The sequence below is a fragment of the Schistocerca gregaria genome, chromosome 5, assembly GCF_023897955.1.
Source record: "Schistocerca gregaria isolate iqSchGreg1 chromosome 5, iqSchGreg1.2, whole genome shotgun sequence".
Lineage (NCBI taxonomy): Eukaryota > Metazoa > Arthropoda > Insecta > Orthoptera > Acrididae > Schistocerca > Schistocerca gregaria.
The window spans coordinates 120312158-120453357 of record NC_064924.1 but is presented as its reverse complement, the minus strand read 5'-3'; the positions used below and the strand labels follow the sequence as shown (position 1 = coordinate 120453357).

The 141200-nt window shown below is 40.7% G+C and overlaps 1 protein-coding gene across 1 annotated transcript; it reads right to left on the bottom strand.

Annotated features, from left to right (window-relative positions):
- Positions 1-34180: 34180 nt before the first annotated feature.
- LOC126272810 (A-kinase anchor protein 14-like) lies at positions 34181-121109 on the bottom strand. Its single transcript, XM_049975997.1, has 4 exons — positions 120730-121109; positions 84275-84382; positions 55986-56028; positions 34181-34437 (listed from the first exon to the last, which is right to left on the bottom strand). The coding sequence occupies exons 1-4, from the start codon at positions 121054-121056 to the stop codon at positions 34430-34432; spliced, it is 486 nt and encodes a 161-aa protein (XP_049831954.1). The 5' UTR covers positions 121057-121109; the 3' UTR covers positions 34181-34429.
- Positions 121110-141200: the final 20091 nt, after the last annotated feature.

The following is a 141200-nucleotide window of genomic DNA, read 5'->3' as shown; positions in this document are numbered from 1 at the left end:
TTATCACAGAAGATTAGATTAAATTGAATACTTGTTTACGAATAACATACAGGGTGTTTCAAAAATGACCGGTATATTTGAAACGGCAATAAGAACTAAACGAGCAGCGATAGAAATACACCGTTTGTTGCAATATGCTTGGGACAACAGTACATTTACAGGCGGACAAACTTTCGAAATTACAGTAGTTACAATTTTCAACAACAGATGGCGCTGCAAGTGATGTGAAAGATATAGAAGACAATGCAGCCTGTGGGTGCGCCATTCTGTACGTCGTCTTTCTGCTGTAAGCATTTGCTGTTTACAACGTGCAAGTGTGCTGTGGACAACATGGTTTATTCCTTAGAACAGAGGATTTTTATGGTGTTGGAATTCCACCACCTAGAACACAGTGTTGTTGCAACAAGACGAAGTTTTCAACAGAGGTTTAATGTAACCAAAGGACCGAAAAGTGATACAATAAAGGATCTGTTTGAAAAATTTCAACGGACTGGGAACGTGATGGATAAACGTGCTGGAAAGGTAGGGCGACCGCATACGGCAACCACAGAGGGCAACACGCAGCTAGTGCAGCAGGTGATCCAACAACGGCCTCAGGTTTCCATTCGCTGTGTTGCAGCTGTAGCCCAAATGACGCCAACGTCCATGTATCGTCTCATGCGCCAGAGTTTACACCTCTATCCATACAAAATCCAAACGTGGCAACCCCTCAACGCCACTACCATTGCTGCACGAGAGACATTCGCTAACTATATAGTGCACAGGATTGATGACGGCGATATGCATGTGGGCAGCATTTGGTTTACTGATGAAGCCTATTTTTACCTGGACGGCTTCGTCAATAAACAGAACTGGCGCATATGGGGAACCGAAAAGCCCCATGTTGCAGTCCCATCATCCCTGCATCCTCAAAAAGTACTGGTCTGGGCCGCCATTTCTTCCAAAGGAATCATTGGCCCATTTTTCAGATCCAAAACGATTACTGCATCACGCTATCTGGACATTCTTCGTGAATTTGTGGCGGTACAAACTGCCTTAGACGACACTGCGAACACCTCGTGGTTTATGCAAGATGGTGCCCGGCCACATCGCACAGCCGACATCTTTAATTTCCTGAATGAATATTTCGATGATCGTGTGATTGTTTTGGGCTATCCGAAACATACAGGAGACGGCGTGGATTGGCCTCCCTATTCGCCAGACATGAACCCCTGTGACTTCTTTCTGTGGGGACAGTTGAGAGACCAGGTGTACCGCCAGAATCCAGAAACAATTGAACAGCCGAAGCAGTACATCTCATCTGCATGTGAAGCCATTCCGCCAGACACGTTGTCAAAGGTTTCGGGTAATTTCATTCAGAGACTACGCCATATTATTGCTACACATGGTGGATATGTGGAAAATATTGTACTATAGAGTTTCCCAGACTGCAGCGCCATCTGTTGTTGACAGTTGTAACTACTGTAATTTCGAAAGTTTGGCTGCCTGAAAATGTACTGTTGTCCCAAGCATATTGCCACAAACGGTGTATTTCTATCGCTGCTCGTTTAGTTTGTATTGCCATTTCAAATATACCGGTCATTTTTGAAACACCCTGTATAACATTTTCAACCTTGGACGGAGGAAGTCATATAATATTTGTACATGGTGATCACTAATTAATGTTACTCACTGCCATAGAAACCTCCAAAAACATATAGCTCACTGATGCCAAAATGAAGCCCCACACAGCCATACATCCACAGTGCACGAGTTTCTTATGCACTTGACAAGGATTAACTTTTGTGTGGTTATTGAAGTTTTTGCATGTTACTGAATATTCTATGAGGTTTTGGGAATGCAGCCAGATCATGATGACTTCTTGCCAAAATATTTTGGCTCACAACCATTCAGCCATCTTCTCAGGTGTCCTTGGTGACCAGTGGCAGACACCTGAAGATGGCTGAATGGTTGCAACCAAAGCATTGTGGCAAAAAGTCAATGTGATCTGGCTCTGGATTACCTTCATTGAATGGTATCTAGCAACCATAATTCTGTTTAGGTACACCATAATCTAGATTAAAATGAGCCTCACCCAACATTAGTGTGTTTTTTCACATGTGTGATAAGTGAAGCAGAAAGTGAAGGCTCATCAGGCAAATTTATTTTGTTTCTTTAGTTTCTGTACAACCCGCAATTTGCTTGAATGAAACCACATGTTATCATGTATTAAGTGAAACAGGGAATGATCTGATGCTGTTAGCAGCACCAAGTAATGTCTTATAGCAGAACAGTGAGGTCTTCAGATGAGTGCTTCATATGCTGCCCCTCCACTTCCTCCGCAATCTGTTGCATCATTTGCTGCCCTGGGATATTCTTTTTTGCATAAGATGCAGTAATCCTGAATTGTTGCACCAACCATACAATCATTTTTTATCATGTCTTTTCAATTTGAAATGGGGATTATAGAGTTGTTGAACAGTGAAGGGAGACTTGTTATTTTTAAATACATCAACGGAAAATGCCTGATGTCCTGAATCCCACAAGCCCATAATCAAAAATGGCCATTATTCCTTACTGTAGCAGATGTATACTAATGCATTCTAGCAGACAAAACAGTAATGACATATTATGTGACTCAAATCTGCTATTCATTCTGTCTCACCATGTACTACTGATGTCCCTTTTTCACCTAGATTCAAATGAACTTGCAAGGTTTTTGTAACTGCTTCAATATTGGAATAATATGTGAAATATTGAAATGAAATTTTAATTCTATTTGATCTAAATCTTTTTGAAATTGCAGCTAATATTAATTTCGTCAGATCCAAAAATGTGGTAGAATTCTTACAGGGGAATGGAAGAGAAAGGGGACAGATGGTAATGCTTCCTGTTGAAAGTAAGATCCAGAATAACAGTTGAATGAAATGAAATTCTGCTTGACATATATTTGGGATTAAGGTAAAGTAAAGCAAAAGTGAAATATGAAAAGGGGTGTAGAAATTAAAAAAAAGTTATTGCATGGTGGCAGAAGAGTTTAATACCTGCATCAAGAGAAAAAGGTTGACATAAAAGGCAGAATAGATGGAAAAAACCTGGTGACTGTTAGTGTGGCACTGAATTTAAAAGCTCATGAAGACAACTCCATTATGACCATGCATGATGAGGGTTAGTAAAAGTCAGAAGATCTCAAAATACAATATGTATGCTGTGAAACAAGATCAATCAGCAAAATTTGAGAGAATAATACGAAATTTGTACAAAAAATTTAACTTTTATTACCAGATGTGATTGGCAGATCAGTAGATCCACGAGTTTCAGAGCGTAGGTCACACTAAAATCCACACCTTCTCTGTCATGAGGTCAATTGACAATACAAGGAGATATTGGGCTGCAAAGTCCCTTATTACTTAATATGGTATTTGATCAAATTACATATTTGAAGCATTTCACTTGTCATGCTGCACAGAGCATATGCAAACGTGATGATGATGATGATGATGTTTGGTTTGTGGGCATTCAACTTTGGCTACCCCATGCCTTTGCAGCATCTTTTCACTTCCATGTTGCAAGTCTATCCTCTTGCTATTCCCTACTCCCTCCCCCCCCCCCCCCCCCCCACTCTCCACCCGACGTACCTTGGGTCTGCATTGTCTGTAGCTGACATAAGAACAGTCCCCCCACTGTTTTTCATTTTCATTCGCTTTTCCTTTCTTCGTTCACCTTCTCCTATCCTTCCTCCACATTGGCGTATGTGGCTCCTCTTTTCCTTCTCCATCCCTGTGCACTCCTGAAATCTGGCCCACGTGTCTGATGCATAACAGGTGATTGGGTAACACTTAATTCCCAGCCCCAGGTCGACAGGCAAGGTTCGCACGTACCCTCTGATACAGACCAGGCCCAGGGAGCTGCTACCTTCCCAAATTGCCAACTGGTCCCTCTGTCAGGTGTTTGGGGGGTATGAACTGAGGTGTGAACTATCACCTAAAGTGGGTGCACCCCCTTGTGAAGGGGGGCCCAATGGGAAGCAGCACACTCTCAGAAGCACTGGCGGATTTTCTTGCAATGAGCCAATCATCTTCACAGTTAACATTTACAAAATGTAAACAGAAAGAGGCTCATAATTCAAAGACCCTGCCAGCTGCATCATGGTTCCTCTTGGTTTCATGTATTGAGAATGGTCAGTCTTTCACAAAAGTAAATCTGTTTATTATTCAAAAGGTGTTGATGCAATTGCCGTCCCTGTGAAATGCTGCTCTGGTTTATAGAATGGCATTTTGCTTTTGGGGACTACTTCTGACTCTCAAGCACAACCACTGCTTGCCACTTTGCTTCTCCACAACTATCCTGTTTGTGCCAAAGCCCATAAAACTCTGAACTCTTCCAATTGTATTATTTACACTAGGCTGCTTGATGGTCTGACTGAGGCCAAAATCCAAACACACCTCTCTGATCAGAGTGTCATTGCCATCCATCTGGTGATGAAAAAGATAAATGCATCCTTAGTGCCCACACGCTCTCTTTTTCTCATCTTTGATAGAGTGGTGCTTCCATCCAAGATCAAAGCAGGCTATGAAGTTATCACAGTCTGACCGTACATTCCGAACCTAATGCACAGCTACCACTGTCATCGTTTCAACCACACTCGAATGTCTTGTCAGCACCTGCCCAAATGTGTAACCTGTGGTAGGAATGCATACAAGAGTGATCGTCTGCCTCCTTCTCCCTGCTGTAGCAACTGCAATGGCTACAATGCCACCACCTCTCGAGATTTACCCATGAATCTCAATGAGGGAGCTCTACAGGAGATCTGGGTAAAGGAAAAAGTTCCTTATTCAGTCACTCGAAAGTTATTCACTAGTCAGAAACCCTGCATTCTACCATCTGGCACTTACAGTACTGTTCTTGTTACATCTCTCTCCATGAAGGACATGGCCATGCAGACATGCAACCTCAAATTCAGCTCTGAGATCGTGAAATCGCGCAGTGTCATGAAAGCATCGCTGTCCCCTCATTCAGCAACAAGACATCAAACCCTGCAGGCCGGAAAGGACAGAAGAAATACTCCTGTAAGGACTTCCTGCATCCCTCCAGCCAGCCAACACCTGAGTCTTCCTCTGCTAACCAGAAAGGCTCAAAGAAGTCCAACAAAGGCAAAAAGTCTTCTCCTTCACTGACTCGAAGATCCTCTTCAATGGTGTCATTATGTGATACCTTTGCCTGGCTGGCCTTCGTGTCACCAGAGCACACCACCAAACATTTTTCTGAATTGGAATCTGCAAGCCAACAGCACAAGAAAGCCAACACTTCTATGGACCTCATGGTGCAGGATTCTCCTTCCCCTGTGCCCTGTAGCAGTGAGTCTTTGCAGACTGGCTCTGCGCAGCCCCCGAGGTGACACTCCTTCATTTTTTCCTCATCATGACTCTCCTCCAATGGAATGTTCATGACCTTTCATCCAATAAAGAGGATTTATGGTTGCTTTTAGAAAGCAGCATCCACTTGTACTCTGCCTTCAGGAAACGGAATTGCATCCTCACAACCACTTTGAGCTTTTGCACTTGTTTCCAGTTCGTTTTGAGCTTCCCCTCAAGGTTGACATTCCATCTCATGGGGGAGTCATGCTGCTCATACAGGATGATGTTCATAGTCAACCCATCTCCTTAACTCCCATCTTCAAGTTGTTGTAGTTTGCCTATTCCTTCTTCACTTGACCTTTTCCCTTTGTACCATTTATAGCCCTCGATCATTTGATGTGACCAGGGCAGACTTTCTCCAATATACTGGGTAGCTACCTCACCCATTTATGCTGCTCGGTGACTTTAAAGTGTACAATCCCCTTTGGAGTTCTCCCAGAACCTGTCAGAGAGGTTCCCTCTTGGCTGACCTTCTTAATCAACTTACCCTCTTCTGCCTTAACACTGGAGCACCCACATTCCTTTCTGACTCCTCCCACATCTATTCCCATTTTGACCTACCTTCTGCACTGTGCCCCAGCTTGCCCATTGTCTCAAGTGGTCCATTCTTTCTGACACCTACTCAAGCAACCATTTCCCTTGTGCTACCCATTTGCTGAATCCTACCACACCAGCATATACACCAAAATGACAGCTCACTAAGGCCGACTGGTGGCTTTGCTCTGCCCTGGTGACCATCAATGAACAGCATCTCCCCAATTGTGATGAAGAGGTAGAAAATCTTACAAATGTTATCCTTAACATCACAGAACACTCCATTCCTTGCAGTTCCTTTCTACCACGCTAGGTCCCAGCCCCTTGGTGGACCAAGGCATGCCACAGTGAAATTTGTGAGTGGAGACACGCTCTCTGCATTCTTAATAGTCATTATACAATGGCAAAGTGCATTCATTATAAACAGATGCATGCAAACTGTCCTCATGTTATTCAGGATAGCAAAAAGCTAGCTGGATTTCATTCACTAGTTCTTTTAACAGTCCCCCCCCCCCCCCCTCCTCTGTTGCCTCCTGGCCAACCTCCAACAGCTCTCTGGGATCAAGATCCAGTCCCCAGTTTCCATCCTGACAGTGGCTGATGATGTCAATATGGAACATATTGCCATCTTCAGCACCTTGGGCCGCCAAATTGCGGAAATTTCAATCTCTTCCCACTGTCACCCTGCCTTCCTCTATCGGAAATGAGTGAAGGAGGCTCAAGCGATACCCTTCTCCTCTCAAAATCGTGATTGCTACAATGCCGCCTTTATTATGGGGGAGCTAGATCATCTTCTCACTTCATCCCAATTCTCTGCTCCAGGGCCAGATGCCGTTCTCATTCAGTGTTGCAGCACCTTTCTCTTGTTGGCAAGCACTTTCTGCTTAATATGTTCAACCACATCTGAGCAGAGGGCACTTTTCCCAAACACTGGCATGAAGCCATTGTCACACCTATACCTAAGCCCGGTAAGGACAAACACTTTGCTTCTAGCTACTGCCCCATCTCTCTCACCAGCTGTGTTTGCAAGGTGATGGCACATATGATTCATGCTGGGCTGGTATGGTGGCTCAAGTCTCGCAATTTACTAACCACTTCACAGTGTGAATTTGAACGCACCATTCTGCAGTTGAGCATCTCATCACTTTGTCCACCCATATCATGAATGATTTTCTGCTGAAATCCCAGATTGTGGTCACGTTTTTCCATTTGGGGAAAGCCTACAACTGCTGTTGGAGGGCTGATATCCTCTGTACTCTCCACACGTGGGCTTCTGTGGCTGCATACCCCATTTCCATGTGGAACTTCTAAGACACTGAGTTTTCAAGGTCCATCTGGGTTCTGCCTACTGTTTGCATGAATTTCTGGTGGGGCAATTGGTTACTCCCACCATCTTTACATACTGGGCCTATTGTTCTTATGTTCATTGAAACTATGAAATTCCTGGGCTCACACTCGATATGAAACTCTCTTGGTCCTCCCACATGTCTTACCTGGCAGCCTACTGTACATGGTTCTTCAATGTCCTATGTGTCCTCAATGGTACTTTCCAGGGTGCAGATTGAACCATTCTCCTCCATTTGTATAGGTCCATTGTCTGTTTGAAACTAGACTATAGGTGCTTTGTTTATGCATATGCACATCTGATCCTCTTACGCTGCCTCAATACTATCCACCATTGTGGCATCTGTTTGGCCACTGGTGCCTTTTACCTAGCCTGGTTGAGGGTCTGTATGCAGAAGCTGCTGAAGTACCACCGTCCTACTGCTGTGACTTTCTTCTCAGCAGGTATGCATCCCATTTGTCTGTCATGCCTGGCCACCCATCCTATGCCTCCTTCTTCAATGACTCTGTCACCAGTAAGGGGCACATCCCTCTTCTCTGTTACCTCCTGGAGTTCGCTTTTGGCTCACGCTCTGGCAGCTTAACATCACACTACCTGCAACTTCCCAGTGGGTGTGAACCCTTCACCACCTTGGTTGTGTGTGGCAGCCCATGTTCATCTTGGTCTTCATTCACTTCCTAAGCACACTACTCCAACCTTGCTCTATTGCCTTTAGGTTTATGACCTTTGCATGGAACTTCATGATAGTACCTTTGTGTACACTGATGGCTGTCGGACTGACCATGGTGTCGGATGTGCCTTCACCACTGCCACTGACATTTTTCAGTATCGACTTCCAACACACTGCTCAATATTTACAGCAGAGCTCTTTGCCCAGTATCAGGCCAAGGAGTACACCTGGCAACACAGGCTTTTCAATTTTGCCTCTGCTCAGACCCTTCAAAGCCTCTGTGTACTGTACACCGCCCATCCCTTAGTGCAATGGGTCCAGGAAAACTGTCACTTGCTCACTCCTGGTTAAGCCACTGTGATGTTTATGTGGGTTCCTGGTCATGTCAGTCTGCCATGAAATGAGACCACTAATGCTGCTGACAAGGCCACAGTTCTCGTACCTCAGCCCACTAGTTCTAAATTCCCTCTGATGATCTCTGTGTTGCCATCTGTCAGGAGTGGTGTCACTTTGGAATCACCACTGATCCCTCTTCATGGGAATAAGCTCCAGGTTATTAAGCCTCTCCCAACCTGCTCTTGGCCCTCCCACCAAGAGGAGGTTATTTTAACTATGTTGCACTGCCTTTTTAGCCATCACCATTTGTTAGGTGGTGCCCACCACCGCATTCTGCCCATTGCACCCAAGTTTTAACTGTCTGTTATTTCCTGATGGAATGCTCATTTTTTAAGCATTTATGTTCCCACTTGGGTTTGCGCTCTGAGTCATCAGCTGTTTTAGCAAATGACACGTGGGCTTTTGATCACTTTTTACTTTTTATCTGTTGTTGCAATCTGGTGAAGGAAATTTAGTTTTTAATTCTGGACCTATGTTTCTCTGTGGTGTATTTATAGACCTTTCTCCACGTTTCTGTTTTTAGCTGTCTTCTCTTACATCGATTGGGATTGACGTGTAGTTGTTTTCTAACTCCTTTCTGTCTTCGTTTTCTATAGTTTGTACATGGGAGCACATGACCTTAGTTATTTTTGCACACTTAAACAAAACAAACAACAATACACTGTGATACACAAATCAAAAGACTACAATCTAAGATGCAGCTGTCAATTTATTGACAGTAACACATACTCTAAACTGCCACCATTCTGCTCCTCAGCAAAATTTCTGAATAAGTAACTTACTTATTCAGAATTCGCAAAATTTGCATCACCTTTTATATGATAGAAGTACACACAAATAAAAGAAATAGCACTGTATATGAAGATTTGTAATAACATTACTCAGCAATATAAGAATTTGAAGAAGAAATTTCTAGAAGTTATATTTTTCTGAATTATTTTCTAGTTTGAGGCAAATATGAACTCTAATTAGTTAATATCACACAGCATAGATTCGAAAAGAAAATGTGGCTCCAGACTGAACTGAAATAACAGTCAAAAACATATATTGAATTAACAGAGCCACTTAACATTTGCTCTTGGAATGTTACAACACACTGCATTCACAGCAAACAGAGTATGTTATTCTGTTTCGAATAGCAGCAATCTGTATACATTATACTGAGGTGACAAAAGTCATTTGATACCTCTCAATATTGTGTTGGACCTCCTTATGCCCAGCAGAGTGCAGCTACTTGACATGGCATGGACCCAACAATTGTTAGAAGTCCTCTACAGAAATACTGAATGATGATGCCACTGTAGCCATCCATAATTGTGCAGATGTTGCAAGTGCATGAGTTTGTGCATAAACTGACCTCTTGATTATGTCCTGTAAATGTTTGAGGGGTGGCCAAATCATTTGCTCTAACTGAGCAGAAAGTTCCTCAAACCAGTTGTGGCTCAGTGACATGGTACCTTGTCATCCATAAAAATTTCATTATTGAAACCTTAATGGGTTTTCAGCCAAGTGGCGTGGTCTTCTAGTCACAGAATTTCAATGGACTGCGTATCCATCATCTTCAGGCAAAGTGTCGGGATGCTGTCTGTCACATGCGTTTGTAGCCACTGGAATACTATCAGATTCCGGGCGCCAACCAATTATGTGCCAGTGGAATCACACCAGGTGATTGGTACCACCGGTGGTAGTGGGGACTCTCGTGCAGGCGTCAATTCCCAGTGTCTGTTCATATCAGCACCCTCCACAGTCCCTTTTGGACTGGAGCATTCTTGCTGAATTTTCCTAACTTCAGGATTCCAAGCTGTACTGAGATGGTAACCACTATCTTGATTAATTAAATTTTCATACAGATGAATCTCTACCACTTCTTTTGTCATGGAATCCCAAAATCTTAACTTCTTTGTTTCTTCAAATTCGAAGGTATGCTTTTCATTGATGCTGTGTTCTGCCACCGTGAACTTGTCAACCTGTCCAAGATGTGTGTATCTTATATGTTCCGTATGGTACTGTGTAGTGCAATGTTGTGTTTGCCCTATGTATTGCATTCCACATTCACATACAATTCTGTAAACACCTGGTGTCATTAGTACTAGTGGGTCTTTGGTCTATCCAAGAATATCCTTGATTGTCTTTCCTTCGTGAAAGACAGTCTTCACTTGGTGGTTCTTAAGGATTCTTGCAATCTTCACAGTTGGTGGTCACTCATTTGGCATGAATGCACAACATCTTGTTTTGACCTCTTCTGGTCTCTCTCCTCCTCTCTTCTTATTGTTTCTCAAAGCTCTTCCTATTAGTTTCTTGTTGTGGCCATTTCTTCTGAAGGTTTCTTTTAAATGTTGTAATTCTCGGTAAGCTCTTCTTGTCACAAATGGACCTTCCCCAGTGTACCAAGGTGTTAAGTACAGAGCTGCATTGTGCTGGATGGTGGCAGCTCCTAGTGTTGAGATATAGGTCTGTATGTGTTTCCTTCCTCTATACCGAATGTCCGAGTGTGCCTCCTGCATTTCTAGTAACCAGAATGTCCCAGATGGGTAGGCTTCCGTTTTTCTCTATGTCCATGGTAAACTTGATGTTTTCATGTATATCATTGAGGTGGTGCAGGAAATCAAGTAGTTTATCTTTACCATGTGGCCATACCACAAAGGTGTCAGCCACATACCTGTAAAATGCTTTTGGTTTCAGTAGAGCCGTGTCCAATGCTATCTCCTTGAAGTTTTTGTTGTTGTTGTTGTTGTTGTTGTTGTTGTGGTCTACAGTCCTGAGACTGGTTTGATGTGGCTCTCCATTATAATCTATCCTGTGTAAGCTTCTTCATCTCCCAGTACCTACTGCAACCTACATCCTTCTGAATCTGCTTGGTGTATTCATCTCTTGGTCTCCCTCAATGGTTTTTACCCTCCAATGCTAAATTGGTGATCCCTTGATGCCTCAGAACATGTCCTACCAAACGATCCCTTCTTCTAGTCAAGTTGTGTCACAAACTTCTCTTCTCCTCAATCCTATTCAATACCTCCTCATTAGTTATGTGATCTATAAACCTAACCTTCAGCATTCTTCTGTAGCACCACATTTTGAAAGCTTCTATTCTCTTCTTGTCTAAACTATTTATTGTCCATGTATCACTTCCATACATGGCTACACTCCATACAAATACTTTCAGAAACGACTTCCTGACACTTAAATCTATACTCGATGTTAACAAATTTCTCTTCTTCAGAAACGCTTTCCTTGCCATTGCCAGTCTACATTTTATATCCTCTCTACTTCAACCATCATCAGTTATTTTGCTCCCCAAATAGCAAAACTCCTTTACTACTTTAAGTGTCTCATTTCCTAATCTAATTCCCTCAGCATCACCTGACTTAATTCGACTACATTCCATTATCCTCGTTTTGCTTTTGTTGATGTTCATCTTATATCCTCCTTTCAAGACACTATCCATTACATTCAATTGCTCTTCCAAGTCCTTTGCTGTCTCTGACAGAATTACAATGTCACTGGTGAACCTCAAAGCTTTCATTTCTTCTCCATGGATTTTAATACCTTCTCCGAATTTTTCTTTTGTTTCCTTCACTGTTTGCTCAATATACAGATATACTCCTCGAAGTATTCCATCTATAAGTTAGCCACACTTGGTGCTAAAGGGGAACCCATAGCAACTCCATCTATATGCTCATAAAATTTCCCACCACTTTTGAAGTAGGTGGTGGATAGTACATGCTGAAAGAGTATGACTATATCTTCATTGAAGTGTCCCTCGAGCAGTGCTAGAGAATCTACCAATGGCACCCATGTGAATAATGACTTCACATCGAAGCTGACTAATAGATATTCTTCATCCAAGTGCATTTCTTGCAGTACCTTGATGAATTAAGCTGAGTTTTTCACATGGTGGAGACAGTTCGCTATGAGTAGTATCAACTCCAGTGCCAGGTGTTTGGCAATGCCGTATGTCAGCATGTTTATCATGTTTAAAATTGGATGTAATGGAACCTCCTTCTTGTGAATTTTTGGTAGGCCGTATAGGTGTGGTGGCGCTGGTGCCCTCTGGTACAGTCTTCTGATAGTGTGCTAGTCCTGAGTTACTGAGCAACTCAATGTCATTGATGCAGCCACGTCCTTTCCCACTTGGTTGTAAGTAGGATCTTACAGGAGGGTGTCGACTTTCTGCTAATAATCTTCTGACTTCAGCAGTGCCATTGCATTCCCTTTGTCTGCTGCTAGGACCACTATATCCTTTTCTTCCTGAAGTGCCCATAGTTCCTTGGGCTCTACAGCTGAACTGTTGTTCTTCAGCATTTTTGCCTTATCAACTACTTTGCAAATGCCTCTTCTTACTTCTTCTGCTGCCTCTGAGGGGAGTCCTCTTATGTCCTGTTCCACACCACTGATTATTTTGTGTTTTGGCAATGTCTTTGGAACAAGAGTGAAGTTTAGGCCTTTTGACAGCACCAAAACAGCTGGCTCATCCAGTTCTCTTTCCATGAGATTAATAACCACCTTGTCAGTGCAAGTTTTATCTCCTTGTTGTCACACCCCTGGAAGGTGAAAGGAACTTGTTGCACTGTGAAGGGACCGCAGCCGACGGTGATATGAACAGACACCGGGACTTCACGCCTGCACGCATGTCCCCCCCACCACTGGTCGTAGGCTGTTTTCCAAAAACGAACAGCATAGAGACAGAAGTGATGACACTTTCTGCAGGACCTGACCATCATTTTGCAGGACAATGCTCAAGCACTTACAGGGCAATCTGTTACTGATTTGTTTGACTGGTGGGTCTGCTAAGTGCAATAGCACCTACTGCACTCCCCTGACTTAAGCCCTAGAGACTTCTACTTGATTTCTAAACTGAAGGAAACACTTCACAGCATTCACTTCAGAACTGCTACAAATTCGTTGGGCAATAGACCGCACCTCTCTTACTGTCAACACAACTGGCACTGCTAAGAGTATCCTACAACTTCCACATCACTGGCAACAGGTTCTACACAATGCTGGTGACTACTTTGAAGGTCAGTAAAACTTTGAAACCTATACCTATTTTGTACAACCTGTAAATAAATAGTTGCTACAATTAAAGTTCCAACCCTCATACTTCATTACATTTGAACTCAGAATATGTTCTAAGATTCTACAACAAATCGATGTTAAGGATTCTGGATGGTAGTTTTGTGGATCATTTCTATTACCCTTCTTGTAGACATGTGTATCCTGTGCTTTTTTCCAAGAACAGGGCACAGTTTTTTAGCTTCAAGGGATCAATGATAGATTATAGATAGAAGAGGGGCTAATTCAGCAACAAATTCAATACAGAATGTACAGGGATGCCATTAGGTCCTGGGGTTTTGTTCAGGTTTAACGATTTCATTTGTTTCTCAACACCACAGGCACTAGTACTGATCTATCATCTTTTCTATGATATGAGAATTAAATTTGGGTCAATTCTCCTGGTTTTGCTTTGTGAAGGAATTTCTAATATTTCAGATTTGCTTTGCTACTCTCAGTTTCAGTACCTGTCTCATTTGCTAGGGACTGGACAGTAACTTTGGTGCCATTAACAGTTTTCACATATGACCAAAATGTCTTTGGGTTTTGTTTAAAACAATTTGAAAGTATTCTGCTATGGTAGTTATTGAAGGCATAATGCATTGCTCTTTTGACAGCCAAATGCATTTGACTCACCATTCTCTGTCTGTAGTCCTACACTTTATTTACACCTATTATGCAGTAGTCTCCATTTCTTTACAATATTCTTTACATTGACTGTATACCATGGAGGTTCCTTCTCATTATGAGTCACTCTACTAGGCACATATCTATCCAGAGCATGGTCAATTATTCTTTTAAGCTTGAACTGTAGTTCTTCTACATGCTCCTGGCCTGTGCTGAAAATGTTAAGTTGCTTACTGAGATATGACACTACTGATTTTTTATCTAGTTTACTGAACATATATATCTTTCTGCTTGTTTTAGTTGTCCTTTGTACTTTGGTAATCATTATCCCACAACTGTGCCATGGTCACAGACACAAATTTCAATATGCACATACTCAAAGAGGTCAGGTCTATTTGTTGTCATTATTGTACATGATGTGTGAAAAGAAATCAGTTACTCCAACAAACACATATTATATCCCATGTAGTTATAATTTTTTAATACTGCATATTTTATGATGAAGTAATATAGAAGTCTGTCATGTTCAGGTTACAGACTCAATGACTTTCTAGATAACATCCACTTACAGTAAGTATGTGAATTTTGCTCCGTAAAAAAAAAAAAAAAAAAAAAAAAAAAAAAAAAAAAAAAAAAAAAAAAAAAAAAAGGATCCAACTGCCTTTTCTACTTATGCTTTTAGAGACAATAAATTTCTCAAAATAAGCATCCAAAGATCAGTAATTAAGATGAAATGTTAGTTAAATAATACAAAATAGGGCATAGTAGAATTATAGGTGTGTAGATAAACCAAAGAGGAATTAAAATTTAAAATCATGACATATTTCATACCACAAAGGAACAAGGCAGGGAGGATATTGAGGGATAGGGAGTTTTGCAAACAAACAAGTTGGAAATGATATTAGAGTTGCTGAAAAGAGACTTTGACTAAAATGAGCAAAAGGTGTAGAAATCATTGAAGAATATGTACCACCACACTGTTACTGATGAGAAGATACAGGTAGTAGAAAGTCGCAGAGTCTGATGACTGACTGTTTCTCAAAGATAGATGAGATTGTTGGGTTTTTCACTGGGTTTCTCAGTAATACATGGATAATCAAAAAGTACACACTTTATTTTGGTATCTAAATCTTGAATACACAAAGACTACAAATGAAGATAATAATAAAGAATGTAGGAAGGCAACTAAAACTAATGTACCACAGCTAACTATATACAGGATGGAGAAAAACTGTGTCACAAAATTTTAACTGTGGGTAGCTGATTCCAGTAACCAAAATTACCAATGTTGTGCAGGTCAACAACACACAATTTTTAAACTATGGAAACTTGGCGCAATGTACTCTGATTGGCCACGGGATTGCCCTGTTGCCAGATGACCAACACACACACACACATACACACACACACACACACACACACACACACACACACACACAAACAGCTACAACACAACAGTGGAATGTCTTGGATTACTTATTACTTGCTGAACAACCAACTTGTGTCACAGTTGGTTAATTATTTTGGATGGTGGGTGGTTTTAGGTGGCTAGTTTATGATGGAGGTTGGTAATGGATCAGTATCATGAATGTTGAGTTTCGGGATCATAATGGGTTTTAATTACACCATCAGTTGTGGGTATTACATTTTTTTTCAGAGATGGCACTTTTATCTCTAGAAATGAATGACAAGAGTTGGTCTACATGTTTCCTGTAAATAGTGTAACTAAAGTACCTTACAGAATTCATAACATTTCCTTTTCCAAAACTACACCCTTTTCCATGCATTAGTCTTAATGCTGTTTCTCATGTGTGCACAGTATCCTACATGAATGAATGATGCTTATCAAATACTAACAAGGTTCCAGTCTTTGATTGGCCATCAGATGATTTGATTATTCTTCATCAAATTCTTACATCCCTTCCAAATATATGCATGGCTGGGCTTTGGCTTGTGAATGTTTGTCCTGTACTGTTTACCTTTCAGTTAACACAAATAAATGGAACCAATGCTTTACTGGAGAGAAGTCTGTGATGATACTATCATCCAGATAGCCATATGTTTTCTTAAGTCCAACATGAGTATTATCTATTTTTGACTGCCATATAGCTGGGGCATTCACCATTCCAAAAGCAAGCCTATTAAAATTATTCAAGCTCCAACGCGTGCTAATGGTTTGCAGATCTTGAGATGATGCATCTATTTCTAATAATTCAAAATTGTAAAAAGGCAAAGTTGGTGAATTTCTCTCCTACTACTACCTCACCAAAAATCTCATTTACCTTTGGTAAAGGGTTGTTGCGACTATTGATAAGTGAAAAGTGTGTTTCATCTGTAAATGACTTTCTTTGTTCAGTCTGATGCCAGCTTTCTCATGTGTTGTAACACTTAGGATTTCTGCTGTATTGTGTCTAGTTATTCAGTGTTTAATAAATGTACTTCCATCAAAATGTGTGCTATTAGTGACATACATTACCTTAACTGCATTAATAACCACAGACAACCGTTAGTAACATGAAAAAACAGCAAATGTTTATCGCCTGTGTTTTGTGTACTTCAGTTCCCTTTATTCACCACCAACATGGACCATAATTTTCTTTTGCATTTGGACTTCTTCTTGCTGACTGTGGGTCTGCTATCATACTTAGCTTGTTACGCATGACCAAGGTCGAACTATATGTCTTTGTTTCACGGGTTTCCAATGCCACTGAGCCAGCCTCACGCAGCACAATATGGTCAATCTTGCCTGCCGCCTTGCAAGCCAACCACACAGAAGTGAGTAGCCTGCTCACAGACCTTGTCCCCTTAAAGGATGTCATCACACCATTCCATACCACATTGCCTGTCCATGGACAAGGTTGGGTCTACTTGGCCAATTTGGTGAGTCTGCAGCATGCTGCCTCATTCCATTCAGCTTCTAATTCTACAGTGTTCTCACAATTTGTGTCAACAATGCCCATCCCCACTGCCATGACAGGACCCATTAACATGGTTTTGTTTCCACATGATTACTCAGCAATGCCGGTTGTCTCAGCTGCATCCATTCACCTTCATGCATGCTCACCAGGTGTCACATTTCGCCTCTTCCACATCAGCTCTACCTTCTGCTTTAACGGTGACAGTGGTTGCCACCACCACACTGAATGCTCACACCTCTGTGCTTGTCACCTCCAACCCACATGGATTTTTAGTGACACTGATCGCATCTGGAGTGACAGCTGTCTTCACTCTCATGCCTTCCTTTCATCTCGCCTCCCACCCACCCAGATTTTTGTTGATGTCAGTTCTTCTGCCACACCAGATGCCTTCACCCATGTGCTTTCCTTGCTGGCTTCTGTTGCACTGACCTATGGCGCCCATACTCTGCTCTCAACCACTTCAGATGCACTGGCCTAGACTGGTCTCTGCCAAAGAATTACTTGATGTGGGTATCCTATGGCCCTCAGACAGCAAATGGTCCTCAGCAGTATATCTCGGGTTAAAGAAAGATGGTATGTTCTGTATGTGTGGCAATTACACAACCTTAAATTCTCACATGATCATTGATAACTACCCTATCCCCCAATCAAGGACTTTACACAGTTGCTACATTGTGCCCAAGTGTTTACAGTGCTCAACTGTCATAAAGCATGCCACCAAATTCCCATTCATCGACCTGGCATATCAAAGACTGCTATCATTATATCATTTTTGATCTTTGAGTACCAACTCATGCCTTAGAGCCTTAAAAGCACTGCCAAATCTGGTAAAATTTTACTGACCCAGTTTTATATAATATCTCCTTTGCCTATGCATACAGCCCTGCGCCTGCTACACGGACGTCTGAGTCACAGCTCTTGTACAAGATAAGTAATTTAAGTAGTAATAAACTGTTTTTTAACACTTTAAACTAATTTATTACGTTAATTATAGTGCTCTGCAAGCATACCATTAAAGGTTTTTGTCTTACTCGCGTATTTTCACAGTAATCACGTAAAGTTCATTTTGTTTACATATCGCGGCCAGGCCGAACTTTTGAGTTTTCAGATTAAACTTCATACCGCAATCTTAAGTGCATTTACTGATAGTTTAGTGTGCTAAATACGTTTGCTGCCCATTTATATCTGTAGAGTATCGTCATCTCTTAAGTAATTTCCAGTAAAAAACTTCTGAACCACTGTTTACATAGTCGCGAGTAGGCCTAATTTTTCGTACACGTATTTTCATTGTTTTCCGGTAACTTAATTGTCTTTCTGTCACTAAAATAGATTTGTACCATGAGTGTAAAGTGCCTGACGTGCCGTAGGATCGTTAGCTCCGGGGTCTGGTGTGATGGATGTAGTAACTTTTTTCATTGGGGCGACTGTAGTGGCGTGGGAATTGGGAAAATGAGCGAGACTCATCAGTGGTTCTGTAGGCTATGCAGTAGAGATAGGAAGATTGTGGAACAGGAGGGGAAAATTGCTGCCCTTCAGGCTGAGTTAGATGAGGCTAGGCGAGAACTGGGCAGGTTAAGGGGGGAGAAGGGTAAACAGGGGTGGGAAGTGGCAACAGGCATGAGGAACAGGCCAAGAAATTCTTCTGACCGCTTTGTTATTAATGTACAAAATAGGTTTGACCTGTTGCCTCAGTCAGAAACTGATGAGCCTCTCACAGAAGTAGATGTACACAGGGCTCAACAAGCTTTCAGCAGCAAATTGATTAAGAATGTAGGGAAGTCTGCAAAGAGAAAGAAAGTCTTGTTGCTAGGTAGTTCGCATGCTAGGGGTGTGGGCCAACTTCTGCAGGATGAATTAGGGTTGGATTACCAGGTCACAAGTTTTTTCAAACCTAGTGCTGAACTTGGGCAGGTTACAGAGGATTTAGGTTCACTATGTAAAGGTTTTACTAAGGAAGACACCGTGGTTATTGTGGGTGGGCCGGGCAACAGTATTGACAGAGATCCGGGGTACAGCATAGAGTGTGACCTGGCAAATATTGCATCGGCATCGAATCATACCAGTGTTGGGTTTGTGTCGGTTCTGGAGCGCCACGACCGACCTCATTTGACCTCTTCTGTCAGGAGAGTTAATTTGGAGTTGGAACGGCTACTTGGATCTGATGTGGGGTCACACATTGGTGTGGTTCGTGTTGATTCACTCTGTAGGTGGGACTATACTAGACATGGCCTACACCTCAACAGGAAAGGGAAGGGTAAACTGGCTGGGCTGATAGCAGGAAATTTAAAGGGGGGAGGAACTACATCTCATGGTGGAAACTCTTTTTTAGTGTAAGATCAGTGTCCAGTGGGAAACTCAGCCATGCAAGTACTAAAGATGTCAAAAAAGTTCAAGATAGTTGCAAAAGTAAAATGAAAAATGTTAGTATATTTCATCAAAATATTGGGGGATTGAACAATAAAATTGATGAGCTTCTGCTTTGTTTAGAAGATATAGAAACTGAGAATGTAATAGATGTACTATGCCTGTCTGAGCATCACATTGTCACTGATATGCAAAAGGTTAGCATCAATGGGTACAAATTAGCTGCACATGTAAGTAGAGATAATATGATGAGAGGAGGAGTTGCCATATATGTCAAAAGCTTCCACAGTGCAAAAAATTTAGAAACTAAAAAATTTTGTGTAGAGCAACATATGGAAGCATGTGCCACTGAACTTAAACTAAAGGATGGCACTTTCATAATTGTAACAGTGTATAGGTCCCCCTCAGGGAATTTCCAGCTATTTCTGGAAAACTTGGATGCTTTGTTGTGCTATCTGTCAGACAGGGGGAAGCAAATTATCATTTGTGGGGATTTCAATGTTGATTCCCTGAAAGAGTGTAATAGGAAGAATGACCTTTTAGTATTACTCAGTTCTTTCAATTTGAGCTCCGTCATTGATTTTCCTACTCGGATAACAAAGAACAGCAGTACATTGATAGATAACTTTTTTATAGACCAAGATAAGTTTAAGGACATAAATGCTTATCCTGTTGAGAATGGTCTTTCAGATCATAGTGCACAGCTTGTTACAGTACATGACATAGCTCCATGCAGTATAATAAATCAGACTTTCAAAGCAGTGCGTTCAATTAACAATATAAATATTGCAAACTTTAGGGAAAGCCTACAGCAGCTAGACTGGGATGAAGTGTATAAGGAACCCGATGCAAACTTGAAATATAACTTATTTCACAATACATTTTTAAGGGTATTTGAAAATTGTTTTCCCAAGAAAATAGTTAAACATAATTCCAAGAAAACATATGAAAAACCTTGGCTAACTAAAGGAATAAGAATATCTTGCAACCGCAAAAGAGAACTGTATCTAACAGCAAGATGGAGTACTGACCCCGAAATTGTTCAATATTATAAAAACTATTGTGCGGTACTAAGAAAAGTTATTAAAAAGTCCAGAAGCATGTGTATCATGTCTGAGATCAGTAACTCTGATAATAAAATTAAAGCAATTTGGAATATTATTGAAAGGGAAACAGGGCAACCAAGAGCACAGGAAGACTTTAGTGCAATAAAATTGAATGACAAGTGCACTAACAAACAATCAGAAATTGAAAATATTTTGAATAATCATTTTTTAAATGTTGTGGAGAAAATAGGATCTAGATCTTCACTAGAAGAGGCAAGGCTATTAATAGAAGAGGCCATACCTGCACAGTTTGAAACAGCTGTAATTCCACCAACCTCTCCCTCTGAAATCAGTAAAATAATAAACTCACTGAAAAGTAAAAGCTCTTATGGAATTGATGGCATTTCCAGCAAAGTACTTAAAGCTTGTTCCCCACAGATAAGTAGAATTCTCAGCCACGTATGTAATAGCTCTTTGGAGCAGGGTGTTTTCCCTGATAGACTGAAATATGCCATTGTAAAACCATTGCATAAAAAGGGGGATATGTCGGATGTCAACAACTACCGCCCAATCTCTCTTCTGACAGCTCTATCAAAAATTTTTGAGAAAGTAATGTATTCAAGAGTAGCCTCCCATATTTGTAAAAATAAAGTACTAACAAAATGTCAGTTTGGTTTTCAGAAAGGCTTTTCAACAGAAAATGCTATATATGCTTTCACTGATCAAATATTAAATGCTCTGAATAACTGGACATCACCCATTGGTATTTTTTGTGATCTCTCAAAGGCCTTTGATTGTGTAAATCATGGAATTCTTTTAGATAAGCTAAATCATTATGGTTTGAGTGGGGCAGTGCACAAATGGTTTAATTCATACTTAACTGGAAGAATGCAGAAAGTTGAAATAAGTGGTTCGTGTAATGTTAAAACAGCGGATTCCTCAAACTGGGGTGCTATCAAGCACGGGGTCCCACAGGGTTCGGTCTTAGGTCCTTTACTGTTCTTGATATACATTAATGACTTACCATTCCACATTGATGAAGATGCAAAGTTAGTTCTTTTTGCTGATGATACAAGTATAGTAATAACATCCAAAAACCAAGAACTAAGTGATGTAATTGTAAATGATGTTTTTCACAAAATTATTAAGTGGTTCTCAGCAAACGGACTCTCTTTAAATTTTGATAAAACACAGTATATACAGTTCCGTACAGTAAATGGCAAAACTCCAGTAATAAATATAGAATTTGAACAGAAGTCTGTAGCTAAGGTAGAATTTTCAAAATTTTTAGGTGTGTCCATTGATGAGAGGTTAAACTGGAAGCAACACATTGATGGTCTGCTGAAACGTCTGAGTTCAGCTACGTATGCTATTAGGGTTATTGCAAATTTTGGTGATAAGAATCTCAGTAAATTAGCTTACTATGCCTACTTTCATTCACTGCTTTCGTATGGCATCATATTCTGGGGTAATTCATCGTTGAGTAGAAAAGTATTCATTGCACAAAAACGTGTAATCAGAATAATTGCTGGAGCCCACCCACGGTCATCCTGCAGACATCTATTTAAGGATCTAGGGATCCTCACAGTAACCTCACAGTATATATATTCCCTTATGAAATTTGTTGATAATAATCCAACCCAATTCAAAAGTAATAGCAGTGTGCATACCTATAACACCAGGAGAAAGGATGATCTTCACTATGCAGGGTTAAATCTGACTTTGGCACAGAAAGGGGTAAATTATGCTGCCACAAAAGTCTTTGGGCACCTACCAAACAGCATCAAAAGCCTGACAGATAGCCAACTAACATTTAAAAATAAATTAAAAGAATTTCTAGATGACAACTCCTTCTACTCATTGGCTGAATTTTTAGATATAAAGTAAGTAAAAAAACAAAAAAAAAACAAAAAAAAAAAAACTTAATCATTAGTGTCATGCAATATTTTGTGTAATGTAATTTCTTGTACAGACATCTTTTATTAACCTGACACGTTCCACATCATTACGAAGTGTCGTATTCATGATCTATGGAACAAGTATTAATCTAATCTAATCTAATCTAATCTAATCTTGTTTTCTCATCATCTGTCAGCAAGCATCAGCAGCATATTGAACAAGTTTACATGGCCTTGGAACTCTACAATGTCAAGATGAATCATGAAAAGTCACAGCTTAGTAGAACCACCACCACTTTTCTAGGTCATATTGTTTTGTCTGATGGTGTGTACCAAACTTCAGACTGGGTCGACCTCATTTTCAGAATTCCTGTTCTGTAAGATTATTCTGATCTAAGACACCTTCTAGGCATGTCAACTTTTGTTGCCAACATGTCCCCCATACTGCTTCCATACAGATATCTCTAACTGATCCATTGACCAGGAAGAACACATCTGGTAAACTGTGTTTCCCTTGGACAAATAACATGATCGCACATTGAGCAATCTGAGGACCACGCTTTCCAAGGCAGGTACCCTTGCCCACCCTATTCTGGAAGCACATGTGTCCCTCACAGCAGGTGCCAGTGATATGGCCCTCAGCACATTGCTACAACAGAAAGTGGGTGACACTATGGAATCACTCTGCTTCTTCTCGAAAAAACTGACATCCTCTTAATGCAAGTGATTGGCATTGGATTGAGAACTTTTAGCAGTTTATGAAGTGATTAAATACTTCCAAAATGATATCAAAGGACATCCATTCACTATATACATGGACTGTAAACCTCTTGCTCACGCCATTTGCAACCTGACACATAATTTCCCTCCCCCCAGTTTTCACCTTCGTGACCTCATCTGCCAGTATTCCACAGACCAACACTAAATCTGCAAGGCAGAGAATATGACGACAGTCATATCAGTGCTGCTCTGAGTGACCTCAAAGACCTGGCACGTTGGCAGGCTGCCAACACATCAATCCAACAGCTACACACCAACTGATCAAGTTCAATCACGCTTGAAATATACTACATTCTAAGAGCGAGGCCCCTAGTGGTCTGCAGCACAGTGACAGGCAGGATCCAACCAGTCATCCTGATTGAACTGTGATGTGTCATCCTCAGTGTCTTCCACAACTTGGCCCATCAAGCCAGGTGTAAGAGCAACCATCACACTGGTAACCGAAAGTTACATGTGGCTGGGAGTCAAGCATGACTGGTGCACATGGGTGAGGGTGTGCACCCCCTGCCAACATAGCAAGGTTGGCAGCCATGCCACCACCTGTGCCCCCTTGGCACCTTCGCCATCACTCCCAGCAGGTTGAGGCAGGTCCGTGTCACTCTCATGGGTCCACTTTCTCCATCTGAAAGATTCAAAATTCAAATAGATACTGTCTGTGATTGACCGGGGCATTCAGTGGGCTGAGGCAGTTACTCTGGAGGACATCATGGCTGACACCATTGGCCATACATTCACCAACACGTCAATATCCCGGTTTAGCTGCCCTTTGTCCCTGACAAAGAAACAGGGCCACCAGTTCGAGTCTAACCTTTTCGACCAGATTTGTGTTCTGTGTGGTGTGGCAAAGATTGCAAAGTACCACACCACAACCTATCACCACACCAGCAGAGGACACTCAAGGCTGCCCTCATGTGCCATGGCAGGCTCTAGTCTAAGGCACTTCTCTGGATACTTCCAGGTGTACATGCAGTGCACAAGGAGGACCTGGACACATCAGTCACAGAAGTCCTGTACGGTGAGCGTTAATACTGCCTACTGAGTTTGTGGACAATGCCCCACCTTCCTCTCAAGACTCAATACCTTCCCTGGTCGAGCATGTCCGCACACTCATCTCTAAGTTTTGGACACTGCCACGCAAACCTCATGCTACTCCACATGTGTTCCTCTATAAGGACTTTAAAACATGCCCCTACATTATGTTATGGGATGATTCCATATGTGCAGCTCTTCAACCCCCTACTTGGGACCACAGAAAGTGCTCACATGTGGCACCAATACTATGCGCATCATGCTCAGCTGCACTGCACAAAACCCTCTTGGACCCTGGAAGACCCCCCAAGGCACTGGCTCTACCATCTCCTCAAGACAATCCCCCCTTTGGCCTCCACTCAGTGTTCGAACATGACAGTAATGCTCCCGTTGAACCAACGCAAGCTGATGCGCCTTCCATCTACAAAGCCAGACACCATATTTAACTGTCCTGATGGCATGGAGACTACTACGTCTCACTGCAGCCAGTCTCCTATACACCCCCATAGGGCCTCCGGACGACCTCTCCACTGTGATCCACACTTCCAGGGTGGGGGTCTACGGGGACTATCAATAGCTTTCTCATGTGCTGTTAACGCTCATGTTTTGTGCTTTTTTGTGTCTAGTTACTCAGTGTTTAATAAATGTATTTCCAATGAAACATGTGTTATTAGTGATGTGCATTACCTTAACTGCATTAAAACCCAAAGGGTATTGGGAAATGATCAGGTTAGTTTACCGTTTACCATTTTATGTGCTTGGCTTTTTGCCATCCAAATGAAAATTACAACAGGTGTAGCCAATCTGGCTTTTGCTAACTCGTCATCTAATAACTTGTCAAGGGTTTTTTCCTCAACCACATTCTGTGTTTTATTTCCTACAATAATTGATGAGCCAGGGGAATAGACCTGGCATGAAAGGACATTTGTTTAGCACTAGGGTACATCTGACTCCTTTTCAGGTCCTTGGATTTCTGAAAAACTTACAGGAGCAGCCTTCACAATGTTTCCAACTGCCCTCATTTACAAGTGGAAAACTTATAATTGTTTCACATGATGTATGTTTTGCAGTATTGTCCCAGTTACATGAAATGGATCTAACTGTAAGCCAATTTCTTTCCAGAACAACGGTACTAGCTGTGGAATTTACAACAAATAGAGGTAATGAATAGCTTACTTTATCAATTTCAACAGCAACATTAACCAAATACAGAAAGCCCTTAACAGGTGTGTTATCATACTGAATAATGTTTATACTGACTTCACACAACTTATCTTTGGGGAAATATTTGCACCATTTTTGATGTGACATACAAGTGGTATGTGCACCTGTATCCAACTCAAAAGAAATTTTCTTTCCATCCACCACTGGTTCTACAAACCAGGCATCATTAACCACTTGTTTAATGATGCAGTTTTATGCAGTGGTGCTTACTTTGCCACAATGGAACACATATCACCCTATAATGTCCCTTGCTCACAATGGCATTTCCTTCATTTAGATTGCTTTCTTTGTACATACTTGTTTCAGTGCTTGATTTCCTAAGAATGGTATTTTTAACGGTACTTGCTTCTCTTCCTTCCCACTGTTTAAAGTTTATTCCTCTGCTGCAGAGTCAAAAGCCTCCAACGCCAGTTTGTACACATTCCTTGGTTTCTTCTCATTCCTTAGTATGTCACCCTTGCTCTCCCACCAGTTTCCTTTTGGCCCCAACTTGTTAACTATTTTCCTTTTCTGCTTCAGGTTTGTGGAAGAAGGCCTTGGCTTCAACAAATTTTACAAATGGAACCTTTAAGCAAAGATTGCAGCTTTATGTGTTTTTGTTTCCCCAACAATAACAGAGTGACTTTTCAGACTGCAAGCTAACTTGATTCACCCTGCTGGAAGGTTTTTATACCAATGGCCAACCATTGCAGTATCAGTCAGAGCAGCCTCCATAGTCACTGCAGTTTTTTGACATTTACTTAAAACAGATTTGTTTGAATTGTTTAATTTCTTAAAGCACACACTAATCTGTCTCATGGCACTACTTGCAGATTGTCTTTGTAACTGTAGCATTGTGACAAAAATTTCGACTGAGACGCCACTATGGTCTGTAGAATACATTCTTCTATAGGTCACTCACAGCATTCTCAAATAACTAAAGGTGTATGTTCTTTAAGATCTTTTAATAGTTTCACTATTTCATCGAAATTCATATCTCCTGGCTTCTGAGGTTATGCTAAGCCCATGATGAGAGCCAGATACTCAGATCCACTGAAATCCACCAAACAGTTTCTTTGTAGGTTGTCTGGAATCCAGTGCACAATGAACTTATTTTTCATAATGGAATTATATACACCGCACTGCACTAGTTTTTCAAATTCAGGCATTGTGATGCTTCTGAGGATATCAACAAACACATGACTTTGTTTGCTCCTCCTCCTCTTCATGTTCAAGTCTGATTCCGTCAGATGTTGCAGTCAACAGTTACTTCAGATAATTGTTAAATTTCTTCAGACACACTATCTCAATATAAATTGATAAACACAGGCACATACATTGAGTTCTTCTTTAATTTATAATTACCAGTTGTTGGGTTTTGTACTATATTCATCTACATCTACATCTACATGACTACTCTGCAATTCACATTTAAGTGCTTGGCAGAGGGTTCATCGAACCACAATCATACTATCTCTCTACTATTCCACTCCCGAACAGCGAGCGGGAGAAACGAACACCTAAACCTTTCTGTTCGAGCTCTGATTTCTCTTATTTTATTTTGATGATCATTCCTACCTATGTAGGTTGGGCTCAACAAAATATTTTCGCATTCGGAAGAGAAAGTTGGTGACTGAAATTTCGTAAAAAGCTCTCGCCGCGACGAAAAACGTCTATGCTGTAATGACTTCCATCCCAACTCGTGTATCATATCTGCCACACTCTCTCCCCTATAACGCGATAATACAAAACGAGCTGCCCTTCTTTGCACCCTCTCGATGTCCTCCGTCAATCCCACCTGGTAAGGATCCCACACCGCGCAGCAATATTCTAACAGAGGACGAACGAGTGTAGTGTAAGCTGTCTCTTTAGTGGACTTGTTGCATCTTCTAAGTGTCCTGCCAATGAAACGCAACCTTCGGCTCGCCTTCCCAACAATATTATCTATGTGGTCCTTCCAACTGAAGTTGTTCGTAATTTTAACACCCAGGTACTTAGTTGAATTGACAGCCTTGAGAATTGTACTATTTATCGAGTAATCGAATTCCAACGGATTTCTTTTGGAACTCATGTGGATCATCTCACACTTTTCGTTATTTAGCGTCAACTGCCACCTGACACACCATACAGCAATCTTTTCTAAATCGCTTTGCAGCTGATACTGGTCTTCGGATGACCTTACTAGACGGTAAATTACAGCATCATCTGCGAACAACCTAAGAGAACTGCTCAGATTGTCACCCAGGTCATTTATATAGATCAGGAACAGTAGAGGTCCCAGGGAAGCGTCCTGGGACCTCTACTGTTGCGGAACAGTTCAGAGAAAGTTTGAGTCTCGTAACAAATAAATACCCCACTCATACGGTTATAGTTGGTGGGGACTTCAACCTACCCTCGGTATGTTCAGTAATATATGAATATGAAAAAGAAAACACTATTTCATTATAAAAATTTACATGTTTGTACACACAGATAAAGCCTGTGACACAGATAATAGCAACATAACAAAGGACGCAGGAAGGTGACTTAAACTAAGGTACAATTTTCTTTCAGTTCAAGATCTTTCTGTTGCTCTTCTCTCTATCAACTACTACTTGTAATTAGTTTCTTTCCTTGTATTTGGTGTGACATCATAAGCGAGTGACTGCGTGTGAGATCACTCTCTAAGTTTTTATATATTTTTGGGTTTCAGATACATATTTTAACAGTTTTTGTTATAATATTTACTATAGAAGTGACTTATTAGTGGTTTCTTCATTCACCTCTGCCTTTCTTGTGTTGTGACCTGATATTTGTGAGTGTTTCATATTGAGCAACTTAACCTCTTACCTGTGTTTACTTTCCACGCTGACCAGTTGCAGCTGTAGCAGCGCATCGAAAGCTAAGTACTAATTAATTGTTCATGTATAGTGGTTTATTTAGGAACTTTAGTAGTCTTCAATCAGTGTTCTTGGTGCCTTATGGTGAAATAATTTCAGAAGAACCTTTTGGGAACTGTTTTCAGTTTCGTTACTGTGTTATTAGATGTTTGATTTTCTTTCTGTATAAGTCTTTTGTTATGTTCTCATTTGTTGTTGATTAATACTGTTAATAATAGTAGTTACTTCCCTTGTAGAGTAAGTTTGTGATTACTGTAGTCATGTTTTTAACATCTTCTTATTGTAGTAGCAGAACTTAGACAAAGTAGTTTTCTTGTTTCAATAAGTGTAAAATTTTACCATGGGTGAGAAGTGTGGGCTTTACTGTAGGTTCGTGAGTAGTGGATTGCGGTGTGAGGCTTGTTCGAAGTATTTTCACTGGGGGAATGCAGTGGGGAAACCAGTGGGCATTCTGGTGAGATCCTCTCCAGCAACTGCAGCTTATGTAGCAAGAGTAAGATGATAGAGGAGCAGGAGCATAAGATCTGTGCCCTTTAGGTGCAGTTGAAAAATGCACAGTAGAAGCTAGATAGGATGAGGAGGGAGAAGGGGGTTGGGGAATGGGAGCTGGCTGTTGGCAAGAGATCTGCTAGGAGAAGAAGATTTTCAGATAGTTTTACTATTGGTGTTTGCAATAGATGTGACCAACTGTCAGAGTCTAGTGGAGAGGAATCTCTAGTAGCTGTAGATGTAGGAAGTTTGCAGCAGACCTCAGCAGTTATGGTGGCTAGGACAGTTGCTAAGACGAAGAGGAAGAAGAAGGTTCTGCTGTTAGGTAGTTCTCATGGCAGAGGTGTAGGCCAGCAGTTGCAGGAAATGTTGCGGAGTGAGTACCAGGTCACCAGCTTTGTGAAGCCTAATGCAGGATTGGCTAAGGTGACTGTTAACATAGGGGGGTTATGCAGGGATTTTACTAAAGAGGATCAGGTAGTGATTGTGGGTGGGGCTGGTAATAGTATTGATAGGGATGGGGAGTATGATATAGACCAGGAAAAGATAGCCACTCAGACTGGCAACACGAATGTGCATTTCGTTGAACTGTTTCAGCATCACGATCAGCCTAATCTTAATACAGCCGTCAGGCGTAATAACATGAGACTTGGGGGTGCGCTGATGACAGAAAGCATGGGTCACATTTCAGTGGTGTCAGTGGAGTCTATCAGCAGGACGGGTTTCACTAGACATGGCCTGCACCTCAACATGTATGGGGAGGGGAGGTTGGCAAAGCTTATAGGTGACAGCATTGGTGGGGGTGGTGGGATCACTCATGGGAACATTCCTGCAGTAGTGGGTGTTAGAGCTGCACCTTTTTTAGATTGAAGTCAGCTGATAGGTATTCCTGCTAAAGGGAAGTCTCTCTAACAAAGGAACCACTTTTGACAATGCTTAGGTATCCGAGTAATGAGGGAATTAGTATATTTCATCAAAATATACAAGGTATTAGAGATAAAGTTATTGAAGTGCTTATAGATGTTGACTCTGAAATTATTGGTATATCTGAACACTCCCTAAATAAGGAGACAATTCAGATGCTTCCTTATCAGAATACAGGTTGGCTGGCAGCTTTTCTAGGAGCTCTTTTCGGTGTGGGGGAGTAGCCATGTATGCGAAAAACAGCATCCCATTTGAGTCAATTGACGTTTCAAAGTACTGCACTGAAAAGGTATTTGAATGTTGTGCAGGTGTGGGTAAATTTAATGAAGCTATACTTCTAACTGTTGTTATTTATAGATCCCCAGACGCCGATTTCACAACATTTTTGCTAAAGCTAGTGGAGGTTCTAGGAAATACAAAAAGTTTGTTATATGTGGTGACTTCAATATTAACTGTATAAGTGATTGTGCAAGGAAAAGGATGTTGGTAGACCTCTTTAATTCATATAATCTTATGCAAACCGTATTCTTTCCAACAAGACTGCAAGGGAACAGTAGAACAACCATAGACAACGTTTTTGTTCATTCCTCATTACTAGAAGGGCATTCTGTTAGCAAAAAGGTGAATGGCCTTTCAGATCATGATGCACAAATTTTAACTCTAAAAGATTTTTGTGCTGCAACACATGTTAAATATAGTTATCAACTGTGTAGGAAAGCTGATCCAGTTGCTGTAGAGACCTTTGTGAACCTTATCAAGGAACAAGAGTGGCAAGATGTTTATAGCGCTGATACAGTAGATGATAAATATAATGCTTTTCTCAAGAATTTTCTTGTGCTCTTTGAAAGTTGCTTTCCGTTAGAATGTTCACAACAGGGTACTAGCACAAACAGGCAGCCTGGGTGGCTGACTAGAGGGATAAGAATATCTTGTAGAACAAAGTGGCAATTATATCAAAAGGTTAGAAACAGTCAAAATCTAAATGCAGCAGCCCATTACAAACAGTATTTTAAGGTGCTTAAAAATGTTATTAGGAAGGCAAAAAGTAAGTAGTATGCATACAGAATAGCTAAGTCTCAGGATAAAATTAAAACCATATGATCAGTTGTAAAGGAAGTGGCTGGTCTGCAGAGACAGGTGGAGGATGTAGAATCAGTGCATAGTGGGAATGTCCGTGTTACTGATAAGTCGCATATATGTACAATATTTAATAATCAATTTCTAAATATAGCAGGTGAACTAAATAGAAACCTATTCCCAACAGGGAATCATATAGTGCTCTTAGAAAAAAGTGTTCTGAGACTGTTACCTGAAATGCTCCTCCACGATACTGACAAGACGGAGATTGACTTAATAATTAAATCACTAAAGACCAAGAATTTTCATGGATATGACAGGGTATCTAGCAGAACACTGAAGTATTGTTCTATGTATGTTAGCCCAGTACTTAGCCATATCTGTAAATTTTCCTTTAGGAGTGGTCGGTTTCCTGACAGATTAAAGTACTCGGTAGTGAAGCCACTTTATAAAAAGGGAGACAGGGATAATGTTGACAACTGTAGACCTATTTCCATGCCATCGGTGTTTGCTAAAGTTATCAAGAGGTTGTATATACAAGATTATTGGCGCATTTAAATTCAAATAATTTGCTGTCAAATGTACAGTTTGGTTTTAGAAATGGTTTAACAACTGAAAATGCTATATTCTCTTTTCTATGTGAGGTTTTGGATGGATTAAATAAAAGGTTGCAAACACTAGGTGTTTTCTTTGACTTAACGAAGGCTTTTGACTGTGTTGACCACAAAATATTGCTGCAGAAGTTGGACCATTATGGAGTAAGGGGAGTAGCTTACAATTGGTTCGCCTCTTACTTTGAGAACAGAAAGCAGAAGGTAATTCTCTGCAATATTGAGAATGGTAGTGATGTTCAGTCCCAATGGGGCACTGTTAAGTGGGGTGTTCCCCAAGGATTGGTGCTGGGGCCACTGCTGTTTCTTATTTATATAAATGATATGCCTTCTAGTATTACAGGTGATTCAAAAATATTTCTGTTTGCTGATGACACCAGCTTGGTAGTGAAGGATCTTGTGTGTAATATTGAAACAGTATCAAATAATGTAGTTCATGAAGTACATTCATGGCTTGTGGAAAACAATTTGTTGCTAAATCACAGTAAGACTCAGTTTTTACAGTTTCTAGCTCTCAATTCAACAAGAACTGATATACTGATCAGACAGAATGGGCATATTACAAGCGAGACAGAACAGTTCAAGACCCTAGGCATTCGGATAGATAGTAAGCTTTTGTGGAAAGCCCATGTCCAGGATCTTGTTCAGAAACTAAATGCTGCTTTATTTACCATTAGAAAAGTATCTGAAATAAGTGACAGCTCAACACGAAAAGTAGTCTACTTCACATATTTTCATACACTTATGTCGTATGGTATTATTTTTGGGGGTAATTCTTCTGATTCAAAAAGGGTGTTTTTGGCTCAAAAACAGGCTGTTTGAGCTATATGAAGTGTAAGTTCGAGAACCTCTTGTTGACCCCTACTCAAGAGTCTATGAATTCTGACATTGGCCTCACAGTGTATATTTTCTTTAATGTCATTTGTTGTTAGCAATATTAGCCTATTCTGACAAGTTAGCAGCTTTCACTTAGTTAATACTAGGCAGAAATCAAATCTGTATGTGGAATTCACTTCCTTGACTCTTGTGCAGAAAGGAGTGCAGCATTCTGCTGCATCTGTTTTCAATAAGCTACCACAAGAACTCAAAAATCCTAGCAGTAGCCCAAAGTCTTTTAAGTCTAAACTGAAGAGTTTCCTCATGGCTCATTCCTTCTATTCTGTCGAGGAGCTCCTGGAAGAGCTAAAAAATTAAGCAAATTCCAGTGTTACGTTGTTGACTTTCTTTATTTAAACTTACGACTTGTCACCTGAATATGTTTTTTTTATATTTCATTTTATCTGTTTCTACTATCATGTTATAATTTCATGTATTTACTCGTTCCATGACTATGGAGATTTCTCCTTAATTTGGTCCCACAGAACAATAAATAAATAAATAAATAAATAAATTGTTTACCATAGTTCACCTTTGACAATTGTGGTTTAAAAGTGCTCCAAATAAATTCCTTGATCAATTTGTTTCTTCTTTCTGTATTGAGGTACTTCTTTTGTTATCTGCTGCTGTACTTCCCAAATATCAAAATTCATTTACTTGCATTAATATTTTATCTAAATATTCACCCTCACTTGTCTGTTTGGTTTATCTATACGACATAGTAACTTCATGAAACATTTCCTAGAAGAAAAATGTGCCTGATGGTTTGGGTAGCAATATCATGGTAGTCCATTGGACACATGATAACTCTGAAAGTTCACATTAGTGTCAAGAATCATGTGACTATTTTAACTCATCAGGTCCATCATATGTACGCTGTGTGTTTCCCAATGGTGATGCTGTGTTCCAAGATGACAGCTTACATAATCCAGGACTGGTTTTGTGGCTGCAAGGATGAATTGTTGCATCTCTCTTGCTCACTATGGCCACCAGACCTCAATATTTTCAAGCCTTTGTGGTCTGCTTTAGAGAGAAGAGTATGTGATCACTGTCCATCTCTATAGTTGTTATCTGGACTTATCATTATTTTCCAGGAGGAATGATTTAAAAATTCCCTTGAGAATCTGTATTTATTCATTCCAAGGTATATGAAAGTTGTTTTACATGCCAACTGTTTTCCTACACCACATTACATATGGTAATGTGTTGTATTCTTGGTGTTTCTGTATTTTTGTCCACCCCCAGTATAGTTACTTAGGTAAGTGGAGTACAACCTTACAAATAGAGCTGTGTGGCCTATTATGATTTAGACAGTCATACTCTTGTGCAAATTAATATTTTAGCTGCCTGTTATATTTTCTGTTCTATTGTTACATTCAGCCACCACCTCATATAAGACTATGTTGTGCGTAAGTGGGAGCATCAGTTTGCAGTGAGGTTCGACATACTCCATGTGCTCAGTTGCAATGGTGTCCTTTATTCATGGAGACACACACATATGGGATTGCCCACACCAGCTACTAGTCTGCATAGTAGTGCAGAAGTGCAGAGGGTCCTGATCAGGATTTTTCCAATCAAAGAGTTGGTTAAAAGTTAATAAACTCTCTATATTCAGTACAAGGAATTTGTGTGCCCAGGTTGGCCTGTGAGACCATTAGCCATTGTGGTGGTCATGAGAAGACATTAATTTTGGCATTGGAATGAAGTCTGAGGCACAAGGGTGTAGGAGAGAATTTAAATCATTACTAGTTTGAAGCCAGTCCCAGAGTGAGAGAGAGAGAGAGAGAGAGAGAGAGAGAGAGAGAGAGAGAGAGAGAGAGAGAGAGAGAGAGAGAGAGTCGAGCCTGGAACCAATAGTCCAGGCCACAGCCAGCAGTTAACACACGATTTCTCTCCCATGTTCCTGTTGTCAACAAATAATGTCTGCATAGTGAGTACATTGTCAGCAGATCATGTTCCACAGTAACAAATGACCTTTACTGCAGAGACAATCCTACACATCGCATAGGACACAAGATATTGTACTTTAACATTACAGAAGAATTTTAAAGTTAAAAAAACAACCAGAACAAAGTTTTTAAATAGCAATGAGACAGGATAAGCAATCTGCACACTTCTTCTCTTCCACAAAGCCCACTTGTAGTGGAGAGTGAGCTGTTGCATGGCTTATAGCTAGAGGTAACAAGGACCAGACTGGCTAAGTTTGCCAGATGGCTTGAGAATGACTGGATGGTGCTGTGGTTGTACCTGGGTGTGAGAGGTGGTGATATTGGCTCTCATCATCCACAGCAGTTGAGTAACACAAGCAACAGGCACAGTCAGTAATCTGCAACAATTGGTATGAATAATAGTAGAGGAAGCCTTGAGAAAAAATATTACAAATTAATACAGCATTTGGATAATGAAAGCTAAATTTAACAATAAAAGTTGTGCATTAGGTGCGCTTGCTTGTGTGAATGTTGTATGTTTTCTTTGCTGAGGAAGGCTATGGCCAAAAACTACATTTTGTTGTTCCAGTCTGCAACTAAACACGTCATCTTCATGGTAAGCAGCAATTTATCCTATTCCTAATATTGTTGTTATTTCAACATGGTGTTTCTATTGTTTGTTTTATTTGTGTCAGTTAACAAGAACTGAAATTCTAAGTAGTAAAGCCCACACAAAAGAGAATTGAAATAAATCCATCAATGCTTTCTGCATGCATGCATACAATTTTATAAAGTACTTACAACCGGCATGAATTGTAAAATTAGTTACTCCACTCCTCTTACACTGCAAAACACATTTCTACATCATTAAAATTCTTCAGTATTATGGCTACCTTAACAAACATAACATGAACAACTCTATGAAAATGTAAAATATTAGAAGACAAAGATTCCAAGACTTACCAAGCGGGAAAGCACCGGTAGACAGGCACAATAAATAAAACACACACACAAAATTTCTAGCTTTCGCAACTGACGGTTGCTTCTTCAGGAAAGAGGGAAGGAGAGGGAAAGACGAAAGGATGTGCACATTAAGAGAGAGGGTAAAGAGTCATTCCCATCCCGGGAGTGGAAAGAAAATAAGTCTTTCCACTCCCGGGATTGGAATGACTCCTTACCCTCTCCCTTAAAACCCATATCCTTTCGTCTTTCCTTCTCCTTCCCTCTTTCCTGAAGAAGCAACCGTTGGTTGCGAAAGCTAGAAATTTTGTGTGTGTGTTTGTGTTTTATTTATTGTGCCTGTCTACCAGCGCTTTCCTGCTTGGTAAGTCTTGGAATCTTTGTTTTTAATATATTTTTCCCATGTGGAAGTTTCTTTCTATTATATTTACATCATAAAATATTAGAAGATAAGAATTTATTTGTTTTTCTCTTAGGATTAACAGAAAGTTTAAAACTACGATCCATTGTGGCTAATTCTGAAAATGAATTCTCTAAATGGGAAAACTACATTAAAACTCAAGTATTATGTAACAGATATCGGTATAAGTGTAAACAAAGACAAACATAGCATGTAGTCTAAATGTCATCAAAAATCGGTGTGCATCATATCACCCTTAATAAAATTTACACAAATACAGATGATAAAACTAATTAAGGTGTAATATGAATGGCATGACGTGCACCAGTAGTTACAGTAGAATTCAGATATTCACTTGTCATGAAGTAAAAGGTCCCAAAAAAATCAATTGTCTCTTCCAACATTGGTTCAAAAACAAATTTGGCCGTGTAGACAGTTCAATTATTGGACAGAATGTGGTGTTTAAATCTTGAATAGAACTCCTAGACTTGAAGAACATTTAAAATGCATGTTTATCCTTCAAGTGGGAAATGAAGGTGCAAATATGAGTCTAAAATACACATTAAAAAGAGGAAAGTTTAAGAGCAGACTAACTTAAGGATCACGTATGTCTCATTGAAAGGTAAATTAAAAAACAATATTTATTACCCAAAATCGTAGGGAAAGTGACAAAATATTAAGATAAGTCCCTATAAACATTAAAAAAAGAAAAGTAAAGAAATGTATTCAGTTACAAGGAGTACACACAATATTAAAATGCTATGTTCTGTTCAAAATGTGAGATGGCATGTAGCACGAATGATGTCAGATACTGTAAAACATCATTTAAAACCACACCAACAAAAACAACAGGCACATAAGGGGCAGAGAATATAAGGCAAGGCTGTGATAGTCAACCAATTCATGATGGTTGCTAAAGTGAGCTGGAAGGAGAAGGGAAACAGTTTGTAACAATGGGCTAGTGTCTCCATGGAAGGGGTGAATGTGTCCTTGTGATTCTTGCACCAGGCTTGATATTACTTGCTTGAAGGACTGCAAACTATGAGCTAGGAAGTGTCTGTGCCTTTTTGGGACACACAGCTAGTAGCACAAACTGGCTGTCCAGGTACAGTCCACAGACCATGCTTGGAACAGTGTAATACAATACTCATTCTGAGGACAAACAACTTTCTGTCCACGCAAGAATACCTGAACACACAGCAGAGATGCACCAAAATGTCAAAGGTTTCCATTTGAAAAATATCAAGTGTGCCAAAGAGTACTGAAACTTGAATTTCAGACAAAATTATGCTTCAAGAGGTCATAGGGTATGCTTCAAGAGGTCATAGGGTAAGAAGTGGAACAGACATTGAACCCAGTCTCTTGTCCTTCATTTCCCTTCAAAACGGTGAAATGTCCAGACCCAGGTGAAGTTTTCCTACAATGCCACATGAGAAACCTGTTTGGGTACCACGGAAGACTGACGTCTGGAGGACCCAGGATAAACAACCAGTATGTTTCCACTGCAGACAACTGGGACATTTGGTGCACTATTGTCAAGAAAGGCAGTGGATATTTGATGATACTCATGCCAGAAGACAGCAGATCGATCTTAGCTGACGCCTACTCCAGGACAACGAAGATGAACAAGAAGATGTGGGTGCAGGACGACTTAGGTCACCATCACCACAAGCTAGCCACTGGAGAGGATGCTCCCCAATATGCTCCCCAACATCACCATTTAGAAGCTCCAGCCAATCACCTAGCCATTGCAACCTGGAAAACTAAAAGGTGTGACCCTCCTCGGAGGTAAGGTCACTGAAAAGAAAAATCCTCCGCTGCCGATCACTACAAAAATGATAGGAAACTATGTCGATATCCTCATGGATGTTTGATCAGCCCAAGCTCTTGTGGACTCTGGAGCATCAGATTCAGTCATTTCAGAGAAGTACCTTTGCCAGTTGCACAAAACCATATTCATCAACAACAAAACATCTCTGCTGAAGGTGGCTAATGGGAAATATGTAAAACCTACTGTAAGATGCTTCATTCATGTGAATATAAGTGGCCATACACAGCCCTTAAAATTCATCAGCTTACAAGAGTGTAGTCATGACGTCATTCTTGGATGGGGCTTTTTGGAAGCTTCTCAGGCAATTATAGGTTGTGGTCGCTCGAAGATTATGCTAGACAGGATGGAGATACTGTGGACAGGAATATGCACATCCGAATGTGTGGAGACTATGTGAACTGGATGAAGTGATCGTTCCTGCAGCCAGTGCTAGAAAGGTAACTGTCATGTGTCATGCCGTGCATCAACCCATGGATCTTGTAGTGGAATGTAAGAGAAGAATACCACTGAAGAATAACTTGGTCATCCCAGCCTCTGTCATCTTGTTTAAGAACGGATTCTGTGCACTGTGGATAGTTAACTGTCACCGAGAACAGTAGATTCTTCCAAGACACATGTGCCTAGCAAATGCTGAGCCATTAATTGCAGAACAGCTGAGCATCATAGAAACCTCTCATGCCTAGCCTGTGTGTGAAATTGGCACTACCACTATGAGACAAGATCTTCTAGCGTATCACCAGATCTCACTAAGGAACAACAGAAGAAGCTGCTTGCCATTCTTCAAAAGTTCTCTGTTGCTTCAGTCCACAGGTGAAGAGCAAATTAGACAAATTGATGGTGAAACACTGGATTAGGACTGGCGACTATCAACCAATAAGCCAAAGAGCATACCGTCTGTCAGCAACAGAACATCAAATAATTTGCAATGAGGTAGAGAAAATAATGAAGAATGACATCATTCAGCCTTTGCAGATCCCATGGTCATCACCAGTGGTTCTTGTCAGGAAGAAGGATGGCAGTTGGAGCTTTTGTGTTGATTACAGGAAGCTTAATAAGGTAACTCAAAAGGACGTTTACCCTCTTCCAACGAATTGGTGATACACAAGATTGTCTGAATGGGGATAAGTTTTTCTGAACCATGGACATGTACTTGGGATACTGACAAATTGAAGTAGATGAGACTGATCATGAGAAAACTGCATGCATCACCCCTAAGGGCCTGTATGAGATTAAGGTAATGCCATTTGGTTTTTGTAATGCACCAGCAACTTCTGAATGGATGATGGACAATCTTCTAAGTCATCTGAAGTGGACAATGTGTCTGTTATTTAGATGACATTATATCAGGTGTACCGGTATGAAATGAGCGTTAAGATACAAATGTGTCGATAGAGAACATTTGTTGGTAATGAGTCTTAATTTTTTTGTTTGGTTGGTATGACATCGGTCAAAGATATTTAGTATACATCAAGTCATGCAACAAACAACATCACATGTTTTCATCATTCTAACAATGTCAAATTTTGTACCAGAAAGTGATGATTTGTGGAAAGTATTAATTTTTTGTTTTCATTTGGAAAAAAAAGGCTGCAGAGTCGTGTTGAATGCTTGTCGAGGCATATGGTGATCATGCTCTATCAGAAGCAACATGCAAAAGATGGTTTCAATCGTTCAGAAATAATGATTTTGATGTAAGAAATGAAGATTAGATTAGATTAGATTAGTTTTTCGTTCCATAGATCCATGTTGAGGAGATCCTCGTGGATGTGGAACATGTCACCTTTTTTTATTTTATTTTTTAAGCTGAAATAACAATACTAATAGTATAAATATACACATAATTTGTTTCTATTAAAAAATTCGTCAATGGAGTAGAAGCAGTTGGCCACTAGTAAGTCTTTCAGGCTCCTTTTAAACTGATTTCTATTTGTAACTAAATTTTTTATGTTTGCTGACAAATTGTTGAAGATGAGTGTTCCTGAGTAGTGGACCCCTTTTTGAACTAAAGTAAGTGGTTTTAAGTCCTTGTGCAGATCGTTTTTGTTCCTGGTATTGTATGTATGAACTGAGCTGTTTGTTGGATAAAGAGATATATTATTTAGGACAAATTTCATTCAGGAGTAAATATACTGAGAGGCAGTAGTTAGTATACCCAGTTCTTTGAAGAGGTTTCTACAAGACGTCTGTGAGTTTACTCCACAAATAATATGTATTACACGCTTTTTGACTCTGAAAACTTTTGTTAGACTTTAAGAATTACCCCAAAATATTATACCATATGATGTTATGGAATGAAAGTAGGCAAAGTATGCAAGCTTTTTCACTTTTATGTCGCCTATGTGTGCTAACACTCGAATTGCAAATACAGATTTGTTAAGGCATTTCTGCAGTTCTGTGCTGTGATCCTCCCAACTGAATTTATTCTCAAGTTGTAATCCCAGGAATTTAAGACTGTCAACCTCTTCTATCTGCTCATCTTCGTACTTTATGCATATGCTGGGCGGAACCCTCTTACAGGTTCTGAATTGCATATAGTGAGTCTTTTCGAAGTTTAATGTCAGTGAGTTGGATTTAAACCATTTATTAATATCCATGAAAATATAATTAGCAGATCTTTCTAGAACTACACTCAACATACTATTTATTGCAATACTTGTGTCATCTGCAAACAAAACGAATTCTTCTTCTGGCAGTGTAACTGATGAGAGATCATTAATGTACACAAGAAAAAGCAATGGCCCTAAGATGGATCCTTGTGGGACACCACATGTAATTTCTTCCCATTCTGATGATGACTGTTGATTTAATTCACTAGTTCCTTGCACTGACACCCTTCGTTTCCTGTTAGTGAGGTATGACTTGAACCATTTTGCAGCACTGCCTGTGACATCATAGAATTCTAATTTATTTAAAAGGATGTTGTGGTTTACACAATCGAACGCCTTTGACAAATCACAGAAAATACCTGCTGCTTGTAACTTGTTATTTAATGAATTAAGTACATTGTCACTGTAGGTGTAAATAGCCTTTTCGATATCAGAACCCTTCAGAAATCCAAGAACGTGGAAGACCACCAAAAAAGTTTGAAGACGCCAAATTGCAAGCAATATTGGATGAAGATGATACTTTGAACCAGGTGCAAATGGCAGCAATGCTAAATGCTGCACCACAAACAATTTATGACCGTTTGAAATCTATGGGAAATATCCAGAAGTATGGAAAATGGGTGCCACATGAATTGAATGGAAGACAGTTGGAAAACCGAAAAACCATTTGGCAAATTTTGCTTCAAATACACGAAAGAAAATCAGTTTTGCATCAAATTGTTATTGGCAATGAAAAATGGATTTATTTTAAGAATCCTAAATGGTAAAAATCATGGATTAATCAGGGGCAACCATCAACATCGACTGCAAAACCATATTGATTCGGCAAGTAGACAATGCTCTGTGTTTGGTGGGATCAGAAAGGTGTGGTGTATCATGAGCTTCTAAAACCAGTAAAACTGTGAATACTAATCTCTGCAGACAACAAATGATCAATTTGAACTATGCACTGATCGAAGAAAGACCAGAATGGGCCAGAAGACGTGGCAAAGCGACTTTTTTACACGACAATGCACCTGCACACAAAGCAAAACTGGTTCAGGTTACAATCAAAACACTTGGCTGGGAGGTGCTACCACACCTGCTGTATTCACCAGACTTGGCCCCTTCCGACTACCATTTGTTTTCATCAATGGGACATGCATTGGCTGAGGAACACTTTGATTCCTATGAAGAAGTCAAAACTTGCGTGTCTGATTGGTTTGCTTCAAAAGATGAACATTTCTACTGGTGTGGTGTCCACAAATTGCCAGAAAGGTAGTCAAAATGTATAAAAAGCAATGGTCAGTACTTTGAATAAAATGTTTTTACTGTTCAATTCAAAATTAGTGTTTCATTTTCACAACAAAATGCTCATTTCATAGCGTTCTCAGAAACATTTGATGAATACATAAAATGACTGAGGGCCATTCTTAAGTGTCTCCAACAAGGTGGACTGAAACTTGATCCAAGAAAGTGTCTCTTTGGAGCAAAAGAAATCAAAATACTTGGACACCTTGTGTCAAATGAAGGTGTGTGGCCACACTCAGAAAAGGTGAGATCTATAATGGAATTTTCTATTACTAAAAGTAGTAGAGATGTGAGAAGCTTCCTCATATTATATTTTTATTACCGTCATTTTATCAAAGACTTTTGTATCAAAGCCACACCACTCCAATAGTTGTTAAAATCCAATGCTAAATGTATCTGGGGTGGTGCTCAATAAGATTCTTTTGATGTGCTGCAAAGAGCTCTGATGACTAACCCAGTACTTGGTCTGTATGATGAGAGAGCACCTATAGAACTACACACAGATGCCAGTGGTATAGGAACAGTGCTGTTCTGGTGCAAATTTCAAATGGAAAACAGAAGGTTATAGCCTATGCTTCTAGGACACTTGGAAAAGCCAGGAGAAACTACTCAACTAGAGAAAGAGAATGTCTTGCTGTGATCTGGGACAAATTTTGACAGTATCTCTATGGAAAGCCATTCACAGTTGTTACAGACCATCATTCACTTTGTTGGTTGACAGATCTTAAGGATCCAACAGGACAACTCGCCTGGTGGGCACTATTTCTTCAAGAGTATGACATTACCATAGTGTACAAAAGTGGAAGAAAACATCAAGCTGCTGACTGTCTCTCAACAAACCCTGTGCAACACCATCAAGACTTTGATGAAGATAGTGACTGTCTCAGTGCACCCCAGGATCTCTCTGCTGAGCAGAAGGATGCCAAGATATCCCAAATTATACTTGCCTTAAATTGGTCAGAGGATATGAAAGGACAAATTAAGGTAATTTATGGATTACTTTTCAAGGAAAACTTTGATCTATTTGGAAACATGTAGCTACCAGTGATTCTTAAACACATGCGCTTAGATGTTCTACAGAAATTCCATGACACACCTGAGGCCAGATATTTAGGATTTATTAATACTTATGATAGGATCTGCAAGAGACTTTTCTGGCCAGGTTTATTTAGGAGTGTCCATCACTATGTGTCGCACTGTCAAGAGTGCCAGAGGAGACAGGCAGTTCCTCAAAACTACCTGGCCAATCATACCAATTCCACCAGCTGAAACGCCTTTCCAGCATGCTGAGATTGACCTCTGTGGATGATTTCAAACCCCTGCTGGTGGCAATAGATGGATTATTGTTTGCACTGTTTATCTGACGTGCTATGCCATTACAAAATCCGTGAAAACAACCAAAGCATTCGAGGTAGCGAAATTCATCATGGAAGACATTGTAGTAAAACACTGTGCCCCAAGGTCATTAATTATGGATTGAGGGAAAGTTTTTCAATTGAATCTCATGACAGAGATAAACCATTGGTGTAACATTACTCATCACATGACGGCTGCCTACCATCCACAAGCTAACGGGCTTACTGAATGCCTTAATAAGACCTTGGCCAACCTGCTATCGATGTTCATCAGTGTTGAGCAGAGCAACTGGGATGAGGTACTACCTTCCATGATATTTGCCTTCAGCACTGCCAAACAAGACACCACAGGATTTACACCATTTTTCCTGGTGCATGGGAGTGAGGTGACTATGACGATGGACACTATGTTTCCGTTACATCCTGATGTCATGGATGACGACTACATCAGCCAGGTGTTATCCAGAGCTGAGGAAGCTCGGCAGTTAGCTCGACTCCACATGCTGCAGGCTCAAGAAAACGATTGCTGAAGGTATGATGTGAGCCATAGCCCTGTTGTCTACCAGCCTGGTGAACTTATCTGGATCTTCACTCCTGTTCAGAAGGTTGGTCTCTCTGAGAAGCTCCTCAGGCTGCCAGATTCTACACTGAATTTGCAGCTGAGTTAGCACCTCTTCTCACTATAATCTATCATAGATCCCTCAATCAAAATACTGTGCACAGTTCTTGGAAACATGAACAGATGGAAGCATACGAGATTGTGACCAAGCAATCAGGGCTCTCTTTACTTCATTTCTTGTTGTGCCATCTGCCTCCTTAAATTCAATTTTTTTACTAATGACCATTAACATACATGAGTATAACCTAAATTTTGTAAAAGAGAAAGGTTGGGACTCAGTCTTAAGAAATATAGCACTAGATCTAATTTTGTGCTTAGTTTTGTGTGTGCAATTAATTTTCTGATTTCTTTTGACTATTATAGTTAATATCTTTCTTATAGGATGATAACAGTAATTGCTTCATGACTTAGATTCTATTGTTGACTTATAAACAAATATAAATTCTATACTAATTATAAACATTTGGAAGAAGAACTACTAGGATACTTAAAGTATATATTTGGCTCCATTCGAATCCCTCCGCCCTCCTCCTTCCTTCCCTCCCTCCTTCCCTCCCTCCCTCCAGCCCTTAATTAGTTACAAAATAATTACAAGGTTTGTCAAAAGTATTGTTTGTATAACTATATCTGTTAACTTCATTATTTAAACAAATAATTTGGCGTAACCTTTAAGGTAGAAGAAAATGTTAAAAATAACCAATTTTTCAATGTATTCAGTTAATTGAATGAATTATGTTTAAATTGTAATTTTTGTAACTTAAACATTGAACAATGTGTAGTTTCAGTGCCTGTTATTGAGCAGATACATAAAGGCCCAATTTTTGGTCTCAAGACAGTCAGTCCACAGCTGATTTTCAGATGGGTAATGCAGTGGAATTAGTGAAACACCAACAGACCCTGTGTTAAAACAATGAGTGTCTGTTCAGTTTATTTGAGAAATAGTGTCACATGTACCATATTATTCTGAAAGAACTGTGAACTGTGTGGTAAGGTTTTTACTGCTCATAGATGATCAACAGCAAACTATTGTAGCAGTATGCTGATGTTTGCCTGCGAGCTATTAATGAGGCTTATCTATATTTACCACCAGTGACCTGGCCATATATCTGTGTAATATTAGGGGCTTGTGAACAGTGAGAGGAAAGAATTGTGAACAGTGACTGTGAAACTGTTGGCTACATCGCTTATGGTAGTCTGTGTTGAACTTCCCCCCCCCCCCCCCCCCCCCATCACAATTTTGTAGCCAATATAAAAATGCAGTAAATTGACCCCGAGGACTATCAATGAAGAAATAAAGCAGGTGAACATCACATGTGGTGCCCCTTCGGGTGAAGATGTGTGGTATGTGAGGCATCGGAATTTTGTCAAGGACAATGAACAGACAATATTATGGGAGAGTGAAATTCAATTATTTTCGAAATATCGGAACTGGTGTAGCTGCCTTTAAGCAGGGAGGTGCTACAGCCAATCAGCGAGTCGGCTCTACGGAAGTAGCCATTGAGGATTGGAGCAGCCAATCAGCATGCTGGTGGACACAACTGACCGGGATAAACAAGACGCCTCACTGAGAAAATTACAATGTACAGCAGCCATGCAGGTGATGAATTGAGAAGATAACCACAGCAGTGGCAGACAAATGAATAAAAATAAGGTAATTCATAGCAAAAGCCATTTTATATTAAGTCACACATTATGAGTGGCCTAAATGAACAAGACATTGTGATGGGCGAGACTGGACAACAGGGTGGTGGTGTGACTGATAACAATGCTGTAGAGGCTAAGTTTTTAAATGAACAGAAAGACTTAATGGGGTTTGATTCGGTAGATGATAGTGGTTATAGGTCAGACATGAATGTAATGTTGAATGATGGGGACAAAAGTCCTATTGTAGGTGAAATGATAAAAGTGTCATCTACACTGTATGGTGATGTGAGCTAAATGCACAAAAGCAGTACTGATGTGGGTGAAATCATTAAGGCTAAGGGGGAGGAATCTAGTAGCAAAAGTCAGCAAGGGCAAAAGGTTATGGCAGATCGAAAATTGGAAGTGATGTTAAGGCAAATTATGAGTAGTCTGAGTAATATGAGTATGAAACAAGACATTAGTAGTATGAAAGAAGACATTTAGGGTGGAAAATAATATGAAAGAAGACTTTAATAGGTTGGAAAAGAAAACTGATAGCATTAGAACTGATATGGCTAGCTTCTTCCCCCCTTGAACCATGGACCTTGCCGCTGGTGGGGAGGCTTGTGTGCCTCAGCGACACAAATGGCCATACCATAGGTGCAACCACAATGGAGGGGTATCTGTTGAGAGGCCAGACAAACGTGTATATACATGGAAGAATCCCAGAGATACTAAAAGGTATAATGGTAAGACAAAGATTTAGGAACCAGGTTTTAAATTGTAAGACATTTCCAGAGGCAGATGTGCACTCTGACCACAATCTATTGGTTATGAACTGCAGATTAAAATAGAAGAAACTGCAAAAAGTTGGGAATTTAAGGAAATGGGACATTGATAAACTGACTAAACCAGAGGTTGTGCAGAGTTTCAGGGAGAGCATAAGGGAACCATTGACAGCAGTGGGGGAAAGAAGTACAGTAGAAGAAGAATGGGTAACTCTGAGGGATGAAGTAGTGAAGGCAGCAGAGGATAAAGTAGGTAAAAAGACGAGGGCTAGTAGAAATCCTTGGGTAACAGAAGAAATACTGAATTTAACTGATGAAAGGAGGACACATAAAAACGCAGTAAATGAAGCAGGCAAAAAGGAATACAAACGTCTCAAAAATGAGATCCACAGGAAGTGCAAAATACTAAGCAGGGAGGGCTAGAGGCTTATCTCACTAGAAGAAAGAAGACATTAATAGGGTGGAAAAGAAAACTGATAGCATTAGAACTGATATGGTTAGATACTGCCTACAGGAAAGTAAAGAGACATTTGGAGAAAAGAGAACCACTTGTATGAATGTCAAGCGCTCAAATGGAAACCCAGTCCTAACCAAAGAAGGGAAAGCAGAAAGTTGGAAGGAGTATATAGAGGGTCTATACAAGGGCGATGTACTTGAAGACAATATTATAGAAATGAAAGAGAATGTAGATGAAGATGAAATGGGAGATATGATACTGCATGAAGAGTCTGACGGAGCACTGAAAGACCTGAGCTGAAACAAGACCCGAGGAGTAGATAACATTCCATTAGAACTACTGACAGCCTTGCGAGAGCCAGTCCTGACAAAACTCTACCATCTGGTCAGCAAGATGTATGAGACAGGAGAAGTACCCTCAGACTTCAAGAAGAATATAATAATTCCAATCCCAAAGAAAGCAGGTGTTGACAGATGTGAAAATTACCGAACTATCAGTTTTATAAGCCACAGCTGCAAAATACTAATGTGAATTCTTTACAGACGAATGGAAAAACTGATAGAAGCTGACCTTGGGGAAGATCAGTTTGGATTACATAGAAATATTGGAACACATGAGGCAATACTGACCTTACGACTTATCTTAGAAGAAAGATTAAGGAAAGGCAAACCTATGTTTCTAGCTTTTGTAGACTTAGAGAAAAGTTTTGACAATTTGACTGGAATACTCTCTTTCAAATTCTAAAGGTTGCAGGGGTAAAATACTGGGAGCAAAAGGCTATTTACAATTTGTATAGAAACCAGATGGCAGTTATAAGAGTCGAGGGGCATGAAAGGGAAGCATTGGTTGGGAAGGGGGTGAAACAGGTTGTACCCTCTCCCCAGTGTTATTCAATCTGTATATTGAGCAAGCAGTAAAGGAAACAAAAGAAAAATTTGGAGTAGTTATTAAATTCCATGGAGAAGAAATAAAAACTTTGAGGTTCGCCGATGACATTGTAATTCTGTCAGGTACAGCAAAGGACTTGGAAGAGCAGTTGAACGGAATGGACAGTGTCTTGAAAGGAGGGTATAAGATGAACATCAACAAAAGCAAAACGAGCATCATGGAATGTAGTCGAATTAAGTCGGGTGATGCTGAGGGAATTAGATTAGGAAATGAGACACTTAAAGTAGTAAAGGAGTTTTGCTATTTTGGGAGCAAAATAACTGATGATGGTCAAAGTAGAGAAGATATAAAATGTAGACTGGCAAGGGCAAGGAAAGTGTTTCTGAAGAAGAGATATTTGTTAACATTGAGTATAGATTTAAGTGTCAGGAAGTCGTTTCTGAAAGTATTTGTATGGAGTGTAGCCATGTATGGAAGTGAAACATGTACAATAAATAGTTTGGACAGGAAGTGAATAGAAGCTTTCGAAATGTGGTGTTATTGAAGAATGATGAAGATTACATGGGTAGATCACATAACTAATGAGGAGGTATTGAATAGAATTGGAGGGACAAGGAATTTGTGGCACAACTTGACGAGAAGAAGGGACCGTTTGGTAGGACATGTTCTGAGGCATCAAGGGATCACAAATTTAGCATTGGAGGGCAGCCTGGAGGGTAAAAATCGTAGAGGGAGACCAAGAGATGAATACACTAAGCAGATTCAGAAGGATGTAGGTTGCAGCAGGTACTGGGAGATGAAGAAACTTGCACAGGATATGGTAGCATGGAGAGCTGCATCAAACCAGTCTCAGGACTGAAGACTGCAACAACAACAATGGTTAGCTTAAAGGATGAACTGAAGAAAGAAATTAAAAAGGAAATTAAGGTAGACAACTCTAACCTTTCAGAGTTAAATAAGACAGATGAGGGCATAGTCAAAGATTGTGATGAAAAGATAAAGAAAGTAGTACATAATATTAAAGAGAAATTAACATTAATGAGTAGTAAATGTGTAGAATAAAGAAAAAAGTTTTGTGATGACAATACTAAGAGGGTGGAGGCTTTCGAGAAACAATGTAAAGATGAAGTCAAAGCAGCCAGGAAATTCTGTGCTGAAAATAGGGTTAAACTTGAGAACCAAATCAATCATATTAAAAATGATTTAGAAACAGAAGAAGAAACCAAGTAAGCAGTAGTGGTAGAGGAAAAACTGGTGAAAGTAAATAAAAATGTAGATTCAAAATTAGCTGAAATGGAGATAAAGATGGGAGAGGTACAAATTCTAAAGCATGGAGTATGCAGTATCCCAAACAGTCTTTCATTTGTTAGTTGTAAGAAGTTTGAACCATCCACTGGTTTTCACTAGGGAATTTAATGATTTGGCTGAAACATGGAATGACAAAGAGAAATGTCATTTATGAGAGGTTTTTCGAATAGATAGGCAGCTGAGGTAGCCTATAGTTGTACTTTGTGGAATAGCTTTAAGAAACATTTTTAGATTAATATGAGTCCAAAAGGAACCAACAGAGAATTTTGAGCAAATTTTGGGGAGGAGAGAAATTTGACTCTTGGAAGGGTACTGTGGAAGTTTTCTGTCAGCTTTGGATAAACAAACTGAAATATATGGACAAAGAGCTAGATAGCGAATCAGTAATTATGGGTTTAGAAATTAAGTTGCCTCAGAAAGTTAGAGAATTGCTTGTACCTGGCTCTGGGTGTAATATTAGTGATTTTTCAAATTATGTTGATAAAGTAAAGAGGGTGAAGCCCTCAGTGGAAGACTGTAGGATGAATTTTGATGACAATAATAAATTATGGAGAAAATGTCAGGTAAATAGGATGAACAGGACTAATTATAATAGAAATTCAAGGAAAGTTTGGGTGGAGGATAGCCAGAATGGGCATGGAAATGATAAGAAAAATTCAAGTAACAGAAATGGAGGATACGATTTTAATTCTGGGTCAAACCATTTAAACTAGATAATGCTCCAGTTTTAGCTCACACTAGAGCACGTGGTGATGAAGAGCCATGTGTATATAAATGTGCTCTAATCACAAGTAAGGGAAATTTAAATGATAGTTGTGAGACAAATGTAAATTCTAATTCTAGTTAGATGTTGAGTGATGGTGTGTGCAGCAAAGTTTATCCTGTAAAAAGAGTGGAGGAACTTACTATAATAAAATTACGTGATGAAACAGAGTGTGTTGCTGTTGCTCAGGATGTCCAAAATGTCAGAATGGATGATAAAGTTTTTGAAGAGAACATAAGGAATTCAGGTGTTTTGTTTTGTGGTCTAATACTGGAAACAAGGATCGACTAATTAACCAAGTATTTGAAGACAATGAAAGTGACAGTGGGTCTGATTCTGACAATAGTTTCAATGATGGCAACAATGATGGAACCCAGTAGTGATGAGGATGAGGTATTTGAGTTTATCATCAATAATGATGGCAATGTGTTAAGTAAAGAAAGAATAGTGGAGGATAATATTAGGACTAACGAAGAGTCAGAGCTTTATGAGAGTGCTTATGAGGAAGATGACCATGCTGTCTGTCATTTGACTGTGTCTGATAATTGTTTTGGTAAACAGGATGATAGTTTTTCCAGGGAATGGATTAATTAGGATTTGTTGTATGAAGAAGATTGCATGGTAAGTAAAAAGGAAGTGTGGCATCCTGTAATAACAGCAAGTGTAGACTGTATAAATGTTAAGTGTGTACTTGATTGTGATTTGAATGGCAGTTTACAAGCATTTTTTGAGTCTGTTAAGAACACAGAGGATATAGGAGTTATGCATGTTTCTGGAATAAAAATTATTGGTGCTACTGGTAAGCTATGAAGGAGTTTGAAACAAGAGGTACTATTAACTGTTGAATTGGCAGGACACCTGTTGGAGTGTAATTTCTTGGTGATTCAAAATCTCAACTTTGATGTTATATTTGGGACTAATTTCTTGTGCAAATAGCAAGTAGGGGGTTCAATATTCTGTGTTGGATTCATTGTGTGGTGATAATGCTTACCCTATATAATAGCAGTAAACATTCCACATGGGAAAAATATATCTAAAAACAAAGATGATGTGACTTACCAAACGAAAGTGCTGGCAGGTTGATGGACACACAAACAAATACAAACAAACACACAAAATTCAAGCTTTCGCAACCAATGGTTGCTTCATTAGGAAAGAGGAAAGGAGAGGGAAAGATGAAAGGATGTGGGTTGTAAGGGAGAGAGTAAGGAGTCATTCCAATCCTGGGAGTGGAAAGACTTACCTTAGGGGAAAAAAACGACAGGTATACACTCGCACACACACAGATATCCATCCACACATACACAGAACGTCACAAGATGTTTGTATGGGTGCACGACAGGAAGGCCTTCAGCACTGACACTAAAACAGGTTGAGATGAGTGTTGGTAAAATACACAAAATAGAAAGGTAAAACAGCATGGAACAGGATAGTAGAAGTGATCCACAAATCTACTGTCCAATATTCTCGACACTGATTTGTTGTTGCATCTTAGAGCATATTCTGAGCTCAAACATAATGAGGTACCTTGAACAGAATCACCTCCTCAGTGCCAATCAACAGGAATTTTGAAAATATTGACCAACTTGCACTTTTCTCACATGGCATACTAAAAGCTTCGAATCAAGGCCACCTGGTAGATGCAGTGTTCCTTGATTTCCAAAATGCATTTGACACAGCACTGCACCTGTGCTTATTGTCAAAAGTATGATCATATGGAGTGATCATATGGGGTATCAAGTGAAATTTTTGACTGGATTGAGGAGTTTTTGGTAGGGAGGACACAGCATGTTATCTGGGATTGAGACTCATTGTCAGATGTAGAAGTAACTTCAGATGTGCTCCAGAGAATTTTGTTGGGACCCTTGTGGTTCATGTTGTATGTTAATGATATTAATAGTAAAATCATACTTTTGCAAATGACACAGTTATCTATATGAATCACTATCTGAAAGCCAGTCACATCTTCATAAGAATCATAATGGTGCAAAGATTGGCAACTTGGTTTAAATGTTCAGAAATGTAAAATTGTATACTTCACAAAATTAAAAAAAATGGTAGTCTATGACTATAATATAAATGAGTCACTGTTGGAATCAGCCACCTCATACATGGGTGTAACACTTTGTAGGGACATGAAATGGAAAGTTCACATAGGCTCAATTGTGAATAAAGTGGACAGTAGACTGCAGTTTATTGGTAGAATACAGGGGAAGTGCAATCCATCTACAAAGGAGATCACTTACAAATGACACGTGTGATTGATTCTAAAATACTGCTCAAGTGCGTGGGACCCATACTGAACAGGACTAACAGGGATATTGAACATATACAGAAAAGGGCAGCATAAATGGTCACAGGTTTGTTAGGTCCTTGGGAGGGTATCACAAAGATACTGAAGGAACTGAGCAGGAGGATTCTTAAAGACAAACATAAACTACCCTGAGAAAGTCTATTAAAGTTTCAAGAGCTGGCTTTAAATGAAGACTCTAGGAATATTTTTCAAACACCAACATATTGCTCACACAGGGATTCTGAGGTTATAATAACTACATGCATTCAAATAGGCATTCAAACAGTTATTCTTCATATGCTCTATGTGTAATGGAACATGAAGAAACCCTAGTAACAAGTACGATGGGTCATAATCTCTGGCATGCACCTCACAGAAGTTTGCGGAGTATGATGTAGATGCAGATCAGCTGTCTGTATAAGCAGAAAATAAATCTCCCTTTAATACTCATGGAGTTATATGGAATCAACATCCCTGAGTCCTAATATTATCTTCATAATGCCTATGGGTACCCGTGGTCTAGGGGTAGCATCTTTGATTCATAATCAAAACGTCTTTGGTACCTGGTTCGATCTCCGCCAATGCCTAAATTTTGATAAATAATCAGAATTGGCGGCCGAAGACTTCCGGCATAAGAAGTCAGCCTCATTCTGCCAACGACCTTGTCAAAGAGGGCGGAGGAGTGGATAGAGGTTCGGGCACTCTCTTGTCTTAGGGGTGGGAAATTGCCCCTAAAGGTGGAAGAATCAGCAATGATCAATGACATGAGGATGCAGAAGGCAATGGAAACCACTGCATTAAAGACACGTAATGTGTATCCACAGGACATGTGGCCTGTAGTTCAAGAAGTGTCATGATGATCTCTCCATTGGCAAAAGATTCCGGAATAGTCCCCCATTCGGATCTCCGGGAGGGGACTGCCAGGGGGGAGGTTACCATGAGAAAAAGATTGAATAATCAACGAAAGGATAATGTTCTACGAGTTGGGGCATGGAATGTCAGAAGCTTGAATGTGGTAGGGAAACTAGAAAATCTGAAAAGGGAAATGCAAAGGCTCAATCTAGATATCGTAGGGGTCAGTGAAGTGAAGTGGAAGGAAGACAAGGATTTCTGGTCAGATGAGTACTGGGTAATATCAACAGCAGCAGAAAATGGTATAACAGGTGTAGGATTCATTATGAATAGGAAGGTAGGTCAGAGGGTGTGTTACTGTGAACAGTTCAGTGACTGGGTTGTTCTAATCAGAATCGACAGCAGACCAACACCGACAACGATAGTTCAGGTATACATGCCAACGTCGCAAGCTGAAGATGAACAGATAGAGAAAGTGTATGAGGATATTGAAAGGGTAATGCAGTATGTAAAGGGGGACGAAAATCTAATAGTCATGGGCGACTGGAATGCAGTTGTAGGGGAAGGAGTAGAAGAAAAGGTTACAGGAGAATATGGGCTTGGGACAAGGAATGAAAGAGGAGAAAGACTAATTGAGTTCTGTAACAAGTTTCAACTAGTAATAGCGAATACCCTGTTCAAGAATCACAAGAGGAGGAGGTATACTTGGAAAAGGCTGGGAGATATGGGAAGATGTCAATTAGATTACATCATGGTCAGACAGAGATTCCGAAATCAGATACTGGATTGTAAGGCGTACCCAGAAGCAGATATAGACTCAGAGCACAATATAGTAGTGATGAAGAGTAGGCTGAAGTTCAAGACATTAGTCAGGAAGAATCAATACGCTAAGAAGTGAGATACAGAAGTTCTAAGGAATGACGAGATACGTTTGAAGTTCTCTAACACTATAGATACAGCAATAAGGAATAGCGCAGCAGGCAAAACAGTTGAAGAGGAATGGACATCTGTAAAAAGAGCCATCACAGAAGTTGGGAAGGAAAACATAGGTACAAAGAAGGTAGCTGCGAAGAAACCATGGATAACAGAAGAAATACTTCAGTTGATTGATGAAAGGAGGAAGTACAAACATGTTCCGGGACAATCAGGAATACAGAAATACAAGTCACTGAGGAATGAAATAAATAGGAAGTGCAGGGAAGCTAATACGAAATGGCTGCAGGAAAAATGTGAAGACATCGAAAAAGATATGATTGTTGGAAGGACTGACTCAGCATACAGGAAAGTCAAAACAACCATTGGTGACATTAAAAGCAACGGTAGTAACATTAAGAGTGCAATGGGAATTCCACTGTTAAATGCCGAGGAGAGAGCAGATAGGTGGAAAGAATACATTGAAAGCCTCTATGAGTGTGAAGATTCGTCTGATGTGATAGAAGAAGAAACAGGAGTCAATTTAGAAGAGATAGGGAATCTAGTATTAGAATCGGAATTTAAAGGACCTTTGGAGGACTTACGGTCAAATAAGGAGGAAGGGATAGATAACATTCCATCAGAATTTCTAAAATCATTAGGGGAAGTGGCAAAAAAACGACTATTCATGTTGCTGTGTAGAAAAAATATGAGTCTGGCGACATGCTATTTCACTTTCGGAATAGCATCATCCACACAATTCTGAAGACGGCAAGAGCTCACAAGTGTGAGAATTATCGCACAATCAGCTTAACAGCTCATGCATCGAAGCTGCTTACAAGAATAATATACAGAAGAATGGAAAAGAAAATTTAGAATGCGCTAGGTGACGATCAGTTTGGCTTTGGGAAAAGTAAAGGCACGAGAGAGGCAATTCTGACGTTACGGCCAATAATGGAAGCAAGGCTAAAGAAAAATCAAGACACGTTCATAGGATTTGTCGACTTGGAAAAAGCGTTCGACAATATAAAATGGTGCAAGCTGTTCGAGATTCTGAAAAAAGTAGAGGTAAGCTATAGGGAGAGACAAGTCATATACAATATGTACAACAACCAAGAGGGAATAATAAGAGTGGACGATCAAGAACGAAATGCTCGTATTAAGAAGGGAGTAAGACAAGGCTGTAGCCTTTTGCCCCTACTCTTCAATCTGTACATCGAGGAAGCAATGATGGAAATAAAAGAAAGTCTCAGGAGTGGGATTAAAATACAAGGTGAAAGGATATCAATTATACGATTCACTGATGACATTGCTATCCTGAGTGAAAGTGAAGAAGAATTAAACGATCTGCTGAACGGAATGAACAGTCTAATGAGTACACAGTATGGTTTGAGAGTAAATCGGAGAAAGATGAAGGTAATGAGAAGTAGTAGAAATGAGAACAGCGAGAAACTTAACATCAGGATTGATGGTCACAAAGTCAATGAAGTTAAGGAATTCTGCTACCTAGGCAGTAAAATAACCAATGACTGACGGAGCAAGGAGGACATCAAAAGCAGACTCGCTATGGCACAAGAGGCATTTCTGGCCAAGAGAAGTCTCTTAATATCAAATACCGGCCTTAATTTGAGGAAGAAATTTCTGAGGATGTACGTCTGGAGTACAGCATTGTATGGTAGTGAAACTTGGACTGTGGGAAAACCGGAGCAGAAGAGAATCGAAGCATTTGAGATGTGGTGCTATAGACAAATGTTGAAAATTAGGTGGACTGATAAGGTAAGGAATGAGGAGCTTCTACGCAGAATCGGAGAGGAAAAAAATATGTGGAAAACACTGATAAGGAGAAGGGACAGAATGATAGGACATCTGCTAAGACATGAGGGAATGACTTCCATGGTACTAGAGGGAGCTGTAGAGGGCAAAAACTGTAGAGGAAGACAGAGATTGGAATACCTCAAGCAAATAACTGAGGACGTAGGTTGCAAGTGCTACTCTGAGATGAAGAGGTTAGCACAGCAAAGGAATTCGTGGCGGGCCACATCAAACCGGTCAGTAGACAAAAAAAAAAAAAAAAAAAAAAAAAAAATGCCAATGGAGTGCCTAATTAGGTATTCCTTCCTTTTGTTTTTGAATATCTGGGGATTTTCAATTTCTTGCCTAATGTGTGGTGGTATTCTGTTCTAGATTTTTCCACTATACTATAAAGCACCATTTTAAACTGTAGCCAACATTAAGTCAAAATTCAGCAAGACATTCCACCAACTGCCACTTCAAGCACAATGAAATGCTTCTCATCACATGAGTTACCCAAAGTTTGTAGTCAACTGCTAGGTTGATGATTATCTTGTTCCCTTTTGTACACATATTTCACTCTTGTGTGTTTGGAGCAGCATTAAGCTCAAAATATACCACAAATTCTCTTCACAAAAACTACCTTCCAGAAAGTTGCACTGTTGCTTTTTTCCTGTTTGTTACATGAGGAGAAAATAAGAGAGTTAATTTGTGCTATAAAAGTTTCACAAATGTCAGACTTCTAATTTGTCACAAATCACATATTTACAAGTGAAAGCAAACATAACAGTGAGATTTTATGATGCTAAACTTACTATGCTATACATATTTGCTTTTAATGAGAAAAAAGTCTGCATCATATATTCTGTGTAATGAAAACTAGCAGTATCCATCATTAGTTATGGGATAGAGTACTTCACATTTACTTTCTTACTTCTTATTTTAGAGACACTGTGCAATGGAAACATATGTTTGTTTGCTTATAGTGTTCTGTTATTTGAGACTCGAAGTTAATTAGGGAATTTTCATTTGTGTAGATGGAGAGCATATAGCATTTCACTTTCATGTGTATTGTTTGACTTATGAATGTTACTGCCAAGCAGTTGTCAATATATAAGACATTTTTATGTCTAAAATGACAACGTTTTGAAAAGCTGAACTTTATTCCATATAATGTCCCACACCCATTTCAGTGGGAATGGTGTGTCACCTGGAGAATGCTTCAATTTTGATCCTTCAAACACATACGTAACCTGCAAATCAAAAAAACAAAAATATTTAACACATTATAGTTCTTTCACTGGCCAATACAAAACTTTATAATATCATGTTTTTATTTTAATTTTACTTTAAGTAATCCATGATTGTATTAGTATATATGATGGAAGGAATGCTTAAAAATAATATATACAATAAGGAACATCCTGGTAGAATGTAAATAATTTAGTAGTAAAGAAAACCATAAACCAAACATCAAAAGCACTGAGTCATTAACAGGCACACACAAAACAAAAAATGAAAATTTGCTAGCTTTTGAAGACTTTCAGAAGTTAGAGAAAAAAGCATGAACACAGCTACATTGTGGCAGCTGAACACAGAAGCCAACACAATGAAGCTGCTTCTACTATTACTCCTAAATTATTATTGACGATATTGTGCTCTTTTCCCCAGTTCCTTAGCGGAATGCTCTACAGATAAGACAATATTCAGTGTTGCTATGGAAATACTGTGTCAAATTAAAAGCAGTAGAAACCTTTTTAAGGATCTTAAAATTCTTACACTCTCCTCCCAATAAATTTACTCCTTAAGGTTTTTTGTTGCTATTAATATAAACCAATTTGAACTGAACTGTGTTATGCACAGGCACAAAACAAGGCACAAAATTATTTTTATGTAAACTTTGTCTCCTTGTCTTATGATTCAGAATGGAATTATGTACTCTGGTGGGAAGCTCCCAACTAATCTAAGGCAAGGAATTGGAAAGCCCTACAAATTAAAAAGGAAATATAAAACATACTTCACTAGCCATGCTTTCTACAAATTATCTATCAAGATTCATGGACTGAAAATTCCTATTAATTACATGGCAAGCAGCAGTATTTATATAAAGCTCTATGACAAGTAATAATGCGCTATAAATAGTACTCTGTCTCTATAGATGTGAAAATGTATCCTTCTAAAATATCATTTTAATCAAGTAAATAATAGCAGATAAACAACAGCTACCCAATAAAATTCAGGAGGCAGCAGTTTCTTTTAAATAGCAGCTTTCTTCCTAATTTATTTGATTAAATTTTGATGGAATATGCTAAGCAGTATTTATTTATTTATAGTATGATGACAGAGAACTATTATAGTATGATCACAAGAAATACAGACAACTATTCACAACAAATACATACATTTCTATACAGATAGGCACAATCACAAGTTCATATGGGTTCAGTGCTTTAAGCCCAGATTGGAAATTGAGTCTGAAGATTCTGCAGACAAATTGTAAAGGTCTTCCATCATTCCTTTGAATGCTCTAAGGGAACATGCAGATGTCATGTGATGTAAGATTTGTCATCTTTTCTCAATGGAGGGCTTCCATTCCCATTGGTGTAGCAATGTTCCACATCTGCTGCAGTCACATGATTCACTATGCACCACTGTCATCAGAGCAGATGAAAACCTGCTGGTCGCTCACAGGAAGTTTAGATTAACAGATTATGCTCAATGGGAGAGAGCTCCAGCCATTGATTGTTCCACACTTCTTGTGTTGAAGACTGTGCCTGCAGGCTGACTGCTGCATGCCATGATGGTTTTATAGACCTCTGTCACCAGGTTTCTGATGAAATTTCTGAATGAGTTGGTAATAATTGTGGGTTGCTTTTTATTCTTGTCCACATGTTCAGCAATGACTGTGAAGTCCTTATGTATGTTTGCAGAATATTATTAAGTACTGATAACCAGCAAATGTTTGTGGGGCAAACACACCCAACCATGAGGCACATTGCTTGATTGTGCTGTGTTAATTATTCTAGTGTGAGAACTGTTTAGTCATGTGGAACAGTAGTATTCTGTGACTAGTATGAAACTGCTAGAGCTGATGATCTGAGAACTACTGTAATGGTGTTCAAGGCAGCTTTTGTTAATTTTTGGGGCAGATTTGGTTTTAGTTGCCACATCCTGGAGATGGACTTTGTGTGTCAACGGTCTAGGGCCACATGTAGGTATTTTGGATTGTTGAAATATTGGAAGCTCTGATCCTGAGATTTGATCCTGAGTGATCATATCAATTTCATCTGCATAAATAAATTTCCTGGACTTTGTTTCTGGAAGGTTGTATGAGTACAGACTAAAAATGAATGGGGCCATCATTTATTTTGTGAACTTGGCTTTTCAAATTCTCTGAGAACACCTGGAAGCATCTGTCATTCAGCATGTTGCTGATTAGAGTGGTTAGTTTCTGACATTGAATGACACTGATAAAACTGAATTGGAGTTTGTCATTCCATACAGTATCATAGGTTGCAGTTGGATCTAAAAGACCCCCACCCCCCCCTTTCCCCCATTTTTATCTTCTGCTTCTCAAAGGCATTTTTTATATGATTTGCTATTGCTATCACGTGCTCCTCATGTCCTCTTCCTGGTCTAAGCCAACCTTGCTCTATTGGGATGTGTTTGTTGATGGCTAAGCAGATTCTGTTATGAATGAGCGTCTCCAGGTGCATCAACATGAAACTACAGAGAGCAATGGCTGATAGTTTGCAACTCTAGATGGATCTTTGTTTGGTTTTATTGCAGCAATGATCATACATTCCTTGAAGAGACGTGGCAGATGACTTGTCTCTAAGGTATTGGAAAAGAAAGTCTTCAGCCATTTGACAGTAGCAGGACCACAGTACAACAGCAACTTGGATAAATACTATGAATGCATGCTGTCTTCTTAAGTTTTGCATTGTTTACAGCTTCTATGGTCTCTCCCAATTGAAATGGGGTGGAAAAGTCAGATGTTTGTGGAACTGACCATATCCCTACTTTTAAGACATGTCTCACTCCTATTACGATGTGTTTCTGTCTCTTTGGCGTGGAGGTGGAGATCATGTGATTGGCTATATCATCTAAATTAATGTTGAATTTTTGTCAGGTGGTGGTGTTTGCTTTATCAAGCTTTTTCATTAAGGACCAGGCCTTCCTGCTGTAGTGAGTATGATCCAAGGAACCTACAGATTCTTTCCATATGTTTTATCTGCTCTCATTTAGAACTAAGCAATATAGAGATAGATTATCATTAACATGGTATACAGATTATTTTTCTTTTATGTCTTTGTCTCCTGCTAATGTATTCCTTGACTCATTCCCCATCCCTGAAGGGGATTCTTGACAGCATCTATGGGACATGGTGAATGAATGAATAAGATTTACTGAGGATCTGATGCCATCTCTGATACCACATAAACAGGACTGAAAGATTGCTAATATTTCTAATGATGTCCTTATTCAAAGCTAACTAATACAGAATACACATCAGAATACACATACACACACATTCACCTGTTTGGCTAGAACTTGCCAGCCTATTGCAATTTGCTGACACAGCAGTTTAATTTGGGTGTGGAGTTGTGGAGGTGGAGTGTATGAAGGGAGAAAGGAGGTGGTGGGGGGAGGGAGAATTGGACAGAATTGTGACATGTGAGAGGTTATTGTATACAGAGATGATGTCAACTTTTGTATTCCGCCTGGATAGAAGGTGCGTGGTTCTACTCCTGTGAAGTGGTTCTGTAATATAGACTGAGAGTGAAGGAAGCGAGTAGGAGCAGGAGAGGTGAAGCACTTTGGTACTGCATGTGACTTTAATACTTTTAATAGAGCCAAAAACACAAGTAAATATCAAATGCATGCATAACTTTGGCTAGGATGAGCATGTAGGTGTGAAGCCATAGTCCATGTCTAATCCTGCAAAGTTCGGATGACTATTCTGTATAATCTCAAAACTAACAAATACTCTTTGCTGTCCAAACTTTAACTGAACATAACTAATACAAAGACTCAATAGAAAGCTAGCCCACTCACTAGTAGAAACGGTATTTCCAGGCCATCTGCTGTTGATGAAAATGCGTGAAATCAAGACGGCAATCCCTGAGCTCCACAGCGTCGGCCAGAGGGGCTGTGGTCAGCGTAGTTAGTCTTCTCTCATAGTGCCAGTTTACGAGAGAGTGCACCTATGTTGTGGCATCGTAACTTTCATCGCAACATCAACAGTGATAAGTAAGGATCCAGGTGGCCACCAGGTGAGGATGGTTTAGAGGCGAAGAAAGAAGTACTTTATTTGTGATATGGAAAGCTTACCTATGAACATATGTTGCAGATGGAGGTCTATTAGACATGAGATTCTTTCGATGAGGACATAGCAACCAACTAAGCATTTAGAATGGTTGAGTCTATGGATTCTGAGAAGCTTGTAGAAAGTGGGTATGCAGGGAATTAGTCGGGATGAGAAGTGAGATGGAGTTGGGGGAGAGATTCTGAGGTGGCTCCAAAACTGACCAAAACCCAATATTGAACCTTGCCTCTCTGTGCATGAAGGTTCAGTAATAATCTTGGTAAATTACAGTGACTACCTAACATAAGGTATCTAACATAAGCTACTGCTGTTAAAGTGCCTTGCCAAAGTAAACAATTCTAATGAAATTAAGGATCTCGAAAAACCACTAAGAAACTGTATAAGAAAGAGTTACAATTGGCGAAACAAAGATACAACACAAATCTCATAAAAAGTAGTAAAAACCAATGCAAAACAACCTGGTCAGTAATTAATACTGTTAAAGGTGAAATCAGAAACTTGGACAAGACAGTCCCAATACCAGCAGATACACTCAATAAATATTTTGTGAGCTGTCCTGATGATATCAAAAAGTTGATCAGTCAACCCATTGTAACATGTATAGACTATCTTAAGAGAGCAAACCTAAATCATAATAGGGCTAGATCATCATTGAAACACTTTAACGAGGTATGCCAACATGAAGTTCTTAAAATAGTGAAAGAAATGAAAAATTCACACAGTACAGATATTTTTAATATGCCAAACAATCTACTGAAAGAAATCATACATTACATTGCAGCACCATTAACATATTCTATAAACCTGTGTCTCATAGAAGGGTTTTCCCCTGATCCTCCCACACTATCCAAGGTAACTCCAGTCTTTAAGAAGGGTGTCAGATCAGATCCTGCAAACTACAGACCAATTTCACCAATTCCATTACTAGGAAAAGTTCAAATGGTTCAAATGGCTCTGAGCACTATAGGACTTAACTGCTGTGGTCATCAGTTCCCTAGAACTTAGAACTACTTAAACCTAACTAACCTAAGGACATCACACACATCCATGCTCGAGGCAGGATTCGAACCTGCGACCGTAGCGGTCGTGCAGTTCCAGACTGTAGCGCCTAGAACCGCTCGGCCACTCCGGCCAGCACTAGGAAAAGTCTTTGAAGGTATAATATATCAGTAGATGTATGAGTACCTAGAACTAAATGGTATGTTAAGTGCGTCACAGTTCGGTTACAGAAAAGGAAGGTCAGCTATACATGCCATAGAGCTCTTAGTCAGAGACATTCTAGCAGCATTTGAGGACCATGCGCACACACAGGTAACCTTATGTGATCTGAGCAAAGCTTTTGACTGTGTTGACCACTCACATTTGCTCTCTAAACTTCAGTACTATAGAATATGTGATAAAAGTTTAAAACTCATCAAATCATACATCAATAAAAGGAAACAGGTGGTGAGTTCAGGAAGTCATCTGTCAAACATACTCAAGGTTCAACACTGAGTGCCACAGGGGTCTAAATTGAGACCACTTATTTTCCTTGTACACATAAATGACCTACCAGGAAATATAGATGTAAAGACACATATGTATGCAGATGATGCAGCTTTTCTATCTGTAAACCGTGTACTCAATAACCTTGTAAGTGATATGAAATTGGCAAAAGAAAATGCAACATCATGGTTTAATGCAAATGGCCTGCTATTAAATGAGGAAAGGACCCAGAACATGCGATTCAGTCTATCAAAGACTACAAAAATAGAAAAACAAAAGGCAAAATTTTTAGGTATCGTACTTGACAACAGTCTAACATGGAACTCTCATGTTGATTTCATAGTGGTTAGGTTGTCAAGAGTTATATATTTGTTGAAGAGACTGATGTGTTGTGTGACATTTGAGTACATAAGGACAGTGCACTTTGCCTTTTTTCAATCTGTTTTAAGGTATGGGTTAATACTCTGCAGAAACAGCAGAAAAATAAATGAAATTATGGTGATCCAGAAGAAAGTAATCAGAGTAATGACTAAGGTAGATAATAGAACACATTGTACACCACTGTTCATTAAACACAGAATTTTAACAGTTATTAATTTATATATTCTTGACAGCATTAACTACATACTTGCTGAACTACCTAATTTAAGTGTAACAAATCAAAGGCATGACTACTATACAAGAACATGTACTTCTCTGCTGTTGCCACAAAGTAGATTAGCTAAAACTAACAAGAGTCATTAGTATATGGCAATTAAAATATATAACAAATTGTCTAAAAATGGGTCAATCAAGCCTGACAAATTATTTAAAGAAAATGTACATAACTTCAAGTTAACTAATCCATTCTATTCATTAGAAATTTTGTAGAAATGTGCAATATCAACTTAAATATGTAAAAATTTATTTTGTAAAATTAATAGTTTAAGTGAACTGAAAAATTCTATTGCATGTAATAATGCTGAATGACCAATAAAGAATCTGAATCTGAATCTGCCGTCTGACTGACTCATCCACCAGCAGGTTTTGCTATGGTGATCCCATCCCACATATACAGCAAAACCATCTGTCCTTAATCAAATTATTTATGAGTAAAGGAGATGACTCTATGAACAGAACAGGCATTTAATTGTTAAGGAGCATACACAAAAGAGAATGAAAACTTTAGTACCTTGACACACAGGTATGGCACCTGGTGAAGAGTGGTGCATGATGAACATGATGGACTGGAAGGGAGACAAAGGACAGAAGGAGGGAAAACAATTGGGTAGAGGGTGTTGGGGAAGTGGGTTAGTGGTGGATGATGTCAGAAGTTGAGGTCCGGAGGATTACAGGAATGAAGTTTGTTTGCATTGCAAGGATAGCTCTCATCCACATAGATCACAAAATGTGGTGGTAGAAGAAAGGATCCAGATGGCTCAGGTTACGAAGCAGCCATTGAACTCTTGCATGTTGTGCCATTGAGTGGTCAACTTTGTTCTTCAACACAGTTTATTTGTGGCCATTCATTCTGGTAGAGAGGTGGTTGGTAATCATGCTCACGTAGAATGCTGTGTAGTGATTGTAGCTCAGCTGGTACATGGCATGGCTATTTTCACATGTGCCCCTGCCTCTGATGGAATTTTATCCATAATCAAATCTGGACACCAATCCTCTCTCTGGACACTGGAATATAGCTGGTCCCTGGAAAAGAGAGAATCTTGTTGACCAACATGCCCAACCCATTACCTGCACCTTAGTTTCCCATGTGAAAGACACAAAACACCTCTTACATTGGCAGATTAAAACTGTGTGCTGGACCGAAACTCAAAATTGGAACCTTTGCCATTTGCAGGAAAGTGCTCTATAAACTAAGCAACTGAAGCATGACTCACACCACATCCTCGCAATTTCACTTCCACCAGTGCCTCATCTACTTTCCAAACTTCACAGAAGTTCTCCTGTGAAACCTACAAGACTAGCATTCCTGGAACAAAGGATATTGCAGAGCCATGGCTCAGACACAGCCTGGGGGATGTTTCCAGAATGAGACTTTTTCTCTGCAGTGGATTATGCACTAATATGAAACTTCCTGGCAGATTAAAACTGTATACCAGACTGAGACTCAAACTTGGGACCTTTGCCTTTCATGGGTGAGTGTTCCATGTGTGATGAAGAAAGCTGAGACATCTTTATTTCCCCTCTTTTTTTCCATCTGCCTCCTTAACATTCATTTTTGAACCAATTATCATTAACATACATGAATATCATCTGCATTTTCATATAAGAGAAAGGTGGGACCTCAGTCTTAAAGAATATAACACTAGAACTAATTCTGTGCTTAATTTTATGTATGTAATTGATTTTCTAATTTATTTCATCTATTCCTAGTTAGTATCTTCTATTATAGGGCAAAATCAGTGATTGTTTTGTAACTTAAATTCTATTGTTGATGTATAAACAAATATAAATTCTGTACTAATTATAAACATGTGGAAGATGAAATACTAGTAATATTAAAGTGTCTATTTAGCTCTATTTGAAAACATGTTAGCAAAGCCAGTCCTTCATTACCTTCAAAGTCATTAACAGTTTTATCAAAAGTATTGTTTGTGTAATTATATATCTTAATTTCATGATTTAAACAAATAATTTTGCTTAACCCATGTAGTAGAAGAAACTGTTAAAAAGAACCAATTGTTTGATGCATTCAGTTAATTTAATGAGTTAAGTTTTAATAGAAATTGAAATTTCTATAAATTTAACACATTGAGTATAGATTTAAGTGTCAGGAAGTCATTTCTGAAAGTATTTGTATGGAGTGTAGCTATGTATGGAAGTGAAACATGGACGATAAATAGTTTGGACAAGAAGAGAATAGAAGCTTTCGAAATGTGGTGCTACAGAAGAATGCTGAAGATTAGATGGGTAGATCACTTAACTAATGAGGAGGTATTGAATAGGATTGGGGAGAAGAGAAGTTTGTGGCACAACTTGACCAGAAGATGGGATCGGTTGGTAGGACATGTTTTGAGGCACCAAGGGATCACCAAGTTAGTATTGGAGGGTAGCGTTGAGGGTAAATATCGTAGAGGGAGACCAAGAGATGAATACACTAAGCAGATTCAGAAGGATGTAGGTTGCAGTATGTACTGTGAGATGAAGAAGCTTGTGCAGGATAGAGTAGCATGGAGAACTGTATCAAACCAGTCTCAGGACTGAAGACCACAACAACAACAACAACAACAACATAAATTTAACTTCAAACAATGTGTAAGTTCAATACCGATTATTGTGTGGATGTATAAGGACCCAGTGGTCACAGGACAGTCAGTCCATGGCTGAGTTTCAGATGAGGAACCTGTGTTAGAGCAACAACAATGCATCAACATAACTGTGAATTAAGTGTAACACAATTAGACCATGCATTAAACCAATGACAATGTCTGCTCCATACACACCTGATTATTCTGAAAGAACTGTGGACTATGTGGTTATTTTTTTACTGCTCACAGATGTTCAATTGTAAACTATTGTAGCAATATGTGGATGTTCACCTGCAACCTGTTAATTAGGCTTATTGAAAGTTAAACAGTAGTGCACTGGTCACATAACTGTGTAATATTGGGGGGGGGGGGGGAGGGGGGGGTTAGGGAGGGGCGTTGTTAACAGTGAAAGTAAAGGACTGTGCATCTGTCGGCTACATAATTTACAGTTGACAGCCCCCTATTTTTGCAGCTAGTACATCGACACCGAGGATAATCAACAAAGAGGTAAAGCAGGGAACATCGTCTCACTATGAACTAAGCTACCCAAGAATGAAACATTCCCCATTTTCACAGCTTTACTTCTGCCAGTACCTCATCTCCTATCTTCCAAACTTCACAGAAGTCCTCCTGCAAAACTTCCAAGACTAGTGTTCGTGGAAGAAAGGGTATTGCAGAGATGTGGCTTAGCCACAGTCTGGTAAAGGACTTGCCTGTGACTGACAAAGGTCCCAAGTTTGGGTCTCAGTCTGGCACACCATTTTAATCTGCCACTGAGTTTCATATCAGTGCACACTCTGCTACAGAGTGAATAATCTCATACTGGACATCTTATGTTACCTCTAAACCATATCGACCCCGTTCGATCGATGCTCATTAGTGTTCACATCACCTATCAATGCATCAACACATCCCACATACATAGCTGTGCCTCAGGTTTGGTGATGGCATCTTCATGATCAGCTTTGCTTCTGCCAGTAGCTTTCCCACACTTTGCCGATTTCACAGTTCTCCTGCACATACAGAAGATCTTATATTAAGTTTGGACAGGAGGAGTGACAGGTACTACTGGAGATAAAGCAGCGAGGACAATTTGTGTGTGGCTCATGGACTGATCAGGCAGTACAGATTTAGCTAACAAAAGCCTAACTCTGGGCTTGTGTTCCTGCCCAGTTTTAAATTGGCAGAAAGATTCATAAATCATTTTTTTGGGTTCTGTTTTGCCTGGATTCCAAAAGAACAGATTCCACCTTTCATAACAGAGTTAGTTGAAATCATCTACTTGGTCTTATGTTATTAGTAACAGTACTTATAATTATAATTTTTTATTTATTTTATGATGGATTTTAAAATCTTATTGTCTACAGCATAATTTTCATATTGCTGGTGTTGATAATCTACAGGTGTTGTACAAATATATTGAAACACTGTCAGAAGTGCTTGCTTCAAAATAAATGCAGACGCCATCCATGCCTACAGGTTCCACTGTTGCATTTGGAACTTAATGGCACCTGTGCAATGAGCTCAATGCATTGCAAGTGTCACAATCTGAAAAGAGTTCTGCATAGTGTGTTATGGCTGAGTCAAATGATTCAGAACATGTGCAAATTGTTGATACTCTTATAATGGAAGAAAATTGTTTGGTTGGATGAGTCTTGCTTCACACTGTTTCAAACTTATGGACAAGTTTACATACCAACATGAAACATGGCAGGGGTTTGGTGATGATTTGGGCAGTCCCATAGTTACTCTCCAATGCTGCTTTACTGCCAAGGATTTCGTGTTATGGTACAAAGTTTGTTTCCCAATGGTCATGCTGTGCTCCAAAACAAAAGGACTCCTGTTCACAAAGCTCATATCATCCAGGAGTGGTTTTGTGAGCACAAGGATGAAGTGCAGGCCACCACAGTCATGCGACCTCAAAATTATCAAGCCTTTGTGGTTTACTTCAGAGAAAAGGATGTGTCATCACTATCCACCTCCATCATAGTTACCTGAAATTGTCATTATTTTGCAACAGCAGTGGAATAAGAGTCCCTTGAAAACCATACCAGCTCTATATTTATCCATTCTGAGATGACTGGAAGCTGTTTTGAGTGTCAAAGGGTTTCCTCTACTATATTGGTAATGTGCAGTGTATTTGATGTTTCCATTTTTTGTGGACACCCTGTAGCTGAACCACCTAAAATCAATTTTTATGAATAAAGATTCTCAATTTGAGAATCAGTCAAAATATGTGGACATAGAGTTTGAAGTGAGCTAGTAAATAACTTTGAATGTAGCAAAACACCTCATTTGAAAGCCCTTCAGCTCCTCTTTTCAAGCATTTTACTTTTTTCTAAATCATCATATTTCAAAATTTATTCAGAATTAAATGTGGTAATTTCCATACTGGTAGGAGTCATCCAACATGTAAAAGTCAGTCCCTGGTTAGCATTCATCTAGCTGAAAAATCTGTGTCATTCAGAATGAACAATACATAATTAGAACAGAATTAAAGTGTATCAGTCAGTTATCAGCATGTGAACATCAATGTGCAAATATTTTTGAAAGACTTCTGTAACTCACTCTGTGAGTAACTAGTAATTGATAAATAAAATGTTATACAATTACTAACAAAGTGATAGAGGGGCTGGCCAGTACTTACCTCAGCTCAGTACAGCCGATAGAAACAAAAAAAACAACTGAAAATTTAAGTTCCTAGCTTTCAGAATAAATGTTCCTTCATCAGGGAGGAGAGAGGGGAAAGAAAGGGAAGAAGGGAAAGTGGATTTAGTTACTCACAACCCAGGTTATGAAGCAACAGGGAAAGGAAAACAGGGAAGGTAGCAAGGATGGAGGCATGGTTGTCAGAGGGAAGCCAAAGAAATTCTACTGTAGGTACTGTGCCAGCTTCAAACCAAAGAGGATGCATACAGAAGTAAAGAGGTGTATAGTATAAAGATGTAGGATGAAAAGATGCATGAATGGCTAAAGAGGAAAGGGAAAGAGGAGAAGACTGAAAAGTAAATGGGAGTGAGGTTGTTTAATGTAGGTTCAGTCCAGGGGGATGGCAGGATGAAAGGATGTGCTGGAGTGCAAGTTCCCATCTCCGCAGTTCAGAGGGATTGGTGTTGGGTGGGAGAAGCCAAATGGCACATACGGTGTAGCAGGTTCCTAGGTCCCTAGAATTATGCTGGAGGGCATACCAATACCCAGTAGCGGAGCATGCCCTCCAGCATAATTCTAGGGACCTAGGAACCTGCTACACCGTATGTGCCATTTGGCTTCTCCCACCCAACACCAGTCCCTCTGAACTGCGGAGATGGGAACTTGCACTCCAGCACATCCTTTCATCCTGCCATCCCCCTGGACTGAACCTACATTAAACAACCTCACTCCCATTTACTTTTCAGTCTTCTCCTCTTTCCCTTTCCTCTTTAGCCATTCATGCATCTTTTCATCCTACATCTTTATACTATACACCTCTTTACTTCTGTATGCATCCTCTTTGGTTTGAAGCTGGCACAGTACCTACAGTAGAATTTCTTTGGCTTCCCTCTGACAACCATGCCTCCATCCTTGCTACCTTCCCTGTTTTCCTTTCCCTGTTGCTTCATAACCTGGGTTGTGAGTAACTAAATCCACTTTCCCTTCTTCCCTTTCTTTCCCCTCTCTCCTCCCTGATGAAGGAACATTTATTCCGAAAGCTAGGAACTTAAATTTTCAGTTGTTTTTTGTGTTTCTATTGGCTGTACTGAGCTGAGGTAAGTACTGGCCAGCCCCTCTATCTCTTTTTTAGTAATTGTTTCACATCTTTATATGAGATTTTCCATTAATTGGTTAAATAAAATGTTATGTGTGATACGTGAACAAGTGATATGTGCAGTGCCTTGAATAATAAATTCAATGGTGAAACTGTTCAGTAAATATGTCATGGTTATGGATACTTGTTACTTCTGGCCTGTGTAAGATGAACTAAACATATATTAATCAGAAGAAGCTGATCATCATGATATTTTTGGGAGTAATAAATGTGAAAGAATTTCTGGTCAGTTTGCATAATGTAGTGTCAGTCATTTAACAATCAGCTTACTAAACATACGAGTTTCAGGAAGTATAATTGTGTGGGGTTATGCTGCCAGAGTCAGTTGACATAAAAGTTTTCTGGGTTTGGTACCGAATCATAATGTAAAAGCTACTGCAGCTATAGAAAAGTCAACGTTTCAGCCACGATTGCAGTGGCCTTCTTCTGGGTCTAATGGTGCATTCTAGCTATGCAATGTCATTTATATTTTTTGTTAGTATTCACTGCACATGCCATTATGTCATAATTTTAAAAAGGTAGTTAGTTTATTGGTCACTTAAGGAATAAGGAGAGGGAACTTTATTATAGTAGGTTACTGCGGTGGAGGGAGAACATGACCTCTGTTGTCCATTGGCTCTTGTGTTATGTACCATGATTAGTGGCCACCGTCAAATGAGAAGTTTGCCGTTGTTTACCAACTGCTGGATGTCGGCCATGCAGTGGCAGTTACTCGCCGGTAGTGCTTTTGCCTCGTGTTGACAGTGTGGTCTGTCGGGGATTGCATAGCTAGAATGTACCATTAGACCCAGGCCACTGCAATCGTGACTGAAACACTGGCTTTTCTATAGCAGGAGTAGTTTTTACATTATGAAGCAGTACCAAACCCAGAAAACTATTATGTTGACAGTTTCAGGAAGAATGATGTCAAGAAGAACAACTAAACAGGGTTTAAGAAATAAAATAGATGCTTTTGAATCATTTGTCACAGGACTATCTCCACATATAATAATAGTTACAGAACATCAGAAAACAGTGAGCAACATTCAATAATGCAAATTAGAAGGCTACAACCTAGCTACACTCTAGTGCATAACACACAATATAGGTGATGGTGTTGCCATCTACTCAAGAAAATGTAAGTTTCTATGTCATAGGTGTATGTATATCCCCCTGTGGAAACTTTTATGCTTTCCTGAAATCACTTGATGGAATTTTAAGTAAATTAATGTCAGGCTGTAGAAGTGTAAATCTTTTCATACTGGGAGATCTGAATATCAACACTTTACATGATGGTGAATAGTGAATAATGAATAGTGTTTTATTCGTCTCATAACATATAATTTCTAATCATATGATTAGTGTACAGGGAACACATCAAAAAAATGGATAATGCAACTTAGGCCTAATTGGTATAAAGAATTTTAACATTTATATACACTTTTATTTTTCTTTCCTTCCTTTTGTGAAGGACAGCTACATTTACACACAAGACTATATGTAAATTTATCCTGCTCAAATGTTCAGTTCATCCTTCATGAACTCCTCAACAGTGTAGTAGCAGCGTTTGACAAGTATATCATACAGCTTTGTTTTCAGTGTCTCTATGTTCATACTCAGAACATTCTTTCCTTTTAGCTTGTTATGAATTTTCATTGCCATATACTGAGGAGACTGCACATATAGGTTTAAATGATGAGTGGGATGCATAAAATTGTCTTTGTTTCTCATGTTATATGTGTGATTGAAACACTTTTCCTTGAATAACTCTAAGTTGCTGTGTAGAAAGATGATAATATCATAGGTGTATAAGGAGGGAACTGTTAATAACTGTTGTTTTTCAAATAGTGAGTGACATGATGTCCTTGGATGGGCAGTACACACGTTCCTTATTATTCTTTTCTGTAACTTTAGTATGCACAATATATTGCTTGAATTTACCCAAAAAATAATTCCATACCTTACAACTGATTGAAAGTAGCTGCGGTATGCAATTTTCCTTGTGTTCATGTCTGTTGCACCAGGTAATATTTGCATAGCAAATGCAAAGCTACATAATTTGTTTAACAGGTACTCAACATGTTTATTCCAATTTAAATATTTATCTAGGTGTATAAGGAGGGAACTGTTAATAACTGTTGTTTTTCAAATAGTGAGTGACATGATGTCCTTGGATGGGCAGTACACACGTTCCTTATTATTCTTTTCTGTAACTTTAGTATGCACAATATATTGCTTGAATTTACCCAAAAAATAATTCCATACCTTACAACTGATTTGAAATTTTCCTTGTGTTCATGTCTGTTGCACCAGGTAATATTTGCATAGCAAATGCAAAGCTACATAATTTGTTTAACAGGTACTCAACATGTTTATTCCAATTTAAATATTTATCTAGGTTTAACCCTAAAAACTTCACAGAATCCACTTCTTCTATATCCTGATTTTTATGAGTTATTTTGATTTCTTGGGGCTTTGACTGTTTTGTCCTGAATTGGCCCATGTGGGTTTCGGGAACATTCAGTCTTGATCCATTCAGTTGGAACCATGTTTCTAGTTTGTTCATTGTGTTTATTATGTAGAGAGGCATGTTTTCTGGCTCCTGGTTTCCAATTAATGCAGATGTGTCATCTGCAAAGAAAATTGATGGAGCATTTATATTGTTTGGTAAACCATTAACATAGAACAAAAGCAAATAGATCCTAGAATCAAGCCTTGAGGGACACCTTCGACTACTGTTTTCCATTAAGAATAGTAATTTGCTGCATTTAATGAGACAATCACTCTTTGTTTCCTATTTGATAAGTATGAAGTAAGCCAATTTAGAACATTGCCCTTGATCCCATATTTGTCAAGCTTATAGATAAGCAGTGCATCATTTATAGAGTCAAAGGCTTTTGTGAGATCACAAAAGATTCCTGCCACTTTATTATGGTTGTTTAATGATGTGCTGACCTTCTCGATAAGCTTGTTAATTGCATCAATAGTACTTTTGCCATGCTGGAAACCAAATTCGTTTTTTGTAATAATATCATATTTCTCCATAAAATTTGGAGACTGCATAGCAGCAGCATTTCCAAGATTTTTGATAGGACTGGAAGGAGGCAGATAGGACGATACTTCTCCATAGCCTCTCTTGACCCTTTTTTGAGCAATGGGTTTACTTCTGCATACTTCAGCACCTCTGGGAAGCTTCCTTGTTCAAAGGATTGGTTTGTTATTTTAGATAGTGGTTATCCTATTATTTTACACACAAATTTAAGGACTTTTGCTGGTATTCCATCCCAACCTGCAGAGTTTTTGTTTTTAGTTTTAATATAATTTTTTCTGCATCTATTGTTGAAACTGTTTTGAATTTTGTGAAGCATTCAGAATTACGATTTAGTCCAAAGGGACATATACACTCCTGGAAATGGAAAAAAGAACACATTGACACCGGTGTGTCAGACCCACCACACTTGCTCCGGACACTGCGAGAGGGCTGTACAAGCAATGATCACACGCACAGCACAGCGGACACACCAGGAACAGCGGTGTTGGCCATCGAATGGCTCTAGCTGCGCAGCATTTGTGCACCACCGCCGTCAGTGTCAGCCAGTTTGCCATGACATACGGAGCTCCATCGCAGACTTTAACACTGGTAGCATGCCGCGACAGCATGGACGTGAACCGTATGTGCAGTTGACGGACTTTGAGCGAGGGCGTATAGTGGGCATGCGCGAGGCCGCGTGGACGTACCGCCGAATTGCTCAACACGTGGGGCGTGAGGTCTCCACAGTACATCGATGTTGTCACCAGTGGTCGGTGGAAGGTTCACGTGCCCGTCGACCTGGGACCGGACCGCAGTGATGCACGGATGCACGCCAAGACCGTAGGATCCAACGCAGTGCCGTAGGGGACCGCACCGCCACTTCCCAGCAAATTAGGGACGCTGTTGCTCCTGGGGTATTGGCGAGGACCATTCGCAACCGTCTCCATGAAGCTGGGCTACGGTCCCACACACCGTTAGGCCATCTTCCGCTCACGCCCCAACATCGTGCAGCCCGCCTCCAGTAGTGTCGCGACAGGCGTGAATGGAGGGACGAATGGAGATGTGTCGTCTTCAGTGATGAGAGTCGCTTCTGCCTTGGTGCCAATGATGGTCGTATGCGTGTTTGGCGCCGTGCAGGTGAGCGCCACAATCAGGACTGCATACGACCGAGGCACACAGGGCCAACACCCGGCATCATGGTGTGGGGAGCAATCTCCTACACTGGCCGTACACCTCTGGTAATCGTTGAGGGGACACTGAATAGTGCACGGTACAAGCAAACCGTCATCGAACCCATCGTTCTACCATTCCTAGACCGGCAAGGGAACTTGCTGTTCCAACAGGACAATGCACATCCGCATGTATCCCGTGCCACCCAACGTGCTCTAGAAGGTGTAAGTCAACTAACCTGGCCAGCAAGATCTCCGGATCTTTCCCCCATTGAGCATGTTTGGGACTGGATGAAGCGTCGTCGCACGCGGTCTGCATGTCCAGCATGAACGCTGGTCCAACTGAGGCGCCAGGTGGAAATGGCACGGCAAGCCGTTCCACAGGACTACATCCAGCATATCTACGATTGTCTCCATGGGAGAATAGCAGCCTGCATTGCTGCGAAAGGTGGATATACACTGTACTAGTGCCGACATTGTGCATGCTCTGTTGCCTGTGTCTATGTTCCTGTGGTTCTGTCAGTGTGATCATGTGATGTATCTGACCCCAGGAATGTGTCAATAAAGTTTCCCCTTCCTGGGACAATGAATTCACGGTGTTCTTATTTCAATTTCCAGGAGTGTATTTTTCTCATAATCTGCAACATTAACCTCTGGTTTCACTACATTAATGAACAACTCATTGAAGCATTCTGAAATTTGAGCCGGATTTACAATGATCTCATCTTCAAGCTTGTACTAATTCCATGTCTAGAGGCTTTGATACCTAATTCGTGTTTTACAACTGACCACACTGCCTTTGATTTATTCTTATGTTTTAAGATTAATTTATTATTTGTCATTTGCTCTGCTGCTTTGAAAACTTTCTTAAATTTAAATGTACTTTTGGACCGTTTAACATATTCAATAAATTCATTTGTTTATTATGTAGTAGTTACTTATGTAGCTGCCTTTTCTGGGCACTGGAGATTTTTATACCTTTAGTGAACCATTTTAATTTTGTCATTTTATTAAAATAAGTTTTTTGTGGAGATATTTCATTAGAAACACTTAGAAAATCCCTTAGAAATGCTTCAAAATTTGCTGTGCATGAAATATTTTTATCAAAGTGCCATTCTGTCTCCTTCAGCTTATCATGAATAGAGTCGAAGTTTCTTCGTTGAAGATCCTTTTTACATAAGCTTTTTTACTTGAGATTTCTTTACCTGCTCTGTGTAGCCCAATGAATAATGCTGAATGATCAGAAATTCCTAGATCTAGACAAAATTTATATCCATTTTCAAATACGTAATTCGTTAAAATATTGTCAATGCATGTTGCTGACTGAGCATTTTCTTTTGTAGATTCAGAAAAAATTAATTTGAAGCCATATTTTTTATTACGTCTGTGAATTTTGATACCTCACATGTGTCATTCAACACACTGATGTTGAAATCAGCAGCAACTACATTTTTTTTCCTTTTTTCTTTACTGAGGTATTCTAACAAACTCTGAAATTTGCATAGGAAATGCTCAGTTGTCACCTTCCCTGGGATTCTATAAATTGATATTATAACAACATTTAAGTCCTTTAACTCAACACAGCAGCCCTCAAAAATACTCTCTTCATTAAAACAATTGAAGTCACATCTTACATGGTAATGTAAATCAGAATGAATTAGTATGCATGAACCTCCCTCTTGAGTTATTTATCCTACAAAAGCTGGTAGCTACCTTGAAGTTTTCAATTTTATTTAAGATTTTTATGGTATCACTACTAAGCCAGCGTTCATTTGAACAAAGTACTTTAACATTCAGAAATTCAGATAAAAAACTTGTAGCTCATCTAACTTAGAGCTTCTGTCACATGAGTATTCAGCACTTAAACCATCTATATTACAATGCATTATATAGCTACTACTAAGATCATCAATTTTATTTTTTAAAGACCTAATATTTAATAATGAGCCATCCTCACAAAAGGGTAGGTCTAGATTCTTCTGTAGCAGCCCATCAGCTTGCTCACTTGGCTTGTAAATTTCTTTGCCACTTTGATATTGTGTACTTACATCCATAGTTACATTCTTGATGGCACTGGATCTGGATGGCGCTGAAGTGATTTTCCTGGTGCCAGCCATAAAAATCACTGTTCCTCTCTGGAGGTAAAGTAAAAGTTTTACAGATTGTACCCTGTCTTATGGGGCTAAAGATCTTCTTGACCTAGTACCCATCAGAATAGCTAACACACAAAGTAGTTCATTTAATCATGTTATCACAAATTATGGCCATATCATCTCAACAGCTGTTATAAATAGTCATCTCTCAGATCATTTTGGCCAAACACTAGTGTTAAAATGTAATACCAAATTAAAACCAAGAAAAATGTATGAGCACAGGCGAATATTATCTGCAAATAACATTACTACACTAAGACACAGTTTAAGCCAGAAATCATTCGACTCAGTTATGACCACCATTGGGGTCAACAATAAATGGAACATGTTTGCAGAAATTATGACTGAGCACTTAAATACAGCTGTGCCATTAAAGAAAGTGACTATCCAGAAAAATCAACCTTCAAAATCAAAACCTGTACCATTAGATTTTAAAACAAAAGATCTGAAGGAAAAAATGGAAAACATGTATAGCTTACACAGACTAACTCAGAGTTACATAAAGAACTCTACAAGCAGTACAAATATAAGTCCTACAACGAAGTCAGGAGATTAAAATCAGAAAGAATCAGCCAACAGTTATGAGGTTCAGATAATGTTTCAAAGAGTTGCTGGTCAATTGTAAATAAAATCAGAAACAAGGAAACAGAAACTAAAATTAATCATGTACAGTCAACTGTGAATAATAAAGATATCTCTGAACCTCTGATTCTAGTCAGTAATATTTTTAATAATTACTTCATAGATACTGTTGAAAATTATGTCTCTATGAAACAGGATGTACAGCACTCATTTAAGTTTTGTGTATCTAATCTCAGATAGTACTGGCTGGGGGATTTTTTTTCATTATGTCACATCTGATGACACCTGACATTTGTCTTTAGTGATGTGAGTGTACATTCCAGCAAAGATCAGACATTTAGTTTCTTTCACCTTTATGCACATGCCTGCATGCTGCAGATGGAACAGTATTTGCAGAGTGCATCGATTTTAATAAATGATGTTCCTGTGACGACCGCCAATGTGCATACATACCCGCACCAATTTTTGCTATAAAGCTGACATCATGGACAAGCAGTCTCCAGTGGAGGACACTCACCTGAAGATGGTTAGACAAGATAATTGAGTAAAAATACAGAGAAATTAACCATCTTGCTCACTTATTGCATAGCTTGTCCAACCTATGGATTAGCAATGCCATCACCTCCCTGAAGCAGTATCTCATGTGATACTTTTCCCAGCGTCCTTAATATTCTATGAGGTTTTGGAATTGAAGCTGGATCATGTTCACTTCTTGCCACAATATTTTGACTGGCAACCATCCAGCCATCTTCAGGTGAGTGTCCACCACTGAAGACTGCTAGTTCATAGTGTCATCTTTATAGATTGGTGCGGAAACGCATGTGCATTGGCAGCCATCACAGGAGCAGCCTCTATTGAAATCCACACCCTCCACAAATATTGCTCCATCTGTGGTGTGCAGGCCACTGTGGCAAAGCTTACATAGGTCAGACAATATGCACAGTACATTGAACATGAGTGTCACACTCCCCGTTCACAGCCAAGTTAAGTTGGCCATAGTTGAGCGTTCTGTTACTACAGAACACTCTACAGATTATTCTGCCACAAAAATCTTGGCCCCAGCAAGACCCTTCTGGGATTCAGTAATTAAAAAATCTATGGAAACACATGTTGCACAAAAGCTTATAAATTCTGATGGCGGCTTTCAACTGGACAAGGCTTTGGACGCTGTGCTCTCTTTAATTTCATAATGACATGTCTGCCGAAATCTGACATTTGAATTTAGCAATGTGAGCACACATGCCAACAGAGCGCAGACATGTAGTTTCATCCTTCACACATGCAACTCCGCATCACAGATGGAACTGTATTTGTAGAGGGCACAGATTTCGGTAGAGGACACTCCCATGATGGCCAGTTTTTGCTATAAAGCTGGCACCATAACTAGCAGTCTCCAGTGGTGGACATTCACTTGAAGATGGCTGTCCAGTTGCCAGCCAAAATACTGTGGTAAAAAGTCAATGTGATGTGGCTGCACTCGCAAACCCTGATAGAATAAAGTGTGAATGAATGAAAGAAAAGGAGCAGTTGTACATACATCCAGAGATTGCCTAAGCATATGGTAGAGTATTTAGGTTCTTTAACATATCAAACTACTTGCCATCTGGTGCTGGTACTGCACAATGAACCACAGATAAATACACATTCCAGCTGTGACATAGTGAAGAGTAGTTGTAGTCCATATTTGATTAACTAAAATTCAGATGGCTTCTCTCATTTAGACTCTTGATGATGCAGATCTTCAGCATCAAAACTCACATTTTATGTTACTTTGTGGCAGTGCCTGCCCATTGAGTGACTTCATGTGTTGTTCTGAGAATGCAATTATTCTGGATTGATATTACATATGATAGCACACTAGTCCTTGTCATTGCCTCTCACAGCTTTTTCATGATATAAAATGATTGATGAACTTTAAGAACTATTGCAATCATCTTCTGACATGGCCCTTGATTTTATTTCTGGCTCTTGCCCTTGCCACCTCAAGCATTGGTTTTCATGTGTTGGGCTACGTTGGAATCTTCACCGATCCTCTAGGCTATCCCTGATCACTGTATGGCACTCATCATTCCACCATTAAACTCTGTGCCAGTGGGTTCTTCCTGATAAATTTTTAAAGAAGGTTTTTCTAGCCTGAATGATCATCATAGTTACATGATACACCATGTTCTAGATGCTATATTTTTATTAAAATAATGTGAGTTGTATAGCATCAACTGGCTTTGTTCAATATCAGTTTGGGGGCCTTCTTTTAAGTAGTTCTGTGTCAACCATGTTAATCCTAATAGAAATGTGGCCACTCAGACTGACCTCATTTAGCAGTTTCCACAGCACTGTAATGCCCATGGAAGAAAATATAAGTGATAACTTAATGGCTGAGGATGATAAAAGTGTGGTGATTTCCCTGTATTGAGTAGATTGACACGCATTTGAGCTGCCTCTAGAAAATTATGTATAGTTTTGGTTCTTGATCTTTTACAACCAAACTTTGCTCAGTTATGCACGAGATGTATTATTTAATTTATTTTTCTCAAACAGATATGCAACAAGGAATTGTCAATGTAGCAATGGACAGAAGTGTGGGAATAAAAATTATGGGGGGAAGACCAAAGCCTGGACATGGTAAGCAGGTTCAAATGGATATAGGTCTGTACTTATGCAAAGATGAAGAGGCTTGTGCAGGACAGAATAGTATGAAGAGCTGCATCAAAGTCTTTGAAGTGAATTCTACAACAATAACATGTATGTATGTAGATTGAAGCTACAATTCTGCAATCAAAAAATTCTCAACTTTAGTTGCAATATTATAATCATAAATTAAATACTTACCAAGCACAAATATTTCCATAAATCAAAAACTTACCAAGCAAAAATATTTAGATGCATTATTCCCACGTATGTTGCTCTAAATAGTCCGATTTTGGACTTTGATAGTAAATATGCTGGTCAATACTATACTTTAATTGGAGTGTTTCTCAATTGTATTCAATAGCAAAAAATGAAGAAGCACACATTTCCTCAATCTGATATGATAAAATGACAAAGATGAAATAAAGATATGGGAGTGATATAAAATGACATAAACTAAATTAAGGTTGCAATGATACCTGAAATGAACTTACGCATTACACAATGATTTTCCTTTACAATTTTTATTCTAAATTTTATAGGCACAATACAAACAATTTTTAGAGACCACTGAAGATAATATTTATTGCTAATTAAATTTATGATCTAATTGATATTTTTATGCCATCAATTCTGATTGATAAAAAAGGAGCTCTCAGGGAAACCGAAGAAGAAAGCGCAACCCATCATATTAAATGACATCAGTGCAAGGATGGAACAATCTCCAAGTTCCTTGTAAAATAAAACAAACAACTTAATAGCACACAGTTTTGTTATTGTCAGATAACAAAAGTTGCCAGTATTTTAAACTTCTACTGATTTATAATCAAGGAGCCAATTAATTGTGAAAATTGTCATAAATGACAAAAGGAAAGTAAACCACCCATCATAAGTAATAACCAGATACTCAAGTGTAATTGACAACTTTAAACTATTGGATTTTGGTCTTCATTGAAATCTGGAGAGGTGTGATTGGAGTACAACCATCAAAACTTGTAGTGTTCATTCAGGAATTGTGTTCTAACTCATTTTATGTCCACTGGCGAATCCTAATTTTCTATCATATAGTGATTATCTGAATCAAGTAGTTCAGTGAGAGCTTTTGGATGTCTTTTTGCAAAGCATTTTACAAACTAGGCAGTCACCATCTACATGAACTGCTTAATAAAACATTGGAAAGTCCAGATTGGAATATCAACAGTTACGGAAAGGATAGATTGTTACTCACTGTAAAGCTGACAAGTTGAGTTGCAGACAGTAACAAAAGAAGGATTGTTACATTAAACACATTCGCACAAGCAAGCACAACTCTCACACACGTGACTGCAATGTCTGGCTGCTCAGGCCAGACTGAAACTTAAACTGAAATGCATCAAACAAGAGCGACATTCCATAGTGGAGGGGTGTATGTGGATGTATAGCAGGGCTTAGGGGGAAGGTGGGTGGGGGAGGGGGGGAGAGGAAATAATGCTCCCTGGTGCAACATGCAGGGTCTAGAGGAGGCAGACAAGGCTACCTGGTGCACCATCTGAGAGCTGTGGGGGAGGCAGGAAAGGGAACAAAAAAGAAAAGGGGAGTGGAAAGGAGAGGAGTAGAGAAGGAGAAGAAATCAGTGCGTGCATTGGCAGAGAGAAGTGCACTTTGATTGCACTTTGTAGAGATGTCCTTTCCCCTTCAACTGAACTACCTACTGAGCTATTCCTTATTGCAGTATCTATAGCCTTAAAGAACTTCAAGTGTATCTCCTCTTTCCTTAGTACTTCCATATCCCACTTCCTTGTGTATTGATTCTTCCTGACTAATCTCTGAAACTTCAGCCTACTTTTCGTCACTACTAAATTGTGACCTGAGTTTAAATCTGATCCTGTGTATGCCTTACAATTCAGTATCTCTCTGACCATGATGTAATCTAACTGAAATCTCCCCATACTTCTTGGCCTTTTCCAAGTATACCTCAACCACTTGTGATACTTCAACAGAGTATTTGTCATTATTAGCTGAAATTTATTGCAGAACACAGTTGTCTTGCTCCTCTCTCTTTCCTAGAACCAAGCCGGTATTCTCCCATAGCCATTTCTTCTGCTCCTTCCCCTACAACCACAATCAAGTTTTCCTTAACTATTAGATTTTCATCTCTCTTTGCATACTAGACTACTTGTTCAATATCATCTCATAATTTATCTGTCTCTTCATCTTCAGCTTGCAACATTGGCATATATGCTGGAACTATCGTTGTCAGATTTGGTTTTCTGTTGATTCTGATGAGAACAAACCTATCAGTTAACTGTTCACAGAAACTCCCTCTCTGCCCCAGCTTTTTATTCATAATGAATCCTACCCCCATTATAGCATTCTCTGCTGCTGTTGATATTACCCTATAACCACCTGACCAGAAATTCATTTCTTCATTCCATTTCACTTCACTGACCCTCACTGTATCTAGACTGGCCCTTTGCATTTCCATTTTCAGATTTTCTACCTTTCCTACCATGTTTGAACTTCTTACATTGGACTCCCAGCTCATAGAATGTTTTTTCTCATGGTCACCTCGCCATTGGCAGTCCCCTCCAGGAAATCCAAATGTGGACTAGTCCGGTATCTTTTCCAATGGAGAGATCATCACGACACATTTTCAGTTACTGGCCACATGTCCTGTGGATACACATTATCTGTCTTTAATACATTGGTTTCCATTGCCTTCTGCACCCTCAACCCATTGCTCATGGCTAATTCTTCCACTTTATGAGCTGTTTCCCTCCCAAGGGCAAGAGAGTGCCCTGAAACTTTACCCACTCCTTCACCTTCTTTGACAAGGCTACTGGCAGAATGTGGGTGATGTTTGGCTGCTAATGCTAATGAATGTTATTCAAAATCTAAGTGGTGGTGGGGTTCAAAACTGAGACTGAGGATATTTTGATTACTAATGAAAGACCCTACCGCTAGACAACTAGTACAGGCTACCACTGACAGAAAGGGCACCCCTGGCCAAGATAGGTCTACTAGTATCAAGCATAGGCCTTCATTTGAGGAAGAAGTTTCTGAGAATGTGTGTTTTGTGCACAACATTATATGATAGTGATACATGGACTGTGGCAAAATTGGAACAGAAGATAATCAAAGCATTTCAGATTTGGCGCTACAGAAAAACATTAAAAATTAGGTAGACTGATAAGGTGAGAAATGACGAGGTTCTCTGGAGAGTCAGGAAGGAATGTAATATATGGAAAACACCAAAAAAAGAAAGGACAAGATGGTAGGACATATGTTAAGACATCAGAGAACAACTTCCACGGTGCTAGAGGGAGCTTCAGACAGAAAAGGGGGGGGGGGGGGCAGGGTTTACAGAAAACTGGTTGAATCCTAAAATTGTTAGCAGTGAGATTTTTGGGGAAAATTTAATTGTGTATTGAAAGAATAAGATAATGAGAAATGGAGTTGGTGTGTCTGTAACAGTAGAGAAGAGATTCAAATATACCAAGGTAGTAATCGAAGTTACATGTGAGACTGTCTGGACAAGATTCAGTATTGGAGGTGGGCATAAAATGATGATTAGATCTGCTGATGTAACAGGAAACTATATGGAAAGCCTCAGTTCCTCTGTATGTAAGTTTCTCAGTCATGCTATAATCATTGGTGGAGACTTTAATCACCCACCAATCAATTGGGAAAATTACATTTTTGTTAATGGTGGACACGATAAGATGTCTTGTGAAACATTACTAAATGACTTCTCTGAAAACTACCTATAACACATAGTTCTGAGCCCCACTCATGATGGAAATGTGTTGGATCTAAAGACAACAGACAGGCCTGACTTCTTTGAGGATGTCCATATCGAAACTGGTATCAGATATCATTATGCAGTTATGGCAACAATGGTTACCAAAGTACAAAGGATGACTAAAACAACCAGAAACATATACATGTTCAGTAAACTAGATAAAAAATCAGTAATGTTATTTCTCAGTGAGGAACTTGAAACTTTCAGCATAGGGCAGGAGCATGTAGAGGACTTACAGCTCAAGTTTTAGACAATAGTTTACCGTGCACTAGACAGATATGTATGCGGTAGAATAGTTCATAATGGGAGGGACCCTCCATGGTATGCAGTCACTTTATAGAAAATTCTAAGGAAACAGAGACTACTGCATGGTAGGTGTAAAACAAAGCATAGGACTATAGATAGAGAGATGTTGAATGAAACATGTTTGGCTGTCAAGAAGGCAACGTATGAAGCCCTCAATGACTACCGAAGCAGAATATTGTGAAATAATCTTTCACAAGACCCAAAGAAATTTGAGTTCTGTGTATAGGCTGTTAGTGCCACTGAAGTTATTGTCCAGTCCTTAGCAATGTGTGGTATGGAGTGAAATTAGTTACTGCACTAAGGACATTTTGGTAGGGAGAACACAACATGTTATCTTGGATGGAGAGTCATTGTCATATGTATAAACAACTTCAGTGTATCCCAGGGAATCGTGTTATGACCCATGCTGTTTATATTGTGTATTAATGACCTTGCAGATGATGCAGTTATCTATAATGAAGAACTGTCTGAAAGAAGCTGCATAAATATTCCGACAGATCTTCATAAGATTTCAAAGTGGTGCAAAGAATGGGAACCTGCTTTAAATGTTGAGGAATGTAAAATGGAAAAACATAGTATCCTATGACTATGATATCAATGAGTCACAGTCGGAAATGGCAAACTCTTACAAATTCCTTAGTGTAACACTTTGTAGGGATATGAAATGGAATGATCACATAGGTTCAGTTGTGTATAAAGCAGGTGGTAGACTTCATTTTATTGGTAGAATACTGATAAAATGTAAACAATGTACAAAGGAGATTGCTTAAAAAACACTCGAGCAACCCATTTCCAAATATTGCTTGAATGTGTGGGACCCAGACCAGACAGGATATTGTACGTATTCAGAGAACAGCAGCATGAATGGCCACAAATTTGTTTGACCCATGGGAAAGTGTTACAGAGATGCTGAAGAAACAGAACTGACAGACTCTTAAAGATAGACATAAACTGTCTCAAAAAGCCTGCCTGGCTAGCTGCATAGTCTAATGCACTGCTTCCCAAGTGAGAAGGCGTGCCAGACCCCAGCACGAATCGACCCAGTGGATTTGTGTCATGGTCCAGTGTGCTGACCAGCCTGTGGAGGGTTTTTAAGGTGGTTTTCCATCTGCCTTGGAGAAAGTGGCATGGTTCTCCTTATTCTGCCTCAGTTACACTATGTCAGCAATTGCTGTGCAAACACTGTCTCTACGTATGTGTAAATTGTAATTACTCTACCATTTGGAGTTACATTTGTCTGGCTTGAGACACTCTCAGGGGGGAGAATGGGGGAGAGGGGGGGCAGGGGCGATCCACTGGGGGCTGGACTGCATTATAACCCAGAGTTTGGTGTAGGGGGGTGACGGTGAGATGGATAGACTGCTGTGGCCTGTTGTGTGAAGTGGACCTCTGAGGGTTATGATGGGATGAAGCTTCTCCGTCATTTCTAGGTCCTCAGTTGATTACCCACTACAGTACAATCGTGAGAAAGTCTAATAACAAAGTTTCAAGAACTGGCTATAAATGATGAATCTATGAATATATCACAACCTCATATGGATTGCTTACATAGTGGATATGATGAGAAGATTAGAATAATTACAGCAGACACAGAGGCATTCAAATAGTCATTCCTCCTGTGCTCCGTATGTGAATGGAGTCGGAAGAAACCCTAAAAACTGATACAATGGGATGTACCCTCTGCCATCCATTTCACACTGATTTTCAGAGTACAGATGTTGATGTAGATGTAGATGTAGATGAAGGTGGCACTAATTATGTAGAGATAAAGAAGCTGCCACAGGATAGACTAACATGAAGAGATGCAGCAAACCAGTCTACAGGCTGAAGACAATAATACTTATAATAATAATAATAATAATAATTTTTACTATTATTGTTATATTATATTATAATGTAGTATTGAATGTTGGCATGTTAGAAAAGGAGAACACACAAATATGCAATAGTGACAGTGACAAAAGTAAGTAATTAGGGCTATTCAGAATAATCTCATAATTTCTTACTGTCACTGGGCAGTCTGGAGGCTTGATTCTGGAAAGTTCCATTGTGAAGAAAACACTCGCCACTGCTGGTGGTACAGGATACATCATATTAGGTACACTCCACTTCACCTAGAAAGAAAAAAGAGAATTTTAATTGGTTTATGCTTCTGAACCTATAACTTTTTGAAGTGGTTTCCAATAGTTAAAATAATTCACAGTAGCAGAAGCAGAAGCAGAAGTTTATTGTCTCATAACATACAATTTCAAGCCATTGACTTAAAAATACAGAAGACTCATCAAAACACAAAAACTGGTTTACAATTTTCCTTATAATACCAGTAATATAATATATGGTACTGAATAATTACTTAATTAAGCAATTAACAACTTTTCTTCAAAAGTAACAAACTTGTCAGATTAACAGCTCTTATGCAAACTGTATTCTTTCCAATGAGAGTGCAAGAGAACAGTAGAAGAACCATAGGCAACATTTTTATTTATTCCTCATTACTAGAAGGGCATTCTGTTAGCAAAAAAAGCAAATGGCCTTTCAGATCACGAGGCACAAGTTTTAACTCTAAAACATTTTTGTGCTGCAACTCATGTTAAATATAGTTATCAACTTTTTAGGAAAGCTGATCCAGTTGCTGTAGAGACCTTTGAAAACCTTATCAAGGAACAAGTGTGGCAAGATGTTTATAGTGCTGATACAGTAGACGATAAATATAATGCTTTCCTTAAGACTTTTCTCGTGCTCTTTGACAGTTGCTTTTCGTTAGAACATTCAAAACAGGGTACTAGCACAAGCAGGCAGCCTGGGTGGCTGACTAGAGGGATAAGAATATCCTATAGAACAAAATGGCAATTATATCAAAACGTTAGAAACAGACAAAATCTAAATGCAGCAGCCCATTACAAACAGTATTGTAAGACGCTTATAAAAGTTATTAGGAAGGCAAAAAGTGTGTGGTATGCAGATAGAATAGCTAAGTCTCCGGATAAAATTAAAACCATATGGTCAGTCATAACGGAAGTGGCTGGTCTGCAGAGACAGGTCGAGGATATAGAATCAGTGTGCAGTGGGAATGTCTGTGTTACTGATAAGTCGCATATATGTACAGTATTTAATAATCACTTTCTGAATGTAGCAGGTGAACTAAATAGAACCTAGTTCCAACAGGGAATCATATAGCGCTTGTAGAAAAAAAGTGTTCCGAGACTGTTTCCTGAAATGTTCTTCCATGATAATGACAAGAGGGAGACTGAGTTAATAATTAAATCACTAAAGACAAAGAACTCTCATGGATATGACAGGGTATCTAGCATAGTACTGAAATATTGTTCTATGTATGTTAGCCCAGTACTTAGCCATAGCTGTAGCTTTTCCTTTAGGAGTGGTCGGTTTCCTGACCGATTGAAGTACTCGGTAGTGAAGCCACTTTATAAAAAGGGAGACAGGGATAATGTTGACAATTATAGACCTATTTCCATGCCATCGGTGTTTGCTAAAGTTATCAAGAGGTTGTATATACAAGGTTACTGGCGCATTTAAATTCACATAATTTGTTGTCAAATGTACAGTTTGGTTTTAGAAATGGTTTAACAACCGAAAATGCTATATTCTCTTTTCTATGTGAGGTTTTGGATGGATTAAATAAAAGGTGTTTTCTTTGATTTAACGAAGGCTCTTGACTGTGTTGACCACAAAATATTACTGCAGAAGTTGGACCATTATGGAGTAAGGGGAGTAGCTTACAATTGGTTCGCCTCTTACTTTAAGAACAGAAAGCAGAAGGTAATTCTCTGCAATACTGAGAGTGGTAGTGATGTTCAGTCCCAATGGGGCACTGTTAAGTGGGCCGTTCCCCAAGGGTCGGTGCTGGGGTCACTGCTGTTTCTTATTTATATAAATGATATGCCTTCTAGTATTACAGGCGATTCAAAAATATTTCTGTTAGCTGATGACTCCAGCTTGGTAGTGAAGGATCTTGTGTGTAATATTGAAACATCATCAAATAATGTAGTTCATGAAATAAGTTCGTGGCTTGTGGAAAATAATTTGATGCTAAATCAAGTAAGACTCAGTTTTTACAGTTTCTAACTCACAATTCAACAAAAACTGGTATTTTGATCAGACAAAATGGGCATATTATAAGCGAGACGGAACAGTTCAAGTCCCTAGGCATTTGGATAGATAGTAAGCTTTTGTGGAAAGCCCATGTCCAGGATCTTGTTCAGAAACTAAATGCTGCTTTATTTACCATTAGAAAAGTATCTGAAATAAGTGGCAGTTCAACACGAAAAGTAGTCTACTTCGCATATTTTCATACGCTTATGTCGTATGGTATTATTTTTTGGTGTAATTCTTCTGATTCAAAAAGTGTGTTTTTGGCTCAAAAACGGGCTGTTCGAGCTATATGTGGTGTAAGTTCGAGAACCTCTTGTCGACCCCTATTCAATAGTCTGGGAATTCTGACATTGCCCTCACAGTATATATTTTCTTTAATGTCGTTTGTTGTCAGCAATATTAGCTTACTCCCAAGAGTTAGCAGCTTTCACTCAGTTATAACTAGGCAGAAATCAAATCTGCATGTGGAATGCACTTCCCTGACTCTTGCACAGAAAGGAGTGCACTATTCTGCTGCATCCATTTTCAATAAGTTACAACAAGAACTCAAAAATTTTAGCAGTAGCCCAAAGTCTTTTAAGTCTAAACTGAAGAGTTTCCTCATGGCTCACTCCTTATATTCTGTCAAGGAACTCCTGGAAGAGCTGAAAAATTAAGCAAATTCCAGTGTTATGTTGTTGATTTTCTTTATTTAAACTTACAATTTGTCACCTGAATACGTTTCTTTATTTCATTTTATCTGTTTCTACTGTCATGTTCTAATTTCATATATTGACTTGTTCCATGACCATGGAGAATTCTCCTCAATTTGATGTGCACCCCAACTGGTGTTGCTCAGGCAGCAGACAGCATTAAGGTATTGACACATTTCCACTTAAGCTGACAAAGATGAGGAAGCCAAGTTAATCAGGCATAAAAAACCAGTCCTAAGAAATGACACTTCTCCAGTTCAGTGAGAGGATCATCATCAAGGTAAAGTTCTGATTCCGGATGAACAGTGTGATGACAACAGAAGTGCAGGATGCACGACTTTGTGGCTGAAAACTGGAACCCATGGGTTAGAACCCATGTGTTCACCTTTTAGATGGCTCCCTGTAGGCATTGCTCAGTGACACCAGTACTGGAGGAGCAATGGGAAAGGCAAAAGTCATCTGCAGACAGAGAAGGTGAGATGGATTGCCCCACAGCTGCTGTTAAGCCATTTGATATTATTGCTCACTCTACTGTACAGGGCTGTAATGTTTATTTTGTCAGTCAGTGGCAACATATGGCCACCATGTTGCACAGAGCCCCCTCCCCCACTAGTGCAGAGTACAGGAGAAGGGGAAGCATTGTGAGGTACCAGCAATTATCTGTGGTTGGACAATGGCTGCAGTGATGTTGGAGAGCTCGTAGTCTCTGAGGCAGGCAAGAGGCCGGAGGGTCTGTCCATAGCATGAAGTAGCTGCTACCAGTGCACACTGTTGTCAGCTTTGGTGGTGGGTGAATTGATTCCATTCACTATTGGCCTCAAAGGATAACTTTCCTTATGTATCTTTGGAACACTGTAAATTCTAGGAGAGCCTGGTATTCTGGGAATAAGAGCCTTGGCTGAGTCAGCGTCAATTCTTGAGACCTTAATCATGGCCTGCATCTTTCGAATTATCTTTGCCATAGGGTCTGCCCTTAGTTCTTTGTAGATGGGATAATTTAATAATTCTTTCATCTTGTCTTCATACTGCAAGGTGTCTAAGATGAAGGAAGCATTGCCTTTGTCTGCTGTTAATATCACAATTTCGTTGTTGTTCTTCAATTCCCTGATAGCTGCCCTTTCCTCTCTGTGCCAAGCCACTGAAACACAACCTTAATCTTAACTTATATATCTTCCCCTTTTTGGCTCAAGCAGCACTAATTATGCACTTCAAATTAAATTTTTAACTACCAAACACATCCTTAAACTGCTCTGACAATTCCATGTGCATTGATAAAAGAACTTATGCAAGTTTCTTGAAATATACTAACAACATAATCATATTTCATTCGTTTCAGTGGTTCAGAGGTTGTATTGTGGACTCCAATGCAGAAGATCACATGTCAATTTTTCATTTTTTTCCCATTTATTACTACTTTCATTACTTTATGGGTCAAAAAGATAATTATAACAACACTACCATACCATTACATAGCATTAAAACCATACCATACTCTACATTTTTCTGACCATTTTGGACCATACATGGCCATTAGTAGGATGACAAAGGAGGATAGTTTGTGGACATGCTTATAGAGTCTAATTGCCATATGGCTTGTACTCATTTGAAGAGTGCAGAAACCTTCCCAGTTTTGTTGCTAATGTCTGCATCTACCTGCATAATGGTTATTACAGATAATGCTGTCAAGATATAGCAATTGATCAACATAATACAGCAGCTTCTGTTGTGCTGTAATGTGATTAGATGCATTTCCACTTTTCATGCGCATTCTGTTTGTCATGTAACCACTTTTTGTCACTACAGTACTTGCTATTTCATTCAACTTAGTAGTCATTAGTTGCAAACTTCATTGTTTTTCTACCAGAATATCAGCAAAATGTGGATCTGTAAGAGTAGATCGCTCCATGTTAAAGTTGTCTTTAGTTTTTTTCATTACAAAAAAGCATGCTGACAAAATGCATCCTTGTCTGCCATTTTCTGTTTTTACACAGCAGGTAGCAGGACAGCAGAAGCAGCTGCAAGTCTCATCCTATAGTGTGAGGCATGCTGGATGGGACCGCATTGTAATGGTACTCACACCACAGCATACTGTGATGATGTGTATGTGAAAGAGAGAGAGGGAATAAGTACACTCACATGTTACTACTGATGATACTTTAAAGAACACTGATAATTACATAATTCATCACCTCCCAAGACATAGTGTAATCCCAGGTCTCTTGATTGTGTGGGATACATTGTATGGGATACACTTTGCCCACTCACGCACTGGAGAGAGTTGGGGGTCATATTTCATGCCATTTCCTCCACCCTATCAAGTATGTTTCACTGGGGTTTGGGGAGTTGCTGTTGCTGCAGTACCTCCTCAGACATCTAGTCAGTCTCATGTGGCAAATGATTTATATTTAATGTAACAAGAACAACAGAAATTGGAAACTATTTTTACAAAATTTTCACTATTACAATGAAAACCAATTCGCATGTACTTACAAGGTGACAGTGAGGGACATTTCCCATTAAAATACTTCTCAACCATCTCATCAATTTTATTGAGGTCATCCACTATAACAAGAATTATAAACTCTCTCCTTTTACTTCTTTTAACGCAGATATACATTACAAGATTTGAAGATAAAAATATGTACTTTACATGGTTAATGTGCTGGTGGAGGCATGGCAAGAGCAGCATGTTCCAAAGGCTGTATAACTGCAGCTCTCTTTCAGATTTCAGCTGGTGAATTAGCTGCTCCTGCATTTCACACATATATGCTGAACCAAAAATGTTCTGGCATAACAACAAGCACTGGCACAACAATCAAGAACACAAGAGCAGAGAGGACTGTCACCCAATAATACACTGACTCAGACGACACCACGTTGGAGTGGCATCTACACAAAGAGAATATAAGAACTGCGCTGACTAGCTGCGGCCCGATTGGAAGACTAACCATCATACTAATGCTACAGCAATGACTTAAGAACTGAATGTTTCATTTGCATTGAAATTGTATAAATCACAGAACATTGACTATTTGCATGTCATCATTTGCTTGGCACACACCTTCATGAATATACAAAGTTAAGTATTGTCAATTTAACTTACTGTAATAAACTCCATTAATACAAGTTGCTTGAATTGTTGTCTAGCTCCTTCTCAGCCGATGACCACCTCCTTAACCTTACCAATCTTCTTTCTCTCCAACTTAACTCCTGTTGCTCCACTATCTTTTATTTCCATTGACCTCCAGAATGCTTACGACTGTGTCTGGCATTCCAGGCTCCTCTTCAAACTTCAGGACTACGCTCTCCCTATCAGGTTCACCTGTCTCATTGCTTCCTTCCTCTCCAGTTGTCCCTCCTTTGTCACTATCCACGACTCCAACTCCCATACCTTCTATACCTCTGACAGTGTGCCCCAAGGCTCCAGCCTTTCCCCTCTCCTGTATCTAATGTACACTGCTGATATGCCCAAACCTCCCCTTCCTGTCCAGCTACTCCAATTTGCTGATGACACCGCCTTCCTGTCCCTTTATCCCACCCTTCAGTGGCCCCAACTTACCTTCCAAACCCATCTTGACCTGTTCACCACTTGGTGCAACCGGTGGTTCCTTCATATCAATCCCTCCAATACCCAGGTGATCATCATCATAAGCTGAACCACCCATTCCTTCCGTCTCGATGATTTCTACCTAAACACTTATAGTCGTCCTATCGACCTCACTCCTACCCTAAACTACCTTGGCCTCACCCTTCACTGCCACCTCACCTGGACTCCCCATCTCCTTACAAACCAACACAAAGCCCACAACAGATTCTGCCTTCTGAAACTTCTGTCTGGCTGGACAACAGGGGACTGCATCCTTGTACCATACTTCACACCCTTGACCCACTCCATTCTTTGTAATGCCAGTATCACTGCGTTTATGCCCCTACCAGATTCTATAAAGCCCTGCAAATCCTATAAAGCCATGCAGTCCACCTCATCTTATGCATCTGCCTTCCGCCCCCTCATGCATCCTCTATGACCTCAGCCCCTTCCCCCACCTTCTCCTTTCCCTTAAACACATCTGCACCCTGTATATTATCCTCTAACTAGATCCAGCCCCCACCCACCTGATATCCCACTTCCACTCCACTTCCAGCCCGTTGCTGCCCTTTATCATTGTGCCCCCCCCCCCCCCTCCCTCAATCTCCACAACCTCCACCTTTCCCAAGGGAACTTCCAGCACCTACCCCTCTCAGATAATGAGCTTTGACCTGACATCTACTGCTCTTACCAACCCTAAACCCACCTTCCTCCTCCCTACTCCTCAGGGCTCCCTCTCCCCTCCCCTTCCCTTCCCTTCCCTTCCGCTGAGTGGTTTTTCCCCCTCTCCCACCATGTCCCTCTCCCATGCCATCCTTCTGTGACTCTGCACTTCCTCCTGCCTTGTCATCCCTATTCATCTCCTGCCCCACCTGCCTCCTGCCTCTTGGTACACCCACTGACACACTATTCTTTTCATGCCGCCCCCTGCCCCACTCCACCTTGCTCTCCCCTCCTCGCCCCCCCCCCCCCCCCCCCCCACTGCTCTCAGGCCTCGCCCTTGGATTCTTCGTTGGGTGTGCTTCATCTCTTAAATTGGTTTTAAAGTGTCTTTGTTCTGGAGTATTTTAATACTGTGGGCAGCTTTTAACCTGTGTGTGTTACTTCAGTGTATTTTATGTGCTCTACAAATCACCAACTGTGTTTCTTAAGTTTTTATGTCCTCCTTTTTCTTGCCTTTATATGATAGTTTTCTCATTTTGTTAGCTGTCATGTCACTCGACTGAAAAGAAGCAGGTTGTGCCGCTGCCAGCCCTCCCCGGCCCCTGTGGGGCAGGAGAATGAAATCACAAAAACGAAAAGAAAAAAATATTTGCCTAGCGATCCAACAAAACAACTTCCTAGGCAGCCTATATTAGACGAGTGGGAAAGATACTACAGAAAAGAAAAAAAGACTAGATTACAGTTGCATGGTGCAAAAATAATGAGAGCTACTTGTTCTGAAATGTAGTGACTAGTGCCAAGTGCACACACACACACACACACACACACACACACACACACACACACACACACACACACACACACAGAACTACTAGAGTAATGTGTGAGTAAATGAATGTTTGCAGTGAGAAGGTTCAGCAATGGAAGCTGAGAAAATAAACTCTAATAGAACTACTATAATATCACTACTTTTGATGTTTGATACTACATAACCACCGCGTTTTACTTGCTCCTAAATACGAACACATACAAACACACACACACACACACACACACACACACACACACACACACACACACACACATACACACACACACACACAGAGACAAGATGAAAGCATGTTTCTGTACACACATAATAATTCCTACTCCTCAACTCTTAGGCATTTGCTGCTGGTACTGATGGTGGTAGATGAGGATGAGGAGTGTTTCATTTTAGTGGCAAAAACTCAAAGCAAGCATGCAGCTGGAGAAAGAGGCACAATGAGGGCAACTGCACCATGATGAGGGTTTATATGACCTCTGCCCCCCTCCACCCACTACCTCCCTCGGGGAACCAACAGCATTCTGACCTGTTGATGAATATGGGTCTGAGCACAATGGTCTGTGAGCACAGTCTTTATTCTGCTGGCTGTGGGTTTTTGCTCTTCAAACACTGAATGTAAGATTAAATGTAGCAACAGCCAATAGGAATATAGGAACAGAAATCAACAAGTTGGGACACGTCAGCAGATGATGAATGTTGGACACACATACTGTACATTTTTATCCTACAGACAGAAACCTACTTAACAATCCAATGTGCAAGTGTCCTCCATTGTCGTCGTCTCTCGCAAGCAGAGATCTACTGATTTCTGAGTGGTGTGGAAACCTTTTCTAAAAATTACATTTCTTTGAGAAAGATCATAGTATGATGTGTTTAGGACAAAACTGTGATATCCAACACAGAGGATATAACAGCATAGTTTTAGACTCCCAACAAGTAATGATACTTTAGCGATGTGAAAACATGTGTATGCTCCGATTTGTTTAGTCTTCGAAAATAACTCGCATAAAAGAGAGGAATCTAGATTTCAAGTGAGAAATTCGAGGTGTATAGACAACAAAATCCCTGTCTTGGATTGGGTGAAGTGGATTTTCTAAACTGGGGAGTCAATGTCAGGATGGAATTGCAGTTAGAACTATATGAACAAGCCACCCCTGCTTGTCTTGCAGTGTCTGCAACCAGTGGCTGACTGGAACTGGCAGCTTAGCTCGTGCGACCTGCAATTACGAAGCAAGATTCCAGCTGCTGGATAGTCGGATCTTACTGACAGTCACAGGGGGAAGTCCAGGTGGTGGCAGCCTCTGGGAAGCTGAATATTGAACTAGCCAGTATACCAGTAGAGTGGCGAGAGAAGGAGACATGATTGTTGCGTGTATACTCCGACTTTTACTTGTAAATTTGAGAAGAATCATTATGGCGAGAGTTTGCACTGGACAATTGTTCCCTCCTTTTAAACTGATTGTTGACTGCTGGGTGGTCACAGTGACACTCTGTCCAGTCTCTGAGCATCTGGGGCGGCTGGATATGTGTGTGTAATAGACTCTGGATATATTTAGTGCTAGGATCTATTTGTGGCAGAAATTTAATTATTTGATTTGCAAAATGTTTCAATGTTGAAAATATGTTTTATTATGAAGAAGAGTGTTTTAAGTGATCTATTTGACTTCGGTAAATTGTTAAACAATTAATTTCACAAGGTAGTGCAAATAGACTATTTCCCACCAAGAAGAAGCACTTCAGCTGTTTCGAAATTTTGCTGTGTGTATTTCAAAGTATTCCCCACAATATGCGCATATCACCAGACCAGTTACAAAGGGGGCTGTAGGACAGTTTTGAACAGCCCCTGGTGGTAGTGTTGCGGACTAGAATAGCTGATCTTCAAACTTCAAAGTGAACATATACACACGCTATCAGGAAAAGTGGAGGTGGGGATCGACAAAAGTGGGGGCAGCGACGGCGGAGTGTGGAGGCAAATAGAGAACAATACAGATGCAGAATAAATAAAGTAAATAAATAGAGACGCTACTTTACATCTTTCCTCCCCAGCAGCTCAGCACAGACTGAATATTTTCCCCGCTAGTTCACAAATGATGGGGGGGAGGGGGGGGGGGGGGAAAGCAAGTGAGTGAGGAGAGAGGAGCGCAAGTGAGGGAGGGGGGGGGGGGGGAAGAATAGGGGTGGTGATGTCATCAATGCGTTGTTGCCACTTTCACTCTCCCAGAGGAGGAGGTCGGGGAGAGGCTGCCATTGTGAATAAATTTGACAACAATCTAGATGACCTTTATCCCGTTACTCTTCATCTAGAGCTGGTACGTCCGCATGGGTTGTATGTATTAGCAGAGGGGTAATTATTTATTCTGAAGCAAACCCAGTACTTATACACTATCCAACTATTGTGTTATGAGAGCTGATTAATCGGCCAGTACAAAGCAGACCAAATCAATGTCAGAGTCTCCTCCAGCAACAGTAGTTAACTTAGTACCACTTACACGTCAATCTAAATTGTTGTGTAACTATCTTTAGGTGACATACTGATAGGATTTGTGTCACTTGCCTCCTACACTGTCACTTCTTGGTGGGCAGATAACATCCCCCTTTAAAAATTCATGCAAATGAATTTGAGCCTGTCATATTCTTCTACTTTAGCTCACCGACTTGTCAGTTTGTGGTGTTTGGGTGACTTCCCTTAAGATTCTAGCAAATGAACCCAAAACTGACACATGAAGTTTACTTAAGATTGCTTCAGATGCTTACTGGTAGGTGGAGCAGATAGGTAAAAAGATGAGGACTAGTATAAATCCATGGGTAGCACATTAGATATTGAATTTAATTGATGAAAGGCAAAAACATAAGAATGCAGTAAATGACACAGGATAAATGGGATACAAGTGTCTAAAAAGAGATTGACAAGAAGTGCAAAATGGCTAAGAATGAATAGCTACAGGGTTTAGAAGCATATATCACTTGGAGAAAAATAGAAACTGCCTATAGGGAAATTAAAGAGACTTTGGAGAAAGAGAAACACTTGCATGAATAATAAGAGCTCAGATGGAAAACTAGTCCTAAGGAAAGAAGGAGAAGCAGAAAGGTGGAAAGAGTATGTAGAGGGTCTGTACAAGGGAGATATGCTTGAGAGCAATATTATAGAAATGAAAGAGGGTCCCTTTAAATACCTAGGAGAGTGGATTTCATACAATCCAAAAGAAAAGACAGCTATAGAAACTAGAGTGCACAAAATGGAAAGAGTGTTTCATATGATCAAAAATGTTTATAACAAAAAATTCTTGTCCTGGAACATGAAATTAAGACACTACCTAACATTGGCCAGACCTGAAGCTCTGTATGTAGCAGAAACATCTAAACTAACAAGAAATGGAGATGTTGAGATACTAGAGAAGGTCGAAAGAAGACTTTTGATGAAAATTTCGGGAGCTAAAAGATACGATAATTCTGAATACAGGTTAAGCGTACATGGTTCACAGAGACTGAAAAGAACATGAAAAACACTGGAATTAGAATAGCCACAATAGAGAACAGAACACATTTCATAAAATCAGTTCAAAAGGCAGAATTTTAGAAGAGAAAGAAAACAACTACACAAAAGTGGACTCAAGAAGAAAGGGAACAACACTATTAAAGAATGAAGGAAATTAAGAAAGTAAAGAAATCAAATACAATGAAGTGTAGCCAAAGTTGATTCATCATACCCTCCAAATGGGTTACTCAAAAGTTGAAGAAGAAACGGAAGGGGACTTAAATAAAGACGAGATAGGAGATAAGATACTGCATGAGGGATCTGATAGAGCACTGAAAGACCTAAGTCGAAACAAGGCACACAAAATTTTATTAGAACTATTGGTAGCTATGGGAAAGCCAGCAATGTCAAAACTCTTCCATCTGGTGAACAGATGTATGAGACAGGCCAAATACCTTCAGACTTAAAGAAGAATGTAACAATTCCAATTACAAAGAAATCAGGGGCTGATATGTTTGAAAATTACTGAACTATCAATTTAATAAGTCTTGGTTGCAAAATACAAATACTAACATGAGTTCTTTGTGGAAGAATTGAAACACTTGTAGAAGCCACCCTCAGAGACAATCAGTTTGGATTCCAGAGATATGGAAATACTGACTCCATGACTTCTCATTGAAGTTATAAGAGTCAGGAGGCATGAAAGGGAAGCAGTGTCTGGGAAGGGAGTTAGATAGGATTGTAGTGTATCCCCAAAATTATTCAATCTGTACACTGAGTAAGCAGCAGTGCTGAAGTTCTAAAATTTGACATGCTGGAATGCTACCCTGCAACCATATATTCTCCAACCACGACACAGATACAAAAAACACAAATTTAGGTTTTTGAAAACTAATAAAACCGAGTATGAGATACTGTTCCAAATTCAAGTTTTCCCATAATCCAAACAATAAAATTACAAAATTTAATGTAAACAGCAGGTGCTACCGGGTCCCCCCCGTACCAGTGCCACTTTGCTCCAATGTTCTGCACAATACCTCCCAGCACAAATACGTAGTCACCGCAGCCATGACGTCCTCCAACTTTCCAACTGCTGCCAGCTGCAATGTTCAAAAGGTTGCATTCTACCTGCTTGCAAAGTGTGTATCCAGTATAAATGAATAAAGCATTTACCAACAAATGATGTTGAGGATTACCTGTGGCCTATCGGGCTCCAGAAGGGTCAGGAAAAACAGAGCACGATGTGACATAAGACATGGAATTACATGTTCAGTAAAGACTCCAAATGTCATTTCTTGTACTAACGAAGTTGTATTACAACTGGGTTAAGTCCATATTCATTAATACAAATAAACAACACATTTCAACACTAACATCCTTATACGAACGAAGCTCAACTTACCTTGGTCACACTGTAAACCTTTGAGGTTGCTGGCAGTCGTAATCAAGACAGTAGATGCGGATACTGATAAGAGCTAAGGGATGAAGCTCAACCATTACAGTTATGTTGTGGTTTAACACAAGTTTACTGTGTCAAATCTCCAATTACTGTAAAAAATATCCCTGGTAGCTGTCGGCACGCTGTTCCAGCACATTCCTGCCAAAATTAAGCCTTGGCAAGCAGTAAAGAAAACAAAACAAAATTGGAGTAGGAATTAAAGTTTAGGGAAAAGAAAAGCTTTGAGATTTGCTGATGACATTGTAATTCTGCCAGAGACAGCAAAGGACTTGAAGAGTGGTTCAATGGAATGTACAGTGTCTTGAAAGGAGAATATAAGGTGAACATCAACAGAAGCAAAATGCAGATAATGGAATGCAGTCAAATTAAAACAAATGATACTGAGGGGATTAGATTAGGAAATGAGAAACTGAAAGTAACAGTAGAGTTTTGCTATTTTGGGAGCAAAATAACTGATGATCGTCAAAGTAGAGAGGACTTGCACAGGATAGAATAGCTTGGAGTAAATCACACAATTATTATTGATTACCCTTCTATACCAGTCCAACATGTTGATCATGCCTATACACTTCCATACATACCCTAAGACACCCCTATGTTTCCAGGAGATATGTGTTGTCTTTCCCAAACACTTTTTTTCCATCACATATTCAAATGGAGTATGTGAACCCATACAGTCCTATCAGTATTCATGTGATGCTTTTGCTGCACAAATCAGTCACATAACATGAACCAATTTGGGGTCACAGGATTGGTAGATAGCGACTATGTAGTGCTGAACTGTCGAATTGATGTTATTGTTCACCAGTGTGTATCATTTACCCACAAACTGGTCTATGCATGTTAAGGTCATTATAGCAGCAGACAATGACTTCTAAGTTATTGTATAAATTGATAATGTATAGTGAGGTATAAAGGTGGGGTTGGTTCAAATAGAGTTGAGCGGAAGCTGTGTGGCAAATGCAAATATATGTCAAGGGGCAGTTGATGGCTAATTATGACACATTCTGTTTTGGCATTCTCATCTTTGACAGCAGCAGTATTATTGCATCAGTACTTACTGTGCTTGGTGTTGCTACATTAAAATTAACAGCCTGAGAATCATCCAACACAGGATGTATTTCTACAAAAAACAATTATTTGCAAAATATTGTCACATAGTTTGCAAATGTATGGTACACCCTCCCACAGTTAACAAATGGTCCATTAAAACTACAGTCTTTCACTTCATACACATCCCATGCTGGGTTTTCAAGTGTACTTCTGTATCGCTAGTATCTAGGAGGATCAAACTTGAACAGACTGATTCCGTAATTATAAACCATAACTTAACAACCAGGTCCTTTTATATGAATCCAAAAGATGGTAGTCATTCATAGACAGCTGCTGCTCTAGCACAGGCTGATAGTCCATTTCAGTGTCCACCAGTTCCATATGATAGAAGGCCACTGCAATGGCGGTTGAAGGTGCTTTTTTTAATGTATGCACTATATGGTGTATGGAAGGATGATGCCATATATCAATACTTCAATAAGGGGAAGTCTGTACACTCTAGGGGCATTGTACCATATTCCACAGTCAGGAACATGGTACATATTAGGAGGAATTGGTATAGATGAAGCAGGAATACAAAAAAAAAAAAAAAAAAAAAAAAAAAAAAAAAATCCATCTGAAGCAGAACTGGTTGACGCTGAAATGAACCATCAGCCTGTGTTACTGCAAAGATTCTCTATATGTGTCTATTTGCTTATGAATTTGGACAGCCAAAGTGGATTTGTGGGACTTCTAAAACTATGGAAACTGACTATTCGAATTTGATCCCATCTAAATGCTAGCGATATGGAAGTACATTTCAAAAATAAACATGAGATTTATATTTTATGGAAGACTGTAGTTTTAATGGAACATGTGTTAATTATGGAAGAGAGCACCCAGCATTGCTATACTTATATAGCCCTGTCAGATGTTTGGTAACCATGTTACAGACATCTGATTCCATTGCTTCAGTGGATGCACTGTATTATCATAATAAGCAGATTACATTTCAAAATCAGGATGGATTCTATATACATATATGTGGAATGGAAGATTCTAGTTTTAGTGGACCACTTGGTAATGGTGAGAGGGTGTACCACACACAGTGTCACTGTACTTAAACATCACTGACTGAAGTTCAAAAACTATGTGACAGTAATTCACAAATAGTTGTTTTCTGTAGAAATACATCCTGTGATGACTCTCAAGCTCTTAATTTTAATATACCAACACCAAGCACAATTTGTATTGATGCACTAACACTGCCACTGTCAAAGAGGAGAATGCCGAGACAGAATGTTTCATACTTAGCTGTCAGCTGCCACTCACTATATATGTCCTCTTGCCACACAGCTTCACCCACTATATCTGAAAGAACCCCACCTTCGTACCTCACTGTACGTTCTCAATTTCTGCTACAACTTTAAGTTCATTGCCAGGTACTATCATGACATTAACAAGCAGATTTCAATTTGAAGTTAAATGATAAATACTGGTGAACAGTAACATCAATTTGACAGCTCAACACTATGTAGTCACCTCTACCAGTCCTCCACATCATATTATATGACTGACCTGATATACTCCATGATGGAAGAAAAAGTCTCTGGGGAAGACAGCATATTTCTCCTCAATACATAGGGGTGTTTTAGGGTATGTATGGAAGTATATAAGTAATTTGTTAGCTGATTAGCATGTCAGATTGGGATGGAAGGGTAATCAATAATACTGGTACAATGTATCCTCCTCCATGCACCATGCAGGTGCTTGCAGTGTATTTTTGTAGATGTGGGATGTTTGTAGATGATGAATTGTCAGCAGACTAGTGGAAAGACTTGTGGTGGAGTTGGTAGTTGACATTAACATAACTAAATCTATTGCACATTAACAGGACTAGACATCCCATACACTCTCACCCGGAGCATTAACTGCTGTCAGATGCCTAGCAGTACACATCTGCAGCAAACTGAAGTAGAATACATAGGTAGGTTTCAGATTCACTTGCTGGCATTTTAAGGGAAGCAATTCAAATACTACTAACTGACAGGTCAGTGAGCTAAAGTAGAAGAATATGTCAGGATCAAATTAATTTGCATGAATTTTTCACATGTGCGTAATCCTCCAACTAAGAAGTGATGGTGTAGGAAGTGAGTGACACAAATTCTGTCAGTATTTCACCTAATGACTGTGGCACTACAATTCAGGAAGAGGTGTAACAGGTACTAAGATGTTGGTGTTGCTGGAGGTGTGATTTGGTGTGGCTTGCATTTGTTGGCTGATTGGCTCTTGATGTACAATGATTGGATATGCATGTAAGTACAGTGTTTGCTTCAAATTAAATAGTTACCCATATGCTTATGCATATTACCCATGTTGACATACTTTGCTCTAAACAGATTACAGAAGACAGAATGCAGTATCATGGTCAGTCAACTATCAAACAGCACATGGGGGTAAAAAATGAACAATGCTGTTATTAAATCCGATTCATCCCCAACTCTTACTGTAGCTCTGAATTATGCTTTGACGTGTGAGGTTATTGCACCAATTGTAAATGATTCAATGGATAGTTTATTGGAAGCTCTGTGATAGTGTTAGATTCATACTACGGAGATGTGCTCCATTGAAAAAAAGGTGATCTATTTCTCATGGAACAGTATGCTGTCAGTGAAGACTCTGACACCATTACATTGCCATATTTTGTAGGAATATGATAAATGAGATTAGAACATATACAGGCACATATTTACAGACAATCATCCAACAACGATGAATTACAGATGTATCAGATTTTCTTTGTGCATTCCTCTTACAGCAAAGGGTAAAGGTGCAGCAGTAGGGGTTCCTTGGCCTTTAAAAAAACAATATCTGGCGTACACACTTGAGATAAAACTGGCAACTTCTTTCAAAACTGATGGCTAATAGGTCCTTATAAGTTCGGGATCCCTGAGTCTATGACACAGTGTCCAGTTTCATTTCCCACAGATGGGGAAAGAACAGAGCCTTGTTGACAAAACCAAGTAAGAAAGATAAGCAAGAAATAGACAAACTGCAACTAGCAGTGAACTTACCTGCAGGCATGTACAAGGTGGATTGCGAATGTAGAGAGGCATACATCAGCGAGACTGGCAATGCTCATTTGGGAACACTAGCACTATATTCGTCTGGGGCAACACAACAAATATGTTGTGGTAGAACATCATCAAGATTGCGGAAAAGAAATAAAATTCAGCAAACCTAATAGCTGATCGACTCAGGCTTGCCCCACATTGGCTGCCAGCAATCAAAACCCAACAGACTGCACTGTCACACGAGGCACGAGCATTAGCAGCGAGTAACCACGGTGTGGCCGATACCCAGCATTTGATAAACAGCAGCCAACTTCTCATTCGAAAGTGACCACCAATCATGGCACATAACACAAGAGCTAATAGACAACAGATGTTACGTCTCTCTCCTCCACAATAACTTATTAAAATAAAGTTCCCTCTCTTTCTTCCTTAAGTGACCAATGAAATGAACTATCTTTTAAAATTATGATGTAACAGCATGCACAGTGAACAGGGACACTGCATAGCTAGAATGCTCATCTTCATCGGAACTAAAGAGACTTTCGTCCTTCAAGGATTGTTAACCAGAATTGTTGAAGTGCTATGATTTGTCACAGGTGCAGCAGCCTAGGTCCAGTTTTGAGTTCCGGTAGTGCCAGCAGCCCAGCCGGTTTCCAGCCACACCAGCCGGTTCCAGATACACCAGCAGCCCTCGCCAGTTCCAGCAGCAGCCCAGCCGTTCCAGCCATTCCAGTCATTCCAGCAAATTCCAGCCGTTCCAATAGTTCCAGCCATTCCAGCCATGCCCCGCTACGCCAGTTCTACCGGTCCTCGGTGATTCCAGTGGCCCTCACCGGTTCCAGCAGCCCTCATCAGCTTCACATGTGTTTCATCTCTGTCTTCGTCCCTTATTGTTCTGGTTCTCCTGTGTTGTTTTTCCCCCTGATAATTTCTCACCATGACTAACCCCACCACCTTGGCCATCACAACTGCAACAGTCTACACATCCCCATCGCCCCCTTGCCAATACATCCTCCCCCTCTTCACCCTTACAACCACTACACCCTTTCTTGCCCCGTCTCTTGCTCCTACTCCCACTCCTGCTCCAGCTCAGCAAAATCCTTTGCCCTCATCTGATCCCTTCCCTCCACTTCCCCCCTCCCCCGGCCACTACATCAGCTACTACAGCCCCAGCCAGGGTGGTCACTCGACAGGTCACTACCCATGCCACTATCCCACCATTGCCATCACCAGGACCTGCCTCTCCCCTCTATCTCACTCCTCCGCCGTGGTTAAGCGCCCTAGCGCAGCCCCTGCCTCCTCCAACCCTAAAAAATCGCAGCCTCTCCCTCCTCCCCCACACCCTGATGCCATGGACGTCACGCCCCCTGCCACCTCCTCCCCTCACCTCCCCACAGCCTCGTCCCCTACCTCTACCTACCGGTACGTCCTATCCAATTCTGACCCATCCCTCCTGGAAGCCCGTGTTTCTCTGGAAGTACTACCCTAGTGTCCCTATCTCCCTCCTTACCCTCCATAGGGACTCTGCCCTTATCTTCTCTCTCAGCCCCACCCTCCATACTGATATACTGGCCAGAATCCCCCATATCCACTTTGGCCCCAATGCCTCCTTCATCCCTGCTCCATCCTCCCCCTCCTCTCATCAAACCCAATCCTGTGCCACCCGGCGTTCCTCACCGCCGTGATCACCAGGCTTAGCTTGGTGATCATGGAGCGGGAGATCTTAACACCCATCCCCACCTTGAAATCCGTGCGGATTGCCACATCCATAATTCCACCGGCCATACCTACCTCATGTGGGTCTTCTCAGAGTCCACCCCATCTATTGACCATGTCCTCAAAGAGGGCACCCTGCTGTTTAACCACCACTAAAAAGTTGACTCTTCCCGTTCCCCTCCCCAGTCCGTTCACTGCCAGAGGTGCCTCCAGTACAATGTGCACTATACATCTGAGTGTCGTGAGGCCCCTGTCTGCCTTCACTGCAAACAGGCACATTTCCTCTGGCAGTGTCGTAACCTCGAATCCCCCCCCCCCCCACCACCTGCAACACCTGTAGCCTTCCTCACCCCACCTACTGCCAAAAATGTAAGGCCCAGCCCCCTCCCGTCTCTCCCAAACTCACTGCGCCCGTCCATCCTATTGATAATCCCACCCCTCCTGGTGACATTCTTCGCCCCTCCCCACAGCCAAGGACATCATCAGATTCGTCACCATTGTCCTTCAGACTATCCAGCCCTTTCAGCGCCCCTATACCCTCCAACAGATCTCCCAATCTGTCCGTTCCGTCTTTCACCTCAACACCTTCACCACCTACTCCCATAACCTAGTCCACTTTACCTTCTCCTGTCTTGACACCCTCGTTTAAACCCCACCATGGCGTGACAGCACCGTATCTTGTTCAACAATATCCACTTCCTTTACGTTAACAAGAACCTCCTTATGCATACCCTCATGACCCACCACATGGATGCCTTCTCCACAACACACCCGCCCCAAATCGAATACCACTCCCAATGTCATCCTGGCCTCCCCTAACCTCCTTTGCTGAATGACGGTAGACATCATCGATCCTATTGGCAGTGATCATCTCCGTGTCCTCCTTACTGAATCAGACAGTCGTCAGCCCCGTCTCGACCCTCACATCAATCCTCCCCTGAAGTATGTCCACGACTATTCCCATGCTGACTGGAATGCCTACTGTGATACCCTCACTACCCGGAACGATAGCTACCCCCTCGTCTACCGCCACCCTGATGATGTTACCTATGCTGTCTCCTTTCTCCAGCAGACCTTGTCTGAGGCTGTGGAGGCTCACATCCCTACCGTCACCATTTATGATGGTGAGATTGATCTGTGAAAACCAACTGTTCTGCTAAGCGGTTTATGACAACGTCATAATTCATTTATGACCCCCTGGGGATAACCCATCCTTCTGAGAAACAGATCCACCCCAACCACCCCCCTCCTCTTTCCCCCCTTCCTCTCTGGATAAAGGGCTGCAACCCTCGTCACCAGTTCTCAGTTTAGTTCTGAGCCACTTCTCCCCCTCCTGGGAAATCTCCAGCCCTTCCCCCAACCCCTTGCCAAAACAAGCACACTTTTGGTATTAAATTAATTGAACAGTTGAGGCATCGCAGCTAGAGCACTATCACCTATTTGTCTACTAAAGCTTTCTTGTATGAATGTATGTGGGCTCCAGTGTAAGCAGTCAGAATCCTATACAATCTGCAATAGGCAAGTTGTGTCTTGCAGACGTGCGTCATGACCATATGGCATGACTGCAGCGTGTGAAAGTAGCAGAGAGGTGCTTACAGAGTAGTTACTTTCTCTGGAACTATGTTGTTGTCGTTGTTGTGGTCTTCAGTCCTGAGACTGGTTTGATGCAGCTCTCCATGCTACTCTATCCTGTGCAAGCTTCTTCATCTCCCAGTACCTACTGCAACCTACATCCTTCTGAATCTGTTTCTTGTATTCATCTCTTGGTCTTCCTCTACGATTTTTACCCTCCACACTGCCCTCCAATACTAAATTGGTGATCCCTTGATGCCTCAGAACATGTCCTACCAACCGATCCCTTTTTCTAGTCAAGTTGTGCCACAAACTTCTCTTCTCCCCAATCCTCTTCAACACCACCTCATTAGTTATGTGATCTACCCATCTAATCTTCAGCATTCTTCTGTAGCACCACATTTCGAAAGCTTCTATTCTCTTCTTGTCTAAACTATTTATTGTCCATGTTTCACTTCCATACATGGCTACACTACATACAAATACTTTCAAAAACGACTTCCTGACACTAAAATCTATACTCGATGTTAACAAATTTCTCTTCTTCAGAAACGCTTTCCTTCCCATTCCCAGTTTACATTTTATATCCTCTCTACTTCGACCACCATCAGTTATTTTGCTCCCCAAATAGCAAAACTCATTTACTACTTTAAGTGTCTCATTTCCTCATCTAATTCCCTCAGCATCACCCGACTTAATTCAACTACATTCCATTATCTTCGTTTTGCTTTTGTTGATGTTCATCTTATACCCTCCTTTCAAGAGACTGTCCATTCCGTTCAACTGCTCTTCCAAGTCCTTTGCTGTCTCTGACAGAATTACAATGTCATCAGCGAACCTCAAAGTTTTCATTTCTTCTCCATGCATTTTAATACCTACTCCAAACTTTTCTTTCGTTTCCTTTACTGCTTGCTCAACATACAGATTGAATAAAATCGGGGAGAGGCTACAACCCTGTCTCACTCCCTTCCCAACCACTGCTTCCCTTTCATACCCCTCGACTCTTATAACTGCCATCTGGTTTCTGTACAAATTGTAAATAGCTTTTCGCTCTTTGTATTTTACCCCTGCCACCTTCAGAATTTGAAAGAGAGTAGTCCAGTCAACTTTGTCAAAAGCTTTCTCTAAGTCTACAAATGCTAGAAACGTAGGTTTGTTTTTCCTTAATCTTTCTTCTAAGATACGTCGTAGGGTCAGTATTGCCTCATGTGTTCCAACATTTCTATGGAATCCAAACTGATCTTCCCTAAGGTCGGCTTCTACCACCTTTTCCATTCGTCTGTAAAGAATTCGTGTTAGTATATTGCAGCTGTCACTTCTTAAACTGATAGTTCGGTAATTTTCACATATATCAACACCTGCATTCTTTGGGATTGGAATTATTATTATCTTCTTGAAGTATGAGAGAATTTCGCCTGTCTCATACATCTTGCTCACCAGATGGTAGAGTTTTGGCGATGAGTGGCTCTCCCAAGGCAGTCAGTAGTTCTAATGGAATGTCTTCTAGTCCCAGGCCTTGTTTCGACATAGGTCTTTCATTTCTCTGTCAAACTCTTCACGCAGTATCATATCTCCCATTTTATCTTCATTATATTCTGCTTTCACTTCTTTGCCTAGAATTGGGTTTCCATCTGAGTTTTTGATATTCATGCAAGTGGTTCTCTTCTCTCCAAAGGTCTCTTTAATTTTCCTGTAGGCAGTATCTACCTTACCCCTCATGAGATAAGCCTCTACATCCTTACATTTGTCCTCTAGCCATCATTGCTTAGCCATTTTGCACTTCCTGTCGATCTCATTTTTGAGACGTTTGTATTTCTTTTGCCTGCTTCACTTGCTGCATTCTGTATTTTCTCCTTTCATCAATTAAATTCAATATTTCTTCTGTTACCCAAGGATTTCTACTAGACCTCATCTTTTTACCTACATGATCCTCTTCTGCCTGCACTATTTCATTCCTCAAAGCTACCCAATCTTCTTCTACTGTACTTCTTTCCCCCACTGCTGTCAATTGTTCTCCTATGCTCTCCCTGAAACTCTGTACAACCTCCGGTTATTTCAGTTTATCCAGGCCTCATCTCCTTAAATTCCACCTTTTTGCAGTTTCTCCAGTTTTAATCTACAGTTCATAACCAACAGATTGTGGCCAGAGTCCACATGTGCCCCTGGAAATGTCTTACAATTTAAAACCTGGTTCCTAAATTCTGTCTTACCATTATATAATCTGCCTGAAAGCTTTTAGTATCTCCAGGGTTCTTCCATGTATACAACCTTTTTTCATGATTCTTGAACCACGTGTTAGCTAGGATTAAGTTATGCTCTGTGTAAAATTCTACCAGGCGGCTTTCTCTTTCATTTCTTAGCCCCAATCCATATTCACCTTCTCTTCCTTTTCCTACTGTCGAAATCCAGTCACCCTTGACTTAAATTTTCATCTCCCTTGACTTCCTGAATAATTTCTTTTATCTCATCATACATTTCATCCACTTCCTCTTCATCTGCAGAGGTAGTTGGCAAATAAACTTGTACTACAGTAGTAGGCCTGGGCTTCGTGTCTATCTTGGCCACAATAATGAATTCACTATGCTGTTTGTAGTAGCTTACCCGCACTCCTATTTTTTATTCATTATTAAACCTACTCCTGCATTACCCCTGTTTGATTTTGTATTTATAACCCTGTATTCACCTGACCAAAAGTCTTGTTCCTCCTGCCACCGAACTTCACTAATTCCCACTATATCTAACTTTAACCTATCCATTTCCCTTTTTAAATTTTCTAACCTACCTGCCCGATTAAGGGATCTGACATTCCACACTCCGATCCATAGAATGCCAGTTTTCTTTCTCCTGATAATGATGTCCTCTTGAGTAGTCCCCGCCTGGAGATCTGAATGGGGGACTATTTTACCTCTGGAATATTTTACCCCAGAGGACGCCATCATCATTTAATCATACAGTAAAGCTGCATGCAATCGGAAAAAATTACGGCTGTAGTTTCCCCTTGCTTCCAGCCGTTTTTCAGAACCAAAACAAGTCCGTTTTGGTTAGGGACACAGGGCCAGATCAGTCAATCATCCAGACTGTGGCCCCTGCAAGTACTGAAAAAGTTGCTATCCCTATTCAGGAACCACACGTTTGTCTGGCCTCTCAACAGATACCCCTCCATTGTGGTTGCACCTACGGTATGGCTATCTGTATCATTAAGGCACGCAAGCCTCCCCACCAACAGCAAGGTCTATGGTTCATGGTGGGGTCTGGAACTATAAAAATTAATAACTGATATAGAAATAGCCTGAGGAACTGCATATTAGGTACATAACCTTCTGTCGTGTAAAGGAACAATCTGTCAAAATCTGACGTCAATAACTGTCATAATTTGGGAGTTAAATAAAAGAAATGTCAGTGAAAAAAGGAATTATCCGACACTTAAAATATATATATATATATATATATATATATATATATATATATATATATATATATATATATATATATATATATATGTTAGTAGTTCACGAACTGTGATTATATGAAAAGATATGATAGCACCTTCAGTGTTTAGATTGAAATTTGGAAAGTTCTCATTCTAGCAAACCTTTCGTAATTTTGCTGTAGTAATAACTTTAAGAATTTCAAGTAGATATTTATGTTTTATGTTAGGGTAAGTGTGAAAGAGAGTACAAGAGAGTGTGTATGTGGGACATTCGCCAATATTAAATTTTCAGTTTGTAGTTCTCTATAGAAACTTGCAAGTGTTTCAGCTTAGTATTGTGGGAACGAATCCACCAGTGGTTGCCCTACTATTGGATGACGGATGTTCAAGCATGTTTGAATATGTAAGAGACAGCCAGAATGTTCGCGACTATATAGTTAAATTCCAGACGTAAAGTACAGCTTAAAGTTTATTTCATTTTATTTGTTTAACAAAAGCGTTTTGAGTTGCTTCTTTCAATGACGTCAAAGAACTAAGAGCAGTGGTTTGTTCTTACTAGATTTCGGCGCGAGCCGCGCCCTGAAAGTCAGTTCTGATTGGCCGTAATTCTGTACAACCAATAAGAAGTGAGGCGGTTTGCTACCTAACGCATGAGATATAGGTGCTTGTAGAGGCACAGAGAGGAAGAAAGAGGTGGACTAGTTTTCGAAGGAGCCGCTCATGCTGAAAGTGTCCGAACGCATTATGTGTAAAATGAAGTGATACAGTGACTTCCGCGTTTCGGTACAGTGATAAAGGTAGCTGGTGTTTACCATTAACTATTTGTGAAATTTTGAGAGTCGAAAGATATTTTCTTCTGGAGAAAATCGCGTGTGTAAACTTTGAACCAAAAGCGTGGCGGTACTAAGTAATTTTTTTTACTGAGTATTTATGGCGAGCAAAAACTTTATTTAAAGACAACCACTGAATGCCGAGTGCAAAAGTAAATAGCAGTTTATTGACTGTGTCACTCTCGTTAACGTTTCGGAATTGGATAGGAAAAGTTCTGGCTGTTTGAGTGTGGCGAGGACTGTGAACAGGAACTTTAATTATTTGAACACATGTGGGCTGATGATCTTGCTTAATAGCAATAAAAAATCCTAATGCAAGTTCAAAAGGACCTTTGAACTTAGAAATTTGAACATCAACCCATTTCAGATTTATTCTTTAGAGTTCACAAGACTATTTTCAGTTTTTTGTACTTATAGCGTCCTCCGATGTGTAGTTACGGAATCTCAGTTTCTTCAACACTGCTTTTCTGACATCTCTTAAGTAGCTGCAGCCAGGACTTAACGTGTGCAGATCTGCAGCAGTATCGAGATAGGTGGGCTATTTATTTTGCAGAACAGCCGTCGACGTGCGAAAAAGAGCGCGTTACGTCGCGCACTTAATTAAATTGATCAATTAATAACCCCTCCTCCCTGCCGAAAATCCCCTGCGCCCCCACTCACTCCTCCTACACTCCCTGCCCCTACCTGGAACAATGATTGGAAGTACAAAACTTAATGGGAAATTCAAAACTTAGTAATAAATTCGAAATTCGGAGGTAAATTCAAATGCTAATTACATTGCATTGTGAAGGTTACAATAATAATAACATATTCTCTCTTTATAAAAATTCAATTAGCATATCACTGGTGTGGAAGGATGTAGGGTGCTCTCTTTATTTCATCACCCTTGGAATGCTAGCACACTCTGACTATAATGTAACAATCCAAAATGGCTGATCCAGAATACTGGCGCAGTCTAAGTCCCCATTCTCCTATTGGCTGGAAATTCCAAATCAGCGAGAAAATTCATCTGTTTTTTTCCTATGGCTGTAAAGCATGGGAGTTGGGGAGGGGTAATTGCCATTTGTCAAGCACTAGAGAGTAGCTCTAACCAGTCTTGTCACTAATTGCTGGATGTAGAAAAGATGTTTTCGCTATTAGTCTAGCACTAGGAGATTCCTCCAGCCAGTCTAGTGAACAGTCCTATATGGGAATGATAGCTAATAATAATAGGACAGCAAACTATCACTAAAGTGCAGGGGAGTAGCCTCCTGTAGATCAACAAGAGGAATAGCTTCCACAATGAAATCTTCAATCTGCAGCTGAGTGTGTGCTGATATGAAACTTTTTCCTTGCAGTCGGATTACACTCACCAGGCAAGTTATAACTCAAATGAGAATCCTTGGAGATAAGGCAGTGTCCTTTATAGGAATATATAGGAAAGTGCTCTACTGAGCACTGGGTTGCGAAAGGCAAAGTTCCAAAGTCTTGGTCTGGCACACAGTTTTATTTCAAACAACTACGAGTTTCTTTTTTTTTTTTTTTTGTCTACCGATAATTAGTTGGACCATTCTTGTTTATTGTAAGCTTTGGATTATTGTTCTACTCGCCCTAGAAGTGGAGTTATTACCGTTTTCCTCCACGCCTGCAGAGGGAAATGGGCGGCTGCTGAATGCATCTAACACCCTCTCGTGACTTCCTGGCGAGCTGCTTGCGATTTTCTCGGCCTGTTATGCATACAGCGCCTTATGTTATATTGACAGAGAAATGATAAGAGGAGCAGAAAGAAGAGAAAGGCATATGAAGTATGATGGAACAACAGGCCAGAAAAGAAGACAGAAGAGGAGGCTTTTGGAGGATGAAGTAGAAGACCCTGATAATCCATCCTATAGTGCAGGAATGTATTGAGAAACTTTGATAGCCATTTACCGTAAATTACAATTTTCCGAATATAAGGAACATTTTCTCAAAATCCACTCAAGCTAGAGAGATGAAATTTTTATACAGCACTCCTAGTGGTCAAACTTACATTGTAACTCAGCCATTTGACAATATGTTCAGTAGTTTCATTTCAGTTTAATTATAAAGCAATTATTTGTAAAAAAATTTGGGTCATTAATAAAAAAAAATAATTGGAAGGAAATTAGAAAAGATACTCCAAAATCCCTCTGTCATAACTGCAATACTAAACCACTCTAATGTAAAAAAAAATTCAAATTTTTCAATTTGGTAGTTTATTCATAAATGTTCCTCAAACTTAGTGATTTTAACATGGGCAGCATAGGCATCTCCGGATCCCCTTAAACTGCCAGTAAGTTTCAAGTGGAATAGTTGTTGGGAGAGACGTAAGGATAATTAGTAATATTAGGGGACAGACCCACTGAACCTGCTGCTTTGTTACACTGAAGCCGCAAGGAAACTGGTATAGCCATTCGAATTCAAATACAGAAATACGTAAACATTCAGAATAAGGAGCTATGGTCGGCAACGCCTATTTAAGACGACAAGTACCTGGCGCAGTTGTTAGATCGGTTACTGCTGCTACAATGGCAGGTTATCAAGATTTAAGTGAGTTTGAACGTGATGTTATAGTCGACGCACAAGCTATGGGTCACAGCATCTGCGAGGTTTTCCTTACGACAATTTCACGGGTGTACCGTGAATATCAGGAATCCGGTAAATCATCATATCTTCGTCATCGCTGCGGCCGGAAAAATGGTCCTGCAAGAACGGGACCAACGACAACTGATGAGAATCGTTCAGCGTAATAGAAGTGCAACCCTTCCGCAAATTGCTGCAAATTTCAATGCTGGGCCATCAGCAAGTGTCAGCGTGCGAACCACTCAACGAAACATCATCGATTTGGGCTTCCGGAGCCGAAGGCCCAATCGTCTACCGTTGACGACTGCACGACACAAAGCTTTACACCTCGTCTGTGCCCGTCAACACCGACATTGGACTGTTGATGACTGGAAACATGTTACCTGGTCGGACAAGTCTTTTTGCAAATTGCATCGAGCGGATGGACGCGTACGGGTATGGAGACAACCTCATGAATCCATGGACCTTGCTTGTCAGCAGGGGACTGTTTAAGCTGGGGACTGTTTAAGCTGGTGAGCGATATGTAATGGTTTGGGGCGTGTGCAGTTGGAATGATATGGTGCCCCTGATACGTCTAGGTACGACTCTGACAGGTCACGTGAACGTAAGCATCCTGACTGTTCATCTGCATCCATTCATGTCCACTGTGCATTCCAAAGGACTTGAGCAATTCCAGCGACACCCCACACGTCCAGTATTGCTACAGAGTGGCTCCAGGAACGCTCTTCCGAGTTTAAACACTTCTGTTGGCCACCAGACTCTCCAGACATGAACATTATTGAGTTTATCTTGGATGCCATACAACGTGCTATTCAAAAGAGATCTCCACGCCCTCGTACTTTTACGGATCTATGGACAGCCCTGCAAGATTCATGTTATCAATTCCCTCCAGCACTACTTCAGACATTAGTCCATGCCACATCATGCTGAGGCACTTCGTGCTCGCGGGGGTCCTAAACGATATTAAGCAGGGGCACCAGTTTCTCTGGCTTTTCAGTGTACAGTATTTGTGGAATGGACAAGAGTAAGCAAAACATCAGAGGTTAATTCAAAAGTGACATGGCTTTTGAAGACCAGTAGTGAATGTTGTCCTTATTATTTCGTTTAAAATTTCAGTATTGGAAAAGTTGATTGAATAAGCACCACTTCATTTATTCGTTATTTAGACAGCTTTGTACTTCACACTGCACCACGCATTGGCGTTCCTTCCCGTTCCATTCGCGGATGCAGTACGAGAAGAATGTCAGCTTAAAACTTCTTTGCGCATGCTGTAATCATTCTAGTCTGCGATCGTGGTCCCTAAGGGACCAAAGAGTAGGCATATGTATGGTCTTACTAAAACTCTCTGTGGTACCATTTCTAGGAGCCTTGAAAGCAAACTTTCGCAGAATAGTTGATGTCTATGTTTAAAGGTGTGCCATTTCATGCTTTTGAGAATGTCCGTGACGATTTTCCGTGAGCCGAACTAACTGTGAAAATTCTCCTTCTTTGTACACGTTCAGTATTCCAGACTAGTCCGATTTGGTGCGAGTCCCACACACTTGAGCGGTATTCTAAGATGGGTCGCACGAGAGTTTAAGAACTATGCTATACAAATTGATTAGAATTTTATAGTATTTTTCAATTAACTGAATACTGCACCTGCTTTACCTACGACAGACCCCATGTGATGGTTCCATTCCACGTTACCACTAATGGTTAAATTCTCGTGTTTGTGTAAGTTGACTGATCCCAGTTGTGACCCCTTGATAACACTGGTCTAACCAGTGTTTGAATACAAATATGGTCCGACCAAAGTTGGAATGCGCAGCTGTGACGCGGGGAAAGGCCGCAAATTAGCTCACCGCAACGCTGCAAAGCATCCAGAACTGAGCTATAAAGACCGCTCTGCGTCTTCCGAGGGGATAGTCCACTCGTTTTCTGCACGGAGATACTTGAATCCCGCTCATGCAGGACATATTCAAGATCATCGCGAGATCTTTCTACTAGAAGACGGGACAATCCAGCAACCGGGTATTCCGTGAACTGGACCACCAACCACACCACAGGCCACACGTTGACTTGACCTGTTGCGAGAATAATTTTCTCGCAGAAGACACAGGATATCATCACGACAGCACCCAAGGACAATATTTGTAGGTAAAATTTTTCTTTTCTTCTCCACAGGAAGGGCAGTAACAGTTTTTTCATGCTTGCGCTGGTCAACATGCCTGAGTAAGGTAAGTTCGCCAATGAAGCGTCACCCCATTAGTGATCACTGACGTTGTAGTCTTTGGATATTATGTTTACCCGTTTTGCGAAATGCATAGATTCACGGTTCAGAATTTTTATTAAAGGAAGTTGCCAAGTTGTGTGTCTCTTTGAAATCTCGTCAGAATCTGACTCAATTTTTGTGCAGCATGTTCCAGGCAGTACTTTTTTTATAGATAAATGCATCATCTGCACAAGCGTCTGAGGGTACTGTTAATATCTTCTGCCAGATAACTAATTTAAAAAGTGTAAAACAGGCGTCTCACGACACATCCTCGGGGCACACCCAAAGTTACTTCTGTATCTGTTGGTGATTTTCCACCAGAGATAACGTACAGTGTCCCCCTAATAATAAATCCTCAGTCCAATCACTGATATCGTTTAATACCGGTTGGTTGGTTTGTAGCATTAAAGGGACCAGGCTGCTTCGGTCATCGGTCCCGTTTAATACCGCATATGTTCGTACTTTCATTAATAAGCGCTGATGTGTAACTGATTTAAACCCTCTTAAGTAGTCGATAAATACTGAGTCTACCTGAATGCTTTGATCCATGGCTTTCAGGAAGTTATGAGAGATGAGAGCGAGTTGAGTTTCGCATGAATTGCTGACATGGAGAACGTCATTCTGTTCGAGATAACTCATTACGTTTGAACGCAAAAGAAGTTCTAACTATTAGCTGTACATTGATGTCAATGGTATTGAGCGTTAGTTTTGTGTTTCACGTCTATCACCCTTCTAGTAGACAGGTGTGATCTGTCCATTCATCCAGCGTGTCAAATTGAATTCTTAGTCAGGGTGAAATCATGTTACTAAATTATAAATACATTAAAACATAGATCTCACACCTCTTCGGTATCAGTCATGCCGAGCGTGCCAAGTTTTCATTTGAAGTAAATATATATTTAACGTCATTTTCAAAATACTGTAGACGGAAAATAATTTGTAAAGTGAAAACTGTCTAAAATAAAAATGATTTGGTATGCGTGGGTTTAGCCAGCTGTCCTACAAAAAATATTGATATTAGCCAGCAAAAATTTTTCTCATCACAAGTGAAAAGTAATTGTGGTTTGCATAGCCGTTACGTTTGTGTTCATGTCGCGGAGTAACGACATCAAGGAAGCTGGTTTTAAGTGGCAGGTGACAAAAGATCAGGGGGATGAAACATTTCTTAGGAATAAATTAATGTAAAATATGAAGTTCCTATCTAACCTTCTTCTCATGCTACTGTAAATATGTGAAAATAAGGAGCGCAACAATCTATTGGTTTGCTCACAGCAATTTACATTAGCCTCCTAAAGGTGTACGGACGCAGGAGGAGCTGGCCACTCTTCGCGAACAGCTGAGTGTGTTGATGGCCGCAGTCAGCCGTCTTCAGGCAGCTGCCTCGGAGTGTAGCGGGAGTGGGGAGTCTGGTGCGTCGCAAGGTACACCCCAGGTGTTACATGCTTCACCCACTGTCCCTGCTGTCGAGATATCTTCGCGGGTACCTGGCGCGGTTGGGCCACCCTCTCCCCAAGCAGAGTGGCGGGTTCAGCGGCGTTCGCGGCGCACGAGGCGGAGGGTAAATGTGGAGGCTGGCCGTGTGGCATCGCCCGCTCTGCCTGTGAGTGGACATGTTGCTGCTCCTTCAGCAAGGTCTGAGCAGGCACACGGGGGGAGAGGTTTATTAGTTATTGGGAGCTGCAACGTTAGGCGGGTGATGGAGCCCCTTAGGGAAATAGCGGAAAGGTCGGGGAAGAAGGCCAGTGTTCACTCTGTCTGCTTGCCGGGGGGTCTCATCCGAGATGTGGAGGAGGCCCTACCGGCGGCGATAGAGAGCACTGGGTGCACGCGACTGCAACATGTTGCTCATGTCGGCACCAATGACTCCTGCCGTCTGGGTTCAGAGGTCATCCTCTGTTAGTACAGGCGGTTGGCGGAATTGGTGAAGGCGGAAAGCCTCACTCGCGGGGTGGAATCAGAGCTCACTATTTGTAGTGTCATTCCCAGAACCGATCGCGGTCCTCTGGTTTGGAGCCGAGTGGAAGGCTTAAACCAGAGGCTCAGACGATTCTGCGGAGAGCTGGGGTACAAGTTTCTCGACCTCCGCTATCGGGTGGAGAAATGTAGGGTCCCCGTGAATAGGTCAGGCGTGCACTACACGCCGGAAGCGGCTACAAGGGTAACGGAGTACGTGTGGAGTGCACATGGGGGTTTTTTAGGTTAGAGAATTCCCTCCCTAGGCCCGACAAGGCGCCTCCTGAGACGCGGCAAGGTAGGAGTAGGCAAAATGCAACAGGGAATAACAATATTAATGTGCTAATAGTAAACTGCAGGAGCGTCTATAGAAAGGTCCCAGAACTGCTCTCATTAATAAACGGTCACAACGCCCATATAGTACTAGGGACAGAAATTTGGCTGAAACCAGACGTAAACAGTAATGAAATCCTAAACTCAGATTGGAATGTATACCGCAGAGACAGGCTGGACAGTGAAGGGGGAGGCGTGTTTATAGCGATAAGAAGTGCAATAGCATCGAAGGCAATTGACGGAGATCCGAAATGTGAAATGATTTTGGTGAAGAATAATTTGGAAAATATTTCGAGTAGATTTCCCCACCATCTGGGTGGAGATTTTAATTTGCCGGATATAGACTGGGAGACTCAAACGTTCATAACGGGTGGCAGGGACAAAGAATCCAGTGAAACTGTTTTAAGTGCTTTATCTGAAAACTACCTTGAGCAGTTAAACAGAGAACCGACTCTTGGCCATAATATATTAGACCTGGTGACAAAAAGACCCGAACTATTTGAAACAGTTAATGCAGAACAGGGAATCAGCGATCATAAAGCGGTTACTGCATCGATGATTTCAGCCGTAAATAGAAATATTAAAAAAGGTTGGAAGATTTTTCTGTTTAGCAAAAGTGACAATAAGCGAATTACAGAGTACCTGACGGCTCAACACAAAAGTTTTGTCTCAAGGACAGATAGTGTTGAGGATCACTGGACAAAGTTCAAAACCATCGTTCAATATGCGTTAGATGAGTATGTGCCAAGCAAGATCGTAAGAGATGGAAAAGAGCCACCGTGGTACAACAACCGAGTTAGAAAACTGCTGCGGAAGCAAAGGGAACTTCACAGCAAAAATAAACATAGCCAAAGCCCTGCAGAGAAACAAAAATTACGCGAAGCGAAATGTAGTGTGAGGAGGGCTATGCGAGAGGCGTTCAATGAATTCGAAAGTAAATTTCTATGTACTGACTTGGCAGAAAATCCTAAGAAATTTTGATCTTATGTTAAAGCGGTAAGTGGATCAAAACAAAATGTCCAGACACTCTGTGACCAAAATGGCACTGAAACAGAGGATGACAGACTAAAGGCCGAAATACTTAATGTCTTCTTCCAAAGCTGTTTCACAGAGGAAGACTGCACTGTAGTTCCTTCTCTAGATTGTCCCGCAGTTGACAAAATGGTAGATATCGATATAGACGACAGAGGGATAGAGAAACAATTAAAATCGCTCAAAAGATGAAAGGCCGCTGGACCTGATGAGATACCAGTTCGATTTTACACAGAGTACGCGAAGGAACTTGCCCCCTTCTTGCAGCGGTGTTCCGTAGGTCTCTAGAAGAGCGTAGCGTTCCAAAGGATTGGAAAAGGGCACAGGTCATCTCCGTTTTCAAGAATGGATGTCGAACAGACGTGCAGAACTATAGACCTATATCTCGAACGTTTATCAGTTGTAGAATTCTGGAACACGAATTATGTTCGAGTATAATGACTTTTCTGGAGACTGGAAATCTAGTCTGTAGGGATCAGCATGGGTTTCGAAAAAGACCGTTGTGTGAAACCCAGCTCGCGCTATTTGTCCACGAGACTCAGAGGGCCATAGACACGGGTTCACAGGTAGATGCCGTGTTTCTCGACTTCCGCAAGGCGTTCGACAGTTCCCCACAGTCGTTTAATGAACAAAGTAAGAGCATACGGACTATCAGACCAATTGTGTGATTGGATTGAGGAGTTCCTAGATAACAGAACGCAGCATGTCATTCTCAATGGCGAGAAGTCTTCCGAAGTAAGAGTGATTTCAGGTGTGCCGCAGGGGAGTGTCATAGGACCGTTGCTATTCACATTATACATAAATGACCGGGTGGATGACATCGGAAGTTCACTGAGGCTTTTTGTGGTTGATGCTGTGGTGTATCGAGAGGTTGCAACAATAGAAAATTGTACTGAAATGCAGGAGGATCTGCAGCGAATTGACGCATGGTGCAGGGAATGACAATTGAATCTCAATGTAGACAAGTGTAATGTGCTGCGAATACATAGAAAGATAGACCCCTTATCATTTAGCTACAAAATAGCTGGTCAGCAACTGGAAGAAGTTAATTCCATAAATTATCTGGGAGTACGCATTAGGAGTGATTTAAAATGGAATGATCATATAAAGTTGATCGTCGGTAAAGCAGATGCCAGACTGAGATTCATTGGAAGAATCCTAAGGAAATGCAATCCGAAAACAAAGGAAGTAGGTTACTGTACGATTGTTCGCCCACTGCTTGAATACTGCTAAGCAGTGTGGGATCCGTGCCAGATAGGGTTGATAGAAGAGATAGAGAAGATCCAACGGAGAGCAGCGCGCTTCGTTACAGTATCATTTAGTAATCGCGAAAGCGTTACGGAGATGATAGATAAACTCCAGTGGAGGACTTTGCAGGAGAGACGCTCAGTAGCTCGGTACGGGCTTTTGTTAAAGTTTCGAAAACATACCTTCAACCGAAGAGTCAAGCAGTATATTGCTCCCTCCCACGTATATCTCGCGCAGAGACCATGAGGATAAAATCAGAGAGATTAGAGCCCACACAGAATCATACCGACAATCCTTCTTTCCACGAACAATACGAGACTGGGATAGAAGGGAGAACCGATAGAGGTACTCAGGGTACCCTCCGCCACACACCGTCAGGTGGCTTGCGGAGTATGGATGTAGATGTAGAAAGGTGCTAGTACCCCACTGTTGAGCTCCTTAAATTCACACACACACACACACACACACACACACAGAGAGAGAGAGAGAGAGAGAGAGAGAGAGATTAGCCTATCATGTTCCAACTACAGAAACACCTTCGGTTGCAAGAGAAAAGTGAGAAATATGACGTAAGACTTAAGTGATAGTATTGTCATTCATTCCATCTCTCAGCAGTTTAATGTCACACATTAAGTCTCAGCCCAATCACTACCTGAGACTTTCTTTCGTATTTAAAAATTGACTCTGTAGCGAGTATCATGGAGATGTCATTGTTTGCCACTTTCTTCGCTGCAACTCAAGATAATCTGTCGTATCTAAGTGGAAACGGCACCTTGGGATCTACTGAAAATATGTATATGAATTCTTAACATGTCAGGTTTTTTGGAGTCATAAACACATTGTCCTAGCGCACCTCTCGATGGCTGCCTATTGTTCAAATCCAGTTGCCGTTACCCATTTTCAAACTATGCGTAGTATCAACGTTTAAGCAAACTTTCGCTGAAGAGCTAAATTAATGATAATATAATGATCCAATATTTCCGCCGTTTCAGTGTAATTAAAGAAGTAAAAATGGAAGAGCCGGGATTTCAATCTTTGCAGAATGCAGCCTCCAAATGATTCCAAATCATCCAGATGTTACCTTTGCTGTAAAATGACAATGTTAGAAGTTTAATACCTCATTTCAACAACATTCTTTAGAGATCACAACCTGTACCGATAGTTCTAGCAATAAATTACACCACAAAACGCGATATTGAATTTTTTGGCTCATATCCTGGTAATTTCCATGAATGATTGCCTATCGAAGTCACAGGGTCCAAACGTATATATTGAACGTGCGATCATAAATCCATAATGCGACTCTGGTGGCGGAAGTTATGAGTATGTTTACGGTGATCCCTACAGCAACGACAAAAGAAGAGAATTACAAAATTACTTATATTTGCAAAGGAGATGACTTCTATGTTGTCATCATGTAAAAGTCCTTTATTTTGGTCTGAATGGATAATTTGGAAGAGTGGAACCATGTATTCTTCCAATTCTCGTTCGTTTTCCGCACTGTCCGAAATGAAATTGTAACGGTATTTCAGCATCGAAACTGCTCTTATGAAGTTTTACACACTTCGCACCACCACAGTCTACACAGTCCCTTCTTTCCTCGTCCAGTAGTACTACATACAAATGTTAAGTACCATAGTGCTCAGAGCCATTTGAACCAAGTACATCATACTTCCGAAAAAAAGTCGAACAATTTTCTACGCTACACAACATGGAATTCGATTTTTCATTGTGAGAGAATCCACCGAAGAAACGTCAAGAAAACCAGACATCCCACTCACTAACGACATAAATTGTCTGGGATTGCCTAACAACTGACAAATACCAGAATGAGATTTTCACTCTGCAGCGGAGTGTGAGATGATCTGAAACTTCCGGGAAGATTAAAACTATGTGCCGAACCGAGACGCGAGCTCGGGACCTTTGCCTTTCGCAGGCAAGTGCTCTACCAACTGAGCTACCCAAGCACGACTCACGTCCCATCCTCACAGCTTTACTTCTGCCAGTATCTCGTCTCCTATCTTCCAAACTTTACAGAAGCTCTCCTGCGAACCCTGCAGAACTAGCACTCCTGAAAGAAAGGATATTGCCAAGACATGGCTTAGCCACAGCCTGGGGGATGTTTCCAGAATGAGATTTTCACTCTGCAGCGAAGTGTGCACTGATATGAAACTTCCTGGCAGATTAAAACTGTAGGCCAAGGACCCGAGTTCGAGTCTCGGTGCGGCACACAGTTTTAATCTGCCAGAAAGTTTCAACTCACAAATAATCCGCAGAGGTATGTAATTTACAGCAACTAAGGGAACGACGGAAAACATAAAAATGACGATCACAAATAATTAGTCACAACGCTTGCCACAAGAGTCGCATGATCCATTTACGATCGCACGTTTGATATATATCGTTTGGACTCCGTGACTTCGATAGGCAATAATTCTTGGAAATTACCCAATCCTTACATGTTTGCTTAAGAGAGGAGCACATTATATAAAAAAAATTGCAAGAAGCAATGTTCCAACAGTATTAGACAACAGTGTAAAACACATAATAGAATTATGAGTTCTTGTGAATGTGAAAAGAAAAATACACGCACCTCATAAAAGTGAAAATCGCTTCGCGAGTTTCTCCTGCAGCCCGTGTAGTCGATGCAGTACATCATCTCAGCGTTCTTCGGCCAGCTCCGAATATATTCGTCGACTTTCTGCAGGCCGAGATCGGGAGTGAAGTCGCTGACTGACGGCCACTGCACTAAGCATTTCGGTGTCACAATGTGCTTCCGAAAGTCTACGTTGACACCCTGTCTTCTAATTTCCTCTACCGCCGATTCCAAGAGATTCTCGATAAAATCTCTGGCGATTTCTTCTACACTTAAACAATATGGATCTTTCTGATAACTGCCGTTAGTTGAAACGTCGTTCATTTTTAAGCGCCTAAGAGCAAGAAGCGATTGTGCTTTCCTTACAAAAACCGATCGAACTTCTATGTTTATCTTTGCCGTCAGCGATAATTATACTTCTCTGTCAGAGATAGACGCAATATACTGGCGAGCGAACATTCAGTTTAATTACGAACTTCTGGTTATCTGTTTACTAGTGAAATATCTGAACACTACTCGAAAAGGCTTACTGAACGAGGCCCACTGGACCCGCGTGCGGGCGGATGACGATTCAAATCCGCGTCCGATCGTGTAGAATTTTCTAGGATGCAGGCCACATTTAGGACCAGCATCTAATAAGCGAGAAATCGCGATCACTATTCACTTTAATTCTTGACCTTTCGCTCGTCGCACTATCTAGTAACGTCTGTTGTTACCATATCCACGACGGGTCGCGACGATACAATTTTATCTGGCGGTTCCATTTCCAGTCAGTTTAATATCATTTCTAATTGATTATGTTTTTGTTTCATCCTTATCTTAACATCTTGTTTCCAAGCTGATAAAAAGCTGGTTAACTTTATTATATTTATTTGTGAACAGTGATCGAAAACCACATTAACCCACTTCTTAGGTCATTATAGTTTCTAATAACGTAATAGGTCACTGCATTGGCTTCAGTGCCACGTAATGTGTTTTGAAACAACATTTTCCTCTTTGACAGTTTATAAAAACACCATAAATGTTAATGTATCCATACACACTGTCCGAGAACTTTTACTCCAAATTTGTTTAAATACAACAGGGGTGTATACGGATGTAGGAAGTTATATTTTTTTCTCTCGTACCTCATGAAGTTGTTAAGTATCACGTAGAGCTATGGCTAGTTCTTGGGACTAGTTTGTAGTTCCCCGCGGATCGATAGGGTAGCGCTCGTAGAGCGCGAGTCAAAGATCACGTGATTGCTCGAGCAGCGATCGATACTTCGAGCTCTGCAGAGTATAGCGAAACTTCGAGCATGTTAGAACGCGAGCATCGTTTGCCCAGCCCTCCGGTTTACTATATTTGTTCTGGCACAAATCATTCAACGTAGCGCAGATGGTAAGTTTCAGTCTTTGCAGCAGCAGCATCGAGACAGAAATAACGCCTAAGTAACCAGTATTAAGATAACATAGGTCTCAAATCCTGGTAGAGGACACACATTTGCATAACAGCATTATTTTCTTCCCTCATTTTATTTCCTGTAGGAACATTTTTCTAACAAATCACTACCAGGAACGGGTTTTGATCAACATTATTAATAGAGTATGGAGTTAATTCTTCTACTAATGGTGCAAACTGTGTCTGAAAGAGAAGTAATTCCTTTTTCACAGGGAACTGGCCCTCAAAAAGCAAAGCAAGAAAGAAATAAGAAGAAGGTAAAATATTATTCTCGGACAATACATAATTTGCTATGTTTTCGTACCGTTGAATCCAAAATTATAGCTACCTTCTTACACTTCTTTATATTTTGGTAAGTGAAGGATGAAAGTATGGAAAACTGCGAGCTAAACGCGAAACACATATCAAACCACAGTCCTATTGTTTTCTGAAACAGTTGGCATTTTGACGTACGACAATTACGAAATAACGACGTTAACAATTTCAAAATCTGTTATGCAAGGGTAACGCCCATCTCATTAGACTTCCCGCAAACGTAAGCTAGTTTTAACGTCACACTCCGTATCGAAGGCGGAAAGAGCTGTCTATCGACTTTTGTGATCGTACTGTTTACTAAAATGATTCGCCTCAGTGGAACTGCAGAGAACGCTGTGTCTTTACTGCAGGATACGTTAATCTCGAAGTTACGTTGTTTGTAAATGTGTCAAGTACGGCATTCTTATGGGCTGGGCTGTTGATAAAGGAGATATTAAAGTGTTTGCAAGATCTAATTCCGAAACTTACTGAAAACGTGTCAACTATTTTTCCTAATAAGTCTTCGTCAACACTGAATATGAGACAATTTGATGATTTACAAACAAAAAACAAGTTGAAGCCCGTCAGCACAGGACCAATTTAACGTATATACTCAAAGTTGTTCATTAAGGCGTCTTAACAACGTAAGTATATTTTAAGAAACACTGGACATTAGTTTCAGGAGTTGGTCTGCAAATAAAAAGGACGGACAGCCATTTAGCCAGACAAATTGAAATGGCAGCTCAGTTAACTTATTTTCTATAAATAAATGCTATTTCAAAACGGCAACACACTGAGTATCTCTCGAAAACGCGACGGTTTTTATACAATTTGTTGCAATAAAATAACTAAAAAGTCTCTCGAATGGTTGACACTAATTTACCTTTTAACTCTTATGCAAATGTGTCAGTCTTTTCTACGCTTTTTATTCAGGGTGGTAGTTTGTTTTACTAACGGGCCAACATGTCGGATTGTTTACTGCATTTGCATGCTTAATTTGTAAATTATTGACGGTGACAACTCACTTCTGACAGAGCACTCTTGTATGTACACAACATCAAATATTACAGAACATACTTTTATTAACCTAATAAGGAAATCACAAAACCTTTTAGAAAGGAGAAAAAGAATTGAGAACCAGATGCAAACCAGCAATCTTCCCCCATAACAATTCCACACTCATAACAGCACTAACCCGCTAAGACATTGTACTGTACTATAACTTACAGCTCCTATAAGTTTTATGTAATTATGTGACGCTTAATTATAATGGAAATGAAGTTGAGGGTTGTTTTGAGGGAGGAGACAAGACAGCGAGGTCATCGGTCTCATCGGATTACGGAAGGACGGGGAAGGAAGTCGGCCATGCCCTTTCAAAGGAACCATCCCGGCATTTGCCAGGAGCGATTTAGGGGAATCACGGAAAACCTAAATCAGGATGGCCGGACGCGGGATTCAACCGTCGTCCTCCCGCATGCGAGTGCAGTGTGCTAGCCAACGCACCACCTCGCTCGTTGAAAATGAAGTCCGATGCTTCTAGACAGAGCATAGGAGAACGATGCGGGAGACCCGCTCCGCCATACTAGCCAAAGTCCTAATGGAGGTGGTACGCCGTTGCTTTCCTCCGACCGTAATGGTGATGAATTTTAACGATGAAGACGACACAACAGCCAGTCATCTCGGCAAGTGAAAAATTCCTTTCAATATATTTAAGATATTTATTGCTTTCAAGAATACAACGCGATATATGGAACAATAACTAAATATTCTCTGAACCAGCTATTCAGCTTATAGCGACGTCAGGCGTCAGATGAAACAGATGTCAGTTAATAAGCTGATCGGCTGGCGCATATCAACAGAGTTCGCGCGCTGACCGCTAGGAGCGCTGTGAGACGCTTTCTCCTTGCTGCAGTGCGTGCTCCATGAATTTAGTAATTTGCTTTGACCTTTTTAGTATTCCTGTTACTGATACTGCTTCCTCACTTAATTACCAAAAAACTGGTACTATTCGTTGCACTGGAAATGTTTCATAATGTTTTTCCTGCCGTTATGTGAGTTTAAAATAAACGTCTCGTCTAAATAAAGTGCTGAACAGAATTATACGTCGCGCTTATCTTATTCTCGCTGCGGACAAGAACACGATATGTTACTCCCATCTGGCCTGGATCTCCGCCCCCCCCCCCTACCTTTTATAAATCCCTCCAAATCCTTGAACTCCATGCACTCCGCTTCGCCTATCGCATCCGTCTCCCCTCCCCCACGCGGATCCTGTACGATCTCATACCGTTCCCCCACCTCCTCCTTTTCCTTGAGAGGATTTTTTTGTTTTTGGGTCATCAGTCTACTGACTGGTTTGATGCGGCCCGCCACGAATTCCTCCCCTGTGCTAACCTCTTCATCTCAGAGTAGCACTTGCAACCTACGTCCTCAATTATTTGCTTGACGTATTCCAATCTCTGTCTTCCTCAACAGTTTTTGCCCTCTACAGCTCCCTCAAGTACCATGGAAGTCATTCCCTCATGTCTTAGCAGATGTCCTATCATCCTGTCCCTTCTCCTTATCAGTGTTTTCCACATATTCCTTTCCTCTCCGATTCTGCGTAGAACCTCTTCATTCCTTACCTTATCAGTCCACCTAATTTTCAACATTCGTCTATAGCACCACATCTAAAATGCTTCGATTCTCTCCTGTTCCGGTTTTCCCACAGTCCATGTTTCACTACCATACAATGCTGTACTCCAGATGTACATCCTCAGAAATTTCTTCCTCAAATTAAGGCCGGTATTTGATATTAGTAGATTTCTCTTGGCCAGAAATGCCTTTTTTGCCATAGCGAGTCTGCTTTTGATGTCCTCCTTGCTCCGTCCGTCATTGGTTATTTTACTGCCTAGGTAGCAGAATTCCTTAACTTCATTGACTTCGTGACCATCAATCCTGATGTTAAGTTTCTCGCTGTTCTCATTTCTACTACTTCTCATTACCTTCGTCTTTCTCCGATTTACTCTCGAACCATAGTGTGTACTCATTAGACTGTTCATTCCGTTCAGCAGACCATTTAATTCTTCTTCACTTTCACTCAGGATAGCAATGTCATCAGCGAATCGTATAATTGATATCCTTTCACCTTGTTTTTTAATTCCACTCCTGAACCTTTCTTTTATTTCCATCATTGCTTCCTCGATGTACAGATTGAAGAGTAGGGGCGAAAGGCTACGCCTTGTCTTACACCCTTCTTAATACGAGCACTTCGTTCTTGATCGTCCACTCTTATTATTCCCTCTTGGTTGTTGTACATATTGTATATGACCCGTCTCCCCCTATATCTAACCCCTACTTTTTTCAGAATGTCGAACAGCTTGCACCATTTAATAATGTCAAACGCTTTTTCCAGATCGACAAATCCTATGAACGTGTCTTGATTTTTCTTCAGCCTTGCTTCCATTATTAGCCGTAACGTCGCAATTGCCTCTCTCGTGCCTTTACTTTTCCTAAAGCCAAACTGATCGTCACCTAGCGCATTATCAATTTTCTTTTCCATTCTTCTGTATATTATTCTTGTAAGCAGCTTCGATGCGTGAGCTGTAAAGCTGATTGTGCGATAATTCTCGCACTTGTCAGCTCTTGCCGTCTTCGGAATTGTGTGGGTGATGCTTTTCCGAAAGTCAGATGGTATGTCGCCAGACTCATATATTCTACACAGCAACGTGAATAGTCGTTTTGTTGCCACTTCCCCTAATGATTTTAGAAATTCTGATGGAATGTTATCTATCCCTTGTGCCTTATTTGACCGCTCCAAAGCTCTTTTAAATTCCGATTCTAATACTGGATCCCCTATCTCTTCTAAATCGACTCCTGTTTCTTCTTATATCACATCAGACAAATCTTCACCCTCATAGAGGTTTTCAATGTATTATTTCCACCTATCTGCTCTCTCCTCTGTATTTAACAGTGGAATTCCCATTGCACACTTAATGTTACCACCGTTGCTTTTAATGTCACCAAAGGTTGTTTTGACTTTCCTGTATGCTAAGTCTGTCCTTCCGACAATCATATCTCTTTCGATGTCTTCACATTTTTCCTGCAGCCATTTCGCCTTAGCTTCCCTGCACTTCCTATTTATTTCATTCCTCAGCGACTTGTACTTCTGTATTCCTGATTTTCCCGGAACATGTTTGTACTTCCTCCTTTCATCAATCAACTGAAGTATTTCTTCTCCTTCTTTGTACCTATGTTTTCCTTCCCAACTTCTGTGATGGCCCTTTTTAGAGATGTCCATTCCTCTTCAACTCTGCTTCCTACTGCGTTATTCCTTATTGCTGTATCTATAGCGTTAGAGAACTTCAAACGTAGAAGATACAGATCCTGTACACCTCCCGCAAACTCGATCCTCCTCACCCACTTGTCTCGCCCATCCTCTCCCGCCCCCGCCCGCTGCCGTGCCTGTATTCCCACGTCCCACCCGGTTTCCATCTCTCCACCCTCCTTACCCTCTCCCAAGGTGGCTTCCACCAGCTCCCCCTCCCTGATGATGCCCTCCTTCCATCCACATACCCATTCTACCAACTTTGATCCTCCCTCCCTCTTCCTCTGTCTGTTCCTTCGGGCACCCTCCCTCACTCCTCCCTTTCTCCCCACTCCTCCCCTGGGCTTCCCCTCCCCTGTCCCTCTACCCCTCCTCCCATCTCCTCAGCCATTAGCATCTTTGTTCTCTTCTCCCCACCCTTTCCCCTCCCCCCTCACTATTCTTCCCCTCTTGTCAGGTCCCCGGACTCGCACACGTAATGTGGACTTTCGCGCGCTGCAGATCATCGCCGTCTGTGTCTCGTGTGTGTGACGTCGTTTTGTGTTTTTAGTGTCCGCCGTCACACTTCTACGTTCACTTGTGCCGTCGGATTCAGAAGTGTTCTGTGCGCCGTGTCAACGTGTTTTCAGTGTCGTTATCGTCGAGTGTGAACGGCTCCATGTTTTGTTGTGTATCTGTGACCACTATTTTTTGCCCGTCACTATGTTCATTCTGTTCCTCCAATCTGTGTTCTGTTATTGTCAACACTATGGCTGAAGAGCGGCGTAGCATGCCGCTGAGAGCCTACCTGATTGTTTAGGTACTAAAATAACAATAAAGGAAAAAAAAGAACATGATAACGAGATCGCAGGTACAACACACACAACTTGCGACAGTGGTGACCCCGACGTGATCGCAGCTAAACAGACAATAAATCAGCAACAAAAATGGCTAGCAGCGAACTGCAACAATCAGAAATTGTTGCGGGGACGGACCCGTCAACCATATCAAGAATGCCCGTGCGGCTACCGCCGTTTTGGCCCCACAACTTAGCATTATGGTTTGTTCAGATGGAAGCGAGTTTTCTCTGCGCCGGAGTGACCGCCGACTCCCTTGAATTCGCACTGGTGGTCAGTCAGCTGGACCACCACTATGCAGCTTAGTTTCACGATATTGTAACTTCACCTCCGCACACCGTATCATACGCGAACCCTTTTGAATGCGCCGGCCGATCAACTGATTAACTGACATCTGTTTCGGCTGACATGACTTTTGAATTTTATCACATGTATAAAAATGCTTTTATTGTTTGATGCATACTGCATAGTACGATTCAACCTGCTGAATTCCATACTCTTACTACGCCAAACGTGTTTAATTCATACTTCCATACTAATATCAACCACAAACCTGTCGCATTTTCGTCGATGAGCGTTACTCGTGTCTTACAGCTTCTGAAATGCTTGAACACTCTCAACAACGCTGTCATTTGAAGTCCTGTACGACAAATAGAAATACGTTGCGTCGTGACGTTATACGGAGAACATGGAAGGCTTTTAGTAAAACTGCATTTGATTATGATATGCGACAGCAGCTGTGGGTAACGGGCAGATACGTGAGGGCAGCCGACGCTTTTAGACATACAACCATTATATAATATGCTCTGCTCTGCATCACAAATTATTTATTTTCTTTCTTCCTAAATTAAACGCTATTTTTATTGCAACGTCACAATAGGTTTCGTTACATAGTTAAAAATCAGTGCTATAATATGTTGCTATCAGCTGATAGACATTATCAGTGTAAATTCAATTACTTTACGTAATTCATGAACAGTGAAATAATCTCAGCCCCGAATTACATGCATGTAGAAACAATTATGGATCAAAGTTTTTTATTCTCATTGCAATATGAACGTCCTGTGTCCCTATTCACATTTCCCCACCTCTCCTTAAAGTACGTGGTCAGGTGTGAATGTTTTGAGTGCAGTAGCAAACGAACCAGAGTTGTAGTGGGTCTCAGGATCTTCTACCAACTTTAACACAGTCAGTGGAAGGCAAAAAGCAGGAAAAGGAGAGTTCGACCAGAGGTGCGAAAGACTAAAAAAAAAAGTTTTCTTAGCAGAGGTTGGTGATGGGCCTCCCCCACCACCTCGTGCTGCTCGGGACAAAGAGCCGCTCAACGGTTACGGGGAGTTTTTTGGAAGACAGGTAAGCGACCAGACGTTCCTTCAGAACGCTGCGTCGAAACCAGGGCAAAGATATTTGAATGTTTAAATATGTTTAATGTTAACAGTTTATTTATCAGAGGCTTTTTCGCGATGGATTAATTAAGAAGCATTTATTGATTTTTATTCAATTTATCCGATAAAAGAATTATCTTCTCCGATCGAGATTTCCGTTACGACCCGCCACGTGGTGTATAGTTTGAAACGGCAACCGCCGGGAAAGCTAAGAGAGGGAGCTGTAGCCAGTTTTTTGCGATTGCTGAACATTTATGCTAGCGTGTGTCGATGTTTAACAACTTATTGAAAATTTAGCAACGAGTATAGCTTTTCTAAGATGAATCGTCTCGTATTCAAGCACTTCGCGTTGTGGATACCAGCCACGAATCCTGCTCGATGCCAGCCACTGTACGTAGAAAATCTGCATAGAGAAATAGTTACGATATTTGTATTTCAGTGATAACATAGTGCATATGTATGTATCAGCGTAGTAGTGTAGTGACCACGAGATCTCCAAGATTTAGCTTTCCCCCACAGGACGATGCAAATCAAAGGCAACGTGGCTTGCAATTCAAAGGAGAAGTAACCTATGTTCATAGTTGAATAATCTTTGTCTATAGTTAAATGAAAATTCAAACCAGAATTAGTGAAATGTGTATTCAAAAGATTGTTAAGAAGTAACTTCGTTAATTTTTGTCTAATGTTGGTTAAAATAAAATTAACTTTCTTTTTCGAAGTAATTTCCGTTCTCGGCTTGTTCATTTAAATCATACCTAAGAAAAGAGAATCATATTAATCACGCTGCCCCTTTACTAAAATTATTGACACAAAGCTAGACTCGTGCAAAATTACAATTGCGTTATCCGTTGCGACCTCAAATTCAATCGATAAGATTGTACTCTGAACTTTGATGGGCCTAAACATCAATTCTAAAGCGGGCAGAATGGTCACGGAAGGTTACGCTGCCGAGAGAGAAAAAGTGTGCATAAGAAAGATCCTTCCCCACAGCAGGCTCATATAAAAATGAATAAAAGTAATCCCTGCTGATAAAATTAAGCGAACTCCCTTCTCAGCCTGCCACAGACAGGGAGAATTAACGACAGTTACTATCTAAATACCAGTCGTTCGGAGCTTGCATTATAATATTAGAAAGTTCACATTTTATTTTACACAGAAGAGCCAAAGAAACTGGCACATCTGCTTAATATCGTTAGGGTCCCCGTATGACGCAGAAGTGCTGCAACACGCTCTGACACGGACTCGACTGATGTCTAAAGTAGTCTTGGAGGGAACTGACACCATGAGTCCTGCAGGGCTGTCCATAAATCCGTAAGAGTACGATGGGGTGGAGATCTCTTCTGAGCAGCACGTTGCAAGACATTCCATATATGCTCAATAACGTACGTGTCTGAGGAGTTTGACGGCCAGCATTAGTGTTTAAACTCAGAAGAATGTTCCTGGAGCCACTCTGTAGCAACTCCTGACGTATGGGGCGTCGCATTGTAATGCTGGAATTGCCCAACTTCGTCGGAATGCACAATGGGTTCCGCAGCTCGTGGTCGGTGCGGTAGCGTTCTCGCTACCTACACCCGGGTTCGATTCCCGGCGGGCTCAGGGATTTTCTCTGCCTCGTGATGACTGGGTGTTGTGTGATGTCCTTAGGTTTAAGTAGTTCTAAGTTCCGGGGGACTGATGACCATAGATGTTAAGTCCCATAGTGCTCACAGCCATTGGATTTTTTTTTTTTTTTTGCATCATGGACATGAATGGATGAAGGTGATCAGATAAGATGCTTACGTTTGTGTCACCTGTCAGAGTCGTATCTAGAAGTATCAGGGGTAGCATATCGCTCCAACTGCACACGCGTTCACCAGCTTGAACAGTCTCCTGTTGACATGCAGGGTCCGTGGATTCATGAGGTTGTCTCCATACCTGTACGCGTCCATCCCCTCGATACAATTTGAAACGAGGCTCGTCCGAGCAGGCAACATGCTACCAGTTATCAACAGGCCATTGTCGGTGTTGACGGGCCCAAACGAGGCGTAAAACTTTATGCCGTTCTGTCATCAAGAGTACAGTAGCGGGCCTTCGGCTCCGAAAGCCCAAGTCGGTGATGCTCCGTTGAATGTTTCGCACTCTGACACTTGTTGGTGGCCCAGCATTTAAATCTGTAGCAATTTGCGGAAGGGTTGCATTCGTCTTGTTGAACGACACTCTTCAGCTCTTGCAGGATCTTTCTCCAGTCATAGCGATGTCGGAGATCTTATGTTTTACCGGATACCTGATATTCACGGTATAGTCGTGAACTGATCGTATGAGAAAATCCCCCCTTCATCGCTACCTCGGAGATGATGTGTCCCATCGATGAGATTTGGTACGGAGATAGCCTGAACCACCATGAAGAGTACAAGATACTTTAGAAAGTAAAAGAAACTGACTGTTAAGATCGTGAAGTAGAGATTAGAACATACTTTTTTACAGCAGTAAACATAAACCACGTTAAAAATTATTCCGCTTGTTGCATAATGTGCACAGTGTATAGATGCCAACGTGGCTGCACATGCAACACGCAGCAGCAAGGCTGCACATTCCACATCATCGTGTGGCAGATGGGGGAAGATGCACATCATGAGCTCTGCTTACCTGAACAGGAAGACGCGGAAGGACGGCTGCAATGGATTACTTACTCATATTCACTCATAACAAAACTACTGATGTGCTACTGCAGCTACGCGTAACAGCAGCAGGGATAGTTACATAGAAGGTATGTTACATTTTGAATAAAAATCCTGTAGTTTACTCGTAAATGTTAATTTTTTTAAAAAAGTGTGTGTATATTTGGGTCTGTTGTTAGATATTCTCTTTGTGCCGATAGCTAGTTTTTTCTAGCTGGAGATAGGAGCTTGCCGCAAAAGCTGAAGTATGAATATGGGGACTGACAACATCCAGAAAACTTAGTATAAGCAGTAGGGGGAAGAAATGCGGAAGACCTAGATACTGAACAGACAAAAAGAAAAGGACTTCAGGTGCTAGAGAGTACCGTTACCATCCTATAGCAGGATAGTGGATGACATGAATAATAAAATGAGCTACGGGAAAAGATCGCTAAGGCAAGCCAACTGTCTTTCATTGTAATGGTAATTTAACCAGATGCAGGTGTGTGTGTGTGTGTGTGTGTGTGTGTGTGTGACCACTGACGTAAATAAATTATTGTGATTCAGTTGAAAGATTTTGCTTGTTTTATTGTTAGGATCTGTTGTTATTATTTTAGGAATGTGCGGCACTTTAAACGTGGAGGTGATCACAGATTATATTTGGTGGGGGAAGCACGGACGCCCATACGATGGTTTGTGGGGCATGCTAGACCTATGGGTATGGAGTATTTCAAATATTTTGAAGATGCTAGCGACTTGTAAGTAGTCAAAAGATGTTCCAGTTTCGAACTTGTTGAAAATCTTCGTAATACCGACTGTTAAAACATTTTCTTGGAAGAACTATATTTTTTTTTCCTTTCTGTGAGAGGAGGGGGGGGGGGGGAGGGCGCTGTCCCGGCCTTGCTCCCTGGACCTGCACATGTAATAAAGTTACCAAACGGCAAAGCGAGCCATCTACAGATCCATTGTTGAGAGTATTGCTACCTTATGGTGCCGAGACAAAGGGAGCAATTGAAGTGAACAGGACTGAAAACTGGCCTTCGGAAATGTTATGGCATTTCGAGGACACACCTTGAGAAAAACAATTAGATTATGACAGTCAGCATAATGATAATGTATACAACAGAGACAAGAGAGATTTCTGGCTCGCCAGTCTATAAGTAGTAAGTGACAAGGAGTAACCAAAAACACTGCAACACTGGTATGCAGGCGTCTTTCTCCAGGGCGGAGACGTGCAGAACAGAAAGTGGCAGAAAATAGAGAGAAACTGCGGGAAGCGTATACAGGGTGACGAAAAATTGTACAGTGGGGGCCGCTACTGAATGGATTTATTAGTACAAAAAAATTTATTTTTACTTTTTACTTGATGTTCGTCAGTGCCTTCTGTCTGACGCTAAGTTGCAGCCTGTCAGTCTCGTTGCCCAAAATCGGATAGAACCACCCTGAAACTCACCTGTTGAACCGTCAGCAGCTAAACTCACGTGTTGCTGACGAGGTAACGCTGCCGAACTGCGCGTCTTACGATCTGACCGACCAATAGGGAGGCTTTGAGGTGGTCAAGTGTGGGTGGAACCGCGGCCGGCTGCTGGGAGCGGACGCGCCGTTCGCTCTCTTCTGCTGGCAGCTTCCAAACCAATCCAACACCCCCCTCACCTGTTCTCTTGGGAGGCTGCTCATTCAGTCTCGGCGGCTTATCCAGGCCTGCCTTTCTTTACGGCATTATAACTTCATACAGTTTAAACTATGTTTTATTCGTCACCTCAACGGGTGCCTACTGCTTTCCCCTCCTGGCCAATACTGACTCATTAACAAAATTTCCACCTTCGGACTTCGCAGCGCGATTCCTTACATTCTAGCAACAAAAAAATATGTGTCATAAAATCTCGACCTGCGCATATTTGGGCAGTAAATGGACGTAAAAGTTTGGTCACCTGGCAACACTGTAACCAGATGTACAGAAACTACCTCTGTCAGCAGTGGATAGTGTTTCGGGTTAGCATGCAGGAGGTGGAGGGTTTGATCTGGGTTGGGGCGTATTTGTTTTTGTTTGCTAAATGTGGTCTGCGTGGTACATTATCTGGTGTTTTAATCGTCATACAGCTATTACAGTGGGTCTTCTACGAAACATTTATTGTTACGTACTATGAACACAGAAATGGAAGTACAATCGTTTCCATGAGTCAGTTTTTGAAGAAGCCTAAGCACGACGCAAACTGTTTCATACCATTGCAACTATTAGAAATGGGACTAATGGAGTGTAGTAAAATGAAGTTGATGAATGTGTTGGAACTGCACTTGTGTCGAAAATAAAAGCAACACAGGCAAATTGCGCAAGGTTGCGTTTATTTTGCAACAAAACAGTATAAACTGGTGAGAGTGATTTAGAAAAAATGTAAAGAACAGAGAACATGATCAACTACAACACGCATAACGGTAGACAAAAACGTTCTTCGTCTTTTGCAACTTAACAGATTTGCACACACATTTCGACAACTGGTTAATGTGTTCAGTATGGAGTGTGACCCCCTCTGGCAGCAGTACAGGCCTGACAACGATGGAGCATGCTGTGAATGATGTCATCAGCCCAATGTTGAGGTAATCACTCCCATTCTTGCTGTAGAGCTGCCCGCAGTCTTGAAGAGTGGTTGGTGGATGCTGATGTGATGCAAGCCGTGTCCCTGGTGCTCCCAGACACTCTAAGGGATTCAAATCGGGAGAGCAACCAGCAACCACCCATGGTCTATAAGGTTGAGCATTGTCGTCCACCAATACGAAGTCTGGGCCCACGGCACCTCCCAACAATCACAAATTAGGTCCCAAGGTAACGTCACGACACCTGACAGCAGTTAAGCGTTGCTGATTCATCTGTACAATTTCATGAAGAGGGGTTCGAATGGTAAACATAATCCCTGCCCAAGCCATTAAAGATCCTCCTGGAGATCGGTCTTTTTCCACAATGTTCGGGTCAAGAAACCGTGTTCCAAGTTCCCTCCAGATGCAAATTCACTGAGAATCATTCTTCACACTAAATCGGAATGCATATGTGAAAACATTGGCCCATTGTTCGACCGTCCAAGTGGCATGTTAAGGACTCCACTCTAGACGTTCCCTTCTATGAAGACGCATCAGAGGTAGGTAGACATACAGCAGGTCTCCGACAATAAATGCCACTCAGCCGAAGCCATCTGCGCACCGTTTGCATCGATACAATGCGTGCAGTGGATGACGCGAGCTCACATGCCAGTTGGTGTGCAGTACTAAGGTGGTACTATTGTGCCCTTACAGCCAAATAACGGTCCTCTTTTCTGAAGTCACACGTGGTCGGCCCTACCCTGGACTTCGGGATACAGTTCAGGCCTTTACAAACTGTCGCTACATCCGAGAAACAACAGAACGAGCCACACTAAGCCTTCGAGCCATACCAGTTTGCGTCTGTCCTGCTACCTTTTTTTCTACGGCCCTGCACCGCAAAGAGTCTGGTAGGCATCTTCTCTGTGCCATACTGCACCGTCTGTGGCTGTGTACACAGCGATTGTGGATGTGGGGCTACCCAGCAAGCACTACCTAGTTTCATAGGTTCCCTGTCGTCATCGTTGGAGTAGTTGACCGGAATGCCATCTTCCGTGCAAAACACTATCGTACGGACGTCTGGTTGACAGTTTATATGACTATATCGTTAATTAGACACAGGAGAGGGAAGTTGCAGTTTGTTGCTTAAATTCTGGGCATCAGAGTAGTTTAGGAAATGAAATACGGGAGTAGCAGAAAACTAGAAGAATTTTGCTATTTATGGAGCAAGATAGCTTACGAAGGCGAAAATACATAGTATATAAAGCGAACATTAGCAACAGCAATAAAGGCATTTCTGAAAATATAAACTTAAGTCTTCTCTAAAAGTGTACCCTTGTATATGGATGACAAACAGTTCAATGGTGAAGATAATAGACGACTGTCAAATGTCAGAACAGAGGTTGAGGCTACCCCGGGATAGGCTAGCGTCGGGAGCTGCGTCAGACCAACCTACGTACAGAAGACAACAACAACAACAACAACAACAACAACAAATACGGGTTTAGAGACCGAAGCGACTTCACATCCAAGTGGAGCACAATATACACTCATGTTCATAAATTAAAGATAATTGCAGAATATGGTGCCACACAACTTGGCACTGCACGAAACTGGCACTAATAGCATAGGCACATAGGGAACACACACGACACAGATCTGTAAGTTCACGGTATTGCTGATAAGTTGAGAAAACCGTCCCGAAACACAAGAGCTACAAAACGCCACTGTTTCCTGCGCATGTACCCCAACATCAGTATTGGATATGATCACCATGCACACGTACACAGGCCTCACAACGGGTTGGCATACTCTGGATCAGGTGGTCGAGCAGCTGCTGAGGTATAGCCTCCCATTCTTGCACCAGTGCCTGTCGGAGCCCCTGAAGTGTCCTATGTGTTTGAAGACGTGCAGCGATACGTCGACCGAGAGCATCCCAGACGTGCTAGATGGGGTTTAGGTCTAGAGAATAGGCAGGCCACTCCATTCGCCTGATATCTTCTGTTTGCAGATACTCCTCCACGATGGCAGCTCGGCGGGGCTGTGCGTTATCATCCATCAGGAGGAAGGTGGGACCCACTGCACCCCTGAAAAGGCGGACATACTGGTGCGAAATGATGCCCCGATAGAACTCACCTGTTACAGTTCCTCTGTCAAAGACATGCAGGGGTGTACGTGTACCAATCATAAACCCATCCATACCATCAAACCATGACCTCCATACAGGTCCCTTTCAAGGACATTAAGGGGTTGGTATCTGGTTCCTGGCTCACACCAGATGAAAACCCGGTGAGAATCGCTGTTCAGACTATATCTGGACTCGTCCGTGAACATAACCTGGGACCACTGTTCCAATGACCATGTACTGTGTTCTTGACACAAGGCTTTACGGTCTCTCCTGTGTCCAGGGGTCAGTGTAATGCACCTTGAAAGTGGGCGAATAAACCATGTCTGTTCAGTCGTCTGTAGACTATGGGTCTGGAGACAACCGTTCCAGTGGCTGAGGTAAGGTCCCTAGCAAGGCTGCCTCCGGTACTCTGTGGCCGTCTGCGGACACTGATGGTGAGATATCGGTCTTCTTGTGGTGATGTACACTGTGGACGTCCCGTACTGTGGCGCCTGAACACGTGTCCCGTCTGCTGAAATAGTTGCCATAATCTTAAGATCACAGTCTGTGGCACACGGAGGGTCCGTGCTACGACCTGCTGTGTTTGACCAGCCTCCAGTCGCCCCAGTATTCTACCCCTCACAATGTCATCAATATAGGTTATTTGACCCATTTTCAACATACAGTCCCCATTAGCAAGCCTGAAAACGTCTGCATACTTACTCGCTGCGCCGTACTCGAACATGCAAAAACACACTACTGCACATGTGGACTGCCGCCAGCGCCACCGTGAGACGACCGCACGTCAAATGCACCGCATGGTCATACCCGGAGGTGATTTAAACCCGCAAACCACCCACCAGAGCGGTGTTTCACCATGTATCAACATTATCCTTAATTTATGAGCATTCGTTCATTTGCTGCACGTTCTATCATGTTCTTTTGTATCAGCCTGCAGGCATGATATTAGGAAAGAGCTAGGGAGTCGCTAGCATATCTAACCGTATAGTATAGCGTAGACCAATATGCAGAATCCGAGTTATTCGAAGTCAGATAATTCCAATCCCAAGGAAAGCAGGTGTTGAAAGATGTGAAAATTACCGAACTATCAGTTTAATAAGTCACAGCTGCAAAATACTAACGCGAATTATTTACAGACGAATGGAAAAACTGGTAGAAGCCGACCTCGGGGAAGAACAGTTTAGATTCCGTAGAAATGTTGGAACACGTGAGGCAATACTGACCTTACGACTTATCTTAGAAGGAAGATTAAGGAAAGGCAAACCTACTTTTCTAGCATTTGTAGACTTAGAGAAAGTTTTGACAATGTTGACTGGAATACTCTCTTTCAAATTTTAAAGGTGGCAGGGGTAAAATACAGGGAGTGAAAGGCTATTTACAATTTGTACAGAAAACAGATGGCAGTTATAAGAGTCGAGGGACATGAAAGGGAAGCCTCTCCCCGATGTTATTCAATCTGTATATGGAGTAAGCAGTAAAGGAAACAAAAGAAAAATTTGGAGTAGGTGTTAAAATCCAGGGAGAAGAAATGAAAACTTTGAGGTTCGCCGATGACATTGTAATTCTGTCACAGACGGCAAAGGACTTGGAAGAGCAGTTGAACGGAATGGACAGTGTCTTGAAAGGAGTGTATGAGATGAACATCAACAAAAGCAAAACGAGGATAATGGAATGTAGTCGAATTAAGTCGGGTGATGCTGAGGGAATTAGATTAGGAAATGAGACACTTAGTTTTTCTATTTGGGGATCAAAATAACTGATGATGGTCGAAGTAGAGAGTATATAAAATGTAGACTGGCAATAGCAAGAAAAGCGTTTCTGAAAAAGAGAAATTTGTTAACATCGGGTATAGATTTAAGTGTCAGGAAGTCGTTTCTGAAAGTATTTGTATGTAGTGTAGCCATGTATGGAAGTGAAACATGGAAAATAAATAGTTTAGACAAGAAGAGAATAGAAGCTTTCGAAATGTGGTGCTACAGAAGAATGCTGAAGATTAGATGGGTAGATCACATAACTAATGAGGTGGTGTTGAAGAGGATTGGGGAGAAGAGACGTTTGTGGCACAATATGACTAGAAGAAGGGATCGGTTGGTAGGACGTGTCCTGAGGCATCAAGGGATCACAAATTTAGCATTGGAGGGCAGCGTGGAGGGTAAAAATGGTAGAGGGAGACCAAGAGATGAATACACTAAGCAGATTCAGAAGGATGTAGGTTGCAATAGGTACTGGGAGATGAAGGAGCTTGCACAGAATAGATTAGAATGGAGAGCAGCATCAGACCAGTCTCAGGACTGAAGACCACAACAACAACAACAACATGGGGTGGATACGGGTTATCACAGTGGTGGGATGCATATTACTGCTGTCTTGGAGTATGTGCGCGCAGACGTACATGTATCAGCCACACCCAGGTACTAGTTTCGACATCAGAATATAGCATTTTCCTTCTGAAGTGAGCATGTTGATATTTGTCACTTTTGTTATGTGTCGCACTAAAATGTCGATAGTTCGTAAGAAACACAAACCGACGGCACTTTTACTCTAGATCTGCGACGTCAGTGTTTCTAAAATGAAGATACTCTAGTCACAAAATTGTGAGAAACAAGCGATAGTTACCTGGCACATCGCAACATACAACATGGAGAGCAGTAATGCCACATTAACTCTTTCTGTGACAGGCACTGATTTGGGATTCAGTTCTTGGGGTGGGTGTTGGGGGGGGGGGGTAGATCATAGTTTCTTACTGTCCTTGTCTGCCCCACCTTGCCCCCCGCCCCTCCCTTCTCGCTAAACACAGGGTGCAAATTGTCAGGGACGGACACTTGACTGAAAAGAGAGGAGAAAAGATCCTATGAACAAGTGTCCGGAAATGCATCGTTACCGCGAAAGATGGCGCTGACGAATGACAGTTCCTCTTACCATCCGTGTGTTTCTCCTGTTTCTGGCTGCGTGCTTTATGCAGCGAACTGCAAGCAGCATAATGGCCCGGTTTTCATGTCGAGAACAAGCCGAGATGGAAACGGCTATGCCAGAACAAGTACCCTTACAGACACGAACCATCAAACACATTATACAACATTTCAAGGCCTCTTTGGGCGTTTGTGTGATCAGGGTTACTTTCAGACAGGCGTGTAGAAAGGCGGTGGACTGAAGGATCGGGCTCGGTGGGATACTGAGACGAACCGTAGTAGAAACTGGTCCGCCAACTTGGTGTGGCCCAAACTACGGTGTGTGTATCCTGCATGACGACAGCTATTGTTCCTATTAGCTGCAGTCCCATGGCGGCCACTTCGAACATCTGTCGTGACATGGGTGCGATGCATCTCTGTGCTGTGTTCCTGGACGATTTTTTGTTGTTGCACGTACACTGTCGACTTCCGGACACATGCCCATAGGACCTTTTCTGCTCCATTTCCAGTAAGAAATGTGTTCCTGCAGTTTGTCTGTTTAATATGTTCATCCAGTATATAATGCAGTTAGTTCCACTAATAATGTGCCACATATCTGTACGATTTTCATTATAACAACAATGAAGTGTATAAAATGTTTTTACGCTGATAATAATAATAATAATAATAATAATAATAGACTGCTTAATAACCGTAACATTTATGATATATTTTTATAAAATCATTATAATTTATAATAGACTGCTTAATAACCTTAACATTTATGATATATTTTTATAAAATCATTATAATTTCTTTACATTCGGGAATAGTACAGCCAGGAAAATATAAGTATTGAAAAGCATACGTCCGGAAAATTGGAAGTGCTTTATCACGCATTTTATATAACGCCAACAAACCCTTAGAACTTTGAAAACCCCACAGATAACAGAACAAAATACAAGACTGTTCTCACAAGTGTCAGTATCTCATTAAGCACAATGGTCGTGAATACTCGAGTGCAAACTATGCCTATACGAGTGTGTAAACGATGAAAGTGCGGTACCCTTCAGAGGTGCTTGCCTACGTTCAGGTGCTCTGATTTTCCATTTTTCGTTTCTTTTTGCCTCTGTGGAGCATCTTCCTCTTTCTGTCTTCCATTATTCAGTTTGCCGTAGTTTCCCGGTTGTACACGTGCGTTCGACAACCGTGTTGAGTTCGTGGTTCTGTGCAGTTTCCGATCGTGACGTACCCGTGACGACCCGTGACGTACTTTGTGTAATGTTTCCGACCGTCAAAGGTAGCCAGCCTCTTTGTAATAACATACCTTGACGTTTTGTCCAGTCTTAGGACTGGCTATGGGCGTAGTAGGAGCGTAATGCCAAAAGTAAGGTCTATTTTTTATAAGTACATAGTCCTGTTTATTTCTACAACGGTTTTCATCAGTTTACGGTTGGAACATTTAGCTATTTTTCGACATAATCACCATTTCTGCCGATGCATTTTTGTAGACGCTGTGGCAGTTTTTGTTTGCCTATGTCTACCAGCTCGCCGTTATGCTGTTCAGAAAGTTATAAACCTCTTCTTTCACCTCGTCGTCGGAACTGTATCGCTTTCCGGCCGAATGTTCTTTTAACTTAGGGAACAAGTGATAGTCACTGGGCGTCAAGTCAGGACTATAGAGTGGATGGGTGATTATGTTCCACTGAAACTGCTGCAGGAGAGCAACGGTTTGCCGAGCGATGTGTGGGCGAGCGTTGTCATGGAGAATGTTTACGCCCCTGCTCAACATTCCTCTTCTCCGGTTCTGAATTGTCCATTTGAGTTTTTTCTGAGTCTCTGCCAGCGTTAATTGTGGTCCCAGTGGACATGAAGTCGACCAACAATGCCCCTTTCCGATAACAAGAAACGGCTGTCATGTCTTTACCGGTAACACTGTCTCCTCAGAAATTGACGGTCTCCCTCTCCTTTGTTCATCGTGAATTTCGGT

Coding starts and splice junctions, on each gene's coding strand:
- LOC126272810 (XM_049975997.1), bottom strand. CDS start 121,056: ATGAACGACGTTTCAACTAACGGCAGTTATCAGAAAGATCCATATTGT. Junction 84,383..120,729: donor GCGATTTTCACTTTTATGAG/GTGCGTGTATTT, acceptor TTTTCTTTCTAG/GTGAAGTGGAGTGTACCTAA. Junction 56,029..84,274: donor CTCCAGACTGCCCAGTGACA/GTAAGAAATTAT, acceptor TTTGATTTGCAG/GTTACGTATGTGTTTGAAGG.